This window comes from Phyllostomus hastatus, unplaced genomic scaffold (assembly GCF_019186645.2).
Source record: "Phyllostomus hastatus isolate PE091 unplaced genomic scaffold, TTU_PhHast_1.1 phas_contig_62, whole genome shotgun sequence".
Classification (NCBI taxonomy): Eukaryota; Metazoa; Chordata; class Mammalia; order Chiroptera; family Phyllostomidae; genus Phyllostomus; species Phyllostomus hastatus.
In genome coordinates this window covers 215,046-359,224 of record NW_025333921.1, presented here as the reverse complement: position 1 = coordinate 359,224, position 144,179 = coordinate 215,046, and the positions used below count along the sequence as shown (strand labels likewise).

Sequence of the window (144,179 nt, the reverse complement as noted above, 5' to 3'; positions counted from 1 at the left end):
CTAGTAGGGGGCGTGTGAGAGGCAACCACACATTGGTGTTTCTCTCCGTCTCTTTCTCCCTCCCTTCCCCTCTCTCTAAAAATAAATAAATATATACATAATTTAAAATAAATAAAATATATACATAATTTAAAAAATTGGCCCTGGCTGGCGTAGCTCAGTGGATTGAGCGCGGGCTGGGAACCAAAGTGTCCCAGGTTCGATTCCCAGCCAGGGTACATTCCTGGGTTGCAGGCCAGAACCCCCAGCAACCGCACATTGATGTTTCTCTTCCTCTCTCTCTCTCATCTCCCTCCCTTCCCTCTCTAAAAATAAATAAATAAAATCTTTAAAAAAATTGTTAAATTGTCTTGTGATAGCTGTCATATCAGTGTACATTAAAAAATAAAATTGGTGAATTTTTGTGTATCCATTCTAATATTGAAAATGGAGGAAAAGCAACATTTTCAGCATATTGTGCTTTATTATTTAAAGAAAGGTAAAAAATGCATCTGAAATGCAAAGAAAGATGTGTGTAGTATATGGAGCAGGTGCTGTGACTGATTGAACGTGTCAAATGTGGTTTGTGAAGTTTCATGCTGGAGATTTCTCACTAAACAATGTTCCACAGTTGGATAGACCAGTTGAAGTTGATAGCGATCAAATAAAGACATTAATTGAGAACAATCAATGTTATACCATGCAGGAGAGAGCTGATATATTCAAAATATCCAAATCAACAAAGTTATTGGTGAAAATGAAAAGCGTGTCTTTAATTTTATGGAAAAAAAAAAACTAAACAGACTTTTTGGCCAACCCAATACTTAAGAACCATGGAATTGTACATTTTATGTGGTTGAAATTATATATTGTATGGTGTGTGAATTACATCTCCATAAAACTTTTAAAAAGAAAATGGGGTGAAAAAAAGTATGTTAGGTTGTAAACAATGCCTGTGGCTTTATCTTTATAACAGCAGGGTAACTATTTACCACAAATATGCTTATATTACGAAATCATAAAATGAGAAGACTACCTATACTTAGTTTAACAAGTGCATGCTTCCAAGAAATAAACATATACCTTTATCGTCAATATTTGACAAAGGAGGCAAAAACATACAATGAGGCAAACATAGTCTATTTAATAAGGCTTTTGGGAAAATTGGGTAGATGCATGGAAAAAAACTAGACCACCTTCTTATGTCGCGTACAAAAATAAACTCAAAATGGATTAAAGACTTAAGTATTAGACTCAAAACTACTGAGACAATAACCTTCTGAAGATGCTGCTCTATGCCCTACATGTTAGGTATTTCCACTCTTTCTTGCTGGAACACAAATTATTCCTGACCCTGTATGACTCCAAGTTTTATTCTGCTTATTCTTTCTCCAGTATTGGTAGTTTTCTCACATACATATACTAATCAGAAGTCAGCTGAAGACTCAACAGGAACCCTCCAAGCCCTGTGTTTGTATAACTCTCTCCTCTGGTTTTCACCATCAAATTCTGATACTTGTGTTTCCTCTACTCAGAGGAGTGGTTGAGGTCTGTGGGTTTCTCCTCCCTATGCTGCAGCATGGACAACTTCCTGCAGTCAGGGGCCATTATAAAACTAACCGTGTTTGTTTCCTTCTCAAGAAATCACTGTCCTGCACTACCTGCTATCTGATATCTGAAAACACTTTATATATTTTGCCCAGTTTTTAAATTTCTTTAAGTGAGAGATTAAATCTTGTCCTTTTTAAACCGTTCTTGCTGGTAGCAGAAGTCACACCACAATTTTTTTTATTTCCTAACAGTTTCTTAGTCAAATAAATAGTCAAAACTTAAATTTTGTAAATCATTTCACAAGATAGAGGAAACTAAAAAAGGGGGAAATGAGGGAAAAGCCTAAAATGAACAGCTGAGAAGTGAGAAAAATAATCATGCTACTCTGCCATAATGTAGTACTAGCTAATAATTAAGCGACTTAAGTAATGCCTCAAAGGCTTTTGGAACACAGGTCAAAATTATTTTAATCATCCTTGGCTGGAGTGGCTCAGTGGACTGAGCACCGCCCTTCAAACCAAATGGTCACCAGTTCAATTCCCAGTTAGGGCAGGGGCATGTAAGAGGCAATCACACCTTGATGTTTCTCTCCCTCTCTTTCTCCCTTCCCCTCTCTCTAAAAAGAAGTAAATAAAGTATTTCATAAAATTATTTTAATTGTGTATTATATCTTGATTTTACAGCTTTAAGTATTAAACAGATTCTAGGACTAGCAGCTTTTTAAAAACCCACCTTTCTACTGCAATTTTGTTCATAAATAAAATTTGAGAAATGTACTTAACATAATGGAATACATTAGTATAAAACTTAATTTTCAAGTAGCTAGTTGTTACTCTAATGAAGCCAATAACAAGTAGGATCATTATTTACATTACGTTACAGAATAACAGAGCAGAGAAAGCAACTCAGAAGAAATATTTTTTAAAAAACTTTCAAAGTGAATAATAAATATTTTCTCCCAGGAGTATTTTTTTAAGTCACCTTAGATGAGTTATCTCACATTTTTTCAAAGAAGAAAAGGAATCACCTTTGGTGTGCAAAGTTTCCAACACAGTTTTCGTAAAGGACAGTGCAACTCAAAAGGGGTTATAAGACAGTGACCTCTCCAAAAGGCTTCTTGGACCCCGATCACCTAAAAGCTGTATTGTCAGCTTTCCTGTCAAATGGATGAAATGGGCCCAGAAGGGTGCCTCTAGAAGGCACAGTAGAAATGTCACTATGTAAGGGTGCCAATGGACTGGGAATGTGGTTGTTATTCTCTACTAGTTGCCCAACAACAAAGCATCATCTGCCCCTTTCTGAGGCTCCCAATGACCCCCACCTCTTGGTATAATTTCTTCCTGTTGGAAATTACAGCAGGATCTAGTAACTTATTTCTCTCTTTTTTAAAGATTTTATTTATTTATTTTTAGAGAGGGAAGGGAGAGAGAAAGACATCAACGTGCGGTTGCTGGGGGCCATGGCCTGCAACCTAGGCATGTGCCCTAGGAATCGAACCTGCGATGCCTGTGACTGGGAATCGAACCTGCGATGCCTGGTTCGCAGCCTGCGCTCAATCCACTGAGCTACGCCAGCCAGGGCAACTTATTTCTAATGAATATGACAAAGTGATGGAATATTGTATCTGAGATTAGATCACAAAAGACTGTGACTTTCTTCTTTCTCTCTCTCTTTTGCTCTCACTCATTCTGAACTACCCAATGGATAGATCTAGAAAAGCCTCAAGCAACAGCTAGTGAGGAACTGGGGCCCTCAGTGCAACACCCTGAGAGGAACTAAATCTTACTAACATCCTCCTGAGTAAGGTAGAAATGGACCCTCTCCCTGTCAAGCATTAAGAAGACTGTAACCACAGCCAGCACTTGATTGCAGCCTTGGGAGAGACCCAGAGTCAGACAACCCAACTAACCCATGCCTAGCTTCCTCTGTGAGATACATGCTTACTGCTCTAAGTCACCAAGAGGTAGTTTGTTATACAGCAATAGATATCTAATATATATTTCATTTGATAAATATTAACTTACCCCAACTCACCTTTCATTCAATCAAAGAAGAAATTAGCATGCATCTGAGAACATTTCTCCTTTACCCAGTCAAGGTAGTTATTACCCAGGAAGAAACTTTACGTACTTGCCAAATGATTGTGTCATGATTTCACTTTTGAGTTTAGAAATTAATCTTAAAGAATTATAGTTTTCAATCATATTTTTCCATTAAAAATAAGATTCTATTTTTATAATCCATAGGTATCTAATTAGTTTCTATTGTTCTGACAAATAATATACTGCTAGCTCTGTAGGAACAATGCTCAATTCTGGAAATAAGTATTCTGGAGTAGAAAGTAGCATAGCTGTGGACTTGAATAGACATGTTGTATTTAATTAAATGGCCCGCATTTTGTGAAAGCTCAGCTGCAGAACAGAGAATCAAATAGACAATTCTCAGTTAATTTAAGAAATCATTCTCAAGCTATTATTATTCTTTAAAATCTATACATTTTACACACATTTTGGTATGTATGATACATTTCATTATAAAAATGGGGTTAAAAAGCCAAACACGCTTTCTGCCTTATATTTAAGACTGGTGAAAATTCAAGTTTTAAAGGGTACATATGGAACCACTTCAAAAAAAAAACTGTTTTCTAAGATTCCATTAAGTTTAACCTATTTTAATTAATTCTCCAAAAGTTGTGTAAGTTACCTATTTACTGAATCACTTAGTCTGGTCCTTTAGGTTTAATTAATCCTTTAGTTTTAGATGATAAAAACTGAGAAAACAAAAGTTGAAGAGAAGCCCACAAAGTCAGAAAAAGAGAAATTGCTCTTGTAATTATCTTTTGTTTCCATTTTCTGTAGGTTTAAACATCTGCCCACTTAGATTGATGATCAGACCTTTCTCAAATGTTCAGTCAGAACCCCAAGTGCTACCTTTGACACTGATACTATGAACCCCACTATGCCTTTATTGCTCATTCTGAGTTTTAACTGTTACTACTAATATCTAATTACATCATTAATTGGACCAGGAATGGATGCTACCAGTTTAAAGTTTGGAGTTAGATTAAACTTGGTCTGTTTTAGAACTGGATGTCTTTAGAACTTTTGTTTATAGTGTGTTTTTAAAAATAAAAAATTGTATTTACTTAGAAGCATTCAGAATGTCAACAGCTGCAACTTTCTTTTGCAATTATAGAGTGGTATTCAGTCAACAGGACAATTATTTCATATAAACTGCATCAGAGACAACTGAAAATGAAAAAAACTACCATCCCCATATATAACTAATTTGTGCTGTGCACCAACAAGAGCCTGCTTGAAATTTCCATGCCAGTTTACAACCCCCATACTGTACCAGGCAAGGTTCACGGCTATGGAAAACACCACCAGGAAAGAGTTGTCTAAAGACACATTTGGTAGTGTATTAACTGTACAAACAAAGACTCTGTACAGTTCAAAAACAAATCTTACACAGCCTTACATTTCCATTTTCTTTAAAAGAAGTGAGTTGTGAGTGAGTTGTGAGAAGTGAGTTGTGTACAGGAGGATTAAATGATTTATAGACAAGAAAAAAAAAACTGCAGTACAGCCAACATATTCATCATCATCATCATCATCGTCGTCGTCATCATCTTCATCTTCCTCACCTTCCTCTTCTTTTTCTTGCTTTTTCCAGCCTTGATGACTCCCTTTATAGTGTTTTTTAATAAATTCACTGCTTTTACTCCTTTAAAAATAATGGCTCTATTTTTCATTTCTTCAACAAATATTTTTAGACCTTTTGCTACATATCTGGAATGGTACAGGATAGGAGTGCCACAGTGAAAAAGACAATTAAGCTCACAGTCTTAATGGAGCATAGATCCTGCCTGGGGGAGGGGCGAGGATGGGGAGTGCTAGACAAGTCAAATAAATTACCAACCAAAATTTTGTTTGATATGATCTTCTTAATAACATATGGCCTATTGATATTCAAGGAGTATTATATATATTTTATGTACATCTCTATATTGCTGTATATCTAACACAGGTTTACAATCAAGTGACAATATACTCATGTTTCCTTTTCTAAGTTTGTCTTGACAGATTAAATACACACACCTATGATATCTATACATTATATAATCAACATCTTAAATAACAGCTTGGAAATTTCTCAGTGACTGATTGCACCACACTAAAAATCATGATATATACCCTTACTGACATACTCATTGAAATGAGATGGAATTAACCCTTATCATACATATACTCAAAAAAACTTTCTTTAAGTAGATCTGATCTTTCAGTCTATTTATATTTAATGAAAATGATGAAATCTGTTATCACCTCTGAAGGAGAGAAGATTCAGGTGAGAAAGACCTGTGAAGTCCACCTGGAGCAGACTGCTCAGTGCCGTGTGGGAGGCACTTAACAGAAGCACCCTGAAGATGAAAAGAACTGCCCAGAGCTTTCATCCCTTTTGATCTATGTACGTGTCTCACATGACAAGGTATGACACCATCTGAAGCACAAACTTGCCCTCTCCCGTCCAAACACCACAGTGGCAGGATACAATGGGTCAGAGCACCACCTCTCTTTCTTGGGATGGCATGCCAGGGAGAAGAATCTCTGTTTTATAATTTTCCACATCTTCAGAACAAATCAAGCTCTCAAATAAGAGATCTTGTCACCCCTAGAAAAGTACTACCTGTCAGATAGAAGATCCTCATATTTGGCTGATAGGAGTGTCATAAAAGCTTTAAAATGTTTAAATACCTTGACTAAGCAATTCAATTGCTAGGAATTTAAGAAAATCATTTGATGTTTATAAAAATGGTTTGTGTATCATACTTTACTACAGTATTGTTTATAATGATTAAATATTGAAAACAAACTAAATGTTCAATGGCAGGAATTAAGTACAGAGCATCCATATTCTGGAACAGATAGTCAGGTATAGGAGAATATTTCAGGATGTGAAAATATTCACCATATATTATTAGATTAAAAATTATGTTAAACAAACAAACAAGGTCATAGACACAGACAACAGTATGGCAGTTACCTGAGGGACAAGGACTGGGGGAAGGATGAAGAGGGTAAAGGGGTCAAACACGCATATATGGTGATGGGAGGAAACAATGCTGGGTGGTAGCACACGATGCATAATACAGATGATGTATCAGAAATTGTATATCTGAAACTTTTTTAAAGTATATTTTATTGATTATGCTATTACAGTGGTCCCATGTTTTTCTCCCCTTTTTCCCCTTCTGTCTTGATCCCCTCCTCCAGCATCCCCCCCCCCTTAGTTCATGTCCATGGGTTGTACATACAAGTTCTTAGGCTTCTCCATTTCCCATACAATTAACCTCCTCCTGTCTATTTTGTACCTACAATTTATGCTTCTTATTCCCGGTACCTTTTCTCCCATTCTCTCCCCTGCCCTGCCCTGCTGATAACCCTCCATGTGATCTCCATTTCTGCGATTCTGGTCCTCTTCTAGGTTGCTTAGTTTGTTTTTGTTGTCTCTTTTTGGGGGTTCGATTGTTGATAGTTGTGAGTTTGTTGTCATTTTACTGTTCATATGTTGATCTTCTTTTTCTTAGATAAGTCCCTTTAACATTTCATGTAATAAAGGCTTGGTGATGATGAACTCTTTTAACTTTACCTTATCTGGGAAGCACTTTATCCACCCTTCCATTCTAAATTATAGCTTTGCTGGACATGGTAATTTAGGTTGTAAGTCCTTGCCTTTCATGATTTGGAATACTTCTTTCCAGCCCCTTCTTGCCTACAAGATTTCTTTTGATAAATCAGCTGATAGTTTTATGGGAACTCCTTTGTAGGTAACTGTCTCCTTTTCTCTTGCTGCTTTTAAGATTCTCTCCTTCTCTTTAATCTTGGCTAGTGTAATTATGATATGCTTTGGTGTGTTCCTCCTTGGGTTTAACTTCTTTGGGGCTCATTGAGCTTCCTGGACTTCCTGGAAGTCTATTTCCTTTGCCAGATTGGGGAAGTTCTCCTTCATTATGTTTTCAAATACGTTTCCAATGTCTTGCTCTTGCTCTTCCTCTTCTCCTTCTGGTACCCCTAGGATTCAAATATTGGAACATTTGAAGTTGTCCCAGAGGTTCCTCAGCCTCTCCTCACTTTTTTTTGAATTCTTGTTTCTTCGTTCTGTTCTGGTTGAATATTTATTTCTTCCTTCTGTTCCAAATCATTGAGTTGAGTCCCAGTTTCTTTCCCTTCACTGTTGGTTCCCTGTCTACTTTTCTTTATTTCACTTTGTGTAACCTTCACTTCTTCCTTTACTTTGTGGCCATACTCAACCATTTCTGTGAGCATCCTGATTACCAGTGTTTTGAACTCTGCATCTGATAGGCTGGCTATCTCTGAGTCACATAGTTCTTTTTCTGGAGTTTTGATCTGTTCTTTCACTTGTACCATATGTCTTTGTCCTGGCACACCTGTTATGATGTAAGGGGCAGAGCCTAATTTTATTCACCAGGGCAGGATAACCTACTTCACTGCTTTGTGGCTCTTGGGGGGGGGGGGGTCCAAGAGGGAAAAATGCCACTTTTTGGCTCTTGCCCCACTTTCAGTCACTTCCCTTGCTACCCACAAATGAAGCAAATGCTCCCTTCTGGTGCTGATGCCCAGGTGGGTGGTTTTATGTACATTCTAGGAACCTGTGGGTATCTCTAACAAACTCTCCCATCAGGCTGGGAGTTTCTCCCACCACTGCAACCCCCACAGGTTTTTTCAGTCAGAGGTTTTGAGGCTTTAGTTTCCTCATGCTGGAACCCTGGGTTGCATAGTCTGCCCCACTCCCCAGTTGTTCCTCCAGATTTATCCACAAGTGAATGTGGGACTGCCCAGTCTACCAGCTGCCACCTTGCTGCGTGTCCTTTCCACGCTGTCAGCCCATCTCTGCCCCTCCTACCAGTCTGGATGAATGGTTCCTCTTTAACTCCTTTATTGTTGGACTTCCATACAGTTGATTTTCTGGCAGTCCTTGTTGTTTTTTTGTTTTTAAATTGACTGTTGTTCTTCTTTTGGTTGTGTGAAGAAGCAAAGCATATCTACCTATGCCTCCATCTTTTTTTTTTTTAAAGATTTTATTCATCCATTTTTAGGGAGGGAAGGGGGGGATAGGGAGAGAGAGAGAGAGAGAAACATCAATGTACAGTTGCTGGGGGTTATGGCCTGCAACCCAGGAATGTACCCTGGCTGGGAATTGAACCTGGGACACTTTAGTTCCCAGCCCGCGCTCAATCCACTGAGCTACGCCAGCCAGGGCTATGCCTCCATCTTGACCAGAAGTCACTTGAAACTTACCCAATGTTATTAACCAATCTTACCATCAATAAATTTAATTAAGTTAAAAATTATGTTACAGAATGTTACATAGAATAAGATTCAATCGTGTGTGTGTTTGCATGTGAATGTGTCTATGTATGTACATATAAATGAAAATGTTAAAAGGAATATGCCAAAATGTTAAAAGTGATTATCTCAGGAGTGGATTTTTTTTCTTTTACTCTGTTTTTCTATGTTTTCAAACATAAAAGCTACTATTCCTTTTGCTATGAAAGAAAGAGCAGTAATTTTTAAAAAAATTACTATCTTGCTAAGGATTCCATTGTTCTCATGTAGAATAGTCTCCTCTGCCATTACTTTCTGAGTGTTTGCTTATTGTCTGTACCTCTGTAATATCAACTGTCAATGTCTGATGTATATCACAGTTTCACAGTTGCAGGGTTATGAGCTTCTAATTTATCTCAGTGTAGTTCTACTCAACAGGTGTTTGCTACTCAATTAAATTGAATACATTTATCCTTCTGTTAGCCTCTGTGACAGAGTTGCAAGAAGAAACTGTGAGTAATGGGGACTTAGGGTGGGTTATAAATTAATATTATGGTAAATATTAATACAGGAGCCATAGACCTGATACATTTCTTTGCAAAACAACATTATGAAGATGCAATGCTTTAGGCCAGGAAGAAATAGAAAATGTTCCCAGAAAGAAGTGGAGACATTGGGAAGCCAACTTAACATGAAAGTGTTGGGGCCATACTCTAGAAGAAATATACTTGACACAAAAGCCAAAAAAAAAAAAAACAACAAGCCTTTCTTGCCCTGGCCAGGTGACTCAGCTGATTGGAGCATTGTCCCATGTACCAAAAGGTTGCAGGTTCAATTCCCAGACAGAGCACATACCTAGTTTGCATGTTTAAACCCCAGCCAGGATGCATATGGGAGGCAACTGATTGATCTCTCTCTCTCTCTCTCTCTCTCTCTCTCTCTCTCTCTCTCTTCATTTCTCTAAATCCAATAAACATATCCTAAGGTGAAGATTTTTTTAAAAAGTCTTTTCTTTCCTATTTACCAGCACATAGAAAATCTTAAGGGACTCAGAAGTCTTTATTTCTTTTTTGCTACTCCATTTTTTTAGCTTTCTTTTAGTTATATTTTGACAACTAATACAGTGAGAAAAGTTTTTTCTTTCCCCCTAGATCAAAGGCTTGAGGTCTCATGCATGAGTGTGCCTGCTCTCTGAGAGGGTGCAGCTCCAGGCAATCGAGACCCAGGACAGTGGCATATGCACCTGAGGTGGTGACAGAGCTGGGATCCCTCTTCCTTGGAAATCAATATTAAAATGCTCCTGGACAGAAGGAATTACTGAAAAAAAAAATAAGACATTCAGCTGGCTTAGGGGAGAACAAGAATAGTGAGAGTTACCTGTACCCCCAACATGGGGCTATGTTATTGCCCACAGCCCCAGCAGGGACAGTTGGGGCAGGACGAACAGTGGCCGACCCCAACAAACTTTCACCAAACTTTCACCAAAAAGTAGGCAGCTAACCTGAAACCTGTATAATTTTGTTACTCAGTGTCACCCCCAATCAATTCAATAAAAAGGAAAAAAATTAGGCAGCTACAATACAGATGATGTATTATAGAATTGTACACCTGAAACCTATATAATTTTATTAACCAATGTCACCCCTAATAAATTCAATTCAAAAAATTGTTTAAAGTAGACAGCTACAACTTTAGGAGTCCAATTCCTTGGCAGTGATAAGAGCAGCCACTCCATTAATGAACATAAAACTGAAAGCTGCAAGTTACACTTTTTCTATTCTTTGCTTTGCTTTTTCCAGCAAGTCACGTGTTTATCAGACATCTAACTGGGTAATACTCTTTCCCACTTCAGAGATGCCTCCCAAAATAGAGTCAACAATATGCTGTGCTTTGGCTACTTTGGTTTTTTAAGAATAATCACAAATCTCATTTTTAATCTCCCACATAGGACCAGATTGAGAAAGACTAATGTGTTCCAGTTGCCTTGTTCCCCTTTATGACCAAAGCAGGAAGTTTCAGAGCAAACCTCCACCTCTCAGGAAGTTTACGTCAAACTGAATATTGACATCCTGTTTAATATGGTCTGAACTTTTTCCCTCAATTCTAGATACTCGCTATTTGAACTGAAATGTGAGTAATCTGTCCTGAAATTGTTTCTTTTGACTCTCAAAAGACTATATATATATATATATATATATATATATATATATATATATATATATCAGTTCTAAGTGACAAATGGAATATCTCTATGACTAACAATGATAAAAGTTAAAGTTTTTTGTATCAAGTGTCTATAACTACTTACATGCCTATTTCCCCTCCCTTATTCATGTTACTTCTCAAGTAGGTTTTTGTTGATCACATTCTGATTCATTAGTTATGCAGCTAATACACTAAAAACAAGCCACTAAAACTCTCCATGAAACATCCTGGTACTTCTCACCAAGACATACCATATCATCCTGAAGTGAGGGAGGTGACAGGGTGCTGATTCTGAATCGTCCAGAGGCTGGCTGGATGACTTTGGCTAAATCCCTAACCTTTCTGGCTTTAGTTACCTCACCTGAAAATGAGAGGAGTGAGTTAAATGATCTTCAGCACACCCTGTGCAATTACACAATGCGGAAGTGAAAATCTTTATCTCAGATACTGTAAAGTCATACTTCTTAAATTTTGAAAAAACATATTCTAAGTGTAAGCCTCAGGATAAACATGGTTGTATCTTCTCAGATGTATTGTTTGCATTTAATAGAAATCCAAATGGATCTTGTTTAGAAAAGAAAGTGAATTTATCATAAAGGTAAAGAATTGTCTTACAGAATGCAAGGAGAGAAATTCAGCTACACATAAGGAGCCAGGGGGGTGAATGTTCAAATGACTCATCTTCTTTTGTCTCTCCCTATTTTTGTACATCTGATTCAATCCAATTTTTCTCTCCTGACAAGGTTCTTCTGCTTCCCCTGATTATGGAATGGAAAACAGGACACCCTGGAAGCTCTTAAATGTAAAGGTATAGTCCAGACACATGGAGAGAGATGGCTCTCTCTCAGTTCAAATGCCATATTCCAAGAAAAGGCTCTAATTGGCTCCCTTTAGGACAGATACCACCCCTGGACTAATCAATTGTCATCTAGGTTGACAATTGAGACCACTTAGATTGAACATAACAGTTTTCACTACAATCCTGAGGAGAGGAAAGAGAGAAATTTCTAGAAAGAGGATATAAGTTGAAAACCCAATAGATGTTCTCATACTAAAATACCACTTCACACAAGAGTATTGTTTTTTATTTTGAAATAATTATAGATTCACAGGAAGTTAGTTCAGAGAGGTCCCACCCAGTTCCCCCCAATGGTAGCATCTTACATAACTATAGTACAATATCAAAACCAGGAAACTGACTGGTACAATCCACAGATGGTGTTCCGATTTCACCACTTTTACATGCACTCATTTGTATGTGTGTATAGAAATCTATGCAATTTTGTCATATCTTCATAGATTTGTGTAACCAGCACCATAATGAAAATACAGAGCTATCCCAACACCACCAAGATCCTGTGCATTAGTGCACAGCTCAATGAATTTTCATGAAGTAAGTGTAGCCATGTAATTTAGTTCAAGAATCAGAATCACCACCATCTCAGACCTCCCTCTCCAACTTTCAATCATTACCCTCCCTCAAGTGTGCATCGCACATTGTGCACTCTTTTGTGCCTGGATTCTTTTGCTCACCATTGTTTGTGGCATTCATCTATGTTGTTTTAGATCATTAGAGTTCACTCATTCTTCCATGAGCATTAAATTTTGTACAATTTTATTAAAGTTATATAACAGAATAAACTGCACATTTTAAAGTATATAATTTGATGAGTGTTGACATATGTATACACTTATTGCAATACCACAGTCAAGATAATGAACATATCTATTTACTCAAAATATTCCATGAATTTTCAAAGCTAAAAATGAGACTTGAGAAAGGTGAACATCTTAGGATTACATTCCAGATCTTTTGCAGAAGGTATGAATAGGGAATATTTACTTTTCCCTGTTGTTAGGAGGACTTTAGTGACAAAGGTTTATATTACACATGTGCTATCAAAAAAACAAATCTAGCTTTATGAGAGTATAAATCTAAATAATTATTCTAAACTGCCTCTGATAGTGGTTCTGTGAAGAACTTTTATCTCTGACTGCCAGAGAGAAATGAGAAATCCTGACATGAAAGCAAAAATGAAGTCTACACATGCACAAATACACACACCAGCACACACATACACACAAAAGGACTAACTGAAGCACATTTCTGGATTAACTAAAAGATGTAAACCTCAAACTGTAAGTGTAATAGTGATCGTTAGAGGGCTATAGACTAAAAGTATTATTTTATTTTATATTCATATAAAAGTTACATAGCACTATTTTTTAAATGCATACAACATTTATGTAGCTATTATAATGAAGAGTTTTTCATATGCATTTATTCACATATACCTACAATTTCTCTCATTAAATTTATTTAACTGACTTCACCCATTTTGTGGAGGGGATATAAAGAACTCTGACTAATGTTTAAGAGCAATGAAATGGGTAAGACTGGAATTTAGTTCTTTGTTTCTCTTCATTTCATTGCTTAGGTCAAAAAGAACTATCCCTTCAGCATCAGACTACTTTTGCTCTCCAGAGACAATAAATACCACAGATCTGTTTAAAAAAAGAAAGAAAGAAAAGAGAGAGAGGTACTTAAAAAAGAGAAAATATATATGCTATTTGCTCTGTTCTCTTCATATAGGTGATCTGAAAGGTCATATTTTCATATATAAACATTTACTGAAATTCTCCTGGTAGATTGGCTGTCAAGGCAAATACAATATGAAGGGTGTAAAACATTGAATTCCTGTGGATAAGATGAAACACCGTGGATCAGATGATAATGCCATTAGTCCTTGCCTGAATGATCTTGGCCCAAGAACACAGATAAATGTTCTCTTGGAAAGCCCTTCAGCTATGCTGCAGGGCTCTGTGATAGGCTCTGTTACACTTAATGAACATTTTTATTAATAATTTGGATAGAAACTCACATGTAATTAAATTTCAAGATCATATGTAGTTAAGGATTACTAATTTGCTCATTGACACTAAAGAGTCATTTGGAAAACCTACTTATAAAAGCCAGCATTTCAGTTAAAAATCAACTGTATAAGTATAGTTCAGGTAAACATATTCTTTGGCAGTTTTTGGAAGGACAAGAATTTTAGTAGACTATAAGCTTGGGCCTTACTAATTAAAATTACAGAAGGCCAACCAGGATAATAGACATTTGGAACTATATCTTATCACGCTGCTGAATAAATAGTTTTGTCCTGGGCAGAGGGGGTCAAAAGATCTTCAACTATCTGAAGGAGAAGACAAAGCCAGGATCAATGTATAGAAACTACATGTAAACCAAGTTTAGCTCAATACAACAACTTTCTAGCCATTAGAATTGTGGGCTGCTTTGGGAGGTGTGGTAGACAAATGGCATCTCCCAAAGGTGCCCATGTATTAATCCCTGGAATCCATGAGTATGTTGCCATATATAGCAAAAGGACTTTGTAGGTGTGATTAATTTAAGAATCTTAATTTAGGGGTATTCTCCTAGATTATCCAGATAAGCCCTATGTAACCAAATGACCTCTAAATGGTCTTCAAAAGAAGAATGCAGGAGGCAGAATAACCAGAGAGGAAGATGTGACGCTGAAACCAGAGGGCCTGAATCAAAGGGAGATGAGAAGATGCTATGTTGTTGGCTATGAATATGGATGGAGAATGGGACCAGAAGTCATGGAATGCAGCCACTAGATACGGGAAGAGGCAAGGACATAGATTCTACTCTAGAGCCTCTGCAGGGAATTCAGCCCTGCCAACACCTTGATTTTGGCCTAGTGACCTACAGGACTGTAAGATTTTATGCTGGTGATGTTTAAACCACTAAATTTGTGATTCTCTGTTACAATGACAAGAGGAAACTAATGCAGGTGGTAGTGAGTTTCCGTCATCACAGATATATTAGTAGAGCTGGGTTATTTTGTTCAGGGAGGTGAGATTCTGGAAAGGATTGGACTAGAACAATCTATAAAGTCTTTTCTGCCTAGACTGAGTGCTGTGTTTTCATTTTTTAATTTTTTTCCTTGGAAATCTTAGGTATTTCCCATAATTTCAACTATAACCTCTTATGAGTAATACCCAAATTCATATATGTAGCCTGTTTTTAACCCCACATATTTCATTAGCTGGCTTTTTCATTTGGACATCTTGAAATCTCTTTAAATCTCATATGACTCCAGTGAGAAAAGATGCAGAGATCGAGAGTTAAGAATGTAGAGAGGTAAATGTGGTTTTTCCCTGAACGAGGAAAAATAAAGCAAACTTTTCTTCTATACATGAACTGATCCAAAACTGAGCAAAGTCAGTCATGAAGAATTCTGGTCACAAAATTTCAAGTGGTTTTGTGCAGCAAACTACATAGAGGCTTTTTAACCTCAAAGAGGACAGAGTTATGGTGCAAGCTGGGTAGCTCAGTTGGGCTGGATAGCTCAGTTGGTCAGAATGTTGTCCCAACACACCAAGGTTGCTGTCAGGACACATGCAAGAATCAGCCAATGAATGTGTGACTAGGTGGAACAACAAATCAGGAATTCTGGCCAAGTTGGAGGGATAGGTAGAGACCCTTCACTTCCTCACACAACCTGAAGGAGGACAACAACCAATCTGAAATCAATAAACAACCAAAAGCGCCAGAAAATCAAACTGCATGGAACTCCAACAACCAAGGAATTAGAGAAAAAAAATCAACCAGACCAGCAACGCTGCTGCACAGCAAAAAAGGTTGCCCCACCCCCTTACAACCTATCAGCTGTGCCAAGACAAAAAAAATATGGCCCAAATGAAAGAACAGAGTAGAGCCTCAGAAAGAGAGCTAAGCAAGGAGGAAATCACCAACCTATTTGATGGAGAATTTAAAGCCCTGGTAATCAAAATGCTCACAGATCTGATTGAGCTTGGTTGAAAAATGAAAAAACAGATGAAGGATACCCGAAGTGAAATAAAGCAGAATGTTCAGGGAACCAACAGTGATGGGAAGGAAATCAGCACTCAAAGCAACGATTTGGAACAAAAGGAAAAAATAAACATCCATCCAGATCAAAATGAAGAAACAAGAATTTGAAAAAGTGAAGAAACTCTTACATACCTTTGGGACAACCTGAAATGTTCCAATATCTGAATTATAAGGGTGCCAGAAGAAGAACAGCAAGAAATTGAAAACTTAGTTGAACAAATAATGAAGGAAAACTTCCCCACACTAGCAAAGGAAATAGACATGCAAGTCCAGGAAGCTCATAGAGTTCCAAAGAAGTTGGACCCAAGAAGGAACACACCTTGGGTGTGTTCTCCTCAAAATAAGGAGAGAATCTTAAAGGCAGCAAGAGGAATGGAGAGAATTACCTACAAAGGAATTTACATAAAACTATCAGCTGGTTTATCAAAAGAAACCTTACTGGCAAGAAGGGGATGGAAAGAAGTATTTCAAGTCATGAAAGGCAAGGACCTATGACCTAGATTACTGTGTCCAGCAAAGCTATCATTTAGAATGGAAGGGCAGATAAAGTGCTTCCCAGAAAAGGTAAAGCTAAAGGAGTTCATCATCACCAAGCCCTTATTATATGAAATGTTTTTCTTTTTATAAGAAAAAGATGTTCAAACATATGAATAGCAAAATGACAATAAACTCACAACTATTAACAACTGAACCTAAAAAAGCAAAAACAAAAACAAACTAAGCAAACAACTAGAACAGGAATAGAACCACAGAAATGGAGATCACATGGAGGGTTATCAGTGGGGTAGGGGAGGGATAATAGGGGAAAAGGCACACGGAATAAGAAGCATAAATGGTAGGTACAAAATAGACAGGGGGAAGTTAAGAATAGTATGGGTAATGGAGAAGTCAAAGAACTTATATGTATGATTCATGGACACGAGCTAAGGGTGGGGAATGCTGGTGGGAGGGGGATGCAGGGAGGAGGGAGATAAGGGGGAGGAAAAAAATGGGACCACTGTAATAGCATAATCAATTAAATATACTTAAAAAAGAGTATAGAGTTAAAATTTTTATTCTTAAGTTTTACTTTAAAATTTTCTCAAATATTATGTTCTCAACGAGAAAAAATAGACTAAATAATATCTGGCCTTGTTATGTAGGTCTCCAGTCATCTCTCTCCAGACTAGGCTGAAGCTAATGAAATGACAGATGATAAAAGTGAATTAAAACTGCAGGGAGCCATTTACTACAGTGGTTTAAAGTGCAGGCTGTAGAGTCAGGCTTCCTGGGTTAGAGTCAAAGCTGTAATATTTATTGAATGAGTAACCTTGGACAAGCTGGTTAACCTCCTTTGCCTCAGTTTCTTCTGTAAAATGCAGATAAATAGATTACCTACTTTACAAGTCTGTTGTAAAAATTAAAAAAGATAATACAAATAATGTGCTTAGAATGGTGATGGTATATAGCAAGTGCTCAATAAATATCATATTTGAAAAAAAGAACTTAACTATGAAAAGCTCTTGACCATCATCCAAAAGGAGGTTCTAGTTTCCAGATGGCATTTGTTTGCACACAAGATTTAATCCAAGGGTACAGTGGGGTATTTTTTTCCCATGGAAGCCTGACTCATCTGGGTCCCTAATTCCTGCCCTGGTAAGGTATCTATTTTGGTCTCCTAATTCCTGGCTCATTTTAGTCCTGACTTGATGTCAACAACCTCTCTGACATCCCAGTGACTAATTCTGATCATACCACAATGCCTTTCTCATTCCTCCTACCTGCTCTGCTTTGGCAACTTGACCCACCTGTTTTTCAGGGCTTCAGGAATGCACCTCTCCAGGAGCCCTCCAATGAATGCCTTCACCTTTCACCCATTCTAGTAGGCGCCACGTTCCAGCTCTGCCTCAGCTCCAAAAAACCTCTGGTGGTTTAGGTGAGTCCTTACTTAAAAAGAGTTGAAATTGAATAAGGGAGGGGCTTTGTACGTAAACATTTGTACTTCTCTAAATCTAATTGAATATGATGTCCAACATATGCCATTAGTAATTAGATAGGTCACACTGTAAGCCTATTTTTTAAGAATAATTTTGTTTGCCTGAAATATTAATTTTATTTTGTAGGTGAGGAAACTGGAATTCAGAGGTGGTAACTGGTAGAGCTCATCTCATTATTAAGCAGGAGATACAGAATTGAATTTTCTTTTGACTCTTAGCCCTGTGACCTTTTGAAGGCAAGAAGAGTTTCATGAAGAAATTACTTATGTTTTCAAGATTTTCTTGTCTTTGACTTTCAGCATTTTTCCTATGATGTATCTTTCAGCAGATCCTTTATAGTTCTCCTATGTGGAATTTGTTGAGCTTCCTAGATGTGTAGGTTATCATTTTTCACTAAATCTGAGAATTTTTCAGTATGATTTCTCCAAGTTCTTTTTTCTCCTGCTGCTCTGTCCCTTCCTTCTGGTGGTCTGATTATGTGTATGTTAGCATTCTTAATGGTGTCTCATGTTTTTCTGAGGCTCCCTTCTCTTCCTTGCCTTGCTTAATCTCTAGTAATCATTTTTAAAGCTTACTTGTTCTTTCTTCAACCACTTATATTTTCCTATTTTTGAAGTTCACTTGTTCTCAGGGGAGAGCAATGGAAGGAAATGGGGACAACTGTAATTCAACAACAATTAAAAAATAAAAAAAGAGAAAAGTTCACTTGTTCTTTCTTCAACCAGTTAAATTTTACTAGTAACCTCTTCAGTGAAATTTTTACTTTAGTTATTATAAACTTCAATTCCATAATTTTTATTTGTTTTTTAAAACATTTCTTCTCTATTGCTATATTCTATTTGATGGCACATTATGGTTTCCTATAGTTCTGGGAACATATGTACAATGGTTGTTTTCAAGTCTTTTTCTGATAAATCTGACACATCTGATCTCTCTTTCAGGCAGTTTCTATTTGCTAGTGGCTGGCTAAATTATTTTGGTGGACTCTACCCCAAGCCCCTACCTGCAGCCCCTACCACACAGTGTTTAGCCTCTCATGTAGCTGTTCAAGGATGCGTATGCTAACAGCTACTGTGGAAAGAAAGTGGCATTGGGAGGAGTCTAAGACTATTTTTTTTAAATAAATAGACATCATAGAAAAAATGGCTAGGTTATGTTCAGTAAGCACAGAGTGTAGACAGTAAGCACACACAATCTTCTTTTTTATAAAGATTTTATTTATTTATTTTTAGAGAGGGAAGGGAGGGAGAAAGAGAGAGGAAGAGAAACATTAATGTGCGGTTGCTGGGGGCCATGACCTGCAACCCAGGCATGTCCCCTGACTGGGAATCGAACCTGCGATGCTTTGGTTCGAAGTCCGCACTCAATCCACTGAGCTATGCCAGCCAGGGCCAGCACATGCAATCTTAAACCAAGCACAGAAAATAATACACTTTCATAAGTGTATTATTATAAAAATTAATCCATAACATGATAACAAGTAGCCATTTTAAAGTGGTGTCCAGTGACCAATACAATGATGTAGAAAAAAAGAAAACTGTCACTATTGATTAAAAAGATTAAAAAACAGAAATAAATGGTTATGGGACTAAATGGTTAGAAGGAAATGATCTTTCATACAAGTTGTGTATGAAATACAAATTTGTTGAGAAATTAACATTTATATAGCACTTTACAATATGTTTTTATATACTGTACTTTATTTATTCCTTGTAATAGTATTATAACATTGATGATACTATTATTCCTATTTTAAAGATGAGAAAATTAAGAGTGGGAGGTTCAGTAACTTGCCGAAGTTCACAGTTGAAACAGAGGCAGAACCAGGACTTGATCACACCTGCCTTGCTTCCCGGACCACCAGCCTCGCTAGTGCATGGGCTTCATTTAAATGTGTTGAAGAACTTACCTATCTAAATAGGCTTTTAGAATCTCTATTCTTAGGAATCAAGAAGAGAATATATCATTTTAGCCAGCCTTAAGCAAACTTTTAGGCATTAACTTCTTGAAGTTCTTTTCTGCTTTTTGATTTTCGATTACTATCAGCCTACATCTCAATAAACTTTATGACTTATTTCTACCCTATATGAACATATTAACTGAGGTAGCCTGAGCATCTGCTTTGAAAAGGTACCATTAAATCAAAGGCAGTATTGTGTGGGTTACCAGACGGGTAATTGTCTCACTAGGGTCATAATTGTCTGACCAGGCAACAATTCATAAGCTCACAAGTGGATGGTTTCATAAGTGTTTTCAGGTCCCTTCTGCTGCACCCAGCCCCATCCCCCATGACCCAACCTCCATGGTTCACTCCACATGACTTGCTCCTTTGTGAAGCTCTGCTGGTGCGAAAAGGCAAACTTAGTCCTCTGTCTTCCCCAAACAGTTTTGTTTGGCTCTTCCCTAGAGCTGTTCAAAATGTTTTCTGCAGAAATTCTGTCCTAAAACATGCACAGTGATCTGAAGCAATCTGTAGCTCTCTTCGGGCCCACAGCCACCCTCCAGCCCAGGCGCCATTCTGGCAAATTGCCTTTAGGTTAATCTGGGTGGGGCAGTGGCTGCAGGGAGTGTGGTGAGGTCTGCGAGTTCCTCAAATCCCCAGGAGCAGCCGACCAGATGGTGGGGAGGATGGCAAGGCCCGCTGTCAAAGGGACGGATGCGAGGACTGCAGCCTGAGACCCAGAAGTGAGCTCGGCCTAGTGGGAGGGCCGCTTTGCCAGCTACCCTGGGTGAGTAGCTAGGGCCCTAAGGTTTACATTGGGCACAAAACAAAAATGATCTGCTATAAAATACCAAAAAATGCCTTTATTCCACAAGAACATTACAGGACACTTCTACACTTGTTTTCTAATTATAAAAGTCCTTAATGTTATAACCTAAGGCAGGGGTCTTGACACGAACTTGTCCCAAATCCATTGCTGAAGCACAGCATTCATCTCTAGAGCTGGCTCCCTTCCCTAACAACATTTTGGTGGTTGCTTTGTGTTTGTTGTCTTTTGTTTTTTCAATTCAGCCCATGGTCCAGTTCTCTTTTCATAAACCTGAGATCTTTTTCTTCATAGGCTCCCACGATGCTATGGTATAGAGTATACTTAGATGTGAAGTACAATCAACAAAAAAATGCCTTATTGAATTAAATCTACCCATAATGTTTTAAATTGCCCACCATGTAATCATTAACAATATAGTAATCTAATAGTTTTTTAAAGAAAACATAGGATGTAGCTAGCTATTATGATCTTAAGTTTATAAATGAGAAAAATAAATATAACCAAAAGGCATAGGAATATCCCCATGCAAAAGATCGAAATTGGGCCTTTAATTTACACCATAAAAAAACTAACTCAACCTGGCTGGCGTAGCTCAGTGGATTGAGCGCAGGCTGCGAACCAAAGTATCGCAGGTTCGATTTCCAGACAGGGCACATGCCAGGGTTGCAGGCCACAGCCCCCAGCAACCGCACATTCATGTTTCTCTCTCTCTCTTTCTCCCTTCCTTCTCTCTCTAAAAATAAATAAATAAATCTTAAAATTATATTAAAAAATTATCACTTTCATCTATCATCGTTATAAAAAAATCTAACTCAAATGGATCAAAACCCTAAATATAAGAGCTAAAATTATGAAACTGAAAAGAAAACAGGGGAAAAATCTTTGACATTGGATTTGTCAAGGGTGTCTTGGATATGACACCAAAAGCACAAGTAACAAAAGTAAAATATAGATAATTGGACTTTATCAAAAGTAAAACCTATTGCATAACAAAGGACACTATCAAAAAGTTAAAAACAACCTACAGAAAAAATTTTTTAAGGATTGTATTTATTTATTCTTAGAGAGGAGAAAGGAAGGGGAAAAAAAGGAAACATCGATATGTGTGCGAGAGATACATCAGACAGTTGCCCCTTGCTCACCCGCAACTGGGACCTGGCCCACAACCCAGGCATGTGCCCTGACTGGTAATAAAACATGTGACCCTTCAATTTGTAGGCTGGCGCTGAATCCACTGAGCCCCACCAGCCAGGGCAACAAAATATTTTTTAAAGATTTTTATTAGATACATATAGGAAGGAACTGAATTGTCCAGCATCAGGGTGAGAACTAGAAGGTACCTTACACCTGTACAGAATTGCTGGCAGAGACTATTGTTCCTTGTCTGAGTCTTCCCCCAAAAAGAGTCACAGAGCCTTTAGGTGCCATGTCCATCAACCTGGCTAATACTGTTTGCCCACCCCTGAGATCCCCCAAGGCTCTGTACCATCCAACTTACAGCTGTAAACAGTAGCTTTTCCCTATGAATGGCTGGTCTTGGCTCAAGCTTCATAAATTCCTAAATCCTTTCAAACAAGCAATAGTTGGCCTTCGTGAACCCCCAGCCTCCCTACTTCTTCTAAGTGGCCCTAAGTACAGCATTAGCAGCAGCCAGCCTAGATTCACAGCTTGGCTTTGCCTAGGAATCTCCAAGTTCAGTACAAGTAGCAGCCATCTCAGATTGCTTTATAGCCCAAGCAGGGTGGCCCCAGGAAAAACACAGGAGGGGGCTGATCTTGGCCTGCAACACTTGGGAAACCCAAGGGCCAGTGCACACAGTGCACAGCTACAGACCACATTGAGCACCACCATCCTGCCCCCTGCTCAGCTGATCATGCACAGAGAGCGGACAGTGGTGGTCAGTGGTCACAGCCAATTCTCGCAGCTGACTGGCCTGGGTAAATCCCTCCCATTGATCTGCCTACAGCAACCAAGGCTCAACTACAAGAGGAGGGTGAACTCAGCCCTCATGAAGGCGGCACCTCAAGTACCCAGCTTGGGTAATAGGGGAGTCTGTGCCACTGGACCCTACAGGACACCTACCACATTAGGCCACACTACCAAGACACAGAGTTAAAGCAGCTCTACCAAATACATAGAAACAAACACAGGGAGGCTGCCAAAACAAGGAGACAAAAACATGGCTCAAATGACAGAGCACGTCAAAGCCCCTGAAAAAGAGCTAAATGAAATAGAGATAAGCAATCTATCAGATGCAGAGCTCAAAACACTTGTTATAAGGATGCTCAAGGAACCTTGTGAGGACCTCAACAGCATAAAAAAGATCCAGTCAGGCCCTGGCTGGTGTGGCTCAGTGGATTGAACACAGGCTGTGAACCAAAGGGCACAGTTTGATTCCCAGTCAGGGCACATGCCTGGGCTTCAGGCCAGGTCCCCAATGGGGCCACGTGAAAAGTAACCACACATTGATGATTTTCTCCCTCTCTTTCTCCCTCCCTTCCCCTCTCTCTCAAAATAAATAAATAAAATCTTTTTTAAAAATCCAGTCAGAAATGAAGCATACACTAATTGAAATAAAGAACAACAAGGAAACAACAGTAGAGTGGATGAAGCTGAGATTCAAATCAGTGATTTGGAACATAAAGAAGCAAAAAACAACCAACAGAACAAAAGAAGAAAAAGAATCCAAAAAAGAGAGGATAGTGCAAGCAGCCTCTGGAACAACTTCACACGTTCCAACATTCACATCAGAAGGGGAAGAGAAAGAAGGGGAAATTGGAAATCTATTTGAAAACATAATGAAAGAAAACTCCTCTAATTTGGTGAAGGGAATAGACATGCAAGTCCAGGAAGTACAGAGTCCCAAAGAAGATGGATGCAAAGAGGCCCACTCCAAGACACATCATAATTAAAATGCCAAAGGTTAAAGATGAAGAGAGAATCTTAAGAGCAGCAAGAGAAAAGCAGTGAGTTACCTACAAAGGAGTTCCCATAAGACTATCAGGTGATTTCTCAGAAGAAACTTTGCAGGCTAGAAGGGGCTGGAAAGAAGTATTCCAAGTCATGAAAAGCAGAGACCTACAGCCAAGATTGCTCCACCCAGCAAAGATACCATTTAGAATCAAAGGGCAGATGAAGAGCTTCCCAGACAAGAAAAAACTAAAAGTGTTCATCATCACAAAACAATTATTATATGAAGTGTAAAGGGACTTATTTAATAAAGAGAAGATTGAAACTATGAACAATAAAATGACAGTAAATACATACCTGTCAACAATTGAAGCTAAAAAACCAACTAAGTAAACAAGAAGAACAGAGACAGAATCATGGCTATGGAGAATGTTTTGATGGTTGCAGATGGGGGGAGGTGAGGGAGTGGATGAAGAGATAAGGAGATTAAGAAGTACAATAGTTAGTTACAGAGTAGCCATGGGGATGTAAAGTATAATATAGGAAATGGAGTAGCCAAAGAATTTATATGCATGGCCCATGGACATGAACAATGGTGTGAGGATTACCTCCGGGTTTGGGGATGCTGGGTGGAAGGGGGCAAGGGCAGAACAAGCAAGACCACTATAATAGCATAATCAATAAAATATAACAAGAAAATTATAAATGTATTTATCCACTTAGTGTTCAATTTAATTAATTTATTCATAAGCTATTACCACAATATGAAATTATTATTGCTTTATAATATATTTTAGTATCTTCTTTTTTCCAGAGTTAACTTAGATGATAGACTTTAAATGGTCCTTGTTATGAATAAATTTCATCTTGTTTATTTCAACCTGTGAAAATATTTTGGAATCTTAATTCTGAAATGAACTGTTTGCTACTCTATCTTTTATATAATCATTTTAATTACCATGCCTATAGATATTTAATGTAATATAAATTTTCAACCAAAAAGGCTAGAAATAGAGTTCTGTAGCATTGTGGTAGAGCCTTAATATTTTAAATATGATCTGTGAACGAACTATATGTGGAGGTTATTATAAATTCTGACTGAATCTCAGGCCCCAAGCCAGACTTATTAACTCAAAATCTTCCTTTTAACAAGATCCCCCAAGTGATGTACATCAAGAGTTTGAGAGCAGCGTATAACAGAGATTTCCCTCTAGGACAGTCATCCTCAATCCTCACTGCATATTACACTCACCTGGGGGGAGCTTTTAAAAAGTGCTGAGGCTTGGGCTGCACCCCTTGAGGTTGATTTAATTGGTCTAGGGTTGGGACCCTTTCCACTAATATTTTTAAAAACACTTAATTGCAGCCAGAATTGAGAAACAGTGCTCTAGAATTACAGCTTACCATTGTCAGGGTCCTGTTTCTTAAAAACAGGAAAGATGCCTTTATCATGTATTTGATGGAGTGTTACTAGAAAACAACCATAACCCAAAAGTGTTATCTATTGCAAAATGCATTGCCAGAACTTCCTAGCTGTTGTACCTGCCTGGCTTGGCTTTTTCTCTCATCATCTCTTTGGTTTTCTAGATAAGTGGCTCCTATTTCTGATAACTCAACCACCTGTTCATCTTTCTGGTCTAACACACAATAAAAGTTTCTGGTTTGTCTGCTTACTCTAATGAGGAGCCACAGATTGGTCCCTGACTGTGTTTCTGTCCTATTCCTATTCATGAACCTGATACAGTTTGATTCTTACCTACTAGTTCCAGCTTTGGTTTAAGAGATTTTGATTCCTTGTAAATTAAAATTCCATACTCATAAATAGCTATCACAATGCTCAGCTCATCTGCCCTTTCAGCCACAGTGATTAGTGAAGGCAGGCTGTAGAATTCTCCACGTATACCAACCCAGTAACCTTAGCAAAAGAGGAAAGGGAATTTATTTTAATGACATTCTGAATGAACACATGTTAGCTTCTAACGATCACTGTGTACAGAAGTGATCGTTAGAAGCTAACGATGAAAGCTCAGAAGCTATTGTTTAATGAACTTATATATAGCATGCTGCTGGATATCAGAGTCCAACTTTCTACCATGTAATTATTGGAATATAAATTATTAAAATTTCAGTAAGTCACCAGTTTATAGTTTTCCAGAAACCTGCCCCTTATTTCTCAGAACCTCTCGTATGTTATTTCTCAGCAATCACTAACACTGACTCTGCTTCAATGGACAAATTCTTTAAGCATCTAAAGGTATAATTTTCAGATGTCCTAGAGTGTTGAACTCTGCTGAAGTGAGCGAATAGTCCTTATTTCTTCACATATTACAGGCCTGTGGTCTGCCTTTAGGTTTGTTCATTTAACATACGTGAATGAAGCACCATGATGTACTGAACTTGACTTGAACACAGTTGAATAATCAAGGAGTTTACTCTCCACTGGAGGTGATGGCTATATGTCTGTGCCCAACTAATTCACAGCCTTGCATGAACGAAATGGACTGGATGGGTAGATAAAATTCTGTGTGTGAAAGTACGTAGCCTTAAAGTTCTAAATTTCTAATATGATACTAATGGATTTTCAGATTTTAAAGCTTGTTCCAGGGGGTGTGGATAATATTTAGTTTTATCTTGGAGGGGCTAAAGACTAGTTTCCAAGTAGTATTTTGATTTTTTCCAGCTTGAAAGTATTTCTTTTTGCTTGGAAGATGGAAGCAATATAGTAGCCCCACCCTCTTTTTTTTAGCTACTAAAATCATACCATTTCCTCAAGCAGTAGGCCTATTTCTTTTCTGAGGTATGTCTTCCCACAAACTCCTAAAGAGAGTCTGTAGAGAAAAGATAAAGAAAAATTTATATCAAAATACAGATTCAAGATTGTAGGCAACAGAGTGCTAAAGACAGATGGCTCAACAAATATTTATTGTAAGTGACTCATATTTTATTATGTGCCTCAAAATTCATCTTTTCCAACTTCAAAACAGTGGTAGAGGAGACAATTAATAACGATGACTGCATACCAATGTTTACTTTGTGCCCAGTGCTTATTTTATTTGATCCTCACAACAACCCTCCGAGGTAGGCACTCTCATTAACTCCCTTTACAGATCAGGAAATAGGCACAGGTTAAGGAAATGGACATGCACATTGTTTATCTGTAGCTAGTAAGTTCCAGACAGGATCAAACTCAAGCGTGCCTGACTTCAGAGCGTAAGTGAGGAGCCGCCACACAAACTGCTCTCTTTTCCTCTTTTGTCCACTCTGCTACAAATTGGGTGAAGCATGCCTCCCTGCCTTCCTTCAAATTGTCAGTGGGATAGTTAAGACTCAGGCTGGAAGTGATGCCTCCTAAAATAAAACACTCTGCTCTCCTTCTAGGACATCATATAAAAACAAAACAAACAAAAAAGGTGGGGGATGGTCCTTCCGTAGCCCTTCTGCTCTATTCTTTGTGAAGGTTCCTGGACTCAGTGGTGCCCCTACGGCCTATGTGAATATATGCTTTCTTTTCTGCCTTTGGCACTCCTGCACAAACCTGAAACAGGCAGAGATATGGACATACATCCTCTCCCAAATACTTCATCTTATATTCCATTTTCAGATTTTGAACTCAACATCTGATGATGGCCCATGTATCAGAATTGTGTACAGAGAAAAACAGAGAAGGGAGAATAAAAACATGTTTTTCTCCAATAACTTAAACATTCAGTATCTTATTTTTCTAATAAAAAATTAAAACACACATATCTTTAGTTCACTATAAAGTACAATAAATTACCTTACCACTTCAGTATTGGCTTAGCTACTGATTATGATCAACTTTAATAGAATGTTGCGATTACATTACTGTTTTCCTGTAGGTTACTGGTTTTTAACTGCTACAAAGAAAAAAAAACAGTAAAATAAATAGAATACACTCACAGCAATATGAAATTCAGACTATAATTTCTTTCAACACCAAAAAAGGTAACTAAGTACTTCTTAGCTATTTAGAAGTTTTGTTGTCTATAACCGCATTTAGTATTTGAGGTCTATTTTATTTGAACATTGTTTGGAATCAACTGCATAAATTAAATACTCCAGATTATTTGAAAAACTGTGATATAGGATAAATTTTTCAAATGAATACTTTATCTCTGTTTCTGTGGTATTTTTCTACATTTTCTATTTTTCAAAGGAAGTGATTTTCAACCATTTTCATCTCATGCCACACATAAACTGATTACTAAACTGCGGTACAGCAAAAAATATATTTTTTGCCAATCTGACAAAAAATAGGTATAATTTTTTATTCACTCACACTGGTCAGCTATTGTTGTGTTGGCTCTAGTCATTTTTTTGTTTGGCAATCTAAAAAAAAAAGAGATCAGTGCCCATGACTAAATAGTCAGGTTTAGCATGTTTTAAAAATTCTTGCAGCACACAGGTTGAAAATTGCTGTTCTAGGGTGTCTATCCTGCTGCTCACCAAACTGCCTACTATCTCCACCGCAGATTCACTAGCCTGGCTGTTGTCCTTTCTCTCCCTTTCTGCTGTGAGCTTCTATTTCCTACAAGTCTTAAACAGGTTGGTAAGTGATAAGTAATCCAAACTAACATATTAATGGCTAACAGCTGCCATGGCAATTTGGGGAAGAGGTTGAGGATAGGCCTCTTCCTGTGGCCTTCAAATCACCTGGGCAACTGATTAGCTTATTTCCAAGAGTGGTCTTTTCCCTTATCAAATTAATCAACAAGTACTAACAAGTACTGACATTTGAAAAGACTCTCTTGTTTAAATATTAAATAGTTATTTATTAAGGGGGCTATTGCTTAGATTTAATTGTGTCTCCAAGGTGGAAATTTTTAAAAATATATTTAAAAATATATATATATGTTATTACAGTTGCCCCATTTTTTTTCTCTCCTTTATTCCCCTCCACCTTTCACCCTGGAAATTTTCTTTTTTTTAATATCCAGAGTTAAAGTGAGAATTAGGAGTCTAACTCCAAAATCATGTATCAGAAACTTGTCTTTCGACTTCTGGACAAGACAGTGGCATAACCAGACATGGCTCGTCTCTTAGCAACCATATCAAAATTACAACTAAAATATAGAACGACCACCACTCAAAAATACCAGCTGAGTAGAAGTCTGACAATTACGGAATTAAAGAAACCATGTCCATCCAGACTATTAGGAAGAGTGCAGACACAGAATGGGCTGGACCCTCACCCAAGTTTGGTGGATAAAAATCCAGGAAGGATATCTCAGGAGTGAGGAGTCCCAGCCCCACACCAGTCTGCATAGCCCAGGGTTCCAGTGCCAGGAAGATAAGTCCCCACAGCTACTGGCCGCAAAAACCAGTGGGAATTGAGTTGGTGTAACACACTGCTAGAGCCCCAAGTAGTGCCCCCTAAATAACCCACATACAGACTTACTCAGACTCTCCCTATGAACTCCAGTACCAGGGTAGCAACTTGAAAGGCACCAGTGGGAAATGGAGGAACTGGAGTGTCTGACATCAAGGCAAGCAGAAGCTACTGTCCCTTTTCTAAACCCTTCCCCCAAAGAGGCAGCAAACTAGTGTCATATCTGAGCCTCTGCCTAACCCTGAAACCTAACCCTGTTTCACCCACCTTGGAGATCCCCAGAGGCTATGCCCCACCCAATTTATGAGCCCACCCAAGCTGCTTTTCTATATGAATGGCTGGACTTGACTCATGCTTCACAAATTCCTAAATCCTCTCAAACAAGCAAGAGCTGGCTTTAGTGAGCCCCAGGCCTGGCACTAGCAGCAGCCAGCCTAGATTCACAGCTTGGCTTTGCCTAGGAATCTCCAAGTTCAGTACAAGTAGCAGCCATCTCAGATTGCTTTATAGCCCAAGCAGGGTGGCCCCAGGAAAAACACAGGAGGGGGCTGATCTTGGCCTGCAACACTTGGGAAACCCAAGGGCCAGTGCACACAGTGCACAGCTACAGACCACATTGGAGCACCACCATCCTGCCCCTGCTCAGCTGATCATGCACAGAGAGCGGACAGTGGTGGTCAGTGGTCACAGCCAATTCTCGCAGCTGACTGGCCTGGGTAAATCCCTCCCATTGATCTGCCTACAGCAACCAAGGCTCAACTACAAGAGGAGGGTGAACTCAGCCCTCATGAAGGCGGCACCTCAAGTACCCAGCTTGGGTAATAGGGGAGTCTGTGCCACTGGACCCTACAGGACACCTACCACATTAGGCCACACTACCAAGACACAGAGTTAAAGCAGCTCTACCAAATACATAGAAACAAACACAGGGAGGCTGCCAAAACAAGGAGACAAAAACATGGCTCAAATGACAGAGCACGTCAAAGCCCCTGAAAAAGAGCTAAATGAAATAGAGATAAGCAATCTATCAGATGCAGAGCTCAAAACACTGGTTATAAGGATGCTCAAGGAACCTTGTGAGGACCTCAACAGCATAAAAAAGATCCAGTCAGGCCCTGGCTGGTGTGGCTCAGTGGATTGAACACAGGCTGTGAACCAAAGGGCACAGTTTGATTCCCAGTCAGGGCACATGCCTGGGCTTCAGGCCAGGTCCCCAATGGGGCCACGTGAAAAGTAACCACACATTGATGATTTTCTCCCTCTCTTTCTCCCTCCCTTCCCCTCTCTCTCAAAATAAATAAATAAAATCTTTTTTAAAAATCCAGTCAGAAATGAAGCATACACTAATTGAAATAAAGAACAACAAGGAAACAACAGTAGAGTGGATGAAGCTGAGATTCAAATCAGTGATTTGGAACATAAAGAAGCAAAAAACAACCAACAGAACAAAAGAAGAAAAAGAATCCAAAAAAGAGAGGATAGTGCAAGCAGCCTCTGGAACAACTTCACACGTTCCAACATTCACATCATAGGGGTGCCAGAAGGGGAAGGGAAAGAAGGGGAAATTGGAAATCTATTTGAAAACATAATGAAAGAAAACTCCTCTAATTTGGTGAAGGGAATAGACATGCAAGTCCAGGAAGTACAGAGTTCCAAAGAAGATGGATGCAAAGAGGCCCACTTCAAGACACATCATAATTAAAATGCCAAAGGTTAAAGATAAAGAGAGAATCTTAAAAGCAGCAAGAGAAAAGCAGTTACTTACCTACAGGGGAATTCTTATAAGACTTCTCAAAAGAATCTTTGCAGGCTAGAAGGGATTGGCAAGAATAATTCAAAAGTGATGAAAAGCAGGGACCTACAGCCAAAATTCTCTACCTAGCAAAGCAAAGCTATCATTTAGAATCAAAGGGCAGATCAAGAACTTCCCAGGCAAGAAAAAAACTAAAGGAGTTCATCATCACAAAAATATTATTATATGAAGTGTTAAAGGGACTTATTCAAGAAAAAGAGGATCAAAACTATGAACAATAAAATGGCAATAAACGTATACCTGTCAACAATTGAGTCTAAAAAACAAACTAAGCAAATAAGAACAGAGATAGAATCACGATACAGAGAGCATTTTGATGGTTGCAGATGGGATGGTGGTGTGAGGGGATGGGTGAAGCAATCCGAGGATTAAGAAGTACAAAAAGGCAGTCACAGAATAGCCAGGAAGATGTGAAGTACAGTACAGGACATGGAGAAGCCAAAGGATTTATATGCCTTACCTATGGACACGAATAATGGTGGGGTATTGCCTGAGGGAGTAGGGTAGTGCTGGGTGGAGGAGGGTAAAGAGGGAATAATTAGGAAAACTGTAATAGTGTAATCAATAAAATATAATTTAAAAAAGAACCATCTTTTTCCTAGCTTTTTTCACTATGCATTCTTTAAGTTAATAGTTTATAAAATAGGAATAAAATGTGGTAATATTTCATGGGAACATCATGGAAATTAATGATTTCATTACATTATAAATGTAAATATAGACTAACTAAATAATAGTTATGATATTTAAAATCATAGTCTGATTTTCTATCATTTATAACACTATCATTTATAAAATTACATAAGAATAAATATAGCATTACAAATTTATAATTTAAAAAGTGTGAAATATTCATTCATATAAATATTCAATCAGGGTGGATAAAACTCTAAAAGTGTTAAAGACTCAAAGTGAATTTGCTGTAAATTTAATTTATGTGTGTGTGAATATTTTTCCTAATTAGCAAGTCAGAATAAAATAAGAAAACTACTGGCTCTTTACATCAGTGCTAATTATAGGTTCTAAAGCAATACTGCTGATTGATATAAACTGTTATAATTTTCAGTTTCATGCACAATATATAACCCAAGTAATGTTTCGTTTGCAGATCTCATGGGTTCTATTTTTAAACTACAGTACCTAATTTGAGTTTCCTCCTAAGTGCTTAGAAGTGGGGGAAAATTGGCATAGCTGTGAAGGCAAAATCGTTTTTCAGCAATTACATTGAAAAGTCCTTGTATATGTTTACCATCATCCAGATAGTTTAATCTTAACTACTTTTGTGGGCAGTTTGCATAATATGTATTTCTTTCAGTTAGACAAAAAATTTTGGATTTTCACATAAGCATGATCAAATATTGTACATCATTTTAATTAACATGATATTTACTCATATCTTGCTTGTATGAATGGTGAGTCGTAAGTTTTTGACTAATCAGTATCCATAGATTTAAATGTGCAGGCTGCAGAGGTCATCTGTCGCTTCCGAAGGTGGTGCTAAGGACATTAGACTTTAAAAACAATGGTTTTAAAGGTTTTAAAGTTGAAAGTGACATAGTTATGTTTTATCAAAAAGAAAAAAGAAAAACCACTGGCTCTCAATGGTGTGGGTCAGTGGTTTGGATGTCATCCCACAGACCAAAAAGTTGCCAGTTCAATTCCCGGTCAGGGTGATTGACTGCGTTGCAGCCAGGTCCCCCGCTGAGGGCATGCAAGAGGCAACTGATGTCTCTATGATCAATTAACATTTGACAAAGGGGGCACGAGCATACAATGGAGTAAAAATAGTCTCTTCAATAAATGGTGTTGGGAGAACTAGAACAATACATGCAAAAAAATGAAACTAGACCACCAGTTTACACCATACACCAGAATAAACTCAAAATGGATGAAAGACTTAAATATAAGTGATACCACAAAAGGCCTAGTGTAAAACATAGGCAGTGCAATTTCAGATATCCCACATAGCAGTATTTTTTTGCCAATATATCTTCTAGGGTAATGGAAATAAAAGAAAACATTGAAATTGGGATTACATTAAATTAAAAAGCTTCTGCATGGCTAAAGAAACTATCGTCACAATGACAAGGGGACCTACTTTTCATATCTGCCAATGATACATCAGACAAGGGTTTGATCCCCAAAATACATAAATAACTTTTCTGACTCAACACCAGAAAGAAAAGCAATCAAATTAAAAAGTGAGCAAAGGACCTGAATAGACACTTCTCTGAGGAGGACACACACATAGACATATGAAAAGATGCTCAACATCACTAGCCATCAGAGAGATGCAAACTAAAATTGCAATGAAATATCACCTCACACCTGTCAGCATGGTGATCTTTAATAAATCAACAAACAACAAATGTTGGTGAGGTTGTGGAGAAAAGGGAACCCTAGTGCACTGTTGGTGGGAATGCAGACTGGTGCAGCCACTGTGGAAAACAGTATGGAGTTTCTCAAAAAATTAAAAATGGAACTGCCTTTTGACACTGCAATTCTACTGCTGGGATTAAACCCCAAGAATCCCAGATAACCAATTCAAAGAACCTATGCACCCCAATATTCATAGCAGCACTATTTATAATAACCACGTGCTGGAAATGGCTTAAATGCCCATCCTTAGATTTGTGGATCAAAAAACTGTGATACATTTACACAGAATACTATACAGAGAAAAAAAGAAGAAACTCCTACCTTTTGCAACAGCATGGATGGAACTGGAGACTATTATGCTAAGTAAAATAAGTCAGTCAGTGAAAGACAAAAAAACATATGATCTCACCTATAAGGTAAATCTAGTGAACAAAATAAACTAACAAGCAAAACAGAACCGGAGACATGGAAACATGAAACAAACTGACAGCAGCCAGAGGAGGGGATAGGGGAATAATTGTGGACAGAAAGAGAAGCGACTAGTCAAAGATCATGTACAAATGACCCATGGACATGGACAGGGGTGTGGGGTTCGAATGTGCAAGCAGGGGGAGGGCGGGGTGGGCTGGGCAGAGAAGGGCAAAAGGGGAAAAATTGGGACAACTGTAATAGAATCACAATTTAAAAAATTAAAGGTAGAAACAATTTTAAAAGGAAAAAAGAGGCAACTGATCGATGTTTCTCTCCTTCCTCCTCCCTTCCTTATCCTCTCTGTAAAAATAAATAAATAAAATCTTTGATTAAAAAGATCACTGTAGCATGGAGAGCTGCTGGAGAGAAGAGTAAATACAAACAGATTAGGAAGCTATGGTACCATTTAATGTAAGAGATGATTGGTTTGGATTTGAATGGCAATAGTGATGATGGTAGAAAAATTAAACTGATTTATGTGATGTCTAAAAGAAAAAAAGGGACTTTTATGGAGCGGATAATGGGAATTAAGAGAGAATAGAGTGGTTTACCATGAAATATGACCATGTTTTAGAGATGAAGTGATCTGCAGGTTCATTATATTAACAACCACCACCACAACAAAACAAAACAAAACCCTCTTAAAATATAGCTGAAGATTAAGTTCTATGAAGAAAGATGATATAGCTGAGCTAAAAATAATTGACTATAAAAAGCACTAGTAAAAATTTGAATTATTTCTAATTTTGGTAGCCATGATATGACACATTTGCATGACTTCTTACAAAATTTGAAATGGTATTTTAGATGCATTTTTAAGTGTGTGTGTGCAGATTGTGGTTGCACTGCTGATAATGATGCATTACTTCTGAATGTCTTTCATCCCAGCATGGCATAAGCTTTTATAGATAATAAAATTTACACCTCTGACAGTCAATAAGTAATTAACCTCTGTGATCTACCCACTTGATATATGAATCAGTTCCTAGTTAATATGCTGTCTTACACATTTAAAATGAAATTAAAAAATTTAAATAATATTGGCACAAGCCATAGGAAAATTTAAAATAATCATGAAAACTCCTAAACTTAAAATAGAGCTCCTTTAGAAATATGGGAAACTTTATGCTTGAACTAGTTTAAAGTGGAACTAAAATATTAAGAATTAATTCATTTTTCACCCCCCAAAATATTTTTGAGGCCCAGTGTGCATCAGATATATGCTAGAGGTAGTTATACAAATGATACATAAAATATGGCAGGGTGGGCACTTGTCCCTGAGGAACTAGCTGTCTAATGAGAGAAACCATCAAGGAAGCAAAGAACTGTAATATGAAATAACAAGTGCTATAAGGCACGTGTCTATAAAAAGTGCTATTTTACTAATGGGCTGTTTACAATAACAACAGCTGTTTCCAGCACTTGGTTATTATAAATAGTGCTGCTATGAACATTGGGGTGCATAGGTTCTTTTGAATTGGTGTTTCAGGATTCTTAGGGGATAGTCCCAGCAGTGGAATTGCTGGGTCAAAAGCCAGTTCCATTTTTAATTTTTTTGAGGAAACTCCATACTGTTTTCCACAGTGGCTGCACCAGTCTGCATTCCCACCAACAGTTCACTAGGGTTCCCTTTTCTCCACAACCTCGCCAGCACTTGCTGTCTGTTGATTTGTTTGTGACAGTCATTCTGACCAGTGTGAAGTGGTATCTCATTGTGATTTTAATTTGCATCTGATGGCTAGTGATGCTGAGCATCCTTTCATGCATCTCTGGGCCCTCTGTATGTCCTCCTTGGAGAAGTATCTGTTCAGGTTCTTTGCCTACTTTTTAGTTGGATCATTTTTCTTCCTGGTGTGGATTCGTATGAGTTCTTTATATATTTTGGAGATCAAACCTTTGTCCAAGGTATCATTGGCAAATATATTTTCCCCTACAGTAGATTCCCTTTTCATTTTGCTGATACATTCTTTACCTGTGCAGAAGCTTTTTAATTTGATGTAGTCCCATTTGTTTATTTTTTCCTTAATATTCCTTGCTCTAGGAGACATAGTGGTAAAATATATTGCTGTGTGGAGTATCTGAAAATTTCCTGCTTATGCACTTCTCTTGGGCTTTTATGGTGTCACAGCTTATATTTCAGATTTTTATCCATTTTGAGTTTATTTTTGTGTATGGTATAAGTTGGTGGTCGAGTTTCGTTTTTTTGCATGTAGCTGTCCAGATCTCCCACTATCATTTGTTGAAGAGGCTATTTTTACTCCATTTGATTCTCTTGTCCCCTTTGTCAAATATTAATTAACTATAGAAACATGGATTTATTTTCCCATTGATCTATGTGTCTTTCTTATGCCAGTACCAGACTGTTTTGTTCATGGTGGTCTTGTAATATAGTTTGATATCAAGTATTGTGATGCCTCCAACTTTGTTCTTCTTTCTCAGAATTGCTCAGGCTATTCAGGGTCATTTTTGGTTCTATATAAAGTTTTGAAATGTTTGTCCTTTGTCTGTGAAATATGTCATTGGTGTTTTAATAGGGATTGCATTGAATCTATAAATTGCTTTGGGTAGTATGGACATTTTGATGATGTTAATTCTTCCAATCCATGAACATAGTATGTGCTTCCATTTGTGTCTTCCTTAATTTCTTTCTTCAGCATTCTGTAGTTTTCTGAGTTACAGCTTTCTTTTATCTCCTTAGTCGGGTTTACTCTTAGATACTTTGTTTTTCTTGTTGCTATAGCAAATGGGATTTTTTTTCCTGATTTCTGCTTCTGATATTTCATTGTTGGTGTACAAAAAATGTCTTTAATTTCTGAATATTGACTTTGTATCCCTCTGTTTTGCTAAATTCACTTATTAGGTTGAGTAGTTTTTTTGGTGGAATCTACAGGGTTTTCTATGTATACTATCATGTCATCTGCAAACAATGACAGTTGTACTTCCTCCTTTCCAGTGTGGATGTCTTTTATTTCTTTTCCTTGTCTGATCACTGTGTCTAGGACTTCCAATACTGTGTTAAATAAAAGTGGTAAAAGCAAACACCCTTGTTTTGTTCCTGATCTTAGTGGGAAAGCTTTTAGTTTTTGCCCATTGAGTATGATGTTGGCTGTAAGTTTCTTGTATATGCCCTTTATTATATTGAGGTATGCTCCCTTTACTCCCACTTTGCTGAGTGTTTTTATTATAAATGGATGCTGTACCTTATCAAATGTTTTTCCTGCATCTATTAATACAATCATGTGATTTTTGTCTTTCTTTTTGTTTATTAGATGTATTATGTTTATTGATTTGTGAATATTGTACCATCCATGCATCCCTGAGATGAATCCCACTTGACATGGTGTATAATCTTTTTATACATTTAAGGTTATTATTGGTAGGTACTTATTCATTGCCATTTTCCCCCTTTGTACCTGTGTTCCCCTCACTCTTTTTCTTCTTCTTCTTAAAGCAGTTCCTATAGCATATCTTGCAATGCTGGTTAGGTAAAGGATATTCTTTTAGCTTTCTTTTGTCGGGGGAACTCCTTATTTCACCTTCAATTTGAAATGAGAGCCTTGCTGGGTAGAGTAGTCTTGGTTGCAGGCCTTTGCTCTTCATTACTTGGAATATTTCTTGCCACTCCCTTCTGGCTTATAGTGTTTCTGTTCAGAAGTCAGCTGCTAGCCTTATTGGAGCTCCCTTGTATGTTATTTCCTGTTTCTCCCTTGCTGCCTTTAAGATCCTCTCTTTGTCTTTGAATTTTGCCATTTTAATTATGTGTCTTGGAGTGGGCCTTTTTGGGTTCATCTTGGATGGAACCCTCTCTGCTTCCTGGACTTGTGTGACTTTTTCTCTCATCAAATTAGGTTAGTTTTCCATCATTACTTTTTTAAACAGGTTTTCTATTCCTTGCTCCTCTTCTTCTCCTTCTGGTATCCCTATTATAATAATAGGGATATTATCCATAATAATAATGGATATTATTATGTTGCATGTTGTCCTGCAGTCCCCTTAATTATTCTTTGTTCTTTTTGAGCCATTTTTCCTTTTCTTTCTCTTTCTGGGATTTTTTTTTCTACCTTGTCTTCCAGCTCATCGATTCAATCCTCTGCTTCATGTAGCCTGCTTTCAATTTCTTCTACTTTGTTCTTCAATTCAGAAATTTTATTCTTCATTTCCTCCTGGTTCTTATTGATAGTTTCTATGTCTTTTTCATGCTGATGTAGTTTGTAGTAAGTTCCTTGTGGCTTCCATGTAGTTTTTTGTAATTCTATCTGACTCATTGAGCTTTCTTATAATTATTGTTTTGAACTCAATATCTGATAGTTTACTTGCTAAATTTCACTTAGCACTCTTTCTGGGGGTTCCTCTTTTCCTTTTGATTTGGGGTTCTTTTTTTGTCTTCCCATTTGGGGGGAGACTCTTCTTGTTTGCTTCTGCTTCTTAAATTGATCTGTTTTGACTCCTTGTCTTTATGACATAGATTTCTATGGTAGGAGACCTGTGGATTCCATGGTGCAGTCTTCTTGTTCTCCTGAACTTGATACTCTTGGGGTGCCCTTCATGCCATTTATGTTGGCTCTCTGGATGTAATAGGGTTTTGATTGTTGTTGGGTCACTCTTTGGTGGGTCTTTCCCTCTAGTTGCTTGACTGAGAGTCACTCCATCCACTACATCTTGTGTGCTGTTGTGCAGGTGCTGCCAGGACAAAACCACCAAGCCCAGGAAACAAACCCACACCCACAAAAATAACTCCCACCCACAGTCCCACTATCAACAGCAAATGAACCAGTATTAATAAGGGTGTAAAGAGATTGAAAGACTATCATAAGAAAGGAGAGTGAATATGAGATGATGTACTGAAAGAAAAATGATTTTGAGAGGGTAGAGGGAGGAGCAAGAATAAGAACAGGAATTTGAACAATGCAAAGACAGAAAGTAAAATTTACTTCATAAATAAAAAAGGGAATGAAGAAGGTGGAATGGAGTAAGAGAAGGGAAGCATATAGTATTAGGCTTAAACAGAAATTAAAAGAAAAGAAAAGAAAGTGTAAGAGAGAAATAAAAAGGACAAAAGTATGTAAATAAAAAATAGGAACCCAATTGGAGAGAAAGATTCACTATAGTACTATCACCAACAAATGAACTAAAATTAATATAGGTGGGATAGGAATAAGAGGGGGAAAAAAGAAAGAAAGAAAAGCTTAAGAGAGGTCTAGAGGAAACGGAAGTGACTTTGAGATGATGGAGAAAGAATACTAAGAGTGAGGAATGAAAACTAGGCTAAGATGGGGAAAAAATAAAATTTGTGATGAAAAGAAAAAAGACAGACAGGATGAAAGAGAAAAAAAGAAAAAAAAACAGGCCAGGACAGGACAAAATTAAACTTTGAGACAGAAAAAAAAAGAGAGAGAGACAGTAAGAGAGGGGAACAGTAAAATTTGAGATTTGAAATACAAAATTAGTGAAGATCTAGAAATAAAATTGAAAAAATGTAACAACAACAACCCTATCTACAACCAATGAACAAAGATTGCTATTGGAGAGAGAGTGCAGGTTTTTTAAGAGCAGGAAAAAGAATGTGAGATGACCATTGACAAGAAAATTGTTTTTGAGAGGCTGGATGAGGGAGAAATAATAAGAGTGCAGAATAGAAACAAGTTGTAGCAAGAGAGAAAACAAAATTTAAAATGAAAATAAGAGGAAAGAAGATGGTAAAATAGAGTAAGAGAAGTTCAGGGCAAAAATATGTGAATTGAAATAAACAATAGTATAAAATCTAGTGACTTAATATGCACAGACTTGAAGGACAGGAAATGAATGTTAAAAAGCTATGAAGGAAAGAAAATATTGCAAATCATGGAGAAGATTACAGTGGATTTTGTCTTGGCAGCATCTAGTATCTACTACTGTTTTTTTCTTTCTGGATCTGGCTCTGGTAATGTCAGATGGTGATACCGCCTGACCTTTGGCAGCCTGTTCCAAGACTACCAGGAATCTACTGTCTGTGGCTGATTCCTTCAGTTGTTAATCTAGTCACATTGCACTCAGCAGTCAGGTTTAAGCACCATAGGGTGAGGCAGAATACCTCCTGGAGTCAGGGCTATTGTTTACCCTCAGGCTGCAGCTTGGAGGGGTGTGGTCTGCCTGAGCAAGATGGCTGCTGCAGTATGGGAGATGACGCAGCACTGGGATCCCAGCAGCTACTCTCTGGGTTCTCTCCCCAAAGCCTTTGTTCCCAGTCTCTCCTTAGGTGTCTCTAGCCCACTCTGCCCCCCGCCTTTGCCGGAGCCCAGGGTAAGATGGCTGAAAATGAAAATTTATGCATTGGCCCTTTAAATGTCTTTTTGTGTCTCCAGCCATTCATCTCTGGCAGAGAAACCCTGCTGCTTTTTGCCACTAGATGTTATTGGTGTATTTTTTGGGCTCCAGTGTTCTGGGCTGGGGATTTCTCCATAATTTAGTTGTAATTCCAGATTGGTCCTGGGAGGAGGTTAGTGTAACTTCTATTCACTCCTCTGCCATCTTGGATCTGGAATTCTTTATATATTAAATTTACATAATTCCTTTGGTGGTGGATATTTGCAAATATTTTCTCCCAATCCATAGCTTGTCTTTTCATCCCCTTAACAGGGTCTTGGGCATTATGGATCATGATTTTTGGTGACCAGACAAGAACTCTCTGCCTAGCCCTAGTTCCCAAAGATTTTTCTTCTTCTAAAAATTTATAGTTTCTAATGTTTTACAGTTAAGGTTGTGATCCATTTGGAGTTAATTTTATATTAGGTTTGAGGTTTATTTATTTATTTTTGCCAATAACTATCTAATTACTCTAGCACCATTTATTGAAAAGGCTACACTTTCTCCATCATTTGCATCTTCACCCTTGTCAATGATCATTTGTACATACTGTTTGGAATTATATGTGGCTCTCTTCCATTGATCTATGTGTCTATCTCTCTTTAATATTTTTATATTTATAAATTTACACTAGGTTTTTGTTTCTGGTAATCTAAGGTTCACTTTAATACTTTTTTCCAAAAATGTTCTTGCTGCCCTAGCTCAGTTGCTCAGTTCAATCCCCATCAGGGCATGTACGGAATGCAACCAATCAATATTTCTCTCACATCAATTTCTCTCTATTTCTCTCCCTCCCTCCAACTTCTTCTCTCTCTAAAATAAATAAACATATTCTCAGGTGAGGATTAAAAAAATGTTCTTGCTCTGGTGAGCCAGTATAGCCTAATGGTAAAGACAAGTGGCTCCACCACTCCAGTACTTATGTGACCTTGGGCAAACAAACTAAAGTCATTAAGTTTGTATTTTCTCATGTGAAACTGAAGTTGTGAGGACTAAATTATTTAAAGTGCCATCATATTTGACATATAGTAAATGTCTTTATCCAGTTGTCTAATGTTGTAATAAACAACCCCAAAATTTCTTACTTGTAAGAAATAAACTACTCCCTGTTCATGCAACAGGCCAGTGTGGGTGATCCTGGATGGGCAGCTCCCTGGAGCATTTCTCTTCTAAACCATGGTTCAGGGACCTAGGGTCCTTCCATCTTGTCGTCCTGCCATCTCTAAGTCTTTGGAATATTTTCATTTAGTTGATGGGAAAAGAGAAGGGGAAGTAGAAAAATGCCTGAGAATTTTTTCCACTCCCACCCCTGCTTTACAAGTGGCACTTTCTTCCTTATTACATTGGCCAGAATTCAGCCACATGGGCCCATCTAACTACAAAAAAGGCTGGGAAATGTGTTCTGTGTACCCAGAAGGAAAAGAAAGTACATGCAAACATACATAGCAGCAGTCTCTGCCTGGGAAAATGCTTAATAGTGTTAGGGCCTAGAAAGGGGAGAAGTACCCTAAAGGACAGACAGGTGAAATGAGAAAGGAATAATGAGAACAGCAGACATACAAAGATGTAGGGAAAGTGTTTGAAGCAGGAGAGATGTCAAGTGCAAAGGCCTCAGTCTGGGCTCTTTTTGAATGGGATCTTCCTTCCCCTGTATTTTCCAAAGGGTTATTACTACTGTAACAGGAAAGTTATCTTGTAACTGAACATCTTTCTGAGCCTCTCTTGTTAGTAGTAATAGTTTTTTTTAGTTGACTCTTACTTTTCCAGTTAGATCATCTATACATCCACATATAATTAGAGAATTATAAATTTCTTTAATATTTTAATATCATGCTTATTTCTTTTTCCTGTTTTACTAGCTAGCTTCCTGAACAGATATGAATAATGGTAATAATAGTGAGGATTTAAAAAATTTATTGATTGATGTTTGAGAGATAAAGAAATATCTATTTGTTTTCCTGCTTATTTATGCTTCTTGTATGTGCCCTAATCTGAAATGAACCCTACAACCCTAGTGTATTGGGACAATGCTCAAACCAACAGAACTACCTGGCCAGGGCAGGATTTTTTTATTGTTTACAGTTTTGGTGGAAATGTAATTGAAGTTTTAAAAAAATATTTTTAATCCTCACATAAGGAGATATTTATATTTTTATTTTTAAAAAAGATTTTATTTACTAGAGAGAGGGGAAGGGAAGGAAAAAGAAGGAGAGAAACATCAATGTGTGGTTGCCTCTTACGTGCCCCCTACTGGGGACCTGGCCCACAACCCAGACATGTGCCCTGACTGGGAATTGAACCAGTGACCCTTTGGTTCACAGACCTGTGTTCAATTTACTGAGCTATACCAGCTAGAGTAGGAGATGCTTATTGATCTTAGAGAGAGGAAGGGAGAAAAAGAGACAGGAAGAGAGAGAAAGAGAGAGAGAGAGAGAGAGAAACCTCAACGTGACAAAGATATCTATTAGTTGTCACCCGTATACACCCCAACTGGGGATGGAACCCACAACCCAAGTACGTGCCCTGACTGAGAATTGAACCCACAACCTTCTGGTGTACAGAACGATGCTCCAACCAACTGAGCCACTCCACCAGAGCCAGGGCTATAATTAAAGTTTTAATGTCTGTTAGACATTTGCTGTTTATGCTTCTTTATTTTCATTTTTTTTTTTTTACAAACCAAGATTAGAGTGAATTTTATCAAATTCTCTTTTGTTCCCTCTTGAAGCAATCTTGGATTTTTACTCTTTTGATTCATTAATGTATTGAAATTTACTTGTTGATCTAATGTTGAACCATCCCTACAGTCTCAAAAGAAGCCCTTGTTGTGAGGGTGTGTTATTCTATAAATATAATACTGGATTTGACACTAATACTATATTTGGGATTTTTTTTGCATTGGTTTTCACAAATGATATTACTCTGTGGTTTTCTTTTTCTGTGTGTGCCACGTGCCATAGATTTTGTTCTCGGATTATGCTAACTTTGTAAAATGAATAATAAAACTTCCATAGCTTCCTGTTTTCTAGACTAAATATTATTGATTATAATGCATGAATGCCTTAAAGTTTTGATAGAATGTGCATAGAAACATTTATAAGCATAGAATCTACCTAGGCTCTGTATAGGTAGTACACTCTCTATAGATGAAGAAACTTTGTTTCCCAAGGTTTTATGTGCCAGAGGGAAATTTAAAAACCCAGTCTTAACAAAGGCATTTGCCTTGGGCAACAGCATATTGTTTCTCTAGCATGATTAATTACCCTTAACTATATTGTAGGGATGTCTGGCAAATAAGGGATTCATTCTTCTCTTATTTGAAGGAACAGAATTTACCAAAACCTTCAATAGTCTGACAGGAGGGGAAATGAAACTCTTGTATATTTGTGAATTTCCCATACATGATCACCCAGTGGTTAGCTGTCCCTCCTTTCCCAGCCCCCACTGCAGCTTTACTTTTAGCCGTGGGACCAGTCAGGCTTACAGTCAGGCTTATTCTCTCAAAAATATTTTCTGGTTATGAGACCAGTGGTCTTCTACCAAAGCCACTAGAACCTGATTGGAGTCCAGGTTTTGAGCTGTTGTCTTCTCTCTCTTCAGGCCTTGGAGGGACTGTCGAACAGGGTTCACCTGGCCCCCCTGTTCTTGTAGACACCACAAAATTTACACATGAAACTTTGAAACATAGGTAAATTTCTCTAAAGCCTATTGATAAAATAATATTTTCCCTATATTTGCTGGTTTCAAGCTCAGCCCATAGAAACAATGACTCCATGTTGTTAGGCAGAGCAACTGCTAATCTTTTCTTGCTTTGTTCTAGAAGCCCAATGGCAAATTAAAGAGCCATGATGGCTGCCCTTTGTCCTTGTTCTACATAACAAAATTTATTCCAGTTATTTGAAACCATTTAATAGGAAAATCTTTTAAAATGTAAAAAGGATATCACCAATGAAAAATCTAAATGGCAAATAACATATAAAAACTTATGTGAATTTAAGCTACAGTGAGCTATTATTATGTAACTACTAGAATGTCTAAAAAAAAGACATTGTCAGGTATCAGTGAGAATATGCAGGTCACTGGAATTTATATAATGCTGCTGGTGGGAGTGCCAATTTATATAACCACTTTGGAAGACCATTCATATCTCTTAATGCTAAAAATATGCATATTCTATGACCCAACAATTCTACTCCTACTTACACACTCACATGTCCAACAGACATGGACAATGTTATTCATAGATAAAACTGTAAACAACCTGATGTTCATCAACAGAAGAATGGATAAATTATAGTGAATGTATACAATAGAATACCACATAGCAACAAAAATGAATAAAGTACAGCTATGTATAACAACATGGATGAATCTCATCCATGAATAAATATTGGAGTTCAGGCTATCTTCTCTTTCTTTACCTGGGTAGTGTTTTTCTTTTAAAGATTTTATTTATTTATTTTTAGACAGAGAGGAAAGGAGAGAGAAAGAGTGGGAGAGAAACATCGATGTGTGGTTGCCTCTCATGCACCCCCTACTGGGGACCTGGCCTGCAACCCAGGCATGTGCCCTGACTGGGAATCAAACTGGCAACCCTTTGGTTTGCAGGTCAGCACTCAATCCACTGAGCCACACCTGCCAGGGCTGGGTAGTGTTTTTTTACGGTAATTCACTGGGCTGTATGTTTATTTTGTGCACTATTCTACGTATTTCACAATGGGAAGGGTTGAAATATATATGTGTGTTTACATAGTATATACGTACTCAGATTCCTAAATAGTATATTGAACATAATTTTATCTTTTCTCAGTGATTTAGAAGCACTATAATAAACACCATCATTACTAGACTGGAATACACTTGATTTATGTGGGACATTTTGTCCTCATATTAAATGACTCCAAATCTGTGCTTTAAAAATCCTTGTATCTGCTTCTGAGTGTGTATCTTGAGTCAGAAGCAGTTCTGAGTCACCTTCTGAGTGTTAGAAATTATATCTGACTTTTATACTAGCTTGTAGTTATATTTATTTTCCAGTAAAATGCATGACCCAATGAACATGAATGTGTCATCTTATTTGTATTAGAAAAATCTTAAGACATGAAAAGAAATCCTGTAGATGATTTCAAGAAAAAATTACCCAAACTTCTGACTTACTCAACATCTTATTATAAAGACAGTATTCACAGGAGAAGGTCCCTATTCCTTCTTCTTAAAGATACTCATGGATATAGACACACCATTCTTTTAAAGCCAGAATAAGGTGACTTCTCTTCAGTCAAGGCAGGAGTTTTCAGGAGTGGCCAGCATGGCTAATGTTGTGGAGAAATTGAGAGGCTTGAGGACTGCAAACAAGCTTGGGAAGGAAAACAAGGTAACAAAAGGTTAGAAAGCTGAAAGAATGAATGCTGTGGAATTCAGGGAATGGAATGGAGCAAGAAAAAGGAATGGAAATAGAACAAGTAGAGGCATTTTTCAGGATGAGGTTTCTGTACATTTAATGTAGTTGGATGGAAGTGGAAGAGGCAATCATTGATTAAGCCACATTTCAAAGGAGATCTCTGATAAAGACAACCTAAGTAGAAGGGTTAATCTTAGGAAAGCACATTTTATTTTATTTGTGTAGCTAGGTGGCAGGGGAGAAGACAGAGGAGTTGTCAGCTACTAAATATAAGCATCAAGAGTGCAAGGATCTCCTGTTTTCTTCCCTGATGTAGCCCAACTCCAGCACAGTGAGTGTCTGGCATAGAGAAGGCACTCAGAAACATTTGCTGAGTGAATAGACTTTCACAGCTAATCAATCTAAGTTTGGATCCCAGCTCTTCTATTTGTATACTGTGGGAACTTGGACAATTTCTTTATCCTGCTAAAGCTCAGCTTTATTATCTACAAAACAGGAATAATAATATAGAATATATTTCTATAGATGCCCATTACTGCTTTTTTAAAAGTTTTTATTAATTTGAGAGAGAGAGAAAGATCAACTTATTGTTCTACTTATTTATGTATTCATTGGTTGATTCTTGTATGTGTTCTGACTGGGGATCAAACTTGAAACCTTGGTGTAACAGGATGACACTCTAACCAACGGAACTACCTGGCCAGAGCCATTATAGCTTTCTCATACTTCAATATTAAGCTTAGTACTTGACAAAACGCTCTATACCTAGCTGTTGCTCTCTAAATGATTTTAATTGAATTTTTATACTTAATTGTAAAGAATAAACTTGCACTACTGTAAATCACAATATTCTTAAATATTTTTCAGAAGATTTCTAGTTGTGGGTACTTAATTTTATAAGAATAGTATAAAACATTTTATTTTTATAAAATTACAGAAAGAACTCTTTCTAAAAGTTGGTTATAAAAATTAATTTGTTTTTAAGTATTTCATTCCTGACCCTTAGATCCAAATACTTTGCCTCACATTCTGGCATTTTCTCTAACTTCATCAATAATAAAAAATGTAGCTATAGTGGAATAGGTCTAAAAAGTAGTTTTTTAGGACAGAAGGAGAAATGTAGGTGTATATGTAGAATACAGAGGGGGAGGCACTGTCAACCTTCCTGCTAGAAAGTTCTAAAATATAAAGTAAATAACTTTTATAAAGTAAAATTGATTGTATCTAAACTAATAATGAACAAAATTAGTATTCTTATAGTGCTTTCTAAGTTCAAAATTTGACTGCTCATTTCTCTTGCTAATATCTACATTCATTGCTTAGAGATTGTCCAAGACTCTTTTTTACAGCCTTAAATGAATACAATTGCTATTATAGACACCAGAGAAATCCTGTTTTACGATTAAGAGATAACTATCACCTGACAACTCTAAGTGCATTTATACTCTTAACTCATTGGAAACAGATACAGGCAAAGTAATATTACATTATTTATTATTTCTCAGATGTCAGCATCCCAAATCTCACAACTATTTCTTGATTGGTCATAGTTGAAAACATTTTATAATACGAGTTGCCACATGATTTCTGTGCTACAGTAACTTACATTTTGGTGAGTGACACAAACACAAAGGGCACATAACAAAACCATTCTACTGAAAATTCAAACCACTTTTGAGATTACATACAATTGTACAGTTTATACTAGTCAGTGACACAGAAAATGAGTGATAAGATGGTAGCTCTAAGGGAATCAAAGTGAAGTAAAAAGGTTTTTTAAAGAACAAGGCAGGCTTGCACATGTACGTAGGTAGGCCAAAAGAAAGGAACTGAGGTCTTCCGGCCACGATGGAGGCATAGGTAGACACACTATGCCTCCTCACACAACCAAAAGAAGGACAACAACAATTTAGAAACAAAAAACAACCAGAGCTGACAGAAAATTGAACTGTATGGAAGTCCGACAACCAAGGAGTTAAAGAAGACATATTCATCCAGCCAGTAGGAGGGGCGGAGATGGGCAGCTGGACAGAGAGGACTCACCGCAAAGCAGGGGCTGGTGGAGCGGGTAGTCCCATATTCGCACGCAGATAAACCGGGAGGAACAGCTGGGGAATGAAACAGACTGATCAACCCAGGGCCCCAGTGCGGGGAAATAAAACCTCAAACCACCGATTGAAAATACCTGTGGGGGTTGAGGTGGCAGCAGGAGAAACTCCCAGCCTCACAAAAGAGTTCGCTGGAGAGACCCACAGGGTCCTAGAATGTACACAAGCCCACCCACATGGGAACCAGCACCAGAAGGGCCCACTTTGCTTATGGGTAGTGGGGCAAGTGACTGAAATCCAACAGAGAGTGGAGTGAGTGCCATTTTTCCCTGTCAGACCTTTTTCCCACATACAGTGTCACAACACAGCAACATGGTTTGCCCCGCCTGGATGAATACCTAAGGCTCTGCCCCTCACGACATAACTGGCACATCAAGATAAAAAAAAAATGGCCCAAACGAAAGAAGAGATCAAAGCTCCAGAAAAAATACAACTAAGCAACAAAGAGTTGGTCAATCTATCAGATACACAGTTCAAAACACTAGTGATCAGGATGGTCACAGGATTGGTTGAGTATGGTCACAAATTAGATGAAAAAAATGAAGGCTATACTAAGTGAAATAAAGGAAAATGTACAGGGAACCAATAGTGATGGAAAGGAAACCAGAACTCAAATCAACAGTGTGGACCAAAAGGAAGAAGGAAACATCCAACCAGAAAAGAATGAAGAAACAAGAATTCAAAAAATGGGGAGAGGCTTGGGAACCTTCAGGACAACTCTAAACGTTCCAACATCCGAATTATAGGGGTACCAAAAGGAGAAGAGAAAGAGCAACAAGTGGAAAAGTTATTTGAACAAATAATAAGTACTACCCCATTCTGGCAAAGGAAATTAACTTCCAGGAAGTCCAGGAAGCTCAGAGAGCCCCAAAGAAGTTGGACCCAAGAAGGAACACACCAAGGCACATCAGAATTACATTACCCAAGATTAAAAATGAAGGAGAGAATCCTAGAAGCAGCAAGAGATAAGGAGACAGTTGTCTACAAAGGAGTTCCCATCAGACTGTCAGCTGATTTCTCCAACGAGACCTTACAGGCAAGAAGGGGCTGGAAAGAAGTCTTCCAAGTCATGAAAGGCAAGAACCTATATCCAAGATTACCCAGAAAAGCTTTCATTTAGAAAGGAAGGGCAGATAAAGTGCTTCTCAGATAAGGTCAAGTTAAAGGAGTTCATTATCACCAAGCCCTTATTTTATGAAATGTTAAAGCGACATATATAAGAAAAAGAAGATAAAAAATATGAACAGTAAAATGACTGCAAACTCACAGTTATTAACAAGCACACCTAAAACAAAAACAAAAAGAAACTAAGCAAACAATTAGAACAGGAACAGAACCACAGAAATGGAGATCACATGGAGGATTATCAACAGGGGAGTGGGAGGGGGAGAGAGGGGGAAAACGTACAGAGAATAAGTAGCATAGATGGTAGGTAGAAAATAGACAGGGGCAGGGTACGAATAGTATGGGAAATGTAGAAGCTAAAGAACTTATAAGTATGACACATGGACATGACTAAAGGTGGGGATATGGGTGGGAGAGGGTGTGCAGGGTGGAGGGGAGTGAAGGGGGAAAATGGGACAAGTGTAATAGTATAATCAATAAAATATATTTTTTTAAAAAAGGAAGGAACTACAGTGGGGGAGGTATTGAGAAAGAGGTCTTGGGATAAGGTCCTGGAGGGTGAAAGAAAGGTGATCAAAGGCACAGATACAGCCTTGGAAAGAAGACAATAGGGAAGGAAAAAAGGGTGGGGTGAGAATAAAAGATAATTGGATTCAGAACAGAAGTCATATTGAATGGCCCAAATATTATAAATATATTTGGAGGCAAAGTGAATGTTGAGAGCAAGATAAGACTAAGAAGGGAATATCAGGTTGGAGGCTTGAGAAAAATGAAAAGAGGCTTAGAAAACTTGTGTAGGGATGTTCAATAGAATGTCAACTTAAGATGACCTAAAATGGAGTTTAACATGTCTGTGAAGGCCCTACGGCTGGAGAGCATATTTCTGTAGTATCTTGCAGTGATAGACCAGGAAGAAGCAATAGAAAAAGCAAACAGTGGGGGTTACTTATGATGGAACAGAGAATTATTCTGGAGTGCTGTTGAATACTGGTGAATATCTTGAGCATCCAGGTGCTTCCACTGGGAAAGAACATCAAGGGATTTATTTATTTAGCAAATGTTAATTACTTACTGTATACCCATAAACTTCAGTAGCTTTTGTTATCTTATTTCTGGAAACAGTTTCCTAATTTATAGCCTCAATCCTGATTTCTCTTTTGGTTTCAGAGCCCAGTCTTTCAATTGCCCTGTAGGACATCTTGGCTTTGGTGGTCCATATCTAAAACAGAATGCTTCATCTTTCTCCTAAACCTATCTCTGTACCTGATTACCTCATTTCTGTTAATGATGTTATTAGCTTTCTAGTCTCCCAGGTTTGAAACTTTTGAGTCATCTGTGCCATTTCCTCTTCTTAATGTGTCATCAAGTTCTGTCACTAAATACAGGTGTACCTTGGAGATATTGTGGGTTCAATTCCAGACCATCGTGATAAAGCGAGTGTCACAATAAAATGAGCTGTAATCTTTTTTGCTAGTGTAGCAGCATCTTGCCTTCAGTTTGTAAAAAAAAAATGCAACACCTGTGAATCACAATAAAGTGAAGTGTGGTACAATGAGGTATGCCTGTATTTCCACTGAAGTATTTCCCCAGCTTTTCTTCCTTGCCATTGCCAAGGTGATACACGCTGTTGTTGTTCTGTGCCTGTATTTCTCTGCCTTCTCAACTGGTTTCCCTGCCTCCAGGCTCTACCCAATCCAGTCAGTTTTACATACCACACCCAGATTAATCTTTATAGAATGTCAGTTTGATGAGTCATTCCTCATCTCAAAAATCTTGAGGAGCTGTGGTAGAGTCTCTAAGAAAACAGAAAGACCCTAGAGGAGCTCACATTCCAGTGGGAATGGGTGCAGTTAACCAGAGAGAAGGTGAAGCTGATTTACAGAAGGCTTCCCTGAGGAGTGACCAGAGAAAAGAACAGATGGGGAAGAGAACTGGGAAACCCCAAGGTTTAGGGAGTAAGTTGTGGAGAAAGAGGTGATGCCAAGGAGACTCTGGACAGTTCAGAGCAGGAGGAGAACCAGGGGAGAGTCTACCACAGAGGTTAAGGCAGGAGAGGATGTCAAGGAGCAGAATGAATAAGATGGACTCTTACCTGGTGAGTCTTGGATTTGGCAATTAGGGAGACAATCAAGAGCAGTTTTAGGGGAGCATTAGATAGCTGAGGTGGCTAAGAAAGGACTGGGAGGCAAAAAGGTCCAATTAAGAGCTTTTATTTGAGGTGGGACACTTCGATCAGGTGGGCTGAGTACAGGCAGACTAAAGCAGTGGGGGAAAAGGTAGGAGGATTTTTAAGGGTGTGTGGCAGACCCCCAGGGAGGGTGGCTCATCCTGCTGATCAGCCCCAGGTGTCCTGGGTATAGGTGTTTGTAATATCCTCTCACCAGGGATGGCTGATTCAGGAACAGAAAGTCCAGGAGATTTATGAGCCTTGCCTCTGGGAAAAGCTGGAGGGACAGGGGAGGGGCAGTGAGGATTCAACTGGTTTCCAGCAGGATACTAGCGGCTATGCCTCAGTTGCTTCTGGTAATAGGGCACCTTCAGGTCAGGTATTTAGCCGGTGACGCAAACCAGGTTCTTTGTTCCAGCATACTTGGTGACTTAGATCCTCCAGGTCCCAGTACATTCTAACAGGGAGTATAGGGAGGCTATAGAGGGATGAGAAATAAAGCAGAAACAAGGGACATAGGTTTCCTTTTTTAATCTTTGTTGAGAGAAAAAGAACCTGCTGAAGATAGAGATGTACTTAATTTTTACCCCCACAGTGAAAGAGGCTTGCACTAGATTACAGCCCAAGGGCAGAGATCTCAGTGGTGAAGGGGAGCTTGATACTAGAGGGACATTGACTGATGGAGCAAGATCCCTAAGTAGGTCTGAGGAGACAGACTCTAATGAGGGAAAAAAGTCTTTGTCCATTTATAATAATTTCTTAATGCATATATGCTGATATTGACTATATATATTTTCATTGTGTGTGGTTAAGGTAATGATGCATTATGAAATGATTAGATGAGTTTTTGCAACTTGAAAGGTAGCAGCAGGATAAATCATTACAAAAAATTCTAGGAGTTCCTAATAACCTCAGGTTGAAAGAGCAAAATCATTCCCTAACATTCAGAGGTATCTTTTACTATTGCCATGAAAATCAGCTGAGGATTAAGAATATTTTCTGACTGCAACTGGACGTATTAGTTTTCTATTGCTGTTCTAACAAATACCAGAAATGTAGCGGAGGTCAGAAGCCCAACACAGGTCTCACTGAGCAAAAATAAAGGTATACACAGGACTATGTTTTTTTCTGGAGGCCTCTAGGAGAGAGAATCCTTTCCTTTGCCTCTTTCAGCTTGTTTTTAGAGACCAATACATTCCTGGGTCTCTTCATTCCAACTCAGCAACCCCTCGTAATTCTCTAACTTTTCTTCAGTTATCCCATCTATCTCTAACCACAGCCAGGCAAGGTTCTCCACTTTTAAGGATTTGACTGATTAGATTGGGCCCACTGGGGATAATCCAGGCAAATCTCCCCATCTCGAGGTCCCTACCCTTAATCACATCTGCAAGTTTCTTTTGCCAATATAAGGTAACATACTCACAGGTTCTGAGAATTAGACCACAGACATCTTTGAGGTCTATTACTCTGCCTACCACACTGGAACTCGGGGTGTGGTCTCTATTTTAAGAGGGAAGTTTGAAATGGGAAAAAGAAAGATGTCTACTATTGGGGAATTTGGTTTTTGCACTTGAAATGGGTAAGATGCTTGTTCTGGTAGGTAAACTGATTCCTAGGTGTCACGTATGTGGTGTCTAGATGCTATGAAGTTATTGAGAAACAGTTTACTGGTAGCTTAGAGAGAAATTAATCTCTCTTTCAATAAAAAAGATAACATTTTAGTTGTGCTAAGAAAATAAGAGATGGGTATTTTGACCTAAGCATTTAGACTAGAGAAATTAGGGTATGAGTGTGACTCCTGGTTTCTAAGTGTGATGATAGCAACAGAAATAAAAGAGAAAACTGTAACTGTTTTATAGGCTCCTGTAGCATTAGAATATGTTTCACTAAGAAGTCTTACATTAGAATTTAGCAACAATATGTTCAGTACTGGGTTCTGAATTTCAACTATCTTAATTCTCTCTCTTCATCCATAATTGCCTAGTTGTCTATGGACACATGCATTGAATATGATGCTAGTTATTGGTATCAAAATTGATAATACCACAAGAGCTAACTGGTAAAAAAAGATATGGTCCTAATTATGATACCATAAATTGGATATTATAAATATTACAAAAATATTATAAGAAAAATGAAATTCAATAGTCTTTTAATAACAGGATTTGAAAGCCTACTATGTTCCAGGCATTGTAGTAAATATGTTTTAAAGATTTAAAAAATTGTGTAGTAATATTTAAAATGGTATCTGATAGTAGGTTATAGCCTGAACCATATGAGATGACAAATATATTAGTGCAACTTTTCTCTGATAGCTATTTTACTATGCACAAACTAAAACTTAAAAATTAGTTTTGTAGTTGATAAAAATAAGAAAAAGAATCCTGTAATTCATATTTTAAAACCTACTTATAGGTTTTATAGGACTTATTTTTTAAAACAATAATAAATCTATTTGAACATTAGTAGGATTTGTTCTGTAAATTGGTATATAACTAGTCATTAGCAGAAGCGATCTAGAGAGTTTTTTGGAAATGTTTAATCTAAATTCTTTTTCCATGTTAAAATGACAGTAACCATCCGATTCTATTTATTTCACTGTAATCAAATTAAATTTGCATTTTATATATCCATCTAAACACTCGTCTATCCAACAAATGTGTATTGAATTCTTGTCATTGGAAAGGCACTATGCTAGGTCCTTTAAAATATTTAACACAGACATATTTTACTTTGTATTTGCAATCCTAAACCCAGTTGTGAAAGACTTCATTACATCAGCTATCTGTCCTGACCTGCCTCTCTACCATCTAATCTCTGCATCTTAAAAATTTTCATCCATCTTTCCACAATTGAAAACCTCCGTTTCATCCCTGTCTCCAGGCATCTGTGTTCCCAGAGACAACCAGTATGTTATTTTCCTGTATTAGCCTTTCAGGTGCATTTTATGTATCAAGCAAATATGTATATATTAAACCCCATACATAGTTTTCTGCATTTTGCTCTTTTTAACTTCCTCATTCTTTCTTATGTCTTCATACTATTCCATTGTATGGCCATATCATAATTTATTTAATTATGGACATTTCCATTAATTTTAATATTATGCTATTCCAAAGTAAACAGTCTCCTATTCAGAAATTTACAGGGTATCTTTCTAGAGATTGAACTTCTGTGTGCACTTATAATTTGGCATAAATATTGCCAATTTGCCCCTTATAGAGGTTGTGCCTTTTCCCCCGAACTTAGGAAACATATGATGGTGATTTCTGCAAATCTAAAGGATGAAAAATGTCATCTCAATGTAGTTTTAATTTATATTTCTTTTATTATGAATGAGGTTAAGAATCTTTTTCAGATATTTTTAAAGCCATTTGTATTTCCTTTTCTTTTTCTCTTGGGTTACCATGATTTATGATTATTTATATAATAGGAAAATAAGAAATTATTTGTACATTAGGGAAATTAGCCCTTTGTTAGTGAGTGGCAAATAATTTTTTCCCAGTTGATATTTGCCTTCCAAGTTTGTGGCAGCTTTTGTTGTGTAGAAATTTTTATTTTTATTTTATAGAGCTATCTTTATGAATTCTGGACTTTGTTATATTTAGGCTTTACCCACTCTGAGATAATTCTTCATAGTTTCCTGTAGTACTTTTATGATTAACAGACATTCTTAATCATCACAAGTTCTAAATTGTTTAATGCATAGGATCAAGTTCCCTGTTTCAGTTTATATCTGAACTATATTAGCAAATCATTCCATGGAAATATGGAATAGCAATAAGGAGCTTGGACTCTGGAGTTGATAATTTGAGCTTTTCTGTTTCTCGCTGTATAACCTGGGCTATATGCTACTTAACCTCTCTGAGCCTTTATGACTTCATCTGTAAAGTGGAAATGATAAATAGTACTTAGTTTATTGTGAGAATTGCATGAGGTGTTTCATTTAAAGCCCTTAACATAGTGCTTGATAAGCTGGAAGCATTCATTAAATGTAAACTATTACTGTGATCATGATGATGGCCATAGACTGTTCTTTCAACTCCTACTACCATGCCATAATTCATTATTTTAGTCACAAGGGGCTGAATTAAAAAATGCATTCCAAATTTGCTAACATTACCACTTCAGCATTAACAATCCAATCTCCTCTAGAGAACATAGTAGTTCTCTACCATGGCAGTACATTAGGATCACCTGAGTAGAATTTTAACATCCAAATGTGTAGGTCCCTACCCCAGAGAGTGTTTTAATTGGTCTAGTGTGTAGCCCAGACATTATCATTGTTCCAAAACCCCTTTGGTGATTTCAATGGGCAGCTGAAATCTAGAATCTCTATCCTAATACTAGGCCAGTGATTTCAGATATGAAGGGAAACATACTAAGTGCTTCTAAGAAACAATATATAGAAATCTTTTATAGTAAAATGCCATGAACTATTTTGGAAAATATTAAAGAGAATACAGACGGTATCAGAGATATTGAAGAAGAGAGTTACAAAGTTAAAGATATTCCTTGTATGTATTTATAAGACATCTTTCTCAGGAGACCTTAGGGTAGCTTTGAATACTTTTATAATTGCTACTTCAAAGTAAGGGACAGTAAGTGTTTATATTTGTTAGATGTGTTAACTGAAGAATTTAATATTCTTACTACCCCCATTGCTTTCCTGGATAAGACTCAAAAATAACTTATTTCTAAACATGAATAATATATCTTATTCCCTTACACATTTAGCAGTTTAGGAAGGATTTGGATTGGTATTTTAGCTCATTTATAGATACAATATGAGTAGGATACATGAGAAAATAGATATTACTGAATCCAAAGAAAAAGCAGCATGGTCTAGCAGGGGCATCTAACCTTTTGGTGTCTCTGGGCCACACCGGAAGAAGAGTTGTCTTGGGCCACACATTAAATATACAACACTAACATACACTGATGAAAACAACAACAAAAAGGTTTCAAGTAAGTTTACCATTTTGTGTTGGGTCACAGTCATAGCTATCCTAGGCCGCATGCAGGTGGCGGACCGCAGGTTGGACACCCCTGAGAGAAACTGGACAAGGAGTCAGAAGGCCAGGAGTCAAGTTCCTGAGCTTCAGTTTCCTCAGCTGTAAAATGAGAGATGAGTTCCTAAAGGTTTCTTTCAGCTGTCTCACCAAGTGACCTAAATAAAGCCTTTCTTAGTAGAAAATAGAAAAAGATTCCCGTTCAAGTTTTTAAAATATACATAGCTCACAGTCCTGTTTTGTCGTTAGCCATGTAAGGCAGTATACCTTCTCAAGCATTAAACTGTCTTGATGATGCTAGATTAATACATGTCCTGCCTAAGTAGCGTATTTAAATTTTACATTTGATTATGGGTCATTGGTATCTTCATCCAGGGGGGTAACTAATGTACGAGTATATCCAGAGGAGTGTACTTTTTTGAGGCCAGGATACATTTGTACTGTATTCCTCACATGAGCTAATGCAGTGCCTTGGCAGATAAAGGAGCCTGACAAATGTTTAATTGAATGAAGGTGCTAAAAATTATTTTATTTTTTCTGTGATACTGTACCGTTCAGTTTGCATTATAGTATTTCAAATTTTTTTACACCATCCTATTACACAGTTATATTTGACAAGTGTCCTTTACTTTCTGAACACAGCAATGAGCTTTTCACTCTCCAAAGCCTAGAAGTAGTAATTAATAAGGCAAGAAAGTAATCATGATACCAAAATTAAAAAATAATGTATTCAGTAATATTTTGGTAGTAAATGTGTAGGATAACTTAAAGAGAAGTGGTATTTTGAGGTAGCATAGATATACTATCAATTTGGTCAAGTATTGAAAACACATCAAAACTAAACTTTTTAACATATTAATTATATTTTGATTTTTAAAGATAATTTATTGGCTGTTAGCTTTAGATTATATAACACTTTAGTTTAAAATGATTTAATACACAACACTTAAATGTATATCCAAGTAGTTTATATATTATTGCAGAAGCAATAGGAAAATAATATTGTTTTACTGTATACATGAAGAGAATTTTTAAAGTGAATTTTTAAAAATTGTTGTTCAAATAGTTTTCTGTCTTTTACACCCATCCCAGCCAACCCCCCCAGCCCTCCCCACCTCCCTCCCATTTCCACCCACATGTTAATTACAATTTACTAAACTTATTCTGAGTTAACAAAGAACAACTATGTATATAACATTTATCAAATGTCATAAATCATTAAAATGCATGTAACTCAGAATTGTGATATGATAGTATTCAAATGTGAGTATAGTAGAAGGGAAATTGAGTATGACAGTAGTTTGATGAAGTAAAATAAAATTTCAATTTTTAAGTTAGTATAAAAATACAATAGTTTAAAAATGTGTACTTAATAAAATAAACATCATTATTTTTAATAACAAAATTACTTTAAGTTTATCAAATAGTGATATCTAAGAAATATAAATACTATCCATTCAGAGGAAATGTCATGCTTTTAGCTTAATAGTTAAGCTGGGATTTTGAATTGTGAGAATGTTTTAATAGTGGTTGAAAATTGTTAATTCTCCTTGTCCCCTTTTTGAGTCTACCTTCTGGTAACTCTTGAGACTTGGATAAATTCCTTACATTTTCAGCTCCAATGTTCACATGTACTTAATTAGAAGATGCAAAGATAATCCCATATTGTTTCTATAACTATGATAATTTCACAGTATTGGTAATTAGTTACATTCTTTGTTGGATGACTGTTCTTCAAACTTACTGTCTTCTAGACTTATTCTTTCATGTTAGTCTGCAAATAAGCAGCTGTCGAGGGCAATAGCAAAAAAAGACCATTTAAAACAAAGCTGGCAAACATTTGGAGTTATTTGTAGTTTCAAAAATTGTTTTTAATTCAAGTCATATGTTATATGCATTAAAATTCACTTCACAAATGAAAATTACAAATATGGAAAAGTTGCTTTCAGGGAAATTTCACTAGTAAATTCATAATCTTTAAAATTCTGAGTGAATTAAATATTGACCATTTGCAAAACATTTTCACGGTGTATTCTAGACATTACTCTTTAAAGGTGTGTTTTTTTAATTTTAAATATTTGGGGTTAGGGTGTCCAATAAGCATGACATTTTCTAATGTATAGTTTTTTGGTCTTTTTCTCCGCTGTACCTTTGAACTGCCCTAAGTATTAAAGAAAACTGCTGTCAACAAAGTTATTTTCTTTTCAAGATGGACGTTTACAAAAGCAAAATATTGTTTCAGACACGAGAATTCTAATTTTGAAGATCAAAATACTTTTTTTCGTATTCTTCATTCCATGTTTAAAATATAAGTTAAATCTTAATTGTAATGGTTTTCCCATCATGTAATAAGCGATGGTGTCAGACTTGATGATGAAGGCTTTACTTTGTTAGCCCTGTGTTTATGAAACCCCAGCGCTTTCTCTAGATCTTTTGGCTGATAATCTCAAACATGGAGGATGCTTCTGATTCTTCACAAGGGGTTGCTCCATTAATTAATAATGTAGCTCTCCCAGGCTTTCCGCCGTCTCTTCCTGTATCTATGACAAGCTGTAAAAGTCATCGAGTAGCCAATAAAAAGGTAGAAGCGAGAAGTGAAAAGCTCCTCCCAACAGCTCTTCCTCCTTCTGAGCCGAAAGTAGATCAGAAACTTCCCAGGAGCTCGGAGAGGCGGGGAAGTGGCGGTGGGACGCGATCCCCCGCGCAGAGCCAGGCCGTGGCAGCTGGAGAAGCGGCGGCTGGTGGCGAGGCGGGGCCCGCAAGAGGCGACCCCCTGGGAGGACAGAGCCTCCCCTCGCTGCCCTTGTAGCTGAGAAGGTGGAGAAGTGGCAGTCGGCGTGCTCGCAGGTGAGGGGCTCTGTGTGGTCCACTCGGGAGCTGGCCAGTGCCGGCAAGGAAGTGTAGGCGAGCCGGGGAACAAAGCGGAGGGGTGCCGGGGTCCTTCCGCGGAGAGCTGCCTTGCGGCACCGGGTCTGCCGGCTGCTCCCCGAGCACGTTGTGAGCTGGCGGCGGCTGCGGGCGGGGAGCTGGTGCTGGGGGAGGGGGCCGCTGGGGGAGGGGGCCTCGGCTGCTCCCGCACCGCCGCCGCCAGCCCTCCGCGGGGTGTCCCGCCCCATTGTGAGCCCGCAAACCGGCGTGCGGAGGTGGGGCGCGCGGGGAGGGCAGAGGCTGCGGTGGTTCAGCTTGCTCAACACCCAGGCAGCGACAGGAGCGACCTCGGCTCAGGTGGCAGCCGTGGAGTGTCGGTCACACAAAAGACAGTCGAGCTTCCCCGGCGCGTGGACCGGCCCATGCCACCGCCGATCGCTCTCCACCTTACCGGCTTTCCTTTCCCTCCAATTTTGATAGGGAAGCGGGGCGGACGCGGGCGGCCGAACGTCAGAGTGAGTCCGTGGTCGGACAGGAGATGCCGCTGCTACACCGAAAGCCGTTTGTGAGACAGAAGCCGCCCGCGGACCTGCGGCCCGACGAGGAAGTTTTCTACTGTAAAGTCACCAACGAGATCTTCCGCCACTACGAGTAAGGACCGAGCCAGCGCGCGGGGGAGGGGGAGGGGGAGGGGGAAGGGGGGGCGGGTTGCGAGTGAGTGTGGGGCAGACTCCCTCCCCAGCGTCCTTTTGTCTCTTTCCCTTTCCTCCAGCCCAGGCTTCTGGCGGGGAGACTTGAAAGTGCCGGGTAGCCGTGGGCCTTCGTTTCTCTAGTTCCTGACCCCGACCCGGTGACTTCGAGGGCCCCCCGGGCGGCCCGACAGGCAAGGGAGCACGTGGGGTTGAGCGGGCAGGGGCGCAGAGGCTGGGGTCCCGGTGTGGACTGCCTCTAGCCGCGGCTGCCACCCGGCTGCCCGGCGGGGGAAACTCCCCGCCTCGCCCCTCCCCGCTGCGGCCACACGCGTACTCCCGGGCCAGTTCCGGGATCCCCGCCCGGCAGCGGAGGGGATCCCCGCTCGGGTCAGTGGCAACGGGCAGCCGTCCCCCGGCCCGGAGAGGGAATCCCCGCCCCCGGGGCCAGGAAACCGCCGGGCTGGGCGTCGTTTTCTCGGACTGTTGTGGAGCCTGACACTGAAGCTGCCTAGGGTAGAGGCGGGAGGGAGCGGAGTTGCGAGTCGGGGAAGGAGGAGGCTGGCCTCGGGCTCTGGAGCCCGAGACAAGACTGTCCCCAGCGGCCTCCGGTCCGGTGCGGCTAGGCCTCGGAGTTTGGGACGCGAGCCTTGTGCTCTGTCACCGCCTCTCCTGGGTGACTAACGCCCGGTCTCGGGGAGCCCAGCGTCTCCGCCCCGGGAGACCGGGTGAGGAAGGAGTCGGGGCTGGGCGGGGGAAGGGGAGGAGTAGAGAGCAAGGCCCCGGGCGCACCGGGTTTTCACTTTCGCGCTGCGCTGAGGGGCAAGATGGGAGTTGGGGGGAGGGGGTTAAGACAAGTTCAACGCCAGCCTCAGCCAGCCTCTTTATCCCCTTGCGCATGTGGGCTGCCTGACATGTGCCATTCGCTATTGTTTTGATAAGAATCCGGAGCTGCTGCGTGTGTAGTTCCAACCCCTAAATTTTCAGTCCTTCGCCTGGTTTATCCCAAGAGATCCTGTTGTCCTGCTATTTGAAGCACCAAACAGGGAGGTGCTTCAGGGATCCTGTGTTTTAAACACAGTATCTCCAAGAGAGAACCTGAATTGATAATCACTAAAACAGCCTGATTCTCTCTCTTTTTTAAATGTTTTATCCTCTCCATTCAGAAGGAATCCTTTGTGACTGAGAAACCAAGTGTTACAACAACCAAATAAATTGTGTGTTAGACGCATCTTTTCCGAGTGGGGACTTGATCCAGGGAGTGCTTTTAGCCAAACTGCACCTGTCTGAGAAATGAATACATAAGAAAGTTAGAAAAGTCAATTCCTTTGAGCTGTTAAGTAAGCCTTTTTCTTCAGCTCCACGGAAGGAGTTACACAAGAATATGTTAGATCTAGAGAAGTTTTTCAGCAGACACTACTTTAAAATAGGAGTGCACATCTTACTCTGCTCCTGTACAGACTTGTTTTATTACTTGTAGCTACTTAAGTGAAGTTGGATTAGGTAACTTGACAAGGATGGTGCCTTATTTCTTTTTAAAATTTAAGTTAAAATCGTTGGTAATAATTCCAAAAATTTTTAACAAATGTACTTAAGAGTACTAACAAAATATGAAACAGGCTTAGATTTCATACTGCTCTGTCCTTTGATATAAGCAATCTTTTTAAGAGGTTCTTCTCAACTTTATCAGGGAGACCGAACTTGGATGTTATCTTTTTTAATTGAATACCTTTAATATAATTTGGTTCTTGATGATTTACTTAATCATGGAGAAATCTGAAATGCTGAAATAAAGGAAGAGATTTTTGGTATTTCCAATCTACTACCTTCCATTAAGATTAAGGAACTGTGTCTTTTGTAGCCTTATGACATTGTTTTGTTTTTTTTTAAACTTTTTTAATATCTGCTGATGTGCTTGGGTTTTGGGAAATTACAAGCAGTTCAGGAGATCTGATTTGGGAGCAAAGATATTTAATCATTTACCTTAAACAAAGCAGAACTACTGGTATTCTTGGGTATTAATCTTTAGGACTTTGAATTGGCAAAATTGGAAAAATGTAATTGTGTTAAATTTTGTACTTTATCTTTCTCTTAGATAATTATAAAGAGACCTTTACAAAAAATGTTTTCTCAGTGGATGGTATTGTATATGGTTGTCTGCAGTGTTGTGATAATCTGACCCTTGCCACAAGTCTGGAGAAATGAAGGAAACCTCTGTTTTCACTCATTCATTAAATCACCAGTTGGTTTATGTGAATTTGTTTGAAGATTATCCTTTATTATCTTGAATTTCTTCTATATTTGTCTGCAGACCCCTCTGCTCACCTATTTGCTCGTTTTTGGTTTTTGTTTTTTTGTTTTTATTTCTTGACTGTAACTTTCTCTGCAGTCAATCTCAGAGATGTTCTGTACCACCCAGCCTTGTTCACTTCCCAACACAATGCAAAGTACCTTTTACCCTTAATTCGGGTTAGTAGAGGTTGCTAGTGACGGTTTAATAGCCACGTACTTTTCTGTCTTTATCTTACTTAATATTATAGTCTCACACTTCCTCCTTTGTGCGTCTAGGCAGCAGTGATCACCCCCTCCATTTTATCTAGTCTAACATCTGCTGTTAATGCACTGCAATGCATTGTATTTGTTGCCTCACATTTTCTCTTTTCCTAGACCTTGAATTCTTCAAGACAGGAACTATGACCAGGATAGATCTTTAGTGATTTTGTAATACAAACTCCTTTATTTTGTTTGTTTGAACTACATGCTCTTTAACTAATTGCTAACTCTTGTTTCACCTGCTTTTCATAAGTAAAGACGACTTGTTAAAAGTAGCACATTAACTGTAGACAAATGCATAAAGTGCAAAAAAATGAAATTGGTCAACTATTTTACAATGTAGAGAAGAATTAACTTAAAATGGATTAAAGACAAATGTAAGAGCTGAAGCCATAAGACTCCTAAAAGAAAACATAGGTGATGCACTCCTTGATATCAGTTTTGGTGATGATTTTTAAAATTTGACATCAATAGCAAAAATAAACAGTGTGATTACATCAAACTAAAAAGCTTCTGCATAGCAAAGGAAATCATCAACAAAAATCAAAAGGCAACGTACTGAATAGGAGAAAATATTTGCAAATCATATGATAAGTGGTTAATATCCAAAATATAGAAAGAACTCATACAACTCAATAGCAAAAAAACGTACAATCCAATTAAAAAATGGGCAGAAGATCTGAATAGATATTTTTCCAAAGAAGACATACCAAGGAACATGAAGAGATGCTTTAAATCATTAATCATTAGGCAAATGCAAATCAGAACTGTAATGAGTATCACCTAACACCTACTAGAATAGCTGTTTTCAAAAGGAATAGAAATAACAAGTACTGGTAAGGATGTAGAGAAAAGGGAACCCTTCTGGTGGGAATGTCAATTGGTGTGACTACTATGGAAAACAGTATGGAGGTTCCTTGAAAAAAATTAAAAATAGAATTAACCATAGGATCTACCAATTCCACTTCTGAGTATCTATGTGAGGAAAACAAAAACATTAATTGGAAAAGATATATGCATCCCTTGCCCTGATCAGTGTGGCTCAGTTGGTTGGGCCTCATCCCATGAAGCAAAAGGTCGCAGGTTTGATTCTTTGTCAGGGCACGTGCCTGGGTTGTGGGTTCAGTCCCCAGTCTAGGTGTGTGTAAGTGGCAACCGATTGATGTCTCTCTCATCAATGTTTCCCTTCTTCTCTTTCTTCCTTCCCCTCTAAAAATAATTTAAATCTTTTAAAAAAAGAGACAGGCAATCCCCAGTTCATTACAATATTATTTACAATAACCAAGATATGAAAACAACCTAATTGTCCATTAATGGTGATAATACACTGGGATAGCTTTTTCCACCAGGTGGTCTTTAATCCTCAAAAGGCTAAGCTGGGCTTCTTCACCTGCTGGTCTCAGGGTTCTAACAGGGTGAGAGCAAGTCTCTCAATGTCATTTCTATATTTTGTTGGTCAAGGCCAATATCAAGGCCAGCCCAGATTCAAAGAGTGGTAAAAGAGACTCCACTTCTTGTAAGAAGAGTATCCAAGTCATATTTTTCAGGAGCCTGCATACCTTCAACCCTTTTTTGCAAACAGTCTACCACAAAAGCACTTGATCAGATTTCATACTTAGGTCATCAATCATGATTGGATATTTGGATGTTCCCTGATTAGTTCTTCAGTTGATCCCTCTTCCTATCCCCCTTCCCAGTAACGAACTTTCTCTTCAAAGATTCTCAAGTTTTTTATGTGTTCCTCTGATGTTGTTCCTCTACCATACTGATGATTCTTCTGTGTATTCTATCTTACCTTATTTAATTTTCATATTGACTGCTTATGAAAGATATTACTTGCATTTTACAGAAGGGGAGCTGGGTTCAATAAGCTTGTGTAACTTAACCCAAATTCACATTCTACAGGTAGTAAAGCTGAGATTCAAACAGTTTTCTCTCCTTTCCATTCACAGATGCACTTTTCATGTCTAAATACAGAAAAAAAAGTTAATGACTGCCAATGAGAATACATTTGTTTATTTTTTAAAAAAAATATTTATTTACATATTATTTTCAGACAGAGGGGAATGGAGGGAGAGAAACATCAATGTGTGGTTACCTTTCACACACCCCTACTGGGGACCTGGCCACAATCCAGGCATGTGCCCTGACTGGGAATCAAACCAGCAACCCTTTGGTTCACAGGCTGGCACTCAATCCACTGAGCCACACCAGCCAGGGCCATTTGTTTATTTTTGACACCATACTTTGGAGAGTTTTTAAGATGCTGAGATAATTTGTCCCTATAATGAGAAATGAATGTGTATAACACAATCACATATGTGCTATGGGAATCAGTATAATGGGAGCATAGAAAATTGAGCTGGTAACTACTGTGGAGTGAGAAAACCCCAAATTAGGAGAATCAGAGCTGTCAAGACACATTCTCTCTAGGCAGAGAATGCTCTGAAGAATACTTTTTAAGCAGAGAAAACTATAATAAAAAGGCACAAAAATATGAATTTGCAGTTCTTTTGAAATTCACCTTTTTCATGTTCATTATTGTTAAGCTAGGACATTTGTTAACCTAGTATAAAGTTTCACTTGTTGATTTCTAGTTACGGTTTTATTCTCCAGATTTAAAAACTCTTTATTGCCATAATGTCATCTGCAGCTTTTAGGAGCCTGCCTTGTATGCTGTCATTATTTAAGTCTATCTGGTAGCACTAAGTAAAATGCAAAAGTAATATTTCATTAGTTTTTTAAAAACTAAACTTTACATTTTTAAATACTCAAAAAATTTTTTTCTGATTATTTATTAGGTTGGCCAAAATGTCCATTTAGTTTTTTTCTGTAAAATAAAAGACACATTTTTCATTTTCACCAATAACTTTATTGATTTGGATATTTTGAGTATGTCAGCTATCTTCCACGTGGTATAACGTTGATTGTTCTCAATTAATGTTTCCATTTGATCTCCATCAACTTCAGCTGGTCTACCTGACTGTGGCACATCATCCAATGAGAAATCTTCAGTTCAAAACTTTGCAAACCTCTTTTGACATGTTCGATCAGTCACAGCACCTTCTCCTTACACTGCACAAATCTTTTTGTGTGTGTGTTTCAGTTGTGTTTTTAACTTTCTTAAAATAATAAAGCATAATATGTCAAAAATGTTACATGTTTTTTATCCTCAATATTAAAATGGCTGCACAAAAATTCACCAATTTTGATAAATATTTAAAAAATGCTCACTGATGTGACAGCTGTCACAATACAATAACAAAATTGTTTTGAATGAAGTTAAAGACAACTAAGTGCTACTAGAGCCATCTTATGGGAAAAAAATCAAACTTTTTGGCCAACCCAATAATAATCTATACCAGCTTAAATGTATATTCATTAAAAACAGTACTTTGTATTTTATCAGTTTTTACTTACAATAGTAAAATGTGCTTGTAAAAGTTTCCTTTTATAACACAGAAATTGAATAAGCATGGTAACCTACCCTCTTAGAGCACAGGTGGCAAACACAAGGCCGGAGAGCTGCCCTCCACCTTGTTTTATCAGTTGTTTCTACTCGGCAGCCAAGCTCTCGCTTAACTATTAAGGAGTAGTTACATGTATACAGTCCTAAAATTACATTCCGCCCTTTGAAGGCAACCACCAGGCTGATGTAGCCCCTGGTGAAAATGAGTTTGACACCCCTGCCCTAGAGTTTAGTATTATTAATAAAATCCTACATATTTGAGTGGGTGTGATGAATGAATAAAGAGCAGAATTAAAAAGTGGGAGAAAGTGAAGGTAATGTTAGAGATGGGGCCATGCTGGTAGGGGGTGATGAATAGGAAAAATTCCCCTGCTTTTCCCCTTGCATTAAAATTGCCATTGTGTTAGTATGCTGTCCCGCTTCCCTCCCCCCTCTCCTCCTGTGGGTAGGTCTTTGTGTACAGCAGGGCTATAATATAACAACAGCTTTGTAGAGTAGATAGACACAAAGGAAACAAACAGTACAAACACTTTGCAGGAGGTGGTGGCAACTTGCTGTAGTAGGGCAGCTGTAAGTCACTGGTTACTGACTATCCAATTTTTCTGCCTGGCAACATAGTTTGGTAGAGATTTCCGGCACTTGTGCCATTGCCCTCCTTGTTATTTTGAATAGTGTTAACAAGCATAGTGTTTATTGCAGCTCAGTATATAGTCTGTTCCCCTGCATTGGGACCTAATACCTGTACACCAAATACCTCAGGCTACCAAATACTGATATGCTTTGGCTAGAGCTGTGCTATCCAATACAAGAGGCATTACTTGGCACAAAGGTTAATAATAACTTGAAATGTATCAGAATAAAGATGTGCAATAATGCCCTGGCTGATGTGGCTTAGTGGGTTAAGTGTCAGCCTGTGAACCAAAGTGTCACCAGTTCAGTTCCCAGTCAGGGCACATGCCTGGCTTATGGGCCAGGTCCTCAGTAGGGGGCACACGAAAGGCAACCACACATTGATGTTTCTGTCCTTTCTCCCTTTCTCTCTAAGAATAAATAAATAAAATAAAAAAGAGATGTGCAATAAGTTTAAGGTATATACTAGACTTTGAAGACCTGGTATCCCCAAAATGGGGATAATTCAATATTGATTAATAATTCAATATTGATTACATACTGAAATGAAATTATTTTGGGATATATTGGGTTAAATAAAAAAGTATTTTTTAAAATGTTGCTACTAGAACATTTTAAACTATATGTGTGGCTAACATTCTATTTCTGTTACCACTGTTTTAGAGACTAATATGGAAGATGTCTACATTTGAGGTTTGTTTTTCTTAAATAGTACTATAGTTTAAATTATTAGAAGTATACATATTATATTATGCTATGTGTTGGCTTGAGAAGCTAAGTGTTAGAGATATGTTTGTTTCTATAGAAAAAAGTTTTAAAATCTACAAAGTTATCTAAGTGAACTGCAGTTTTAGGCAGTAAAAAAATTAAATAAAACCTCTTTCAAGATCTATCCATCAGTTTATTCTGCACTATTAATAACCACCTATTGGATATGTCTGTTGCCTCCCTTTTAGCTAGTAAGTTTTTGATCTGACATAGATTTTCTTGCTTATAAGAACCAGATTATATTCCTTTTTTTTCTCTGGCATTTCTTGCTTTGACTCTTACGTTTTCTTTATGACCCTAACTCTTCGGTGTCACTGCCTTCAAAACAGATTCTAGTATTTCTTGATCTTTTTTGCTTGCTTCTCCTCCTCCCTTCCTCTGAATTCCTGAAGGATAGCTGCCTCTGTCTTATAAAGATAATCACTTTTTACTTTGTATTTTAATACTGTATATCCATTATGTGCTCTACTAAAGGGTACATACTTCAAAAGGATCTTTGTACTGAATTAGAGTCATGTAACTTGACTTGTATTCTATCTCTTTAGATCTCATTTGTGTTCAAGTATGATTAGTTTCCTTCCTTCCTTCCTTCCTTCCTTCCTTCCTTCCTTCCTTCCTTCCTTCCTTCCTTCCTTCCTTCCTTGTTCTGCAGAGAGATATACAAATGAGACTATCCTAATGGGATTACCCAAATCTGTGGAGATCAGAGTACTACAGGAATAGACTAAACAGATAATAGTAACCAGGAAGTAAACACCTAGCAGTTTCAGTACTTTTTAGAATAATGGGAGAAGGAAAGAGGGATTTCTGGAAGAAGAAAAAGGTAGAGGATGGTAAAATATATTGGTTACATATAATTATTGCAAAGTAGACCAGAGTATAGATAAGGGAAATACACATATCTTACCATTTACAGGCAACTATTATTAACCTTTTTACATATATCTAACCTCTTGTATTTGCAAAATATGTTTATTATAAAAATAATACAAGTACATGATCATTATAAAAATTCAAACATAGAGAACTTCCTGCCAAATGGAGGCATAGGTAGATATGCTTTGCTTCCTTACACAACCAAAAGAAGGATAACAACAAATTTAAAAACAAAAGCAACCAGAAGATTGAACTGGATTTTCTGTATGAAGTCCGACAACCAAGGACTTAAAAGAAACATCTATCCACACTGTAGGAGGGGCAGAGATGGCAGCCAGGACAGAGAGGACACGCAACAAGGCAGAGGCTGGCAGACCAGATGGTCCCACGTTCTCGAGCAGATACACCGGGAGGAACAACTGGGGAGAGAGACAGACTGAGCAACCCAGGGTTCCAGCATGGGAAACTAAAGCCTTAAAACCCCTGACTGTAAAAGTCTGTAGGGGGTGCAGGGGAGGGAGAAACTCCCAGTCTCATAGGAGAGTCCACTGGAGGGGCCCACAATATCCTAGAATGTACACAAGCCCACCTACCTGGGAATGAACACCTGAAAAGGCACAATCTACTTGTGGGAAGTAAGGGAAGTGACAAAAAGTGGGGAGAGACCCAAGCAAGTGGCATTCCCTTTCTGACACCTCCCCCACATACAGGACCACAACACAGAGGCAATGTGGGTTACCTCACCCTGGAGAATACCTAAGGCTCTGCCCCTTACAATGTAGCAGGTGTGCCAAGACAAAGAAGTATGGCCTAAATGAAAGAACAGCTCAAAACTCCAGAAAAAGAACTAAGCAATGAGGAGATAGCCAACCTATCAAATGCAAAGTTCAAAACACTGGTAATCAGGATGCTCACAAAAATGACTGAATATGTTTGCGATATAGAGGAAGAAGTGGAGGCTATGCAAAGTAGAATAAAGAAAAAATAAACAGGGAACCAACAGTGAAGGGAAGGAAACCAGGATTCAAATAAAAGATTTGGAACAGAAGGAAGAAATAAACATTCAACCAGAACAGACTGAAGAAACAATTAAAAAAAGGAGAAGGTTAGGAACCTCCAGGACAACTTTAAGAAGATCAAAACTTTGAACAGTGAAATGACAACAAACTCACAACTATCAACAACTGAACCTAAAAAACAAAAACCAAGTAGACAACTAGAACAGGAACAGAATCACGGAAATGGAGATCACATAGAGGGTTATCAGCAGGGAGGCATTGGGGAAAGAATGGAGGGGGGAGGTACAGGGAATAAGAAGTATAATTGGTAGGCACAAAACAGACAGGGGGAGGTTAAGAATAGTATAGAAAATGGAGAAGCCAAAGAACGTATATGTACAACCCATGGACATAAACTAAGGGAGAAGAAATGCTGGAGGGAAGGGGGCTGCAAGTTGGAGCGGGATAAAAGGGAAAAAATGGGACAATTGTATAGCATAATCAATAAAATATATTTAAAGAAATTCAAACATAAAAATATTTAGTATAACAAATTTTCCTTTTCTTTCCTTCCCAATTGTTCCCTTTCTCCATAGGGAACATCTCTTTATATAGTATTTGTATAAATATACACATGTTTATTTTTATAATCAATGTATATGATATTGTGTTATTCAATGGTTTGAGTTTTTTCTACTCAGTACACCTGAGAAATGTTTCCAAATTATAGATCTCTTGCATTTAAAAAGTGACAAAATAGAATTTTTTTAAAGAAGTGCCCTTATTTTAAAATTCCAGTAATGCAGAAAAGGACTGAGTAGAATGGTCGCCTATTCCAATCCCTGCTCTGTAGCTGCCACCTTGATTTTTGTATAACATTCCAGAAATTTTTTATGTTTCCCTAGGTTCTCTTTTTCTTCCTTTCTTTTTTTTTAATTCTAACACAAATAAGACCATATTACTTTATATATATAAACTTGAAAGTTTTTTGCTATTAACATTATTTAAGAACTCTCTTTATTCTGTTTAATGACTAATTTTTCATCATATGAAGTACTATACTGTACTTAACCTTTCTCTTATTGTTAGATGCTTAGATTTCCCAGTTTTTCACTATTATGTTAAAGTCTTTTAAAAGTCATATTAAAAAAATAAATAAAAATAAAATTCACAGTTAAGCTCTTGAATTAATTCCAGTGTTCTGATGGCTTTGGAACAATAAACTTAAAAATTAGAATGTGCCCTGGCTGGTGTGGCTCAGTGGATTGAGCGTCAGCCTGTGAATCATGAAGTCACAATCAGGGCACATGCCTAGGTTGCAGGCCAGGTCCCCAGTGTGGGGCACATGAGAGGCAACAAGACATTGTTGTTTCTCTCCCTCTTTTTCTCCCTACCTTCCCTCTCTAAAAATAAATAAGTAAAATCTTTTTTTAAAAAAATTTGAATGAAAAGGAAATGTTGAGTTTATTTTTAGTTGCACTTCCAGTTTCAAAACTGATAGAAATCAAAGTTTAATTTTGGCTGAATATACTTTTAAATTGCAAAATATCAATGTCTGGTTTAAATATACTCTTTCTTAGGTTTGTATTAATGTGTAAGTTCATCAGTTACTAAATCCTTATCTGAGTTCTATGATTCTATATAAATTTTTGCAATAGAGGCACAGCTGTTTATCAGCTTCCAATGTAAAATTTGTGAAATGATAGGTAATGGATTTTTATCTTTATTTTTTAATTAGTGACTTTTTTGAACGAACCATTCTGTGCAACAGTCTTGTATGGAGTTGTGCTGTGACGGGTAGACCTGGACTGACCTATCAGGAAGCACTTGAGTCAGAAAAAAGAGCAAGACAGAATCTTCAGAGTTTTCCAGAACCACTAATTATTCCAGTTTTATACTTGACCAACCTTACCCATCGTTCACGCTTACATGAAATTTGTGATGATATTTTTGCATATGTCAAGGATCGATATTTTGTTGAAGAAACTGTGGAAGTCATTAGGAACAATGGTGCAAGGTAAAGTACTTTTAATTTTTTTCTTTTGATAATGTATAGTCCACATTGCTTAAAATTCAAAACACACAAAAGGCTGAAATGAAGAAAGCTTCCCTTTTACTACCCTTCAGCTTACCCTGTTGGCCCTCCCCACAGAGCTTTGGTGTTAGCAGTTTCTTGTGTATTTTTCTGAAGCTAATTTGTATATAAACAACCAAAAACATGTATATGCACAGTCTCCTACCCCCTTTAAATGCAAAAGGTAACATACTATAGGCTAGACCTTTTCACTTAAAATATCTGGAGGGCCAAACTATTGCTTTATAAATCACCTTCCTTCTCTTTTGTATTTACTGTATAATAAGATCCATTATATGTAAATTTCATCTTTATTTAAAAGTTTAAAAATATTTGATGAAGATATCTACTGTGTTCTCATTATATTACATGATAGTTTAAATATATCTGTTTTTCTTGCTGGTTTCAGTGGCTCCTTTGATGAGGACTGAGTTTTATGTACTTCACTAAGATCTTTTTTTAACTCAGGTCTTCAAGAAAAAAAGATCTTTTTATGTATGAAAATTTAAAATGATATTATAGCCTTCTTTACTTTAGTGCAGTGACTATAAAATGTTTTTTGACTGTTTCTTCCCTCTCTTTATTGACCTGAATGCAGTTTTTTTCCTACATTTTAAACTCTAGCAGTCAGAAGTTATTTAATTATGTTCTTTATTTTATTTTGGAGAATCATCATGAGCTTGTATGTAATTTCAGAATATCTTAAAATACTATGATCCATTTGAGTTGTCAAATGCTACTATACATAAATCTTAAAAAGCCAAGAGATGTTTTCCTGGCTGGGTCACTCAATTGTTTAGGGCATCATCCCGACACACCCAAGGTTGTGGGTTCAATCCCTGGTAAGGGCACATACAAGAAATCAACCAATGAATGCATAAATAAGTGGAACAACAAATCTACGTTTCTCTCTCTAAAAACCGAAGAATGTTTTTGAAGCCAAGAAATGTTTACATTAAGATCTAAATTTGTTTGGATTTGACTTTGATAGATAATTGGATAATTTTTTTATTAATTGTAGAAGCAATGAATGGTAAAATTGAAGAATTTTTATGTCTAGTGACTTTTGGAAAAAAATTATATCTTTATTTTCAGGGGAGAGATTAACATGTCACCAGTAATCCCACGAAAAACATATCCTTTTAAAAAGAGATCAAATTATAATACTATTTTGGAGTATGTTTTATGGTTTTTGGTGATCCATTTATAAAACAAATTTTTGTGTTTCAATCTACAGTATATCACCAAAAGGAATAATTGGACCATGTTAGGGTAGCAAGACAGCTTTTTTTCTCCCTGTAGTCATTGTTTTTATTGGACTTATGCTAAAAGTATTTTCTAATTTACAAATCACTGGGATGCATTAAACTTTAACATTAGGACTATAGCTTACATCTGGAAATGTAGTGGTGCATTGTGTTTTGCACAGTTTTGTTGTTGTTGTACTTTAAAAGTGGACTTTAGGTAGTTGTAGCTGTTAACAGTAGTAGACTAGGATGCATTGCAGAAGTAGGAAATCTGGGAATCATAATTTTATTGATTATTATTCATCAGGAAGCATACCTCTTCTTGCTTAAGAGGTATTTAAATTATAAAATATAAGAAATTGGTATTTCTCTGCAAACTTTGACTTAATTTTTATAATATGCATTGGCCATTCTTAATCTTTGTGAGGGAAAGGAGAAATTATAAGAGACTCTGACTTTCTGCCTTTGGCAACTGGATGGATGGTAAGATGCAGAAGCCCCAGGAAGTAGTATTATGAGTCTAGCCAGCTCTGCTTTCAACTCAGATCCAGATACTTCTGATTGCTCTGATACTGTGTTTCACATGTTGCTTAGTGATTCATAAGTGCCACTGACAGGACACACAATGGATTGGGTACTGGGGGTACAAAAGGGGTTAAGATGCCCTTCAAGATTCATTTAAGAAAGAAATAAACATTTTGACTTGCCAAGTATTAAAATAAGTAAATGTATGGGTGTAACAATTCAGGAGCATCCAGATCCAGAGTGCCATAAAAGCTAGGCCTGCGTTCCCTACATTTATGCTAACACTAGATATTTTAGTTTTTTAGTCTTCGCCAAATCTGATGATATCTTAAGTGTTTATTTGCTTGTTCAGGTTCTTTGCCCATTTTTCTTTTGGCTTGTTTATCTTCAGTAGATATGTAAGAGCTATTTATTAAATACTATGCATAGCACTGGCTGGTTTGGCTTAGTGGATTGAGTGCTGGCCTGCGAACCAAAGGTCACTGGTTGGATACCCAGTCAGGGCACATACCGGGGTTGTGGGTCAGGTCCCCAGTTGGAGGTACAAGAGAGGCAACCACACATTGATGTTTCTTTCCCCATCTTTTTCCCTCCTTTCCCCTCTCTCTAAAAATAAATAAATGAAATCTTTAAAAATAAATAAATAAATACTAGGCATATTATACTCTGTCTTACTGTTACAAATATTTTTCCTTTTTATTTTTTCTTTTCATTTTTTGTTGTTTTTCCTAAATATGTGGTTAATATAATTAAAAAAAATAAAACAATAGTGATATCATTAAGGACTAAAGAATAAAAGTACAATCAATATTCAGTGCATTTACCACTTTATTTTATTTTATTTTATTTTTGTTTAGATTGTAGAAACTTTACTCTTTTCCTTTATTTACTGTTGTGCAATTACAGCTGTGCCCTTTTCCTTGCATTATTCTCCCCTGCCCTGCCCACCCCCACTTCCACATTCAGTCCTCCCCCACCCCATTGTCTTTGTCCGTGGGTCCTTTATACATGTTCCTTGATGGCCCATCCCACTTCGTTTTAATAGAATACTTTTATCTTTGATTTTTGTTTATAGTTGGAGAAAAGTTATATGTTTCTAATTTTATAGGGGGCAGAATAATATGATAGTGAAGGATCTAGGCTTTGGAGTCAGAGTGACTTTTTGGACAATGACATTCTGTCAGATTGTTATGAGACTGAAATAAGAATGCGTTGGGGGTATGCATTTTGAATTGCCACATAAATGGAATACAGTAGTAGCATTTTGTGGGGGGAATAAGGGTGCTATTGGCTCAAGAGATTTATATGTAAGTTAGTATTTTTTCTATTATTGGCTAGCTTTTCTAATAAAAATTACCTTTTATAATTAAGCTTCAAGCCTGACTTAAGATGTCTGCTACTTTAGATGCTAAGTTCCTTTTACCCTTTTCACTTAAATTTCAGTTAAAATAACTTTATTATGTAAACTTGCCTAATGACTAGATTTTCTTTGGTTGGAACTGACTCTACCACCTATTTAACACTTGCATAACTTTTGAGCAAATTTTTAACATCACTTATCTCTCCTTTGCATACTTAGTAGAATTATTGTGAAGATTAACTGAGATGCTGCATGTGAAGTGCTGGGTACACAGCAAGTGCTAAAAAAACAAGTAAAAAAAAAGTCAATTTTTCCATTTTGATTTTGGAGTTCTCTGTCATGCTTCTAAACTTTTATTCTAATTGTAGTTTCTGGGTTTTCTGTTTGGGTTTTTGTTTTTATAATTTGGATTACAGAGGGGGTGGAAACTTTAGGTAGCCAAGAGAGCCTTGTTCTTACGGAATCAGTGACCATTCCTGTGTTCCTGGCACCTTCAAATACTGTATAGTGCTGCTCTGTCCTGAGGACAGCTTTTAAGATGACCCTTTTAATTCGTTCTCTTGCTTCCACATGTGGTGGTGAAGGTATCTGTCCCCTTTAATAAGTCATAGTCAATAGTCTTGATTTCATTATTATATGAGTAGCTTCCCCTGCTGTTTTCCATAGAGATGTTTTAAGGGATAATATGTAGGTACTGGCCATCTTAATCTCCAGGCTGCTACAAACCAGTTGAATAAAGATCTTTTAAAATTAATATTAGAGCCCTGGCTGGCATAGCTTGGTGGATTGAGCGCGGGCTGCGAACCAAAGTGTCGCAGGTTCGATTCCCAGTCAGGGCACATGCCTGGGTTGTGGGCCGTGGCCCCCAGCAACCGCACATTGATGTTTTTCTCTCTCTCTTTCTCCTCCCTTCCCTCTCTAAAAATAAGTAAATAAAACCTTTAAAAAAATTAATATTAGAAAATGAAACAAAACAAAAAAAACTCTTTCAATCTATTATATTGATTGGTATGGGGATATGACTTGGCATGATGTTTTTCATCTGGAATGTGTTCTGGACCCCCAAGGATATATATATCACACTGGCTTCACATCGACTTGTGTAACTTTGGGGATTGAGTTCAATATTGAGACTGGTCGTGGTAAGCCCTGGCATCCTCAAGGGATGGGGTAGGGCAAGCCAAGCTTCCATGATGAGAGAAACTCCTGGTTGAATTTCCTAGGTATTCCCATTGATTTTTATTTGTAGGCTCCTTCGGCCTTTCTACCTGACAGTGGCATGAGGTTCATCATCAGGGGGCTTATTTAGAGAAATAAATGGATTTTCCTTGGTGACTGAGAAATAGCAAGCACTTACATGGGGCCCACTAGTATGAGATATCTGTGTTTCCCCTCCCACCTTATACTCTTCATCCTTTCTCCACAGAATATGAAGTTATACGAACTTGCTTAAACTGCATACATTTTCATCTCTGCCTTTTTTTGGTTGTTGTTAAATGAGCTTTATTGAGATATAATTCACACACCATAAAATTTGTCCATTTAAAAGGTACAATTCAGTGGGTTTCAGTATATTCCCAAGGTTATGGGGCTATCACCACTATCTAATTGCAGAATATTTTCATCACCCCAAGAAGTTCTGGACTCTTTAGCAGGCACTCCTGATTACCCTCTCCCCTCAGACTCTGGTAAACCACTAATCTATAATCTGTCTCTATGGATTTGCCTATTCTGGATATCTCATATAAATGGAATCATAATATGTATCCTTCTGTGTGTGGCTTCATTCACTTACTACATATAATGTTTTCAGGTTCATCCGTATTGTACAATAGCATCTACCAAAATTTTATTTCTTTTTATTGATAAATTCTGCTGTATGGATCTATTACATTTTATTTATCTGTTTATCAGTTGATGGACATTTGGGTTGTTTTCACTTTTGGGCTATTATAAATAATGCTATTAAGAACATTCATGTACAGGATTTCGTGTGAACATGTGTTTTCAGATGTCTTGGGTATATATCTAGTATTCTAGTAATTGCTAAGTTATATGGTGTCTATGTTTAGCATTTGAGGAACCTCCAAACTATTTTCCAAAGCTGCTGCATCATTTTATGTTCCCATGTGCGAGGTATGAGACTTGCAGCTTCTCCATATCCTCACCAAGTCCAAGGTATGGACAACTTGTTATTTTTGTCCATCTTTTTTATTTTGCCATCCTACCATGTGTGAAGTGGTATCTCACTGTAGTTTTGATTTGCATTTCCCTAATGACTAATTATGTTGAGCAGCATTTAAAGTGCTTATAGATCATTTGTATATCTTCTTTGGAGAAATGTCTATTTTGGTCCTTTGTCCATTTTTAAATGGGGTTATTTATCCTTTTACTATGTAGTTATAAGTAAGCATTCTTTGTTTTTGGAATTAAGTCCCTTAGCAGATACATGATTTACAAATATTTGCTTCATTCTTTGAATTGCCTTTTCACTTTCTTGATAGTTCCATTTGCAGCACATTCTCCCTTTGTTTTTAACTTTTGTTTCTATTTGTCCATAGCATCTATCTTTTGTATCTATCTCTGTTCACAGTACTACTCAGTGTTCCTAAAGACTGCTTCATCCATTAGACTTACATTTACTGGAAAGAGTATGCTAACTCACAGAGAAATGGTATAAATAGGGGTTGAATCAGTATAGGCACTCTGGATCTTCTCACTTCAATATTCTTTTCTTATTGTCTCATTACCTTTAGATATCCCTCCTCACTTTCTTCTTGCATCTTACAAGTATGACTAGGTGCTTCCCTCCCCATCAAGACTTTCTGTTTTGAAATAAGTAAACAGATTCTTCTAGGAGATCCTTTGTCATTGCTATGACAGAGGAAGTAAAGACAACAACTAACTAATTGACTGAGCCAACAGTTTAGTTCTCTGCCCTCCCCATCGTGATTACCACCCAATATGCCTGCATGTCATGCTGACATTAGTTCTCTGCTCCTTCCTTAGAGCCTAAAGGAGTGAGAAGATGTATGGTCATGTGGAAAAACATTCAACTAGGTTGGAGTCAGGTCTAGTAATTCTGAAATACCTACCAGATGTTTTGTGTACACATTATATCAGCAGATATAAGGCAAAAACATGTTTAATTTACAGATGAGGAAACAAAGATCCAAAGAAATTAAATAACTTTTTGTAATCATTCAGCCTGTATGTACTGATCTCCTGCTATTAACTTGTACTGTTCTAGACCTTGGAGATATAGCAGTGAACAGAACAAAGACATAGAGCTTCTATTCCAGCTTTACAAGTAGTGGTAGGATTTAAATTCAGGTATGGCTGACTTACATAGCCATATCTTTCTCTTTTTTTTTATTGTTGTTCTATGACAGTTGTCCCAATTCCCCCCACCCCTGCCTCTTGTTCTCTCCTGCCCCACCCACTCCTCCTCAGTCAATCCCCACCCTGTTGTCCATTACCATGAGTCCTTTATACCTGTTCCTTGACTAGACCCTTCCTCTTCTTTCCCCAGTTATTTCCCTCCTCTCTGGTCACTGTAAGTTTGTTCATTATTTCCATGTGTCTGGTTCTATTTTGCTTATTTGTTTGTTTGTTCATTAGGTGAGATCATATGGTATTTGTCTTTTGCTGCCTGGCTTATTTCACTTAGCATAATGCTCTCCAGTTCCATCCATGCTGTTATGAAGGGGTGGAGCTCCTTCTTTCTTTCTGCTGCATAGTATTCCATTGTGTAAATGTACCACAGTTTTTTGATCCACTCATTTAGTGGTGAGGACTTAGGCTGTTTCCAGCACTTGGCTATTGTACGTTGTCCAGCTATGAACACTGGGGTGCATAGATTCTATTTAATTGGTGTTTCAGGGTTCTTAGGGTATAGTCCCTGCAGTGGGATCACTGGGTCAAAAGCCAGTTCCATCTACAAAGCCATTTCTTTCCGTGTATAACTGTCTCCTTGGTTTTAGATTCTTCCCTTTATGATTAGCTGTATAGCTTTGAGCAAGTAGTTTGAACTCTTGAAGCTTTAGTCTTTTTCATCTATTAAATTGCCTCACAGGATGAAATGACAATGTGTGTGAATTTTAAAAGCTATATTATGTAATATTGTTATTTGATTTAAGTATCTCATACGGGACAGGGTGTACAGGGGAAATCTCCGTATCTTCATTTCATTTTTGCTGTTAATCTAAAACTACTCTATAAAACTGAAGTCTTTATATTTAAAAAAGTTATATGCTCTGCTTATTAAGATTGAACTGTATAGTTTTTTAAAAATCTGCTTTTTATCTATGAAGATTCATATATATCAGTACAAAAGGTGAAAGCCTACAGTGAATTTCCCAAATCCTCCCTTCAGAGATAACTTACTATAAAAAATTAGTGCATAGTTTTCTTCTATACTACATTAAAGTTTTAAAAAACAGCAAGCAGCTTTCTCACTTAGTGATGGTTTGGATGTCTTCCTATGTCAGAAGATGTAGATGTGCACCATTTTTAATTGCTTTTGCATAAACTAGATAAACTATCAGATCCTAAGAAGCTTACTTGCAACATTGCCTTTTTCTGAGGATGAGGAAAGTTATTCCTTTTGCTGACCTATGTGAATTCTGTCTTTGAAAATAATAAAGTGCATTTTCTTCCAAATAATCCTTAATTTTGATTGACAGACCTTTTCCCAAAGTAATTTAAATCAGTGGAATAGCAGAATTGGACTTACACAAGAGTTTCATTTGTAGCTATATTTTTCCAAATATTATCCCAATACTATTTAGATTGAAAATTTATAATTTAAAATGTTACTTAGTCAAGAAGGCTAAAAAAAAAAACACTGTTCACTTGTTTTTAGAGAACTGCCTTGTAAAATAAAGATTATAGATACTTTTTAATCTTACAAACTGTATCGATTTTGGAATCAAATAGTGACCAGTCAGCTAGAACTCTTACCTGTTGAACTATAAAGGATGTCCCCTGTGGCCGTGTTGCATTGGTGGAATGCTTTAAGCACTTTAATCTAATGCAGTAGGAGAAAATTAAGCATAAAAACCTATCATACAAGAGAGTGGGCACTTAATATACATTAGAATTGGAAATGAGAAAATGAACTTTTTATATTACTAGCCTAAATGGCATCAGTGATTCATAATTAATTAAAATGCATTAATATTTAGGATAAAGAGAAATACCAAATATATAGAGAACATAGTAGGAACAAAAGATATAAATGAAAAAGTGCAGTTATTTTGATTTAAACATACATGCTTTGGTGTCAGTAATGGGGTCCAGGTGGGATTAACCAAGGAGAAATTTTTGGAAAAGAGTTTAACTAGAAATGGGAAGGCAGAGAAAGTTATAAATTAATAGAAAGTATTAAAAGCAGAAGGCTCCTTATTTTGGTATAAAAGATAGTATAGAATTTTTATCAACATAAACTTATTATAGCTCTTCTTTGAACTCTTTAAACAGAAAGAAGTCTTTCTGTTGGTCAGCTTCTGACCAACACTACTGACCTTCTAAGGTCAAAATTCCTGGTTCTCAGCCAAGGAGAGTACTAAGAAACATCCTAAAATTGTTTTTAATCTTTAGTTCCCAGTGAACCTAATATGTTGATAATGTAATTTTTATTAGAAACAAAAAGGAGGCTATTTGGGACAGCTGGGAGGTTTTATTTTGTTTTTGGAATTCTCAGTTAGAGTGGAACCATCTTTAGACAGATAACTGTGTTGGTTGTATGTACCAGTGACCTGTCCTCACAACCTCACTGACTCCCAGATCGTCATTGCGAGTATAACACTTACAATTTAGAATCCTTATGTACTTGCATAATAGCATAAATTGGGAGACCATCCTGGAAATCTTTTTAATATCCTAAAAATTGTGATTTGTTAGTTGTATATATAATAAATTTTTAAAAATTCTTATTTCTATGTACTGTATTTTGATGTGTAGAAATCATCTGACTATTTGACTTGACTATCTCAGGTTGTAAAAGAGTACACTAGTATATTGAACTTCTTTAATGAAAATTAGGGACTTTAAGATGAATTTTTATAATGTTTATAGTTGAGAAGGAAGCAGACTGGAGGACAGCACTCCCTTTGCATAGTTTCTGCGTTACCCAGAGCTCTCTGGCAAGTCTTCTGATAAGTGTAGGCTGTAGAGGACCAGTCAGTACTTCAGTGAGATCCAACAAGTGGGCCTTCTGCAGTCTGCCATTCTCATCTGTGTTAATATTTTCAGAAAAGCAATAAATGTTTTTCTTTTAAGTTAAAGGAGAATTTAAATAACTTAAAATCAGTAGGCCTTTATCCTAAGTAGTCTAATAAAATCTTTAATAAAGTACATTACTGTCTAATGGTAAAATTCATCCTTCTTAGTGTATAGTTCTGAATTTTTACATCTACAGTCATATAACCCACCACAATAAGACATAGAAGAACATTTTTTTCCTGCTCCCAAAGTTTCTTTGTGCCCCGTTGTAGTCCACCCTTGCCCCTACCTCCTAGCCTCTGTCAACCACTGACCTGTTTTCTTTCCTTATAATTTTGTCCTTTACAAAATATAAATATAAATGGAGTCTTGGATCTATTTCTCGACTCTCTCATATATCCATATGGCTGTCCCTTTGCCAGTACTACAGTATTGTTATTTACTATACTTTTTTAGTAATACATACAGTATATATTACTCTTCCATTGATTTTTTTCTTGGTGTGAAATGAGTATTAATTGGAGTTAATGCTTTTCTAATATTTGTCATTAGCATTTTTAAATTAAACTTCATATTTTAAAAGAACTGTAGATTCACATGCAGTTGTAAAATAATACAGAATTTCCCCCAGTAAGACTACTGTCTTGCAAAATTATAGTACAGGGCCACAGCTGGGATGTTGATGTAGATATGCCATGACACACGATGTACCTGTTACTGCCAAGAATCCCTCCTGTTGCTCTCTTATAGCCACACCCACAAATCATAGATTGTTGAACTTATTTTCCTTCTTTAGATTTTCAGTCTCCTGACACATGTGTGACTGAAATCTGTATTGCCAATAACAAGGTAACTTCCAAGTTTGAAAATCTTATTCAGCTTTTATTGACTGAATTGAGTAATACAACACTCTGACTCAAAATAAGTTTAACATAGACAAAATGTTTATAAACCATCAGTATTTAATAAAAATAGCCAGTACAACTAATAGATTGCCTATTGCTTTTTCTTATCAGCCAGAATTTGACTTGGTGCAGATAAGAGAAAAAAATTTAGTGGCATGAACAAAATAGAAATTTCCCTTTCATGTAAAATTCAGTACAGAAGTTGTAGTGTGGGACTGGCTGTGCAGGCCCACAAAGTTGTCAGGAATGCAGGCTTCTTCCTGTTTTCCGTTCCGTTACCCCAAGGTTATGACCATTGTTTTCTTCATTCAGGATAACAGAAAGCTTGCTTCTCTGCCTTTATCCATTCTTCACATTGAAGCCTATTTAAGTGTTCTAAAATAATACTATTATCACCTTGAAAGCAAAGGTTCTTGTTGCTAAGTCTGTGGTGGGTTTTCATTTTATTGAATGTTCAGTTGTCGCTGATCTTCATACATTGCTTGCCTCCTCACAAGGTTATCATCGCTTTGTACGCGTTGGCATCAGTACGCCAGGCCAGTGTACAGCTGAGCCCACAAACACTTGGCATACATATTAATCTAAATAATAAACTAGTTGGAATTTTTAGGTGTTTTGATAAAGCTTTAATTACTTTGGTTGATACTTCAGTCAGACTAACTCATGTGGCTTTAGGGTAATAATTTTGAATACTAAAGAGCTTAAACAGCATGCTGATAATATCCTGGTGTTCGAACTTATTAGAAATATGAAGGATTTAATCCATATATTATATCCTGAATTTTTCCCAAGATTTTTATTTGTACTATATATCATTTACTAAATAGACTTAGTCTTTAGTAAGAATCTGATGATTTTTGTTATCCTTTGATATTCAGGCTTATAATAGGTCAAATGCCAATTGTAGAAATTACAAGACCTGGTTCTCTGGTCCATGAAGAGTCTTGGGGTGTAAAAAAAATGTCTTGGAACCATTTAAAATGAAATATTCTTTGAGCTACTCTAATCAGTTAGTCTAAAAAGTGAGGTGTTACACACAAAACATCCTTGTCTTATTTCCACTTCTCCACTTAGGAGTAATCAACATAATTCACAGTCTTGCTTGATGTAGCAGACTTGTTAACTAGTTTCCTCCACTTAAAATGAGTTATCACATAACTCATTTAATTTGAGTTTTTAAACTCTAAACTTCAAATTAAGCAGGTCTACTCTATATCTACCTATAAAGTTAAGGTTATTATCTAAGCACAGCATTAAAATAAATGTTTAAGAAAATAAAATGTCACTGAGGCAGCACAGGAGGGCAGGTATAAAGTGTGCCATAGATTCAATGTACCCCTTTTTAGAGACCTGAACAGAGAGGGGCAGTCCTCCTCTCAAGCAGGTCTCACGAGGTTTCTAGTCTTCTTTCCTTTTGCTGTTAGATGTTTATCTTTTACCCTAAATGCCTTGTAAAACTTCTGCATATATTTCATTCAGTTCTAGAATGTTTTATAATTTGCTATTTTTTAATAAACTTGTATTTTGAGATATAAGTTGAACTATGACTATTAAAATAAAATAAATGACTATAAAAACAAACAACTTTTTAGGGGGAGAGGTATATGCGTATACTATTCCAAAATATTCTCATAAATGGCTATTTCCTTATTTAGCTTGTCACTGTTACAGATTTATGTCTAACTTCTGCTGTGTCTTCCTTCTGTTCTTGCTGTTGTTTCACAGACTTGACTTCACTCAGAAATGAGTTTAAGTAGTTGACACTTTAGGAGTTTCTCAGTCGAGAAGCTAGACTTAAATCTCTGAAATACCCTGGAGTCAATATAGTGTTGCTATTCCCCCTCAACCCAGTAATAGAGTGGAAAATTAGAAAGTATATGGGCTTCAGAGTCATACAGTTAAAAAATTGGCTGTACCATTACTGGTTTATATGACTATGAGCAAATAATTGAACTTTTCTGACCCTGAATTTCAACTCCTGAAAACTGTTTAATTTGAGCAGAGTTGATATGGGGAGAGCTGGCACACAGGAACTCTAATAATAACCTCCATTCTGTCCTCAAATAATTGAGCATAGCTTTAATTTAGAAAGTTTCTGTACTCTTAAAGATGCACTAATGGGGTCTTATTTCATGATTCTTTAACCTTTTTTATGCTCTAATCTTCCCTAGAACCAAGTAATTGTAGCAAGTGGATTTGAAAAAATAGACTAAGTATTACTGGAAACCTGTTAGAAGGTGTTGACACCTTGTGTGGTTAACTGAAGTTTAAGCATTAACAAGAGGCTTAGCCTTTATTAGATTAACAAGAACTGATACCTATGGTTTGGTGTCTTATAAAGTTAACAGTAGCATTGATAATAACTAGTATAATTTATAAATAAAACGTCTGCTACATTCTAGGCAATGTCCATATGCTATACTGATTTCTTTCCCCATTATTCCTCTGTTAGGGAATTGCATTTCTAGCTGTTAATTGCTTATTGGTTTTAAATAAGTTTGTTCTTAAGTTATTGTAGCTTTGTGGGCCTCACTAGGGTCATGTACTATTCCCTTAAATGTACTGTCAAGCCATTTTAGGCACCAAATCAACCATACCTGCACCCAGAATAGACCCATTTACTTTGTTTATTCCTTGTGACCACCATCACCACTTAGGGGACTCGGCTACACCCTGGCAGTGAAAACCATTTCTTTTTCTAACTTGAACACCCTTGTCCAAGTTTCACTGAAAAGTATTCTTTATCACCTCCTGGAACTCTGAGCTGTATGATCCCTGGAAGTGATACCCAGATACTTCAAAAGTGGGTCCACTTGATTCTTTGCATATATTTGTGCAGTTCATGTCACTAAATTACAGAACCTATTTGTTATTAGTCTACATAATTACCTAACAAGATTTTATATGACTTTCTGTAGTTGCTCTTCTTTAGAAACACTGGTTTAGTCCTATTAGCCAGTGGTGAAAGTAAACCTTGAGTTCTTTTGATACCATTTCCATTTGCTGCCAATATAGTCCTGGTAATTGAGCCTTCTTAAGCTTCACTTTTAGCACAAAAAAAATTCTTTTTTAAATTGTGGTAAAATAAACATAAGTTAAAATTTACCATTGTGACCATTTTTAAGTGTTCAATTCAGTGGCATTAAGTATGTTCATGGTGTTACATAAGCATCATTACTATTTCCAGAACTTTCTTATCATCCCAAACAGAAACTGTACCCATTAACAGTAACTCCTCATTTGTCCCTTATTCCAGTACCTGGTAACCTTTATTCTATATATTTTCTGTCTCTATGAATTTACCTCTTCTAGATACTTCAGATAAATGGATTCATACAATAATTGTTCTTTTATGTTTGGCTTATTTCACTGAGCATAATTTTTTCAAGGTTCATGTTGTAGCATGGATCAGCTTTTTATGGCTGAATAATATTTCATGGTACGTGTATACAAGGTCTGTCCAGAAAGTATCCAGCCGTGTGTGTGTGTGTGTGTGTGTGTGTGTGTGTGTGTGTGTGTGTGAGAGAGAGAGAAAAATAAAGGCATTTATTAAAGAAAATACAAGAAACAAGAATCATTGTACATAGGACAATGATGCCTCAGTCCCTTTCAAAGTAAGCACCTTGGGACCTCACACAGTTCTCCCAATTGCCATCAGCTGCCCATTGTATTTTCCTGAATCTCATTGACTCTGAAATCTTCCCTTTCAAAGATGATTTTAGTTTTGGAAAAGCTAGAAGTCACAGGGTGCCAAATCTGGGCTATAGGGGAGCTGAGTTACCTGGGCGATTTGATGTTTTGCCAAAAAGCTCTACATAAGACATGTAGCATGAGCGAGTGCATTGTTGTGATGAAGATGCCAATCACCAGTTGTTCATAACTGCAGCCTTCTGAATTATCTGAGTATTTTCCATAGAGAAATGTGCAAGCTTAATGCAAAATTTGATGCAGATTCATTGCTTTCCTCACTCAAGGGCCACACAATATACAGGCTCACTCAACAGCGTCTACCACCCCCACTGATTAGCATAGTAAAGGCATCATTGTTCACACATGCACATTCCAGTCCACTCTCCTTGGCTGCCAGGTTACATTCGTGCTGCACAAACTGTTCTCATTATATTAACGAGGGTTAATATAATGGACTTTTTCCCAACAGACCTCATGTACAACATTGTGTTTATCCATTCATCTGTTGATAAGCACTTGTTGTTTCCACGTTTTGGCTATTGTGAATAATACTGGTATAAACATTGGTATACAAGTATCTTTTGAGTTCTTTTTTTCTAACAGTGTCAAATATCTTTAAGTTTTGGTGCTCTGACTGGGAATTGAACTGGTGACCTTTCAGTTTGCAAGTCAGCACTCAACCCACTGAGCCACACCAGCCACGGCTTGAGTTCTCATTTTCATTTCATATGGGTGTGTACCTTGAAGTAGAATAGCCAGTCATCTGATAATGCTATGTTTAATCTTTTTAGGAATCGCCATATTATTTTCCACGGTACTGTACCATTTTACATGCCCACGGGCAATGTGCAAGGGTAATAGTTTCTCAATATCTTCACCAATACTTGTCATTTTTCACAATTTTTTGTTTTTTTTAATGATAGTCATGTTAGTGGAGGGGGAGGCAGAAAACCAATAAAGAAATTAATAAAATAAAATAAAATAAAATAAATAATAGTCATGTTAGTGGGTATGAGTGGATCTCATTGCAGTTTTGAGTTTTCATTCCCTTTATGACTAAAGAGCCTGAATATCTTTTCATGTATTTATTACTATTTGTGTCTTTTTGAGGGAAATGTCTGTTCAGGTTCTTGGACTATTTTTGAATAGGATTGTTTGTTTTCTTGTTGAGTTATAAGAGTTCTTTAAATGTTCTTTCCTCTTCAGTATTTTTGGAAGATTTTGAGAATTGGTCTTGATTCTTTAAATAGTTGGTAGACCTGGGGATTTTTTTGGCGGAGGGAGGTTGTAAATTACTGACTCAATCTACTTGCTAGTTATACATCTTTTTAAATTACCTAGTTCTTCTTGAGTCAGTTTGCGTAGTTTGTGTGTTTCTAAGAATTTGTCTGTTTCACCTAGGTTATCCAGTTTATCAACATATAACTGTCCATAGTATTTTCTTATAATCTTTTTAAATAATATACTTTATTGATTATGCTATTACAGTTGTTGCATTTTTTTCTCTCCCCTTTATTCCCCTCCACCCTGTACCCCACCTCCCACCATCATTCCCCCACCATAGTTCATGTCTACGGGTCATACATATAAGTTCTTTGGCTTCTCCATTTCCCATATATTCTTAACCTCCTCCTGTCCATTTTGTATCTACCATTTATGCTTCTTATTCCCTGTACCTTTTCCCCTATTCTCCCCCTTCTCCCTCTCCACTGATGACCCTCCATGTGATTTGTATTTCTGTGATCTGTTCCTGTTTTAGTTGTTTGCTTAGTTTGTTTTTATTTTTGTTTTTTTTAGGTTAGGTTGTTGATAGTTGTGAGTTTCCTGTCATTTTACTGTTCATATTTTTATGTTCTTTTTCTTAGATAATTCCCTTTAACATTTCATATAATAAGGGCTTGGTGATGATGAACTCCTTTAACTTGACCTTGTCTGGGAAGCACTTTATCTGCCCTTCCATTCTAAATGAAAACTTTGCTGGATAGAGCAATCTTGGATGTAGGTCCTTGTCTTTCATGACTTGGAATACTTCTTTCCAGCCCCTTCTTGCCTGCAAGGTCTCTTTTGAGAAATCAAGCTGACAGTCTGATGGGAACTCCTTTGTAGGGAACTCTCTCCTTTTCTCTTGCTGCTTTTAAGATTCTCTTGTTATCTTTCATCTTGGGTAATGTAATTCTGATGTGTCTTGGTGTGTGCTTCCTTGGGTCCACCTTCTTTGGGACTCTCTGAGCTTTCTGGACTTCCTGAAAGTCTGTTTCCTTTGTTAGATTAGGGAGGTTCTCCTTCATTATGTTTTCAAATAAGTTTTCTGTTTTCTGCTCTTCCTCTTCTCCTTCTGACACCCCTATGATTCAGATGTTGGAACACTTAAAGTTGTCTCAGAGGTTCCTAAGTCTCTTCTCATTTTTTTGAATTCTTATTTTTTCATTCTGTTCTGGTTGAGTGTTTATTTCTTCATTCTGCTTCAAACCGTTGATTTGAGTCCCAGTTTCCTTCCCTTTACTGTTGGTTCCCTGTACATTTTCCTTTATTTCACTTTGCATAGCCTTCACCTTTTCCTCTACTTGCAACCATACTCAGCCTTTTCTGTGAGAATCCTGACTACCAGTGTTTTGAACTCTGCACCTGATAGGCTATTTCTTTATCGCTTAGTTGTTGTTGTTTTTTTTTTTGAGCTTTGATCTGTTTTTTTTCATTTGAGCCCTATTTTTTTTTGTCTTGGTGTATCTGTTACATAGAAAGGGCGGAGCCTTAGGTATTCGCCAGGGCAGGGCAACCCACTTGGCTGCATTGTGATGCTGTATGTGAGGGAGAGGTCTGAGGGGAACAGTGCCACTTGTTCAGCTCTTGCTGGGCTTTCAGTCACTTCCCCGGTCACCCACAAGCAAATTGAGACCTTCTGGTGCTGATTCCTGGGTGGGTGGGTCTGCGTACACTCTCGGACTCTGTGGGTCTCTCCAGCAAACTCTCCTGTGAGGCTGGGAGTTTCTCCTGGTGCTCCAACCCCTACAGGTTTTTCTCAGTCAGAGGTTTTGAAGCTTTATTTCCCTGCACTGGAACCCTGGGTTGCTAGGTCTGTCTTGCTCCACAGTTGTTCCCCCTGGCTTACCTGCCCGCAAATGTGGGAACACACACTTCGCCAGCTGCCACCTTGGCATGAATCCTCTCCACCCTGGCTGCCCATCTCCACTCCTCCTACCAGTGTGGGTGAATGTTTTTTCTTTAACTCCTTGGTTGTCGGACTTCCATACAATTTGATTTTCTGGCAGTTCTAGTTATTTTTTGTTTTTAAATTGGTTGGTGTCTTTCTTTTGGTTGTGCAAGGAAGCAAAGTGTCTACCTACACCTCCATCTTGGTTGGAAGTCCCCAAAATGAACTGATTCTAAATATACTACTTGTCTTTCTGGAATTGTATACTTCTGTTTATTTTGGCTGTGTCAAACCCTCATTTTGAAAAAACATATGAAAGGGTAAATTGTCAGTTTATTGAATCAAAGGAAAGATTAACCACCTAAATCTGAAATGGCAAGGTACATCTAACTCTGAGGAAGAATAGAAAAGAGAGAACTCATTACCTCTAGTAGTACCCTTGCCATTTCTCTTCTCTCTTCTCTTCTTTCTTGTAAGCTTTTTTAAATCTTCTGTCACTGCATACTGACCCACTCCATGTGATAGGAAATACGTGTGCCAACAGCACCAAAATTTTATATTTTATAGATTCTGTGATGGGGTAGGAACTGATTTTAACTTTCTAGATTCCAGATTTTAAAATCTTAGAAAATGATTTGTTGTCTCAGCAAAAGGTGCCCACTCATTGTCCACTAACTCTAGCCAGGGTCTTGTGGGAGTTTGACAGCTCTACCAGTAGTTATACAGAAGAAGAGGGGTGTGTGGAAAGAGTGAAGTTCTCAGGAGAATTGGGCTGGTGAATGGACAGGCAGGCAGTCTTATGAATGCCCACAATATCTCAAAACTTGTTTATGGCATGGGATGACCAAATGAATGCCACAGTGAGCAAATTTTCTAATCTTGAGCTGCTTTAGGGAATAGAGATTTAAATATTGGTAGTATATATGTGCTTTTAGACATTCTTGGTTAATAAAACCTCCCTCTGGATTGTCTAAGAGTTGCAGAAGTGCCATAGATATAATTCCAACAATGCGCGCATTTTCTCTCCCTCCCTTACTCCTGTACCCTTGTGACCTCCTTTTACTTGTGACTGCATTTACTTAACAACTTGAGATATATTTCACATACCATAAAACTTACCCATTTAAAATGTACAGTTCAGTGATTTTTAGTATATTCATGCAGTTGCACAACCATCACTATAAATTAGTTTTAGAACATTTTCTATATCCCCAAAAGAAAGTCCATTCCTATTAGCAGCCACTGCCCTTTGTGCTCATTTCCTACTCTCCCCACACCCCACCCCCAAGTTCCTGAAGTTCCTGGCAACCCCTCATCTACTTTATGTCTCTATAGATTTGCTTATTCTGGTTTTTCATACAAATGTAATCATATGTGGCTTTTTACATCTGGTTTATTTCACTTAATGCTTTCAAAGTTTATCCATACTGTAGCATGTTATCAGTACTTCGTTTCTTTTCCTTTTTTTTTTTTTGCTGAATAATATTATATTGTATAAATATACCACATTTTATTTATTTTTTAATCCTCACGCAAGGATATGTTTGTTGATTTTAGAGATAGAAAAAGGAGGAGAGAGAGAAAGATCAATGTGAGAGACAAACATCTATCAGTTACCTCCCTATGCTCTCCGACAGGGGATCTAGCTCACAACCTAGTCTTGTGCCTTGACTGGTATGCAGACCTACAGCCTTTTGGTGTACAGAACAATGCTCCAACCAACTGAGCCATCTGGCCAGGGCTGGCTATGTAACATTTTATTCCAGTTGAAAATTGGCACAGTAAAATGGGATTGAGGAATATTTCAGTTATGGTGAATGAATCTGAAACTGTAGCATATAAAGCCCAGATAGAGTGGGCAGAGGTAAGGGAAGTCAAAATAGGGGTAATAGAATTAGTGAATAGGAAGCTTTCCAGAGATCAAAAATCACAACAAAAGTTACAATGAGAATGAAAGAAACTATGATCAGGAAAATTTCAGAATTTAAAATATTGGAGGTTTTGAAAAACTATAAGGCCTATTCTGTATAATGAAGTATTATATCAGAATTTGATTTTCTAAGTAGTAACTTTAGTTAATGATATAATTGCCAAGAATCTTGATAAATTGACCTTTAAAATAGTTTTATATTATTTTAAATTATAGCCAACCTTTGCTTAAATTAGATTTACAGATTCTCTTTTGTATAAAGTTGGTTACATCAATCAGCCATAGTTTCTATAAAAGAAAAATCTTTTTCAGTGCACAATAGATTGTTTTGAAGTGTTTGATTGTAAAATATGAAGTGATTTGTACTTTTAATGTATAATTTTCTTCCAGGTTACAGTGTAGGATTTTGGAAGTCCTCCCTCCATCACATCAAAATGGTTTTGCTAATGGACATGTCAGCAGTGTAGATGGAGAAACTATTATTATCAGTGATAGTGATGATTCAGAAACACAAAACAGTTCTTTTCAAAATGGGTAAGTGATTTTTATTAATTTTTAAAATATGTATCAGATTGGCTAATCATATTCCGTTGAAACAGTTTTTTCTTTAGTCCCTTCCTAAAGAAAAGGACTTTCTTCTAGTTATACTGTGGTGTACTATTTAGCTCAATAATGTGATTCCACAACACAGTTAGGGTTTGTAAAACTGAAACTTATCTAGTTAATTCTAGGTAGCAGTTTAAGAGCAATTGAAGCTCATCTCATTCAATAACACATGTTCCACTTTTGTTTACTTGGGGAAATTAATTCTGTACTTTATCAGACTTACTTACTTTATGGTACATATGGTAAAGAAACTGTACCCTTCTGAAATTCAGTCAGTTGACAACCTGCATCAGCTAAGTGCTCTCTTGGAGAAAAAGCACATGAACATCTAGATAGGCGCTTCCTGCAGGTAAATTTAAAATCTCAGCTAGCCTTCAACTGATGAGCCTGTTTACATGTTTTAACTCAGCTCCTTCCTTTGTTCTCCACAGCCACCATCTAATTCTTCACTGCTTCATTCTGTTCCCTCTCTGCCTTTGAAGAATCTCAGACTTAAAAATGCTTTCTCCAGCCTGTCTTGTGTCTTTCTTTTACCTCCCTATTTTCAGTAAATAGTACCACAATCAAATAAGAAGCCTGAGACTACTCTTTCTTTTTTTAATTTATTGATTTGAGAGGGGTGGGGGAGGAAGAGAGAGAAGAACATCAGCTTGTTGTTCTCTCCTTGTCGATTCCTGTATGTGCCCAGACTAGGGATCGAACCTACATCATTGGTGTATCAGGTCAATGTATAACCAGTTGAGCTACCCAACAAGAGTTCTGCTCCTGAAATACTACTTAGTAACTATCAAGTTCTGCCTTTCAGAACCTTGTAATTCAAGTTCCCTTTTTTCTGACTTTAACTCTTGTATCTATATTCAGCATTTCAGCATTTACTGTGTCCTGGCACTATGCTAAGTGCTTGCTTTACCTGTTTGTCAGTTCTGGAAGAATATTGTTACTTTTACTTAACAAGAACTTGAGCCTTAGAAAGGTTTATTGGCTTTGTATGAGGTTATCTAGCCAGTACATTGGCTGACAAAAAAAAAATATATTTTTGGGTGAATGAATGAAGCATGATATGGTTCGATATACTAAGTCTTTCGATATACCTCACTATTTTTTCTTGAGTTACCACTATTCAGAAAAAGAAATTAATAGGTCACTTGTCTGTATCTCTTATTGAATATGTAGTTTAGCATGCAGAATTGGTGGATATTGTGGTAGTTAATGCACATCCTTTAGCAGCTCTGAGAGTAGTTTTACTTGGGAAGTAGTTTATCTGGGGGTTTTTTGGACTTTGGCAAAGATTGTAATCCTTCGAGTTACATATTAGATGTGTTTTGAACAGTTAAATACAGATTTTGTACATATTTTTTAAATGTTTAAATATGGTAACCATGTGTTTATAAAGTGTTTCGTAAAATAACTTACCATTTGTGGTTATTTTGTAGTGACTTAATATACTCTTGATTGTTTTTGGTGCTTTGGGATGAGGAATGTCTAGATTCTTAGGTTCAGCACTCTATTATTAAGCACGTTAATGTCCTTCTTTTTAGATTTTAATATGAGCTATCTGCATATTTGTGGCTAATTTGTTAATTTGGGTACAAAGCAAATTAATTCAGAATCTCAATTAGTGTGTGAACGTTTTGTCTGTTATATGTAACATTTAGAAGAATATTTCTATTTGTAAATCCTACTTGTGCCACTTATAAGAAGCTCATCACAAAGTGTAATTGAATTTGGCCAGAGGAGTAATTAGTAATACTTTCCTGCCTATGTAGTCTGTGCTTTCTCCTTTGAATATAGGTACTTGGAATAGACCCTTGATACAAGAAAACTGAATAAGCTAGGCTATTACTTTATTCATAGATATATTTAACCTGTTTATGGTTCTCAGAGAATCTGAGCTTTAACTATATATCAAAACCATAATATGTCTGGTTGTTTATATTGCTGTGGTATCCAGAGATATCAGGAACAGTAAAACATAGTCATCTTTGGATCTTTGCTCTGTTATTTCTATTAATTCCCTAATTTAAGTGATTTACTTCTGGCTTGCTCCCAGAACAAAACATAGTCTGGATTTTCTTATGTTTGAGTAGGTAGGGTGAAGGGAAAAGAACAATTCTTGATCAGGCATTTTCCACGAGTTAAACTGTGTAACAGCCTCCACATGTTTGTTTATTCCTCACACCCATTCTATAAGGGTAGATGGTCATATTCTTACATTGTTGAGGAGCAACAGAAGTTCCAAGTTAGAACATTTGCCCAGTATCACATAGTTGATAATATCTGCAAGATATACTAAAGTAGCATATTTGGAATTGTAGGTCCTCAAAATGATCACCAGCATTTTATGGAAGAGAGTGTGAGGCAGAGGCAGAGAGAGAGAGAGAGAGAGAGAGAGAGAGAGAGAAAGAGAGAGAACGTGTATAACATAATCATTTGCCATTTTAACCATTTTAAGTGTACAGTTTAGTGGCATTAATTATATTCACAGTGTTGTACAACTATCATTGCTATTTTCAAAACTTTTTCATCTCTCTAAACAGCAGCTATACCCATTAAGTAATAATTTCCCATTTACTTGTTCCCTCACCTCCTACTAATCTCTAATCTGGTTTCTCCTTGAATTTACCTATTCTAGATATTTCATATAAATGGAGTCATAATATTTGTCCTTTTGTGTCTGGCTTATTCCACGTAGTATAATTTTTCAAGGCATATTCATATTGTAGCATGTTGAAATTTATAACAGAATGAATGAAGGAAGGAAGTGAATGCACCCTCAAAGAGATGAAAAAGTAAGAAGTTGGTGGGGGTTCTAAATGTGTAGCTTCTCTGCCAATTCTTTTTTTTTTTTTTTTTAGATTCTGTTTATCTTTAGAGAGGGGGGAAGGGAAGGAGAAAGAGAGGGAAAGAAACATCTATCAGCTGCCTCTCACTCGCCCCCAACAGGGGACCTGACCTGCAACCCAGGCACGTGCTGTGACCAGGAATCAAAACAACTTTTCTGCCCTGGCTGGTGTAACACAGTGGATTGATCATGGGCCTGTGAACCAAAAGGTCACCGGTTAGATTCCCAGTCAGGGCACATGCCTGGGTTGTGGGCCTGGTCCCCAGTTGCGGACACATGAGAGGCAGCCACACATTGATGTTTCTCTCCCTCTCTTTCTCCATCCCTTTCCCTCTCTCTAAATAAATAAATAAAATCTTTAAAAGAAAACAGCAACTTTTCGGTTTACAGTCCTACATACAGTCAATCCACTGAGCCACACCAGGCAGGGCAGCCAATTCTTAAAACAGGGTAAATTACATTATCTCCACTTTTGCTCTCAGATTACAAAGCTACGAAGAAGAAATTTTTTTAAAGATGAATCTATTTTTTTAAAGATTTTATTTATTTCTTATTTTTATTTTTTAGAGAGGGAAGGGAGGGAGAAAGAGAGAAAGAGAGAAACATCAATGTGCGGTTGCTGGGGGTCATGGCCTGCAACCCAGGCATGTACCCTGACTGGGAGTCGAACCTGCAACACTTTGGTTTACAGCCCATGCTCAATCCACTGAGCTATGCCAGCCAGGGCTTCAAAGAAGAAATTTTAAAAGCAAATATAAGAACTCTTTGTTTTACCTAATTTTACAAATTCTACCTAAACTGGGTACTCTGCTTATTATTCTCTAGTTATTTTCTTCACCCAAAGAAAATATATCAAGTGAGTAATTAGAGTACCTACCTGACATAAAATAGTGCTTTGTATTTTTTTGGCTAACAGAATGGTGAGGGGTATCAGTAACATATAAAATCCTAGCTAAAATAAATACACATTAGATTGTATTATAGTACTCATGTGTTCTTAGAAACTGGATTTCCATTTAAAATCTCACATTTCCACAAGAATAATTAACTGATTTGTGTCTTTGCTCTTTTTAGGAAGAAAAGAGATGCAATTGATCCCTTATTGTTCAAGTACAAGGTGCAACCCACTGAAAAAGAATTGTATGAGTGTGCCATTGTTAAAGCCACACACATCAGGTAAAATTCAGTGTCTTCTCTGCTGTTTTAAAGTCATATAATTATGTTAGGTTAAGAGTTGGTGTAAAACAAATGGGTAGCGTTACAAGTGGTCACTTCTTTTTTTAAAATGAATGGGCATTAATATGCTCATAGACTGATAAAGTGGACCCTGATAGATTCTATGAGCCCTTTATTAGCAACTATCCTCAAATAGTCTTCACATCTAAGAAATTATGAAGGATCCTATTTATGGTAGAAGTGCTGCTCATTAGGGGACCCAGTTTTCAAAGCTGAGAAATCTGATGGTACTTAGAAATGTGTCAGTCATATATATAATATTTTATTCATTAGGCACAAACGTCTGATCAGTCTCTTCTCATTCCTTAAGAAAGTTAAATAATAAAAGTTGAGTATCTTTAAAAATTCATCTTTGAGACATAATCAAAAGAGAAAAGTAGTGAGTGGTTTACATTTTTGAAAATCAGCACTATGCATAATACATTGTGGGACATTGTATTATGCCCCTTGTATTGTATTATCCCCATTACTGCCCATTGAGGTTAGGCTCCTAGACGCCCGAGAGTGAGTTGACGTCGCCAGCCAGCTGTCAACTCGCTGCGTAGAAGTTGGTGTTGTATTTCCTTTGATGTAAAATATTTCCACTTATTCTCTCATCTCTGTTGCCCCATATATACTCATATGTTCAAAGAAAAGTGATAATATTGGGAGGACCTCTACTTAAAAACATTATAGTTTATTTACCCATAGAAGCTTTTAATGTGGCCTTTTCTTAAAAGAAATACATTGAATTTAATTTTAAAAAATTACTTTCCAGAAATACTTGTAAGTTGTTTATTGTTTTTGTTTTGTTATAGTGGTGTTTATTACTGTTATTGTTACTCTATTTGAATTTGGGAGCAAGAGATGATCAAAAATAGTATATTCTTGGGACCATAAGAATTCTTTATCCTCTTTAATTTTAGCACCATGAACTTGTTGGCTGCCATGTGGAATTTAAATACAAAATATTTAAGAATTTTATAAAAATTCATGTTCAACACTGTTCACAATATCAGTTTGAATCTTGGTTTACATAGTGTTATGTGATACCTGGTAGGCTGCTGATTCTAATTTTTTAAAGAATTTTAATGTTGATAATTTGTAGAAATGATCTTCTAATTTTACAAGATTTGGTTTATTCTTTATAGTATATTTTTCTTGAGGAATATTTGATTTCTAAGTGGCTCCTAAGCAATAAATGCATAGACAGTCATTTTTTATCCTCACCAGAGGATATAGCCATTGATTCCAGACAGAGGAAGGGGAGAGAGAGACAGAGAAACACAGATGGTTGCCTCCTGAACACACCCCAACTGGGGACAGAACCTGCAACCTAACCATGTGCCCTGACTGGAAATTGAACCCACAGCCTTTTGGTTTACTGGATGATGCTCCAACCAACTGAGCCACATTGGCCAGAGCACATATACTATTTTTTAAAGATTTTATTTATTTATTTTTAGAGAGGGAAGGGAGGAGGAAGAGAGAGAGAAACATCAATGTGCACTTGCTGGGGGCCGTGGTCTGCAACCCAGGCATGTGCCCTGACTGGGAATCAAACCTGTGACACTTTGATTTACAGCCTGTGCTCAATCCACTGAGCTACGCCAGCCAGGGCTTGCACATATACTATTTTTAATGGACTTTTATAATAGATCCAATCAAGTTGATCTTATTCTATATAAATACTTCTGTATAAAGTTTCTTGTTACTTCTACATAAATAGTATTAGAAAATGAAATGTCCTTTTCCTAGGCTTGAAATTGAGGTTGTTATAGATTTACAGAGATTATGGAAATCAGATTGAATTCTTTTTTTTTTTTAATATTTTATTTATTTATTTTTAGAGAGGGAAGGGAGGGAGATAGAGAGAGAGAAACATCAATGTGCGGTTGCTGGGGGTTATGGCCTGCAACCCAGGAATGTACCCTGGCTGGGAATCGAACCTGGGACACTTTGGTTCCCAGCCTGCGCTCAATCCACTGAGCTACGCCAGCCAGGGCTAGATTGAATTCTTTGATACTAACTTTCCTCTATCTTCTTTTTCCTCTTTAGCCGGAGAAAGCACCTATTTTCTCGTGAGAAACTAAAGCTTTTTCTAAAGCAACACTGTGAATCACAAGATGGAATCATTAAAGTTAAGGTAATTAGAACAGTAAAATTATTTGCTAGGAAGAAGAAAAAGAAGAGAAATGAGTGGTGATATAAAGCTATAACATTGCATAAATATTATATCAGAGTTGGTTAAAAATAGCTCTCTTTTTATCTAGGGCCAATTTTTAGTAATTTTCTGTTTATTGGATTAAATGCTGTTTTTGCAATTGCTAGAATTTCTAGGGGTACAGGTGCTACCACTTTTTTTTTCCTGGTAAAAAAATTAGCCAGGTGAGAATAGATGGTAAACTTGACAAAAGAAAAGTTGTGGGGTGGGGCAACTATAATTTTTTAAGTGTAGTTCTGCCTCACAAAAACAAATAAAAAGAACAATGCTAAAACAGATCCCAGTAGATAGGAGAACAACATATAAAAAGGACATCAGAGGTCAATACCAAGCAGGTAGATCATCTTTTACTCATAACCATTAAAAGAGGGAAAAAAATCAAGGTTAGAAACTTTGCATTATACACTGAGTAAAAAGTTAAATGGTAAAACTAATTCTTTAAAATGAAAAACATTTAACTCACATTGGGAGAAATGCCAAACCTAAGTAAAAAAGCAATAGAATGGGTAAGAGAGATGTATACATGTGTCAGAAATTAGCTATTGTATGCTTAAGATTGATTCATGTCTTATATGTAAATGTTCATCAATAGAAATGAAAACAAATGAATTAGTTTACTCTGTGTGAAAAGTAGCATTTTAAATCTCTAAAGATCAGGATAGATTGTTTATTAAATAAAAGTGGGATATTTGGTTAACTATTTGGAAAACTAAAATTAAATCTAACTCAAAAAATGAAATGAAACAAATCTTATGTTTTATGCATGCTGAAGTACTTTGAAAGAGCAATAGAAAAGAAATAACAATGATGAGATTGATTTGACAGTATAAACATATGTAGGTTTAAAATGTCATAAATAGATTTCAAGTGCCAGAGGAAAAATACCTTCAGTGAATATAATGAGGAGCTCAAATCAATTAGAAAAACACGAGCACTTCGGTAAAAAATAGACTAGACGTGATTAAAATTCATAGCAGATAAAATATAAAAATTTGAAAATATAAGACAGAATTATCTGAAAAATAATTTTTAAATCTGAGCATATTTGGGTATTTGTCTTGAGAGGAGAATGCTTAATTATGCTTTATCTATAAGCATTGAATATCATATAGTTTTGTAAAATGATGCTTACAAGAAGTTAACAATGTTTTTTAATCCTCACGTGAGGATATGCTTATTGATTTTAGAGAGAGGGGAAGGGAGGGGGAGAGAAAGGGAGAGAAACATAAATGCGAGAAAGAAACATCGACTGGTTGCCTCTTGCACAAGCCCCAACTGGGACCAAACCTGCAATCCAGGTATATGCCCTGACCAAGAATCGAACCCATAACCTTTGGTTTGTGGGACAGTGCTCCAACCAACTGAGCCACACAGGCCAGGGCGATGTTTATAATTTCTTTAAATTATATGGATTTTAGAGAGATGGGAAGGGAGAGAGAAAAAAGGAAACATTGATTTGTTGTTTCATTTATTTGTGTATTCATTGGTTGATTCTTGTATGTGCACTGACCAGGGATCAAACCTGCAACCTTGGCATATTGAGACAATGCTCTAACCAACCAATCTATCTGACCAGGGCTAACAATTTTGCTACTTGTCTTAAGTGACTAGAACAGTGCCTGGCACTTGGCAATCAGTGAATATATGTATGAATACTTGTGTATGTATATTGTAAATAGCCAATTGGCCAATTCCTCTAATTTACAAAGGTCTCTTACACATCAATGAACAAAAACAACTCAGTTGGAAAAAGTGGTGAAGGACATCAGCAGTTACTCACCAAGGAAAAGAAATAGTCAGTAAACGTGGAAGGAAGTTCACTTTAATAAATAAATGAAAATTAAGATGACAGTCAACATTCTACCTTTAGAGTATAATGAGAGATTGTTAATGGGTATCTGATGCAAGTGTGCATGTGTACACACACACACACACACACACACACACACACGCACGCCTGCCCTCCCCAGAGCAACAGAGTTTGATACCCAGTGCAGTGAGTATAGACTTGTTAGGAGTACTTTTGCAAGTACACAAAGATGTAGGTATTTATGTTTGTTGTGATACATGTGTGTAAATAAGAAACCTTAGTAATTAATGTATGCAAGCCTATTTTGACCTTTTTGAGTTTATATATTTGAAAAGAAAACCACTCATGCTTTATATTCATACTTAAAAGACAATTCTGTATATTCGGTGGTTTATTTATATGGGATAGACAACCATGTTAATGGAAGTTATGTAAAATTTTAATAAAATCTTGATTTATTATAGCCAGAACTAATTGAATTTTAGATATTAAAACCTATGCTTTACCCAAAAATGGAAATATATAGAAAATCGAATTCCTGATAGAAGTAGTCCTGTTTTAATAATTTAAAATTGTGTATCATTTTCTTACACATTTGTGAAAGATATTTCTGTAAATGGCACATGTTTTCTTCAAGAGAAAGAATGATGATTTTGACAATTAGACAAAAAATAATCTTCAGAATTGCTAGTCAAAAATAAAAAATCTACAGTTGGATATGAATAAAAGGTGAACAAATTCTGAATACAAAGTAAACAGACAGAAAACTCTTTTGGATTTAGCAATTATTCTAGAACCACACCACTTCTATAAAGGTGAGGTTGATTGGCCCTGGCTGGTGTGGTTCAGTGGATTGAGGACTGGCTTATGAACCAAAGGGTCACCGGTAGGATTCCAGGCAAGCCACATGCTGAATTGCAGATCAGGTCTCCAGTAGGGGGTGTGTGAGAGGCAACCACACACTGATGTTTCTCTCCCTTTCTTTCTCCCTCCCTTCTCCTCTCTAAAAATAAATAAATAAAATATTTTTTAAATTAAAATTTAATTTTTTAAAAATGAGGTTGATTGCTCTGAATTGAAATTCTGAGTTGAACCTTTAAAGAAATTTGTCAGTATTTCTGCTTTTATCCAGATCAGCTTTAAAATTTGATACATAAAAATATTTGTTATCACCCCAAACTGGTAGTGGGAAGGACCTAAATGTTCAGTGGTTAGGAAGTGGTTAAGAAAAATTTATTGGTTAATACAGTGGATTTTAATGTTAAATATATAGATTATTTATTTACATTGAAAATCTCATAAAAAATAATCAAAAGCAACTAAAAAGGGATTCTTGTATAAATGTAATTTTGAAATAATTTTAGAATTCAAGAAATTGTTGAAACATTCTTGAGTATTTTATTTCAGTTTGTGGATTTCTTACTGGTAAAGCTGATTATATAGTTTTTAAAAGAATCAAGTAAACTAAAATATATAACACTACATAACAGCACAGAAATTCTAATGTTTTAGACCTGGCTTAATATGTTAATCATAGAACATGTTAGAGCCAATCAATTATGCTTTACTAATGTGTCATTATTGTACCCTATATCTTTTTTTGATAAAGGCGTCATCTCTTTCAACATATAAAATAGCAGACCAAGATTTTTCTTATTTTTTTCCTGATGATCCACCCACCTTTATCTTCAGTCCTGCTAACAGGCGAAGAGGGAGACCTCCCAAACGAGTATCTATCAGTCAGGTAAGTAGAGAATGGATAAAAACTGCCTTATAGCTCTTAATAAAACTCTTCAAAGTTAAGAGTAGTGTTTGGCATTCCCCACCTCCATAGCCTGTAGGAAGGAACACATTCCTTCACACACAAAAATGTGTGTCCTGTATGGTGACAACTGTTCAGCAGTGAGGCTTGTAGAAACTTCGTGTGAATTAGACACGGCTCTCAGGCCACAGGGATTTTATACCACCATGGAAAAAGGTGCGTAAGCAATTTCTAAAATGTAAACCAGGATGAAATCGAGGGAATAAATGATGGTATTGAAACATTAAGCATATACTTAAAATATGAGGGATAATGAAGCAGGTTAAAGATATTACTTTCACAAGAAATATAGTAAAAATAAACTTTTGACATTGTTTAATTGACCACAGAATGTTTCTGATATTTTTTCTCTACCCCTTACATATTTGATGTTTACACCATCTAGTTGATAAGGACTTTTTTTGTTTTTCTAATGCATATTTTTTAAGTCTCTATAGGTTGCCAGTTGTTTTCTCCTAGAAGGTTTTTGTACTAATTTGTAGACTGTAGAATTAACTCATATTCTGTGTGTTACTATGATTAAAGTTATTAAAAGTTCAGCTATAAGTCAGGCAGAAAAGGACAAAAGCTGTATGATTTTATTCATGTGGAATATAAGACAAAGTAACAGATGAACTAACGAAACAAAAAGAAAACCTAGATTCAGATACCAGAATGGTAGTTACCAGAGCGGGTGGGGGAGGGCAGATTGGGGAAAGGGGGTCAGAGAGTCAAACACATAGCAATGGAAGGGAACTAGACTTTGGGCAGTGAAAGTGCAGTTATGACTTAGACCAAAAAACCTCATTTTTGTATAAAGAAAATACAATTGAGGAGGGCTATTAAAATTTTTGTTTTCTATTCTTACTGTAAAAACAAGGCAGACCATCTCTTTGTAAAAGTTGTGGTTCTACAACCTTAGTTTCTTGGTTTGTTTTTTTTTTAGGAGGACAGTGTTGCTAGTAAACAGACTATTGCAAGTTATAGGAATAAAGCTACTAAAGAAAGAGACAAACTTTTGAAACAAGAAGAAATTAAGTCACTGGGTAAGTTTAAATATTTCCTCCAAAAACTGTTTAGATACAGAAAAGAATATTTCTTTGGGCCCAAGTGGGAAATGTTTCTACAATGGCATATTTCTGGATTTTTTAAAAAGCATAAATCATTTTTTCTTTGAGGTATCTATTGATTTTTATGATAAATGAAACCCCTGCTTATTTCTTAAAACTATTTCAGGGTATAGCATATACTTTGCTATACCTTAGCATATATAGCATATCCCATGTTAAACTGATCTAATGTTAGATTAAGCACAATTTGGAGTTTCTAGAGCTTGCATACTATTTGGGGCCATTTTGTTTAACTCACACAGCCCTATAAAACATGGCTTTGCAAATTTGACTGTTCCTATGAATCCCTTAGGAACAATATTCATAATGAATATTCTGCCCTGGCCAGTGTGACTCAGTTGGTTGGAGCCAGAAATGAAAGTTTCTGAAATGAAAGTTTGCAGGTTTGGTTCCCAATTGGAGCATGTACCTAGGTTGCTGGTTTCATCCTGGTCCTGGCATTTACGACCCCCCAGTCCAGGTGCTTGCAGGAGGCAACCAGTCGATGCTTCTCTCTCCGTTACTCTCTCCCTTCCTGTCTTTCTAAAAGCAATGCAAAAATATCCTCAGGTGAGGATAAAAAAGAAAATAAAAGGACCCTGGTTGGGTGACTCAGTTGATTGGAGCCTCATCTAGTGCATCAAAATGTTGCAGGTTTAATTCCCAGGCAGGGCACATACCTGGGTTGCCGGTTTGGTCCTTGGTCAGGGCTCGAACGGGAGGCAACTGATCAATGTTTCTCAGATTAATATTTCTCTTTCTCACTCTCCCCTTTCCCCCACCATGCCAAATCAAAAACATATCCTTGGTAAGGATTTTTTAAAAAATGAAGATTCTAAATTAGTAGGTATGGGTAAGAGAAGAGATTCTGCATTTCTAAGGTAATAACCTAACTGCTGGTCTTTGGACCATGTTTTGAGTAGCAGGGCTTTCAGAGGCAGGTAAATGTTTATCCCACTGCAGTATTTGGTCTGAAACCCAGTCAACTTTGTTTTCAGATTTCAGTTACCTGCTGGTTCCCTCCAGGAATTTACAACCCCTGTGAATCTCTGCTGATCCCATTTAACCTTAAATTATTTCAGGATTCTTTTGTTGCATTATAAAATGTGTTGTTTTCTGTCTGTGTGCAGTTTTAAATTTGACCTTCTCCACAGCTTTTGAAAAGGCTAAATTAAAGAGAGAAAAGGCAGATGCCCTGGAAGCAAAGAAAAAAGAAAAGGAAGATAAAGAAAAAAAGAAGGAAGAACTAAAGAAAATTGTTGAAGAAGAGAGATTAAAGAAGAAAGAAGAAAAAGAAAGACTTAAAATAGAAAGAGAAAAGGTATTCATTTAAATATATTAGTCATGTTCTCTATATAGAGTAAATAGTACTTTACACATTTAAATTCATGGTTAATTTACCATGGATGAATTTATCAGTAGAATGCTTTTACCATTTTCATTCACATTTATAGTTGTGCACAGAGCACTGATAAAATATTTATTTGATCTCCCTTTTGCTTTGAAAAATTTAATGAATTATTTAAGGTTCAGTATATACATACATGCCTTTACACTTCAAAGCTTCTTTTAGAGTGTAATTCTAAAATTTTCTTCATCTTTTAGACTTCCAAATTTAGGGAAGGTGATATGCATAAACCTTTAAAAGTAAAATACATAGTTAGAAAAATACAGTAAAATCTGTGACTAAGAAGACTTATTACAGAGTTATTATTCTCCTTAAAGAATAAGGTATCTGTGATAAAAAGATATTTCAGCAATTCTTTATTATAATCTTTAGTGGTAAATATTTCTTAGAGAATTCTTATCTGTTTTTTTTCCAAAGACAGTCTTTATCATTGGTTTTCTGAGATACTCACCAGTAGCCTCAGATGACCATGTTACATACAGTGCTTGTTTGCACTGCCTGAATTTCATGAATGACTTCACATAGGCCGTTGCAGTAGGGAGTAGAGGTGTCTAATACACACTCATGCCAGTATAAGAGAACTAAAAGACCACTTGTAATCTAAATGGTAACATTTAAAGATAGCATTGTTAACGCTTTGATTATTTCTAATCTTTATTCTGGACCTTAAAAAATCCAGCATTTATAATTTTGTATACTTTTTGTTTAACATAAGCATTTTTCCATGTTATTAAATAAACTAAGGTGGAATTTTCAGTGAATGCTTAATAGTTAATCAAATAGATGTAGCTAAGTGCTTTATAATTTTTTACCTGTAAATAATGGTATTCTGTGCAAATTTGTGAATGAATTTCCTATTTTGGGATTATTTCCCTGAATAAATTTGTAAAGTAGAATACTAGGTCAAGGGGTAAGAACATGTGTAAAACTTTGTATATATGTACATATTTGTTTACCAAACATGTTGTGCTTATTTACACTCTTAGCAAAAATGAATGAGAATACTCATCCTATTACACGCTATAAAAATTATGTTGGAGTGGGGGAATGACTCATTTCAGCAGACTACTCAAAGCACATTAATAAGTTCTGTAATCATCTAGTCATTCTATGTTGAAAATTTGATTAAGTGCACATCTGTTTACCTTTGGTATTTCTAAATTTCAAAGAAAGAATATTAACATAGTTAAACATGAATTGGAAAAAATTATAACATATTTTATTTATACTCTTTATTAGAAGTGTTTGGGGGTCAGTATTTATCTTGCAGTTTCAAATATCAGAACCAAGAAGTAAGGGTTTCAAAAGACTAAGTGAGCAAGAGAAATGGCCTGGGTTAAAAAGAAAGAGATGTTCACCAACTGTATTCTAGTATTGCTTTTACTTACTGCTCCCTCTGTGTGTCTCTAGGCTGTCAGTTGGGTTTAAATGAATCTTGAAAACAATAAATGTTATGCAAATATAAGGGGAGGTTTTATTTTAGGTTCTCTAATAATTTGTTACCTATATTGTTGGGATACTAATTGATTTGAAGTATGGGGAGAGCTGCTTTAGGCAGAGTTACACTGAATTAATATTTATCCAAGAACTACCATGTGGGACACTTCCCATCTTTGTAGCAGTTATGTTGGGTAGGCATTGTTTTGATCAGTTCTACACTTGAGCATGCATCAAACTCACCAGAAAGGCTTCTGAAAACATCAGTTGTTGGGTCCAACACCAGGGTCCCTGATTCAGTAGATCTGGGGGAGGGCTCAAGTATTCATATTTTCTTTTGCACAAGTTCCCAGGTGATGCTGATACTACCTTATAAATTTCTCATAAGAATTTTTAAAAGAATTTATTTATTGATTTTTAGAGAGGGGGGAAGGAAGAGAGAAAGAGAGGGAGAGAAACATCTATCGGCTGCCTCTTGAACACCCCCAACTGGGGACCTGACCTGCAATCCAGGCATGTACCCTGAATGGGAATCAAATCAGCAACCTTTCAGTTTGCAGGCCTGCGTTCAATCCACTGAGCCACACCAGCCAGCACTCTATTTATAAGAATTTTTATTAACCTTTTGTTTTAGGAACGAGAGAAATTACGCGAAGAAAAGCGAAAATATATGGAACACTTAAAACAGTGGAGTAAACCTAGAGAAGATATGGAATGTGATGATCTTAAGGTATAAGTTTGTTATGTGATGTTTTCACACACCCATATTTGTGAGCTTGTGTGGCTTTGTTGATGAAATCTTTCTTTATAATAATGGCCTCTTCCTATTTAACCAAGAGGAAATAGCCAGTTAAGTAGATGCATATTTAGACTTTCAAGGTAGCATTCCTAACAAGCTTTAATAATGATTTTTATTCTGCAGAAATCATTGGTCATTTCTGTGATTCTTGATAATCCAATTAACTATGGGGGGGGCAGGCATGCAATTAGCTTGGTTACTAGGTAAAGATTCTTCCTATCTCCAGAAAATCAAAATATTCAAGCCAAACTCATTCAGCTCTATTTATAAGGAAGTATCTCTAAGTTAGTAAATAGCAGATTAGCTGTTCCGTTGAAGATAATTGGCACAACTGTCTTGACCCCAGAATCTAGGTTAAAAGTTCCTCTTTGCTAGGAAATGCAGTCAGAAATACATTTGAGCCTAAAGTAATAGTCTTAATTTAATGAAGGAAAAAAATCCTTAAGAGACTGTGGTTTAGTAAAGTTGGAATGGAGCCAGGCCATCCATAATTTTAAAAGTTCTGAAAGTGATTATGGTTAACATTCAGAGTGAAAACCACTAGTTTACATGAAATAATTCTTATTAGGTAAAGAGTATATCATAATCTTCCTTTTATAATTTCCTATATTTGGTTCAAATAGGTACATAAATTGTTTAATCTTGCAGGAACTTCCAGAACCAACTCCAGTAAAAACTAGACTACCTCCTGAAATCTTTGGTGATGCTCTGATGGTTTTAGAGTTCCTTAATGCATTTGGAGAACTTTTTGATCTTCAAGATGAATTTCCTGAGGGAGTATCCCTAGGCAAGTACTATTGCTGTGTTGTAGTTCACCCTAAAATGAGTGGCTTAAAAGGACAAATTATTCTCTCTCGAAGTTCTGGGGAGCCATTGGACCTAGCTCTCTAGCCCTCTCTTGGGTCTCATGTGGTTACAGTCAGACAGTGGCTAGAACTGGAGTCATCTGAAGGCTTCCCTGGCTACCTATTTAGGTTGGCCCCTTCACACAAATGCCTGGTGCCTTGGCGCCCCTCCACACAGTGTCCTCCTTCATCAGGGCAGCCTACACTTCTTATGTGGCAGGAAACAGAAACTGCCGGCTTTCTTAAAAACTGGGCCTGGAACTGACAGGCATTGTTTCTGCCATATTCCATTGGTGAGTCCTGCTGAGATTCAAGGGGGTAAAAGAATAGACTCCACTTCTTCAGAGTAGCCTGGTAGATAAGTGCAGGGAGGGAAGGAATTGGCATCAGGTGTATTTGGAGATAAGCTGATGCCTGCCTTTAATTTGGGATCCTGTTCTGCCTCTGTGTATACTTTTACTTTGTATAAATATTTTTCAGAGCTAACTTAGTATGAGGAGAACGTTGTATCGAGTTTTGGATCTTTAGCTGCCAAATAGTAAAATAATTTCTTAAGATCCAAGACCCTCAGAGACAGAATTATAATGCCACTTTTATTTTAATAAGAGTCTATTCTTCAGGAGGGCTTTTACATTCCCTCAAATTCTCTTTATGAGGTAGCTAAGGTATGGATCATTGTGCCTTACAGATCCTGAGGGTCTAAACAATGCTGGTTTAGGTAAGATGAGTTAGATAAGAAACATTGATGACTTTGATGCGATGTTAAGATTACATCTACTGCTGCTAATTATCTCTCCTATGCACTGTTTGTACAAGTAATGTCCCACATAGCTTTTAAGAACATGGGGAAACAATAACAAATCTTTACATTGTTATTCAAATTAGAATAAAATGGTAATTAGAATAAAATTGTAATTTTAAAGATATGCCTTCATTTGCACCTCAAATTTCAACTTAGATGAAATATTACATTGATCTACTGAGTCTAATTTGGCTTTCTTGAATGCAGTGATTTTGGGTTATGATGGTATTGGAATTTATTGTAATCGTTATAACTGTGTTTTTATTTTGCCTTAGATAATACTTTGCTTTACTTTGATAAATGGTCACTTAAGAAAATAGTTAAACGGGCTATCATTGATTGAAATGTTTATTATTCCATTGGAGTTGTTTTTTTCAGTACATGAACAGAACTTTAAATTCATTTTAAATATTTTATTCACAGAAATGTTAGAGGAAGCCCTTGTAGGAAATGACAGTGAAGGCCCACTATGTGAATTGCTTTTTTTCTTCCTGACTGCCATCTTCCAGGCAATAGCTGAAGAAGAAGAGGAAGTAGCCAAAGACCAAATAACTGATGCTGACACCAAAGGTCAGAATTCATATTATTGTTGATTGATAGTTGCTTTGTAGTAACACTCGTTTTTGAATGCTATTTAAAAATTAACTTGGCTTTTATGGTTATAAAATATAGTTGTTCAAATTACCAAATTCTTGAGTCATATGCTAGGAACACATTATCAGTTGTTTTATAAAAACTTTGTTTTAATGTATCCTGTTTCTGATGACCTTAAAAATATTTCCTCCCCAGCCTGTCTTGATTTTTATTCCTTTAGAATTCTTCCATGATGTAGTAGCATTACAGATTTCATTGATTAGTATCTGTAATTCCAAGAGATTCTGCTAAGTAACATCGGTTTTTTTCCTCCACCTAAGGAAATACTTTAATTATTGTTTTTAATACTTTAAATTGAAAATACTACTGCTGGTTTCATTTTACATATGACAGTTCTTAAATCAGAGTTAAGTAAAATTTAATTTTTTATTTCACTATTTAGTTTGAACTAGAAATTTTGCTCTTTAAATTCTATGTACTTAAAGATAGCTAGAGTCAGTGTGTTGTACATATTAATATAGCAATAATTTTATTAAGAGATTGATTTGGCTTCCTAAATAATACTCTCAGTGAACTTGGTTACCTATGAGATTTAGGATCAGAAGCTTTATTCAGCAATACTTTAGTGTATTCCATAAAAAAATTCACAATAAGAAATAACTATTGGGAGACATCTTAATAACAGAATCTTGGTACAAAAAGGTAGGATATTCCTCCATTCAAATACTATTATTGGCCTTAGATAATTTGAGCCCACTTTCCTTTATGCCTGATCCTTAGAGCAGCAGGATAATGATGAGTGTGTCTCCAGTGTTAATTGCCTTTTGATTTTACCGCCTGAGTTCAAGCAAAATATATTCTCTAGCTTGAGTGCTAAGCAGCATAGATCCCTTATCAAGGCCATTTTAGCAGTATGGTCCCTGTTGTCATCACAGATAACTTAATCAGTTAAATGAGATCCAACTAAATGGAAGACAGAAGGGTAAATCTGTTTTTAAAACATCTGAAGATTATCTAAGAGGACAAGTACCAGCACTACAGATTGATTACCTGAGGAAGACAATTAGCACATATTCATTCTTATAGCTATTAGGTTGTCTTAATAACCAATACCATCACAGTGTTATCAACAAAGTTCTGACCTTCATGCAAGACATAAAACTATTTAACGCAGGACTTGGAGCTGATGAATGTTGTAGTTTTGGAAGTCCTAGTGACAACAAGTGGGTGACAAGAAAACTGTGTTGGAAAATCAGCTAGTGTAAAGGGAAATATATGTGACTGTTGGCACTTGTATTGTCATTATACTTTGTATTCATGACTTGTTTGATCTGTAATTTTTATAGCTCTTCTCCTTTACAGAACTGTCTATAAATATACATGTAAGGTTACTGAATAACTATTGGCCGTTAAATAAAGTTTTAATTCTCCTTTTAAAAATTTAGATGTTAGGGAAAAAAACCAAACTTTAGAATTTTTCACCTTTCTTTCACTTTCCTATTATTACCAACCACATCTTACATTGTGATTTCAGTCTGCACGAGGGCCCTAGGTTGTTCCCCAAGTGTCTCTCATGCGTCTTGCCATCTCGGTAACAGAAGCACTTTCCCACAGTTTTCCTGAAGCAATTCAATAGTCGACGGGATTGAATAGTCTCTTGCTTCCTCTGTTGCTGGCCTTAATAATAAAATGTTTTCTAGAAAGAGAGAAATTGGGCAGAAAACTATGGACTTATCTTAGTGATGAGAAAACTGAGGTTTGGTGAAATTATTTACAGAAGATCACATAGCTAATAAGTGATATATGACACTATATATGCATTATTTAATTTAATCCTCATATCACCCTTGAGAAGTAGATATGATTATTCTCTGCTTTTTACATATAAAGAAATTTATACTTACGGAGTTTAATGAACTTGCCCAAAAACACGCAGCCAGTAAGAAAGCAATAAGATACAAACTCAGGCAGTCTGGTCTAAAGCCTTATAATGGCAATTGAGTTGACAATTTGAATATTTGTTTACCTAGCATTGTCCATAAAATTATATGTTTTCAAGAAGATCTAATTTCTGTGGCCTTTGGTCTCTCTGTTGTTATAACAAATCTGGGAAATTTTCAGCAACAGTTTTTAAACTCTTACATTAAAAATATCTGTTCCTCACTTTAGTCTTACATTTAAACTTATAAGCCCTTCAAAGCATAGGAATATCCCCCCCTATAGAATAATCTTGTATATTTGCTGAGATCTCATTGTTTGGTATTGGAATTTTATATTCATAATTCTAGATTACTATGATGATAGAAGTATCTTTTAGATAGTTGTAACACATATGGTTCAACTACATATTGTCTTGGTATGGTGTACCAAAGTGACCGTCCCTAAGCAAATCCTAGAGTGGCATTTACAATTCCTGGAGAGCATAGATAAATTGAGTGAAGTAATACATATTTTAACATGTTAGTTTGACACAATTAAAAGAAAACTAATCTTGTTGGTTGCCTGTTTCCTAAGGCTTTTATAACTTACTATAGAGAAACAGATTGAACGTGCGATTGCTGCGAAGGAGGAGTGCCAGCACACTTCTGCAGCTCTGTGCCCATGACTCTCAGTAATTTTAGAGTGCCATTTAATTTTAAGTTTGTTTGGTTTTATATGTAAAATGAAAATTGAGGAAGTTTTATGTCTAGTATTTCCCTGGTGAGGAAGAATATGTCTGTGGACTAGATTCATGGCCTGGTAGGAATAACTTCTGCATATATGTAAAATTGAGATAATTTCTTCTGTGTGCTACTGTTTATGCCTTAAGTGCCATGAAACTGTCAATGATTGTAATCAGACAGGATACCAGAGCTGTCTTTTTCCTTTAGTAAAGGACAGTAGTTCTGTTCTTTAAGGTTCATTTTGTGAGCTAGTGAACTTTGGGAAGGAAATCATATAGTAGGAGATTAATGAACCACAGAACCAGTTTAGACCAGTGATTTTCCAAAGTCTAATCCATGCAGTTCAAGTTGTACAGGGATTCTGTACCCCATTTTAACAAAGGCATCTTTTATCTCTTTTATACTGGCTTCTAAAAAATATTTGAAGAATTTTAAAACTGCTGATCTAGACTCATCCATTTAAGAAAAACGAAGCCAACTAAGTGACTACATAACATGGAACTAGGGGCTGGCAGAGCTAAGACCAGAATACACATTATTTGACTTTTAGCCTGAAGCTGTGTCCACTATACTATGACATTACAGAAGGATTTTTTGTAAGCTTAAAGCTTCTCTTAGTTGACACTTCTAATTTTTTCATCATCTATATTATAATTAGAAATAAGTATATATACTAATGCTTTAAATACATTTGTTCTTGTAGATTTCTCTTTAGTCCTATTTATAGGCTAAGCACTGTTTTCAAGGCTAGAGTAATTTACTTAGAAAATACAGGAAAATCTTCCTATTGTTTCTTGGATCGGAAAGTTTTCAAAATGAAAACAAATGTATAGGATAAATCAATGGTTAAGTGACAAAAGTGCTGCCTTTGTTCTTTTAGCTCTTTTTCTGCGCTTGTTTTCTGATGATTACAACCTATACTTTGTTAAGATTCAATCTTAAAATATTTCTAAAAGAGTGAATATCTTCAAGTGGATTCTGATTTTCAAAGTTGACTTTTCCGAAGTTATATTGAACAAGGAGATTTGTTTTTAATTTTAAAGTGTTTTTTACCATCTTTTGGAAGGTGTATGTGCATCTTGTTGGTAACTTGGAAGTTGTCTTCTCTATGTTAAGTAAGGAAAATTTAATGTGTAGTCCACGTCACAGGATTTAAAGTTTTAAGTGGAGACTAGGTAGAATGTAAATGATGCTTGTACCTAGAGTTGGTTCTTTTGAGGTTTGTGAATGTTAAGCTGTTTGCCGTTTCTTTGGTCATTGTAAAAGGGCATTGTTCCCAAATATTCAAGCTTTAATTTGCACTAGAATAAAGTATTTATTTCCTTAAAGATTTAACAGAGGCTTTGGATGAAGATGCAGACCCCACAAAATCTGCACTGTCTGCAGTTGCATCTTTGGCAGCTGCATGGCCGCAGTTGCACCAGGGTATGTGTGGGCTTTTTTTTTTTATTGGCTTTTTATTTTTATTTCATAAAGGTACACTTTACATTGCTGAGGATTTATGGTTTATGTTCTAAATGACTATTTTCATTTCTAACTATAGGCTGCAGTTTGAAAAGCTTGGATCTTGATAGCTGCACTCTTTCTGAAATCCTCAGACTGCACATCTTAGCTTCAGGTGCTGATGTGACATCAGCAAATGCAAAGTACAGATATCAGAAACGAGGAGGATTTGATGCTACAGATGATGCCTGCATGGAGCTTCGTTTAAGCAGCCCCAGTCTAGTCAAGAAACTGTCAAGCACTTCAGTGTATGATTTGACACCAGGTAAACTTGCAAGTTGGAATTTGTATGACCTTTTCATTTCCACCCTGTTATGCCTCTTACACCCAGAAAACTAGGTAGCCAAGGAGAAATTTTAGGTGATGAGCAGTTTTAAAAGAGAAAGAGAGAAAACAGTCTTTTAAAAAAGACTGTTGGAATACCAGTAGTGACCTACTAGTAGTGACTACTATTGTTGTTCGTGTTAGCTTTAATTACTTAAGATTTTCTTTTCTTTTCCATTTGGGTTTTTTACTATTTAGAAAGGTTTTAGTTTGTCTAATGAATCTACTAAGTTTAAAAGAATAAGTGAGAACTAGCTTTCACTCTTATTAATTAGTATAGAAGATGTTTAAGTTGTAGCTGCTCAATTCTCACATTTGCTTTAATAAGTGTTCAAGGTATGAGAAACAGTATAAAAGTTAAGATAAAGTCATTTTTCACTTCCTTTTTATGTAAAAAATTATAATATAAAAATATATAGGGTTTAATTTGATATGATTAAGAGAACAGAACTTATAATAGAAGTAGAGACCTTACTTCCTAACACTCATACAGTTTTCAGAATTTATGCCTGTGTTTTTGAGCAGTCGTTTCATAGTCACACTTTGCCTATTGTCATTTTTTTAAAACCCTATGGTTATAATTTAGTTTTGATTTGAACCTTATATATACATGAGCCTAAAAATTAAAACTTGAAAAATAATTCTTTGTAGTTAGAAATGTTTTATGTCTACTTAACTGTATTTGGTAGTCATTAGTTTTTGAAATGCCTTATATGCCCTGGCTGGTGTGGTTCAGTAGTTGAGTGCCGGCCTGTGAATCAAAGGGTCACTGGTTTGATTCCCACTCAGGGCACATGCCTGGGTTACAGGCCAGCTCCCCAGTAGAGGGTGTGTAAGAGGCAACCACACAGTGATGTTTCACTTCCTCTCTTTCTCCCTCCCTTTCCCCTCTCTAAAAAATAAATAAATAAAATTTTTATTAAAAAAGAAATGCCTTATATATCACAAAACTGTTAAATTGGACTCAACATTGCTTTTTTTCTGAAGACATGCCATTGATATGTATGATCCTAAGAGACTTCCCCTATTCTTTCTTAAGCATTTTCACCTTGAGTCACATATTAAAATTTTTCAAACACAATTCCTTCTTTGTCATTGATAATAAAAAAGTTATTTACCAATTTTTGACAGGAGAAAAAATGAAGATACTTCATGCTCTCTGTGGGAAACTACTGACCTTAGTTTCTACTAGGGATTTTATTGAAGATTATGTTGATATATTACGACAGGCAAAGCAGGAGTTCCGAGAGTTAAAAGCAGAACAACATCGAAAAGAGAGGGAAGAAGCAGCTGCTAGGTAAGAGACAACTGTAGTTAGTTGTGCTAATGAAGATTGTTTATTTATTTGCACCTGGAACCAAATTTCACATTGGGCTGTAATGTGACATTGACTCCCACTGATGTTTGCTGGCTTTACTAAAAGATTATGACAGGATTGCTCCATTATGGTTTTATGATAACATTTGGAATACTTTCCATAATTTGATGATTAAAGGCAAGATGCTAAAGTTAAAAACATTAGATAGGCTATAATATGTTATTTTAACTTTCAGAATTCGTAAAAGGAAGGCAGAAAAACTTAAGGAGCAAGAACAAAAAATGAAAGAGAAACAAGAAAAACTGAAGGAAGATGAGCAAAGAAATCCAACTGCAGATGCATTTATTGGGTATGGTATGAATTACACTGTTCATCTGACTTTCCATAAGGAGTAAATATCAGCACCTTGACCTCTAAAATGCTTTCAAAATTTTTAGAAAGCCCATTTCCTATAGGTACAATAGTTGTGTAGTGAGCCTATGAAAGGTACATAGTATAGATGGTCCTCAAGAATACATGTGTTGTGTCTAAAAGTATTTCTAAGGGCCCTGGCTGAGTAGCTCAGTTGTTTGGAGCACTGTCCCAGTGTGTCAGGGTTGTGGGTTTGATCCCCCATTAGGGCATGTACAGGAGTCAACCAGTGAGTGTATGATTGGGTAGAACAGCAAATCAATGTTTCTCTCTCTTTCTTTCTCTCTCTTACTCACTCCCTTCCCCTCTTTCTCTAAAAATCAATATAAATAAATAAAAATAAAACTACTTCCAGGGAATCTAAAGCTCATTTTCTCATAGAATTAATGTTATTAATGATAATTTCCCAGAAAGCTTTTAATAGGCTATGTTTAACTAGTAATATATTTTTTAGCATTAGGGTAGTGTATCGCCCCGTCCACCACCACCATCATTATAGTTGTACACTGTGTTTCACACTTATATGTAAAAATACCTTTTAAGTTGGAAGGTCATAGGTCATAAAATTGCCACACCTGTATTTTATGCCATTGATATGTATGGTCTCATCAACACTTTAAGAAATTGAATTTGGATGCCTTTGGAAAGTTAATAGATAAGACACCTTAAACACGAGCAACCAAAAGAAAAACAGATCATTGGACTTCATCAAAATTAAACACTTTTGTGCCTTAAAGAACACTGTCAAGAATGTAAAAAGATGCTTCTTCTCCTGCTTCCGGCCAAGATGGAGGTGTAGGTAGACACAGTGAGTCTCCTCGCACAACCAAAATAAGGACAACAAAAATTTAGAAGCAAAAAAACAACCAGTATGGACAGAAAATTGAACTGTATGGAAGTCTGACAACTAAGGAGTTACAGAATAAACATCCATCCAGACTGGCAGGAGGGGCGGAGTTGGGTAGCCAGGTAGAGGAGGGTTGCAGCAAAACAAAAGCAAAAAGCGGTGGCTGGTGTACCTCAGGCACCTGGGGCAGCAGCAGGGGAGGCCCAGTGAGGTGGAGGATTGTGGAAGGGTGCTGGCGCGCAAGGTGGCTGGTGGGCTGGGTGGTCCCTCATTCAAGCACAGATAAACCAGGTGAAACTGGGGAGCAAGACAGATGTCCCAACCCAGGGCCCCAGCACAGGGAAATAAAGCCTCAAAACACTGATTGAAAACCCCTGGGGGGGTTGAGGTGCCGGGAGAGACTCCCAGCCTCACAAGAGAGTTCGTTGGAGAGGCCCACAGGGTCCTAGAACATGCACAAGCCCACCCATACGGGAATCAGCACCAGAAGGTCCCAGCTTGGGGGATGCAGGGGAAGGAACTCAAATCCGGCAAAGAGCAGAGCAAGTACCATTGTTCCCTCTCGGACCCCTCCCCCACATACAGCATCACAACCCAGCGATGTGGATAGCCCCACCCTGGTGAACACCTAAGGCTCCATCCCTCACTAGTAACAGGCGCATCAAGATAAAAAAAAAAATGACCCAAACGAAAGAACAGATCAAAGCTCCAGAAAAAATACAACTAAGCGACAAAAAGATAGCCAACCTATCAGATGCACAGTTCAAAACACTGATAATCCAGATGCTCACAGAATTGGTTGAATTTGGTTGCAAATCAGATGAAAAAATGAAGGCTATGCTAAGTGAAATAAAGGAAAATGTATAGGAGACCAATAGTGATGGGAAGGAAACTGGGACTCAAATCAATGGAGTGGACAAGAGGAAGAAAGAAACATCCAACCAGAAAAGAATGAAGAAACAAGAATTCAAAAAAATGAGGAGTGGCTTAGGAACCTCCAGGATATGTTTAAATGTTCCAACATCCTAATTATAGGGGTACCAGAAGGGGAAGAGGAAGAGCAACAAGTGGAAAAGTTATTTGAACAAATAATAAAGGAGAACTTCCCCATTTCTGGCAAAGGAAATAGGCTTCCAGGAAGTCCAGGAAGCTCAGAGAGTCCCAAAGAAGTTGGACCCAAGGAAGAACACCCCAAGTCACATCAGAATTACATTAGCCAAGGTAAAAATGAAAGAGAGAACCCTAGAAGCAGCAAGAGATAAGGAGACAGTTAACTACAAAGGAGTTCCCATCAGACTGTCAGCTGATTTCTCAAAAGAGACCTTGCAGGCAAGAAGGGGATGGAAAGAAGTATTCCAAGTCATGAAAGACAAGGACCTACATCCAAGATTGCTCTGTCCAGCAAAGCTTTCATTTAGAATGGAAGGGCAGTAAAGTGCTTCCCAGATAAGGTCAAGTTAAAGGAGTTCATCATCACCAAGCCCTTATTTTATGAAATGTTAAAGGGACTTATCTAAGAAAAGAAGATAAAGAAAAAACATGTATAGTAAAAGGACAGCAAACTCACAATTATTAATAACCACACCTAAAGCAAAACCAAAAGAAACTAAGCAAACAACTAGAACAGGAACAGAACCACAGAAATGGAGCATGGAGGGTTAGTAACAAGGGAGTGAGAGGAGGAGAGAGGGGGAAAAGGTACAGAGAATAAGCATAGATTGTAGGTAGAAAATAGACAGGGGGAGGGTAAGAATAGTATGAGAAATGTAAAAGCTAAAGAACTTATAAGTGTGACACATGGACATGAACTAAATGCGGGGGAGGTCGGGGGGAGAGGGTATACAGGGTGGAGGGGAGTGAAAGGGGGAAATGGGACAACTGTAATAGCATAATCAATAAAATATATTTTAAAAAAAGAACTCATACAATTCAACAATAAAAAGACAACCCAATTAAAAAATAGACAAAGGATTTTAATAGGCATTTCTCCAAAGAAGATGTATAAAAAGCAGATGAAAAAATGCTCAATGTCATTAGTCATTAGCTAAATGCACATCAAAATCGCAGTGAAATACCACTTCACATTCACTAGGATCGTCATAGTGCAAATAAGAGACAATAACAAGTAAGAAAGTGGAAAAAAATTGAAACTTTCATACATTGATGGCAGGATATAAAATTATACAGCTTCTTTTAATAAGTTTGGCAGTTTCTCTAACAGTTAAACCATATGATACTATATGACCCAGAAATTCCACTCATAGGTACATACCCAAAAAAATTAAGAACTTTCATTCACTCAAATATGTACATGTGAAAGCTAATTAGCAGCATTATTCCTAAGAGCCAAAAAATGGTTACAACCTGTCTGTCAATTGATGATGGATAAACAAAAAGATGTGTCCCTTCAGTGCTGTACCCACACAGCAGAATGTTACTCAGCAATAAAGAGGAATGGAGCTCTGTTACATGCTACAGTGTGGATGAACTTTGAAAAAATTATGCCAAGGGAAAGAAGCTAGTCCTAAAATGTCAGGTATTGTATGGTTGCAATTATGTGAAAAGTTCAGAATAGATAAATCATAGCAGAAAGTAGATGAGTGGTCACCAGGGCCAGTGGGGAAGAGAAAATGGAAAGGGACTACTATGGGATTTTTCTTTTGGAATGATGAAAACATCCTGGAACTAAATTGTGGTGATGATTGCACAGCCTTGTGAGCATCCTATAAACCTCTGACTCATGCACTTTAAAACAGTGACTTTTATGGTATTTAAATTATATCTCCCTTTGTTTTTTACATTTTGTAAACTTTTTCCAGTTATATTGAGATATAATTGACATAAAATATTGTATTAGTTTAAGCTATAAATCAAAATTATTTAATATATGCATATATTGTGACATGATCACCATAATACATTTAGTTAATATTCATCACTTCACATAGTTAAAATTTTTTTCTTTGTGATATCTCATTTTTTAAAAAAGAAATAAACACTTTATAGGTCCCACAACTTCAATTTTTTGTTCTCATCTAGCCTCACTCATTTACATTATCTCTCTGGCTCCTGAATACATCTGAGTTTGCAAACCTCACTTTGTATGTAGACTATAAATGGTAGAATTTACTTCAAGATTTATACAATTCTAGTTTTAATTTGGACAGTATAACCAATTAGTAAAACATTTATATTGTGTTCATTCTACCTTATATCTGAAATTTGTCTACCTTTTTCCTCCACTATTTGTCTATTTATCTTCTTTCTACCCAGCCACCATCACCTCCCAGCCAACTACCTAGACAATTTTAGCAGCCACTTGGCTGGTCTCCCCTCATCTACTTTTTCTGCCAGATAATTTTCTACAAAGCAGCCAAAGTGCTTACTAATCATACCATTTCCCTTTACTAAACTCTTTTAGTTTGCCATTGCCTTTTTTCCTTCTCTCTCTCTCTCCTTTTTTTTTTTCCATTGCTTTTTGAATAATGCCTACAAGGCCCAGTATGATCACCCATATCTTGGATTACTTCTTTTTATTTTACACTCTCAAAATTATATGCTCTTTCCTGTTCCCTTCAATTCAATGCCTGTACATATTATCACCTCTACTAGAAATGGAGATTTCTTCTGCCACCTTATTCCTCCTGAGTCTCTCAATTTAAATGGCACTTCTTCAAGCAAGCCTTTTATTTTTTCTTTTTATTAATCCTCATCTGGGGATATGTTTATTTGTTTGAGAGGGACAGAGAGAAACATCAATTGGTTGCCTCCCATACACACCCTGACCGGGGATCAAACCCACAACCCAGGTATGTGCCCTGACGGGGAATCAGACCTGCAGCCTTTTGGTGTATGGGACTATGCTCCAACCAACTGAGACAACCCAGCCAGAGCCAACCAAGCCTTTCTCTCTTGATCCTGAGACTAGATTTTGTTCTTGAAATGTTTTCATAGCACCTTGAACTTCTCCTTTCTTGGTATTTATTATATATATTAATTTCACAATGGTTTATGTTTTCTCTGCAAGACTATAAACTCTTGTCCACTACTTCCCAAGCATAATGCCTGACACTTAGTAGGCAGGCAGTAAATATTTTATGAATGGAGTCATATATTCATTGATGAACATAATCTTTGTTTTTATCCTAAAGGGAGGAAGAAAGGGAAGATTTTGATACTAGCACTGAGAGCAAGGAAATGGAGCAAAAGGAACTGGATCAAGATACAGTCACCGAAGATGAAGATGACCCAGGATTACACAAAAGAAGCAGAAGGGGTAATATAGAAATTTCTTAAGGACATGCTTACTTGTTTTTAATTGAGGCACTTTATTACTTCAGCTATTCTGAAATATATATTAACTTACTTTTGTTTGTGATTCCATTTGTTTTTTAAATGCTCAACCCATAGCGGTGACCATTCTGTCATTAAATGGTGCTATGAAGTTATGTTAGTATATTTATGATTAGGTCTTTATTTACATGTCATTTATACTTTAGGGGAAAGAGACCGTATTCCTATCTCTTTGATAGGTTAGTTTCTTGTAACTTCCATGTTTGGTTAGTCAGTGAGTTTTGTTGAGTTTTTGTATTTACTATGTTATATTAGGCCTAGTAGAAAAAAATTTTTTTCTATAGGTACCCATTCAACATTCATTTAGTGCCTTTTAGATAGTAGAGATTCAAAGATCAGTAATGCTTGTAATTGGTGTCATATTTCTGAAAATGGAAATCTTTACTGCCTTAAAATAATTTCACAAATTCCTGGGTCAAAGGGAATACATTTTTTTGAAAGCTGTTGAAACAAATTATTTCTGAGGATCTTTAACCATCTTCATTTAATAACTGTTGGAGGAGATCCTTAAGTTTATTCTGTGCTTGTAATTTGGATGCTACTTTTTTCTACATTATTTTCTAAATGGTTATTATAGATAGAAAATCTCCTGTATCAAGGAGGCTGTATTCTCTGATTGCAATGCAATTGATTTAGAAATTCAAAACAAATAAACTTCATATGATTGGAGTTTTAAAACATAGTTCCAAGCAATGGGTCAAGCAAAAGGAGTAACCATAATGAAAACTAGAAAATATTTTAAACTAGTCAACACTGCATGTTAACATTTGTTTAATACAGTCCCTGTACATTGAAGAAATTTAAATTAGAAGTGGAAAATAGAATAATCCCTGACAAATACAGGGAAACAATAGATTAAAATGAATTAATGAAAAAGTTAAAATGTGAATAGTTCTAAACCATTAAAGATCTTGAATTAGTACTACAAATCTTCCTCCAGTACTGGCTGGTGTGGCTTATTGGATTGAGCACCAGCTTGTGAACCAAAGGGTTGCTGGTTCAATTCCCAGTCAGGGCACCTGCCTGGGTTCTGGGCCAGGTCTCCAGTAGGGGGCACACAAGAGGCAACCACACGTTGATGTTTCGCTCCCTTTCTCTCTCCCTCCCTTCCCCTCTCTCTAAAAATAAATAAATAAATAAATTGTTTAAAAATAAATCTTCATCCAAAGAAAACATTAGCACTGGACAGCTTTATAGGTAATTCTGCCATTTTAAAGAAGCAAATAATTTCAATCTTATACAGACTCTTTCAAGCAAAAAAAAAAAAAGTAGAATGAAAAAACACTCCCCAGACATTTAAGCAATTTGACAGTGACTGAAATAAGAGAGAGGAGTCCAGGCAGGGCACCAGGAGTCCAGGCTCTTTCTATCTCATTGGTGCTTCCATCTTCATGTTCCAAAGTGATTTATCATCATGTGTCCATTTCAGCTAGTCAAAAGAGGGAAAGAAAAAAGAGGGGCACAACCCTGAAGTTACATGTAATGCTTTTGTTCCCATCTCTTTCACCAGAAGTTTCTCGTGTAACCATGCCTCCTGGGGAGAGAAGATCTGGGAAATGTCCTTCTTTTGGATTGCTAGATAGCCACCTAAAAGTTAGGGTTTCTCTTACTTGAAAGCAGTGGCTGGTAAACTAAGCTCCTTGGCCAAATCTGCCCTGCCCCCTGCTTTTATATAACCCATAAGCGAAAAATGATTTCTACAATTTTAAATAGTTGAAACAATTTTATAAAGAATGTTTTTTGACATGTGAAAATGATATGAAATTCAGATTTCAGTGATTGTAAAGTTTAATTGAACACAGCCATGCTCATTTATTTACACATTGTCCGTGGCTGCTTTCATGCTATAATGGCAGAGTTGAGTCTTTGTAGCAGAGACCATATGACCTCTACAGCTTAAAATATTTACTGGCTAGCCCTTTTTAAATGTAGTTTGCTGACTCCTGATTTAGAGGAAGCACTGACTATATATCCTGCAGAATAACAGACTCTGACACACTGTCCTGTATAGCAATGACAGATTTGTGTGTGTCCCTCTATATTTAAGTGTACCAATTTCTTATCAACATAGTGTTATTAGTCCGTTAGTGCTGCCATAACAAAATACCACAGATTAGGTGGCTTAAACAACAGAAATTCATTTTCTCACAGTTCTGAAGGCCAGAAGTCTGAGATCAAGGTGCCAGTAGGGCTCATTTCTGGTGAGGCTTCCCTCCCCAGCTTACTGGACAGTACTTTCTCACTGTGTCCTCAACCTCTCCTCTGTACCAGCAGTGGGAGGAGAGAGAATGCTCTGGTCTCTCTTTCTCTTCCTAGAAGGACTAGTGTCCCACCCTTATGACCTCATTTAGCCTTAATTATCTTCTTAAAGGGCCTGTCTCCAAATACAGTAACACTGAGGTTTAGGATTTCAACTCATGAATTTGGGGGAATATATTTCAGTCCATAACACATGACTGGAGGTAGCCTTATATTTTTCTAATGAAAATTTAAAATGTGATGATGATCAAATGTTGTTTCATCTATAGGGAAAGGAGGACAAAATGGATTTAAAGAATTTACAAGGCAAGAAGAGATCAACTGTTTAACAAGAGAGCCTCTCACTGCTGATGAGGAAGAAGCTTTAAAACAGGAGCATCAGCGAAAAGAGAAAGAGCTCTTAGAAAAAATCCAAAGTGCCATAGCATGCACCAATATCTTTCCCTTGGGCCGTGACCGCATGTATAGGCGATACTGGATTTTCCCTTCTATTCCTGGATTGTTTATTGAAGAGGATTATTCTGGTCTCACTGAAGACATGCTGTTGCCTAGACCTTCGTCATTTCAGAATAATGTACAGTCTCAAAATGCTCAGGTATCCACTAAAACTGGAGAGTCTTTGATGTCTGAATCTACCTCCAACATTGACCAAGGTCCATGTGATGATTCTGTGCAGTTGCCAAAACCAGTGCATAAGCCAAACCGGTGGTGCTTTTACAGTTCTTGTGAACAGCTAGAGCAACTTATCGAAGCTCTTAATTCTAGAGGACATAGAGAAAGTGCCTTAAAAGAAACTTTGTTACAAGAGAAAAACAGAATATGTGCACATCTAGCTCGTTTTTCTGAAGAGAAATTTCATTTTTCAGGTAAATTTTCAGTGAAAACTACTGCCTTTATTTTTCTCTCCCCATAAACTCTGGTTTGGGATTAAACATTTTCAAACTATTACAGTTCTATTAAAGCACCATATCTTTCATTTAGATGATGCTGTCGGTTTGAGAGTTAGAGAAAGTTTGCCAATTAGGAAAACAAGGTTCTCTAGATTTCACTGGGTTCCACTTGTATTATGAGGAACACATCTAGCAATGTGAGAAGATGCATAGTCTTCCTGATCTCATTCCTTTACCCGCAGGTTCTGAATACCTGAAGCTCTAAGGTTACCATCAGTTTTAGAGATCACGACTGGGTGAGGTCACTCGTTAAGGGTTTTGGCTGAGGGTCCAGGGACAGGTTCTGCTAGTGATCACTTTGGAGATTAGCTGCAAAGGCAAATCAGGCAGCAACATTTTCCATTCGATGACTGGTCCGTTGATGACAGATATACTTAAAAATGTGTTACTGTTTTTTCATAAGTTTTTATATTGCTAAGTGAGATTCTCTAGGTAAAGAACTCTGAAATTTGGAAGATATTACCATACTACTTTAGTTCTCTTCAGGATTAAAAACTGTGGCTCACCATTCTTTTTTTTAATGGCTTTTTTAGATTTAATTCATACACCATACAATTCACCCATTAAAAGTGGACAGTTCAGTGGGGAGGGGGGCGGTTAGTATATTCACCAATATTGTGCACCTGTCACACAGCCAGTTTTAGAACATTTTCATCACTTCATAAAGAAGCACCTTATCCTTTAGCTGCCACCCCCCATAGACCTAAGCAGCCACAAATCTGTTTTCTGTCTCTGCAGTATCCCTGTCTGAACATATTACATGAATGGTATTATATAACATACGGTCTTTTGTGACTTCTTTCACATAGCATAATGTTTCCAAGATTCATCTAAGTTGTAGCATGTGTCAGTACTTCTTTCCTTCTTGTGGCCAAATAGTATTCCATTGTATACCACACTTTATTTATCCATATGTTAGTTGATGAACATTTCTGTTGTTCCCACCTTTTAGCTATTTTGAATAACGCTACTGTAAACATTTGCATACAAGTTTTTGTGTCTACATGTTTTCATCTCTCTTAGGTATATACCTAAGAATGAAATTACTAAGCCATATGGTAATTCTGCTCAATCATTTGAAGAACTGCCAGACGATTTCCCAAAGCAGCTATACCGTTTTATATTTCTGCCAACAGTGTGTAAGGGTTAAGATTTCTCCATATCCTTGTCAACACTTGCTATTATCTGACTTTTTGATTCTAGCCATCTTAGATGTGTGAAGTGATACTTCATTTTGTTTTCGATGTTCATTTCCTGAATGCGTAATGATGTAGAGCATTTCATCATAGTCTTTTTGGCCATTTGTATGTATTCCTTAAAGAAAAGTCTATTCAGATAAGCCCTTTTTAGTGGGATTATTTATCTTTATTATAAGAGATCTTTTTGTATTCTAGATATAAGTCCCTTTTCAAATATGTGATGTGCAAACATTTTCTCTCCCTCCCCTTTTTTTAGTGCCTTGAGGATTTACTAAGGGTTTTTAATATCCATCATATCATGATCATAATACTCACAGGGGGTAGATTGTATTTTTAATAAGGAAATCATAACAAAGGTCAATACCTTTACCTTTTTATGATAACTATTTCAGACAAACCTCAGACTGATAGCAAACCTATATATACTCGGGGAAGAGCTTTCAATGCAAGTGATCCATCTCAGATGTCTGCAGAGAGGCAGCTTGAATTGAGGCTGAGAGATTTTCTTTTGGATATTGAAGATAGAATCTACCAAGGAACATTAGGAGCAATAAAGGTTTGTACCTGTTCCCATTTTTAGTTTATCTAATTGCCAGAGTTTTGGTCATACTTGTTAATTTCTTTGATATAGGCAACCTATATGTGTTTTGAATAAATGCTAGTCAGTGATATTCTTTATAAAAAACTGTTTATAATTCCCCTGTATTAAAATGTTTATGTATGAATATAAAATCCTTCTTAAATATGCTATATTACTAACTGCTTTCTTAAATAGAATTTAGTGAACAAAACTGACCTTTGTAATATTAATTTTTGGTATTTTTTAAAATACCTGTTTTAATGATATTTTCATCCAAGATGTTGAAATGTGTAAGGATATTTTCTTCTTCCTTGACCAGCTCCTGCCTGCTTTGCTGAGTCTGGTTTGTTTATTGGTTTCTTTGTTACCTTTTTAAAATCTGTAAGTAATTCATGCTCGATATGTGTGTTCTATTCATTGCTTTGCTATCATCTATCACTTTTTTGATGCTATCACTGACCAATCTTAGAATTATTTATAATTTCCTTATATAGAGAGCAAGATACTAAAGGTTCCATCTATGAATGACATGAATTCCATTTTGACCACTTAGTAATCTTATTTTTAGATTCTTTGTGGATTCACAATGTGTTCTAGCATATTCATGAATTTTTCATATGTACATTGAACCTCATACTCCTTAGGAACAACATATATCTGTTTTCAGGGTGAGTAGTTTGGGTTTTGTTACAGGTTGCAGACCGACACATCTGGAGGTCAGCATTAGAAAATGGACGGTATGAGCTGTTGAGTGAAGGAAACAAGGAAAATGGGATAATTAAAACTGTGAATGAAAATGTAGAAGAGATGGACATTGATGAGCAAGCAAAGATCATAGTAAAAGACAGGTACAAAAAGTATTTTTTAAAGTAACTATCACTTTTCCTTGCCACTCTAATTATAATTTTTTTCTGATGTAAATGTTTCTTTTTGTTTGGAAAAATTTGCTTTAAAATTTTATTGTAAGGACTATAATATTTATAACCATTGAAATGATGATTTTGCTTAAATCTCGCCAAAAGACAACTTAAGATCATGATAATTTCTCAAGTTTAAAAAAGTCTTTGAGCCCTGGCTGGCGTAGCTCAGTGGATTGAGCGCAGGCTGGGAACCAAAGTGTCCCAGGTTCGATTCCCAGCCAGGGTACATTCCTGGGTTGCAGGCCATGGCCCCCAGCAACCGCACATTGATGTTTCTCTCTCTCTCTTTCTCTTTCTCCTTCCCTTCCCTCTCTATCTAAAAAATAAATAAATAAAATATTTTTTTAAAAAAAGTCTTTGAGCCCTGACCAGTGTGGCTCAGTTGATTGGGTGTCGTTGCATAAAGTGGAAGGTCACTGGTTCAGTTCCAAGGTCAGAGCACGTGCCTGGGTTGTGGATTCAGTCCCCAGTTGGAGCACGTGCGAGAGGCAACCAACCAATGTTTCTCTTACACATCGATGTTTCTCTCCCTTTCTCCTTCCCTTCCCCCTCTTTAAAAATAAATAAATAAAATTTAGAAGTCTTTGAACTTAAGGTGTTATTAATTTCAAAAAGTAACTTTATACTATCCATTTTTCCTTTCCATAGGAAATTTAGTAAATTGTGGTAGACTTAAATATTATTTGAACTAATAATCAGAACCTCTTTATCTATAAATAGGTACTTTTACTCTTTTGGAATTATGTTGGATAATGTCTGCCCTTAAGGAGTTTATTGTCTAGAAAGAAATGGTAGAGAGACATTAAGCTAGCAATTATAGAACAGGTGAGAGTTCTGATAAAAGTAAATATCCAGTGCAAATGTAGTACGTAGAAGGGCTATTTATCTTGTAGAACATGGAAAACAGCAAAGAAAATGCCAGAGGAAGTGATTCCAAACTTGAGACCTAAACTTGGGGAAGATAGGATGCTGGAAAGGAAAACAGTAAACCAAAGACTTTGAGTGAATGGATTTGTCTTTTTAAATGACCATTGTAGTGGCAGAAAGGAGACGTACTGCAAAAGGGAGTAAGACTGGAGGCCAGGGAACTAGGCGGGAGGCAGCTACAAAGCCCATGCAAGAGAAATAGAGATGAGCTGCCTGAGATGCTTGTCCTCTAAGGCCCGTCACAGTCTCTTCTCTGAAACCTTTCCCTTGTGCCATGTCTCACTCTCCTTCCCTCCTCCAAATATGTGCCCTTCTGACCTCCTTAAATAACATGATATTTAGGTTAGCCCTTGATCCATGTATATATCTCCCTTTCCTACACTTTCATGAAAGCTTCTTGAGATTGAGGAAACTATTTCTTACACAGGTATAAATAAGCATTTGGATAAATGAGTGAACTCAAATCTCACCTAACAGTGTTTTTAAGTACCATAAACTCTTCATTGTTTTAATTGTAGACTTTTGGGCATAAAAACAGAAACTCCAAGTGCTGTCTCAACCAACGCAAGCACACCACAGTCAGTGAGCAATGTGGTTCGTTACCTGGCAACAGCACTCTTTCAGATAGAGCAGGGCATTGAGCGGCGTTTCCTCAAAGCTCCACTTGGTAAGTGTCTGTTTAATACAAAATAGTAGTTACATTTTAAATTATTTTGAAATTACCCTTTAATTAATAGAACTTGATTGGCTGACATAATAAAATTGATTGACTGACTTGAAAAATTTAAGATTGTATTTATATTTTTATGAGTTCTTTCAAGTGAGACTTATTTTTTAAATAATACTTAAATACTATTTTTAAATGTATTCTAGATATTCATTCATTTTAATAAATGTCTTATTAATTATTTCTGTCAATCTCTTCTTTTGTAAAACCTTCATCACCTGTGGCTAGCCAGACCCTGAATAATCAGAGATTGTACATAAGATTTTTTGTTATTATTTTAAAATGAACCCCAAAGAAGCTACTTAAATGTCCACCATTAAGGGCATAATTTAATCATGGGGTCACTAACCTGAACACTTTATAAGAAGTACTAAATCAGAAATACCAAGTGTTAAACAATACACAGATGAGTAAATGTTCTATAATTTATGGCTAGGATGATACAAATAATACTATGTAGATCATGTTTCAGCAATTTATGAAATTAATATGCTTCTAGGGACTAGCCAAGGAACTATAATCATTATGTCTTTAGGAAAATAGGTGTTTCAAATTCCAAATTAATTTTCATGTCATCCTCTATTTCCCTGTGGCCTTTGAAATGTTGAATTAATTTATAGTTCATCATCTCAAGATAGTTTATATCCTATATCTCAATAATAGGATACTATAAGAAGCAGTTTTTTAAAACCATATTTTCTGGTCTCATATTGAAAGAGCAACTTGAATAGACTAAAATCCTTTAAAAATTATTTGAATATTATCTGTTGAGCAGTGAGAACAAAGTTTTATGAACAGATAGTGCTATCAGAACAAGTTTAGAATGTGATCATATTCGTAAAGTGAGTGTTTTTAAGTTGAAGAGCTTCTGGCCAATATCTCATTCTTATAATAAGCCTATTCATATTTTTATAAATTAATCATTCTACCATGAGCTTAATACCTCGCTTTTCACATTGAAAGTAGTATTTGTAAGAAATAAAATACATATGATCACATCTCACAAAGACATCACAGTTTGTATTTACTATATCACTCTTATTTCCCAGTCTGAAATATTTTTTAAGTCCACCCAATCTGTGCCAGTCTTCAATATTTCTTAATATTTTCTGTCTAAATCAAACTACATGATGAGGGTTCTCTCTATGTTATTTCTTACAACCACATGTTGAAGCTGCAATAACTTCACTTAAAATTTCAATTAAAAGTTATTTGTAAATCATCTAGCTTTTTATTCTAGGGATTAATCACATTGGTAAAACCGCATTTTTTAACTAGGGAAGATAATTATACTTCAAGTAATTATTTTAGGTAAGATTTGTGAAGATTATTGAGGTCAATAATTTTGTTATTTATAAAATCATGCTTATAGTTTAACCCTTACGCTGTGAAAAATCCTCAAAGTAACTTTTTGGTTACTTTCAAAGTAACTTAAAAGGTAACACAAATTAATAAAGATAAAAAGGGAGATGGGGGAAAAAAGAGAAGGAAAGATCAATCTAATATGAGAGATGGTAATTTTTAACTTTTTAAAGAACTTTGTCTTTTTGTTAAGAATAGTATAGGAAATAGAGAAGCCAAAGAACTTATAGGTATGACTCATGGGCATGAACTAAGGGGGTGGGGGTGCAGGGCAGAGGGGGAATAAAGGAGAGAAAAAAATTAGGACAACTGTAATAGCAAAATCAAAATATACTTAAAAAACGGAAAAAAAGAACTTTTTAAAGAATTATGATATTACTTTATATATTGCTGAATACCGGTTTGCATATTTAGCTTTTGAAAGAAAATACCTTGGATTTGATATTTTGGAAGGGAATATCATCTTTTTAACATTTTCCTTTCTACATTTCATACCTCAGCTAATCAAACTCTTTTAAGTCTATATTGAAAAAGTTAACATTGGTGAATTAGCATACTTAGGTGTTAGTGAAAAGATTGAAGAGCTCGGGAATGCATGTTCACTTATTTTGCACATGGTGTTTATTCGTGGCAATTGTTTCTGTTACTGGTACAGGGAGATTAACAGGTAGGAGTTTTTGTTGTTTGAGCTCCCAGAGAAGCCTCTCAGCATGGTCGCGTGGGTTACTGTACGGTGGCAATTACCAGTAGAAACCTCCCAGAGTAATATTTGATCATGCAACTCTACCAATGTTCTGTGTTAGTGAAGCCCTCTCATTTAGTAATTTCTTGAGGAATTTATCCATGCTAGCAAAATGGAAGATAAAAAAGAAACAAGATATTTCTGCCCTTGAGCATGTATAATGTGAAGAAGAAGCAAGGTTTAAGATTTTTTTAAAAAAATAGGAAATGGAATCAATTGTATATACTATTTTTATCCTTATTTGAATACTATATGAAAATAGAAAAAGACAGATATCCATTTATATTTATTTTATATTTTGAACATTTTAAAGTGGGTGGGAGTACTTATAGTAAAAACTGGACCTTGAGCTACCACTGGTATAATTTTGTAAAAGCTCTTCTTTGATCAAAACCCATAGTGTTTGACCAGCCTTTCAGTTAAAAACCACTCAAACTGATTTTCAGAGTTTCAGATCTCCAGAAGATCTTCGTGATTTGTCTTTTTCTTCCACTCTTTCACATTGGCCTCTGCAACCTTGTTTCTTGCCATTACCAGTAAGAATGCCCTCTGGTTTATCCAGAAAGATTTCTGCAAGATCTTTGAATTAGCAGTTCTTACCATCTTTTTCCTTGAGGGTCCCACTCAGGCCAGAATTTTTCCTGAAGCCTTATATCAAAAACCAAGATAAATAGCACAAAATGAGAGGGTAGAAGTAAATCAAATGGACTGTATTGTGTTTATTTCCCACTTTGCTAATGTTTCTCTTCAGCTTCGTCTGAGGAGGCATTTGAACCAGGGATGCATTTTTTTCCTCTCCCATTGGGTGATTAATCTCTATTATTTTTAGAAGTTCTGTCGCTTTTCAGCTGCTTATTTACCCATATTTTCAAATGTTTATTTCTTTTATCAGTTGGTTGCCTCTCACACACCCCCAACAGTGGGAGGTGAGAGGACCCGGCCTGCAGCCCAGGTGTGTGCCCTGGCTGGAATTGAACCGGAAACTTTTCAGATTGCAAGCCAGCACTCAGACCACTGAGCCATGCCGGCCAGGGCTCACATGTTTATTTCTTAAAACATATTAAACAGTTATTTAATATTCTGTATATAACTCAAGTCTTTATGGGTTAGATTCTGCTGGCTCATGTTTATAGTGTTTTGTTTCCACATGTGCCTTGTGGGTTTTGACTATTGACTCTCATTCCTCAGAACTTATCTATGGATATTTCTTCAGAGGGAGTTTGCAAAAATTTGTACATGTTTCTCCATTCACCTGAGATCACTTACTGACACTGGACCACTGTAAAACCTTAGCTTGTGGTTTTTCAGGTTTTAAACCTGTTCAAGGCTCTGCTTATGGTTACATATTCTTAGGGTATCTTTATTTCCCTTTCTACCCAACACTGAGCTCCAAATGTGCAGATTTCTGTGCTTCTTTCTTAGCGCTACCCTTTCCACATTAAAAGTATAGCTTTTTGGAGTCCTAGCTTTTTAGAGGGCACTCACCACATTGGGTAGGAACCTCAGTTTTATGTCATATCTCTCTCGCCCTGCCTCATAGTCAAGCAGGAGCTCAAGACCCACTAGTGTTGGGCAGATCTGTTGCTTTATGACTTGAACTCATTGTGTACATCTTCACTCTCCCAGCTCTATTACAATTTCTTAAAGGTAGGGACCATCGAATAGATTTGTTTCGTATCTTCTAAAGTGCTACGCATAGGAGGAACAATGTAAAGTAACTTGCAAAGTAACGTGCCCAAGCTCCCGTGGGGGGACTAGTACTCACCTCAAGGCAGACTGACTCTGGAGCCCACGTTCTCTTAACCATTATGCGACTGCCCAGGAGGTTTTAGTTGAGGATAATAATAGGAAATATAGCATGAATAGGACCAGACGATGTATGGAGTTCTTATATACCTTGCAGAATTTTAATATGATGTGGTAGGCCCTTTGTAATTACGTATAATTTCTTAGGAAAACTAGGGTGGTAGCAATATTAAAGATTAATTAAAGATGGAAATCACATGCCATTATAAAACGATAGATTGGCTAGAGTAAAGGCATCTAGTCAGATGATTCTATAAATTTTTAGCCCAGAAGACAAATGGATGCTGTTGTTAATGGTAGAAGGTTTCAAATGTTTCTACAGAAATATTGGTGTTGAAAGTTCATTTTTGGAGGTATTAACATTTTTTATTTACCTCACTTTAAAAATAATTTTTAGAGATAGGAGACTATGTTGTCTTTTGTTGGCATTTATACATAATTGAAATTTTTTAGTAACAGCTATATTGAGGTATAATTCACATATGAAATTCATCCTTTTAACATATATAATCAGTGTTTTTTAGTATATTCACAGTTGTAGAGCCATCCACTACTATTTATTTTCAGAACATTTTTATCAGCCCCAAAAGAAACCTCATATATGAGTAATATTTAACTGAGAGCAATTTTTCATCTGAAACTGAGGAAGTAAATCCTTGATTCAAACGAATAGTACCTCTCTTGTAACCACATTTTGCCAGTTTTCTAAATTAGATCAAGATTTATTACAGAAATTAGATTGAGAGCACATTGCCTAAGTTATTTTTTAACTCTTGACATCCCCAAGCATTTGATGTACAGATTTAATATAAACAAGATGTGGCTCAGCAAATATTTTCTTTAATGTAAGGCTTTGTTTTTAATATCAACATGGTATTTTTGTTAAATGTTACAAGAGAAGAGCTGTAAAATTTATCCTGTTTAAACTACCAAGAAAGTAGTTCTAGGAGATGTCTGGGGTTTGCTTTAGAAACTTTAATCATTCTTCCTTTTCATTTAAGATGCCAGTGACAGTGGGCGCTCTTATAAAACAGTCCTGGACCGTTGGAGAGAGTCTCTTCTTTCTTCTTCTAGTCTGTCCCAAGTCTTTCTTCACCTCTCCACCTTGGATCGTAGTGTGATATGGTCTAAATCCATACTGAATGCTCGTTGTAAGATCTGCCGAAAGAAGGGCGATGCCGAAAACATGGTACTTTGTGATGGCTGTGATCGGGGTCACCATACCTACTGTGTTCGACCAAAGCTCAAGGTATTTTTTTCTTCTTCTAAGTCTCAGATTAGAAATGAGACATTGAGATTTTGAATGACAGGTGATTAATGAACATTTATGTGATTCATCAGACTGTGCCTGAAGGAGATTGGTTTTGTCCAGAGTGTCGGCCAAAGCAACGTTCTAGAAGGCTCTCCTCTAGACAGAGGCCATCCTTGGAAAGTGATGAAGAGATGGAAGACAGTATGGAAGGTGAGGATGAGGACATTGATGATGATGATGAAGAGGGTCAAAGTGAGGATGAAGAATATGAGATAGAACAAGAGGAAGATGACTCTCAAGAAGAGGAAGAAGTCAGGTAAGCCCTAACATGCAATAAAATGAGGGTTCGTGAATGTTAACTAGACAGTCTGTGACTACTGAAATACAAATGGAGTGGTCAGGGTTCATCATCTTTTTTAAACTAGTATGTAATATAGTAGCTTGAAGTTAACCATGCTGTATGTATTATGAACATTTGAATTTTCCCCAAGAAAATATAGTAGCTGTGTGAGCTTAGCCAGATCATAAAATCAAATATGAGCTCAAGTTTGGACAGGAACACCAATCAGGCCCACATTGATGTTGATTTTACTTAATTTTTTATCTAGAGCAGCAAATAAACAGTCCAGAGGATATTTATGAGATAAAGATGGAAGGCACTTCTCAATGCCTCTCTTACTTTTACAAGGACTTAGTTATACCCAAATTTTGGTGATCTTGGTAGTCTATACAGAGAGAGAGATGTCAGGAAGCATATTATATTTTTATACTCCTATCACATCAGCGTCCAGAAACAACTTCTATACTACCAGATAATGAAAAATTCTACAACTGAGCAAAGTGTGTCACCCAGGTGTAACCAACGTGTTTAGGGTCTGGTTTATCTACTGTGCCAGTGATGGGGCAGTTTCCCTTATTTGTCCCTAAAACCTTCCCCCTTCTAATATTTGAACCCCATTCATGTGGAATCAGGAAAGTGAATATGAAGCAACCTAAAACTAATGAAGTACAAAAAGGCCACAGTCTGAGGAAGGTAAATAGAGAGAACCACCCCACTGATTTGAAACAAATTATTGGTTTTTTAATAGCTCCAACTAGCAGGAGCCATATTTCCTACAGCTTAAAAGGGCAATATTATGTTAAGTGTAAAGATGATAAAGAATTTGGAAAATTCTTGGAAATATTTTAGGGAAACTGGAAGTCTGGGTATATGAGGAGATGGATAAATGGGGGATTTAATGGAGCTATTTCATTCTTGTCTACAACTTAAATACAACTAAAAGATTGAATCTAGTTTTGTATTTTCCAGTAGAATAAAGATGGCTTGGTATTTAGGAACAAAAGATTTAAAGCCTATTTTAGTTTGTTGGGGTTTTTTATTTAAACCCTCACTCAAGGATATGTTTATTCATTTTAGAGGGGAGAGAGAGAAACATCAATGTGAAACAGAAACATCCATCAGTTGCCTCCCATAGGCACCCTGACTGGGGATTGAACCTGCAACCTTTTGGTGTAATGGATGATACTCCAACCAACCAAGCCACCTGGCCAGAGCTTAAGGCCTATTTTAATGGCAGCTTTTGACAGAAACTGTAGGTTACCTCAGTATCAGTGATAATAAGGAAAGAAAAGATTTGCATTTTAAGATCAGTTCATCATTCTTTAAGTTTTACAACATGATTAAATCTATTTATTGGTTATTCTATAGATTTTATTATCATTTATCACAGTTTAGGCTTTGATTTTCATGATGATGATCTGGAGTTCCTAAGAAAATAATAAATATTCCCTTTGCATTACAAAAAAATATATAGCCCTGACTGGTATAGCTCAGTGGATTGAGCGTGGGCTGCGGACCAAAGGGTCTCCACTTTCCATTCCCAGCCAGGGCACGTGCTTGGGTTGCGGGCCAGGTCCCCATTGGAGGCCATGTGAGAGGCAACCACACACTGATATTTCTCTCTTTCTCTTTCTCCTTCCCTTCCCCTCTCTCTAAAAATAAAATAAATAAAATCTTTAAATACATAAACACACACATACATATGTATAAAAACACAGTTTAGATTTCCACTAAAATTTAATTGGCTTTAAGTTTAAAGAATTGAGCCAGGATAAGTCTCAGTAATACAGAAAAGTAATATGTAGAACTCATTGGCTGAATACTAGGGAAAAGAATAGAAGTAGTTGTATATTTATTATGGCTCTGTACAATAATCATGTTTTCTCACAACATTTATAGCCCACCAAAACGAGGAAGACCACAAGTTAGATTGTCAATTAAAACAAGAGGGAGACTTAACTCTTCTTTTTCAAGTCGTGGCCAACGAGATCCTAGAAGATACACTTCAAGGAGTCAGCAGAGTACACCAAGAACAACTGTTTCTTCTAAAGCTACTGGTAGAAGCCTAAGAAAGATAAAATCTGCTCCTCCTACAGAAACTAAATCCTTAAGAATTGCCAGTCGTTCTACTCGTCAGAGTCATGGCCCATTGCAACGAGATGTATTCATGGAACTACTTAGTCCTCGTAGAAAACGCAGAAGCAGAAGAAGTGCTAATAGTACACCAGAAAATAGTCCCTCCTTCCCTAACTTCAGAGTCATTGCCACAAAGCCAACTGAGCTGTCAAGATCTCTAAATGTTGCTTCAAAATTTTCTCTCCAAGATAGTGAATCCAAGAGAAGAGGCAGAAAAAGACAATCTCCAGGTATGAAGAAGTCTGATTTAAAGTATCCTTACCTAAGAAAATTGAATAATTTGGAAAAATTAAGTGTTGAGATACTTTGGATTACTTTTTAAAGGTTGTCACTAAGATATACAGAGTTTTAGGGAACAGCCAGACCTGAACGAAGCACAATATTCATTGAAGGAAAGGAATAGCTATTTGGGGAATAAAGGTAAACTGTATTACTAATATTTCTACTAGTAGAACAGCATGGTTGTGAGAAATTTGCAGTGTTGTTTTTGTTTTATTGTTGTTCAAGTACAATTGTCTCCATTTTTACCCCACCACGCCCCCTTTGGCTTTGTCCATGTGTTCTTCATACATGTTCCTTGATGCCCCCCTCCCTTACAATCCCCTGTTATCCCTCTCCCCTCCTCTCTGGTTACTGTCAGGTTGTTCTTTATTTCAATGTCTCTGGCAGCGTTCTGTTTTTAATGGAGAGACTTGGCCAACATTTGAACAGATTCAATATACCACATTATAACACACTTCATTCTCTTCCACCTTAAGACACACATACTCATCTTCTCAACAAGCTTTGGGTTATTTGGTAAGGTTTCCATTTGATATACTGAATTTGGGGCAGTAGAGAGTTGGGGGCAGTCATATTGTTAGAGAGTGATCACAGTCTATCTAATTCTGATCATTGTTATTTATAGTAACTTTATCCATGTAATAATCTCTTTAATCCTTTTTTTTAATGTCATTAGTAATAAAAACTTCATTTCCAAAAATGAAGCGAAACATAAAATGCTACTATCCTTGGAAGAACTGTAGATAGGTTGTATTACATTATTCAAACAATGACAGGAGTAAAGAATTTTTGGTGACACAATGGGATATAACTAGTCTGTTTTTTTAGTCACCATTTGTCAGGTTTGGGGGGTAAGTATCAGGTAACTTTACACCAAGATCTAATTAGATGTTCTTATCTCTTTATCTGTTTTGCTTTTCTCTGAATCTGAACTCCAAACTAGTGCACATGAAACATTTTATTCAAAAACTCTGCTGAAAAAAAATATTTTGTTAATATTTTGTGAAGTCACTGAGTCTAAGGACATATAAAGGGGGGAATCTTGGGGAGCGGGGGCTGGACTGGGAGTAAGAAGGAGAAAACTATTTGAACAATGATGAAAATAAAATTTTAAAAAAGGGGGGGATGTGTGAATTTACGTTTAAATAGAAAATTTGAATTCATATGTAGATTATACTACTACCCTTTTCTACTAATTTGTATACCTTACATTTCATTATATACCTTAGAGTTTCTGAGAAAGCATCTTGCTTCAAGAAAATTCCCCATATAAAATTAAAGTTATAAAAATAATCTTCATTATTGAGAATTATTTTTCACTATGCAAGGCAATTTACAAAGAGGTCTCGTTTCTAGATCTGAAGAGATAATTTTCCTATTAATGTGTTTTAGGAAATAGTGGAGCATTGCTTACTGTGATTTTACTATAGTTGAAGACGTATTTTTAATAAAACTGAAAAATCTACAGACTTTGTGTTCTAGAATTTTCTTTTGTATTATACTCATTTTACAATCTGTTCCCAATGACTGTTTAATGCAATTGAAAATTTTTAATATCAGAAGGAAATAATGACTATTTGGTAGAGATTTTCATACCTCAAAATATGTTAGTTTAATATCTCAGTGCCTAGATTGTCACTTTTGTCTGAATTTAGTTTGTATTTATATGCCCTGTTTAGCTTGTAGTGATCAAATATTTTCTTTGTCATCATCTGAAAATAATTTAATTATTTATTTAGAATCATCTCCTATGACACTGAATCGAAGAAGTTCTGGCCGACAAGGAGGAGTTCATGAACTGTCTGCTTTTGAGCAACTTATTGTAGAATTGGTACGGCATGATGACAGCTGGCCTTTTTTGAAACTTGTTTCTAAAATCCAGGTAATATTTCTAGACTTTGTAAAATGTATCCCTGTATATTATTTTATTTAGTCTGCATGGCAGTTTTGAGACAGTCCAAACACCTATTAATTACTATGCACTTTTTTTAAACACTTGAAAAGTTGGTCTCAATATTGGAAAAAATGAAAATAGATATCATAGTCTCCTCAATCCCTTCTAATTCTGTGACTGATTCTTATACGTGATGACAATGTGTTGTAATAGCCCCAATGTTTTTATTCAGGGTAATGAATCTGAATAGAGTTAATTCAACTGAGTACCGTTATTGGTATTTCTCTTATGTAAAACAGTGGTTCTCAAATTTCAGCATACTCCAGAATCACCTGGAAAGCTTGTTAAAACACAGATTACCGGCACACCCCAGAATTGTTGATTCACTAGAGCAGGGATGATGCCCAATCATAACTGACAAAATCCCCAGGTAATGCTGATGGTGCTGGTCCAAAGACCACAGTTTAAGAACATTGATTTAAAAACTAAGTACTCTTCAATGACAGAGATGACCTAACCTAACTAAGGGATTAGAGTTTGTGCTGTACTTGTTTATACATTTGACCCTTGAACAATATAGGTTTGAACTACAAGGGTCCACTTATATGTGGATTGTTTTCAGTATATATTGGAAAATTCTTTGGAGATTTTCTTACTACCATGTAGCAATTATATTGATTACACTAGGCTACCATAAAGCAACCATATTGCTGCTGCTTTGTTACCAATATATGAATCATACCTGTAAATAAATATGAGTTTCTTCACATTTTTTTCATATTTGATGTCTAGTGTTAGTAATATATATAACATCTACAGGGTTTCATATCATGTAAGACAATATTGATGTAGGTCCTGACAGGTGATTCATCTCATAAATAGATGGTGTAAAATTATGACATCAATAAATGGGTACAGTACTGTATGTTTTATTTTTATTTATTATGCTATTACAGTTTTCCCAATTTTCCTCCTTTATCCCCCCACTGCCCTGCCCCTCCTACCCTCCAGCATCCCCCCATTAGTTCATGTCCATGGGTTGTATATGTAAGTTCTTTGAGTTCTCAGTTTCCTATACCATTTTTGATCTCTCCCCGTCTATTTTATGCCAAACTAATTATGCTTCTTCTTCCCTGTACCTTTCCCTCCTATTCCTCTCTTCCCCCTCCCCACTGAAATCCCTCCATGTGATGTCCATTTCTCTGATTCTGTTCCTGTTCTAGTTGTTCGCTTAGTTTTTGTTTTCATTGTTTTTCTTTTCTTTTAGGTTCATTTGTTGATAGTTGTGAGTTGTCATTTTATTGTTCATATTTTTTATTTTCATTTTCTTGTAGATAAGTCCCTTTAATGTTTCATATAATAATGGCTTGGTGATGATGAACTCCTTTAACTTGACCTTATCTGGGAAGCACTTTATCTGCCCTTCCACTCTAAAAGAAAGCTTTGGTGGATAGATTAATCTTGGATGTAGGTCCTTGCCTTTCATGACTTGGAAGACTTCTTTCCAGCCCCTTCTTGCCTGTAAGGTCTCTTTGGGAAATCAGCTGACAGTCTGATGGGAACTCCTTTGTAGGTGACTCCCTCCATTTCTCTTGCTGCTTTTAGGATTCTCTCTTTATATTTAATCTTGGGTAACTTAATGATGATGTGCCTTGGTGTATTCTTCTTTGGGTCCAACTTCTTTGGGACTCTCTGGCTTCCTGGAAGTCTATTTCCTTCACCAGATTGGGGAAGTTTTCCTTCGTTATTTGTTCAAATAAGTTTCAATTTCTTGCTGTTGTTCTTTTCCTTCTGGCACCCCTATAATTCAGATATTGGAAAGTTTCAGGTTGTCCCAGGGGTTCCCAAGTCTCTCTTCATTTTTTTGAATTCTTGTTTCTTTATGCTGTTCCAGTTGGATGTTTATTTTTCCCTTTCGTTCTGAATCATTGCTTTGAGTCCTGGTTTCCTTCCGGTCACTGTTGGTTCCCTGAATATTTTGCCTTATTTCATTTTGGGTATCTTTCCTTTGTTTTTTCATTTTTTGACTAAGCTCAGTCAGTTCTGTTAGCACTTTGATTACCAGGGCTTTAAATTCTCCATCAGATAGATTGGTTATCTCCTCGTCGCTTAGCTCTCTTTCTGGAATTTTGCTCTTTCATTTGGGCCATATTTCTTTGTCTTGGTGCACCTGATAAGTTGTAAGGGGGTGGTGCAACCCTCCTTGCTGTCTGTGGGGGAGGGGCCAAAGAGGGGACAGTGCAGCTCCCCTGCTCTTCTCTAGCGCTTTCCAATGGACTCTTGTGAAACGGAGTTTCTCCCACCACAGCAACTGCCGCTGTAGTTCACAGTCAGCTCTGAGTCTGTTTCACCTTCAGCCACCCTGCTCGCTTGCACAGTCTACTGCCTCGCCGTGGGTTCTTACTGGTCTGGTTGTTCTGGTTGACTTTTTCTTTAACTCCTTGATTGTTGGAATTCCATGCAGTTTGGTTTACTGGCACTTCTGGTTGTTTACTGATTTCAGATTGGTTGTTATCCTCCTTTCAGTTGTGCAAGGAAGCAAAGGGTTTCTACCTATGCCTCCATCTTGGCCAGAACTCCAATCAAATATGTACAATACTTTAAATGAATCATCCTAATGATTAGCTTTTTTCTTTAATTAACCTCGGTTTCAAACTTTATTCCCAAGCTTCTTCAGCTTAATTAGCTGCAAAAATGATTTGTGTAGAAGCAAAAAACGAAAGGAGCTGCAGTGTCCAAGGGACTAGGACACAGGTGGCAAACACAAGGCCTGAGGGCCAAACCTGGCCTCCACCTTGTTTTATCCTGCCCCGCACCCTGTTTCTGCCCAGCGGCAGCACTGAGCTCTCACTTAACTGTTAAGGAGTAGTAACATTTATACAGTCCTAAGATTATATTCAGCCCTTTGAAGGCAACCACGAGGCTGATGTGGCTCCCAGTGAAAATGAGTTCGACACCCCTGGCTAGGGCTCAAAAATATTAGAGACCTAGATTTTATCAGATCCATAAACAAAATTTGAAAAAGCAGTCATAATATAAAATAGCAGCTCCCAGTAACTTCTTCAAGTTCATCTTCTTCACAAGTTGACTCAATTCAGTTTGCTTAATTCTTGGAAGCCTCATAAAAATTCTCCACAAGATCTGGAACTTCATCATCATCTTCCTCTCATGTAGCAAGTGGTGCTTTTCCATCCACAGATTGTTTGGGCAGAGCTTCAGCGAGTCTCCTTAAACTAGTCAGACTGTCTGCACCACACCGATTTAAAATGCTAGGTAACATTTCTGTCAGCTGCTTTGTCTCAACATGGCTCTAAGGGTGAAAGTGTTTGGTAGAGATGCCTGAACTTTAGGATTGTTAAACTGGATCACTGTTCCTTGGTTTGTGAACATTATTTACCTCTTCAATACCAGAGATATTGTTTACCCCTAACTTCTTTAAGGAGAACTGAAGTTTTTTATCATCTGCTGTAACTGTTCTGTGAACCACCTTCTTCTTTCTATGAGCAGTGCCTTTCCCACCAATGCGCACTTGTGCCTGCAGTTTGGCGAGTTTCTCTTGGTTCATGATAGTTTCTTTCATCTTGGAGAGAAAACAGGGCTGTGTGGGGGACTAGGGTTGGCGCGCAAGGGGCCTTTGGCAGACCAGCTGAGAATTCTGATTATCTTGATAACATTTTCTTTTCTCTAGCTAACTTTATTGTAAAAATACAGTGTATGATCTTGGCCAGGTGGCTCAGTTGGTTGGTGTGTTGTCTGTCCTATACACCAAAATGTTGCAGGTTCGATTCCCAATTGGGGCACGAATGGGAGGCAACCAGTCAATGTTTTTCTCTCACATCAATGTTTTTTTCTCTCTCTCCCTTAACCTTCTCTCTCTCTAAAATCAAGAAAAAATAGCCCTGGCTATTGTGGCTTAGTGGATTGAGTATCGACCTGTGAAACAAAGGGTCACCAGTTCGATTCCCAGTCAGGGCACACTCCTGAATTACGGGCCAGGGTGTGTGAGAGGCAACCAGTTGATGTTTCTCTCCCTCTCTTTCTCTCTCCCTTCCTCTCTCTCTAAAGATAAATAAAATCTTAAGAAAAGTAAATAGCCCTGGCTGGCGTAGCTTAGTGGATTGAGCGCAGGCTGTGAACCAAAGCATCGCAGGTTCGATTCCCAGTCAGGGCACATGCCTGGGTTGCAGGCCACAGACCCCAGCAACCACACATTGATGTTTCTCTCTCTCTCTCTCTTTCTCCCTCCCTTCCCTCTCTAAAAATAAAATAAATAAAATCTTTTAAAAAGAAAAGTAAATAAGTAAAATCAATAAAAATAACCTCAGATGGGGATTTTTTAAAATACAGTATATAATAAATACATATAATGTGTGAAACATGTGTTAATTGACTGTTTATGTTAGTGGTAAGGTTTCTAGTCAGCAGTAGGCTTTTAGTAGTTAAGTTTTGGGGGATTCAAAAGTTATACACAGATTTTTGACTGCAGTGGGTTGATGCCCCTAGCCCTCACATTGTTTAGAGTCAAATATATATATGGCAGAATGTGATATGCTACAGCAGAGATAGGACAGTGTTATGACACTATAATAGAAGTTATATAAAGCTCTTTCAGAAATAAAGAAGAAAAGGATATTGGTTTGAGCATTTCAGAGGAAAGGAATAGCAGAACTACTTATTGAAGAACTGTTTAGTCTGGTCATTGAAATAAGATGGAATTTCAACAGTGAGAACTGGAATAAGGCAATTTCAAGAAGAGGGGACAATAAAATTGAAGACCTAGAAATGAGAATTTGGGAAATGATGGGTAGTTTGAATGGAGCAGACTAGTTGGACACAACTAGATTATAAAGTGCCTCACTTGTCAGTGTTAGGTGAAGGTTTCTGAATTTTAAAAAATTCAGAATGACATCATCAGAATTCTACTTGAGATTTCTAGAGCAAGAATGTAAAGAATTAATTAACATTGAGTAGCATCTTGTAAAAATTGAATCTCAATTTGACTCAACTAATTTTTCCTGAGTTCTTATGCTCAATTAAGTTTTGTTGCATATATTTTTATTTTTCATTACAAATGGAGTAATGCTCATTAAATAAATTTTTACAAATTTATGTATTTATATAGAGAGACAGAGACAGCACACAAAACCATTATTTTTTCTTTTCAGAATAAATTGACACTTTTTGTAGCATCAAATAGACTTTTACAGCATTAAATGACTGAAATGTAGTATTCAGAGGTTAATATGTTATTGCTTTTCAATGCAGAGCCTTCATGTATTTGACCACTTATCTCTGATAGATTTTATACAAGAGAAATAATACTCAAATTATTTTACAGGTCCCAGACTACTATGACATCATCAAAAAGCCCATTGCCTTAAATATAATTCGTGAAAAGGTGAACAAATGTGAATATAAATTCGCATGTAAGTAATTTAAATTTTTTTCTATGTTTTTGTTTAGAGAAGTAGAAGCTGTTTTTCTTTGTATATGATGCATACTAATGTAGCTATGTAGATAGAATCCTAAAAAGTCCTTAAAATGCTTATCCATGTATATACAGTGGTGAGAGATGGATGGGGATTGAATGAGTGAAAGGTATTTTATAGAACCTGATCTTAATAGAAGTTATTTATTGAAACTGTGCAATTATACCTAATTACTATATTTTGCGGACCATAAGATGCACCTAGGTATTAGAGGAGGAAAATAGGAAAAAAATTTTTGAAGCAAAAAATGTGGTAAAATATTTAACAACATAAAAAACATAATATTTCACCAATGTAAATGTAAACAGAACTCAACAGCAGCATTAACAACCATTATTCCTCCCAAAGGGAGGGGACGTGCATCTTAGAGTCTGAAAAATACTACATAATTGCAGTTACACTAAAACAGTTTTAAAGTATTTGTAGTCAGTTTTAAGCTTCAGTTCTGCTAACCTTGTTTTCATTCTTCAATGTCTATAAAGAAAAAAGTGGACTTCTGTCTCTTGATGACATTTCTAGACAAATACAAACAAAAATTTTACTTAAAATTCTGTACTTTCATTTTAATCTCATTTGTTTTTTTCTTTCTAGCTGAGTTTATTGATGACATTGAGTTAATGTTTTCGAACTGCTTTGAGTACAACCCTCGTAACACAAGTGAAGCAAAAGCTGGAACAAGACTTCAAGCATTTTTCCATATTCAGGCTCAAAAACTTGGACTTCACATCACACCTGGGAACGTGGATCAAGTTAGCACGCCACCACCTGCAAAAAAATCACGAATCTAATTTTGTCCTTCTAAAGGATATATTTAAGGAAAACAAATTGTTCGTGAAGTGAAACATTAAATCATGCTATAAAGCACACATATATGTATAAAGCAATAACAACTGAGTGACCACTTTGGAGTGTGGCCTGCACTATATTCTCAATTTTAATATTAAGCACTCAGGAGAATGTAGGAAAGATTTCCTTTGCTACAGTTTTGTTCAGTATCTAATAAGTTTGATAGATATATTGGATACAGTACTGGTTTACAGAGGTTTTTGTACATTTTGAGATCATTCATGTGTCCTAATATTTAGAAAATATTTTTTTTGTCTATGATTTATTTTGTCATTGACGACTTGTCTTAGACATGTGGTATTAAGGAAGATTTATCTACACAGTTTATAAACTGTTATATTGCACAGTTTATAAAAAAGGTCTATGTGTAGGAATTTTTTAATGAGCACATTCTTTCAACACTACACATGAATGAATCTGATTTTATACCCTTGAAGTGCTGTACCAGTGCTGGCTGGAGATATTAAGTCTGAGTTTATTAACTAGATATTTATTTAGATACAGAGTAATTTGTGAATTTGTTTTGTATTTATAAAATTTCTACCTTGAAAATGTTCTTTAATTTTTTAAACATTTTATTGTTTTTGTTTTATATCTCTTAACTTCCTTAATGATCAATAAAAGGTAACACCCTCCCTTTTCCCTGAGAGTTCTTCCAGTTTTACAGAACTGTATTATAAGTTTCTATGTACAACTTTTTAAGTGTACAAATAAAGTGATACATTTTTTCAAGTATTCTGAATTTCTGGAATTTTTCTAAATCAGAATTGGACTTCTCCACATGATACATAGGAACCAATGTTTTATTGTACCTGAATCTTGTGAACAGTGGTTTGTATCTTTTTCTGCCCCAGCCCTTGAGGAGTGAGATACCTCCCATCAGTAACAGTAGACATTCTATGGCAAGGATTCTCATTAAAATGAGGAAAGTAAGTTCAGACTTGGTTAAGCAACACCACTCCGGAAATTTTTTAAAAAATAAAGTGCTATATCTTTGGTATGGAAGACATAGAGGGGCTTTGGTTTTGTAGGAGTAGCTTTTCCTTATTTGGGAAGTTACCCCTCTTTACTTTCATTTCTTTCTCAGATACTTTGATATTATAAAATTTTCCAGATTCTTTGCATGAGTATGTTCATATCTATAAATTTAGTAAATTTGTAATCATTTCATATGCCAATAACCAAATCTCTTTAAAATTTTATTTAGCATTTAAGCACTCAGGAGGGATTTCTAAAATACAATCATTTTAAAGTAAATTATCTAATTACTTAATATTCTTTATTTGTTAATGTTAATAACAAGTAACTTTTATATTTGCTTTTCTTCTATAAAAGATACATCAGTTGGTTGCCCTTCACATACCCCCACCTGGAGACCTGGCCCGCAACCCAGGCATGTGCCCTGACTGGGGATCATACCCATGACCTTTCGGTTCACAGGCTGGCAGTCAATCCACTGAGCCACACCAGCCAGGACTTATTTTGGTTTTTAGTTCCACATAAAAGTAAAATCATATGACATTTGTTTTCTCTTTCTATGGTTTATTTTACTCAGCACAATACCCTTCAAGGTTTTACAACCCGTGGCCCACAGGTCACATGTAGTTCAGATGGCTATGAATGTGGCCCAACACAAAACTTTAAATTTACTTAAAACCATTTTTTTTTTTTGCTCATCAGTTTTCATCAGTGTTTGTGCACTTAATGTGTGGCCCAAGATAACTCTTCTTCCAGTGTGGCCTAAAGACACCAAAAGGTTAGGTACCCCTGCCTAGATCCATCCATGCTGT

At 36.7% G+C, this 144,179-nt stretch overlaps 1 protein-coding gene and 1 pseudogene across 2 annotated transcripts; one reads left to right on the top strand and one right to left on the bottom strand.

Moving 5' to 3' along the window:
* Positions 1 to 58,447: 58,447 nt before the first annotated feature.
* BAZ1A (bromodomain adjacent to zinc finger domain 1A) lies at positions 58,448 to 143,124 on the top strand. 2 transcript variants are annotated; one of them, XM_045848534.1, is made up of 27 exons: positions 58,448 to 58,656; positions 59,158 to 59,328; positions 70,399 to 70,677; positions 90,158 to 90,301; positions 94,290 to 94,391; positions 96,489 to 96,576; positions 100,074 to 100,208; positions 101,212 to 101,311; positions 102,529 to 102,695; positions 104,854 to 104,949; positions 105,667 to 105,805; positions 107,089 to 107,235; positions 111,252 to 111,347; positions 111,466 to 111,690; positions 112,881 to 113,046; positions 113,303 to 113,416; positions 118,477 to 118,601; positions 121,207 to 121,803; positions 123,479 to 123,642; positions 124,360 to 124,514; positions 126,032 to 126,180; positions 131,152 to 131,399; positions 131,492 to 131,718; positions 133,642 to 134,108; positions 135,900 to 136,042; positions 141,393 to 141,480; positions 142,135 to 143,124. In XM_045848534.1, exons 2-27 carry the CDS (start codon positions 59,216 to 59,218, stop codon positions 142,329 to 142,331), a joined length of 4,671 nt encoding a protein of 1,556 aa, XP_045704490.1. In that variant the 5' UTR covers positions 58,448 to 58,656; positions 59,158 to 59,215; the 3' UTR covers positions 142,332 to 143,124. The 2 variants fall into 2 exon arrangements, with proteins under 2 accessions (XP_045704490.1, XP_045704489.1); XM_045848533.1 differs by lacking the exons at positions 58,448 to 58,656; positions 111,252 to 111,347 and having other exon boundaries at positions 59,201 to 59,328.
* Positions 139,024 to 139,642, bottom strand: LOC123825195 (annotated as a pseudogene).
* Positions 143,125 to 144,179: the final 1,055 nt, after the last annotated feature.

Excerpts from the sequence above, each read along its gene's own strand:
- BAZ1A (XM_045848534.1), top strand. The coding sequence starts at position 59,216 with ATGCCGCTGCTACACCGAAAGCCGTTTGTGAGACAGAAGCCGCCCGCG. Across the intron at positions 90,302-94,289 it reads AACAGTTCTTTTCAAAATGG|GAAGAAAAGAGATGCAATTG; the intron begins GTAAGTGATTTT and ends TGCTCTTTTTAG. Across the intron at positions 101,312-102,528 it reads AGAAGAAATTAAGTCACTGG|CTTTTGAAAAGGCTAAATTA; the intron begins GTAAGTTTAAAT and ends CCTTCTCCACAG.